Genomic DNA, 116,997 nt, shown 5'->3' with positions numbered 1-116,997 from the left:
AATCAATTTGCAAATCGATGGAAAAGGGAGCCTCACACAGGAGTGGGAAGATTAAAAGGCAGCTGAATTTTGCACAGAAAACTCCGCAGAGAAAAACAGTCATTATCTAAATGTCAAGTGTCGAGTTGTTTAGTTTGATTCAAGCTCCAGCTAACGTTCAGAGAGTACTCCAGAGTTTACTAAATCGTTCTTCATCAGTATAGTATAAGGATATGAGCAGTGGGGGCTGTCAGGGCCATCAAAGCATTCTCTGCTGGCCCTGTCAAAATCAAAATCACATTTGGCTTTTATAGTTAAATTGAAGTGTTCATGAAATGTGCCTGAATTCAGTTGTTTTCTCGTGGGGCTGAGCAGGGATTTCCTACGACCATTACTAGTGGTGTTGCGAGCCTTTCCTTGAAGTCCAAAGTTGCAAAATGATTACAACGTTGAGGGACCATCAGCCAATCAAATTTTGACGTGTAGAGAGAGAACGCCCCAGGACCCTGCGCTGTATCGATGCAAGCCACCGGTTCTCATCAGCTCTGAGCTGGAGCCTTTGGCGGGTTGTGGGCGAATTAAGCGCAATGGCCACCGTATTCACAGACTGCCGCGTAGCTGTGGGTGGGCTTTGGTGGGCTTGAGCCCACCCACTTGGCACTCACCCACTTGGCACCCAATCAGAAGACTTCTTTTTTGCTGGCTCACCCAGTGAATAGCAGTCAATGACTACTGTTTCAATTATCTGACTACACGACCAGTAAAAATAAAACAATTCTTGTTGCTTGCTTCCATATGATGATGACAGGTCAGATTTTCTGAGTGGCAGTGCATTTTGCAAATGCCAGATTTTAAGCAGCCCCCCCCCTTCACTCAGTGTACTCAGTGCACATTGCACAGAAGAACAGAACCATACTTTCCGCTGGCTAGCTGCTTTTAATGTAGGTTGAGAAAAAAATCATGCCGAAACAAAACAGTATGCTTAAGTTTGTCACAAAAAGACGTTGTGAGGAGCAAGAAGAAGAGAATTCAGCTCAGATTCAGGCATCATTCTCAACTCACCACCCACACCAAGGCCCATTGTATCCTGGTGTAATCATCTTGGAGCCTGTAACATTACCTCTGATGGTGTATAAGCCTTGTATGACTAAATGTATGCATTTCAGAACCTATTAAGTATGACTGGTCTTGGACGGGCTAGGCCCACCTGATTTTATCTGTGCCCACCCACACTGTGATTTCTGCCTCACAGCCACTGACGATCTTATTGCTAATCTACTTCTTCTTTCTTTTTTTGCGAATGTAGTAGAATTGGGTGCGTTTCTTTCTTTTCTTTTTTTACACGTTCTCCCAAACGCACCAAATTACCGGATGAATTTTGCGAAAGAAGGCTGCCACGAATCTTTCAAGTGAGGTGGAACTTCAACCCAGAATCAGAACCATGTTTATTGGCCATGTAGGTTTGTTTGTACATACATGGAATTTGACTCCGGTTTCGTAGCTCTCTCAGTGTACTTAACATAGAATAACAACACTGCAACACAACAATCTTCAGATATATACACAACGATTGCCTTAAAACTCCAGGTTGGCGTGCACATTTTCTTATTGAATTGAAGGCGGTGCACTGATAATATTGTGGCTATACTTTATTGAATTTGTTGAAGTTGCGCGAGTGACTGGTGAACACTACAACTGTGGAAACTTGTTTATCTCCGCCAGGCGATATGCTTTTGGTCGTGTGTGTGTGTGTGCGTGGCTAATCTCGCAAACTACTAGACCCAGCAGCCTTTCTTTCTTTCTTTTTTTTGGGTGCAGCGCTAAGACTGCACGATCAAGAATCTCTCGTTGTTGTGGTGATTAAAAATCTTCGGAAAATGTTTGTCCTCGCTGTCGCCGCTCCCTCTCGTCTTTCACACTCGCTCGACCAACGCTGCTCGCTGTTGCTGCACGCATGCGCACTGTTGATTTTAGCTTAGCGAATCAGTGCACGAGACGAGAAACGGAAGTTACGAATGCAAGCAAACGACGAAGTCAAGAAGCTACACACAAAGGCGCTTCTCATTTTTCGTCTTCATCTCACCTGAAAATTTCAAGAAGCTGATATTTTCACAAAGACGTGGCAATCAGGATTGAAGAGACTGAAGACCAGCTGATCAACATGATTCAGGAGAGCCCAGCTCTGTACAACTTTACAGAAAAACGTCATGCCAACCGAGTGGGGAAAACAGAATTCCGGCGTGACATCGAAAAGAAACTTGTTATATCCGGTAAGATTCTCTTTTTGACCATTGAGCTCTGTAGAAACTGTTCGTAATTGTTTGTGTTATTGTTCGCTAGCGCAGAGAGTTGGGTGAGTGAAGAGCTGAGTGAAAATGGTAAGCAAACACTGCTTTGTTCACGGTTTGTATGTCCGCGGTCCTGGGTCTTCCGGTTTCAAATTTTGAACGACGAACACAGGCGCAGGCGCAGAACGTACATGCTAGTTGGCCGTTGACTGTAGTCTTCGCGGTGTGTTCAAGTGCTGCTTTTTGGCCCAGACGCAGGCGATGTGAGGCGACGCAACAGTCGGCCTTCGTCGCCGCTAATTCTCTGTTGTCGGTTTGGTGTGTCTGGGCCCGAATAAATAAATGAGACGTCGATCGTATGTCGCAAATCAGCAAATAATTCACGGCTGATCTCAGCACATGTGACCTGGAGGAACACCGGATGACCAAAAATAATTCGTTTTATTCACCTCCAAATTTAAGAGTAGGATTAATCACCGGCGGCACGGTGGCGCAGTGGTTAGCGCGGTCGCCTCACAGCAAGAGGGTCCTGGGTTCGAGCCCCGGGGTAGTCCCACCTTGGGGGGGGTCATCCCCCCAGGTCGCCCTCTGTGGAGTTTGCATGAACTCCCCGTGTCTGCGTGGGTTCCCCCCCACAGTCGGCCATACTAAATTGTCTCTTGGTGTGAATGTGTCAGCCCTGTGATGGACTGACGGCCTGGCCAGGGTGTCTCCCCGCCTGCCGCCCAATGACTACTGGGATAGGCTGCAGCATCCGAATTTGGATAAGCGGTTTACGTAATGGATGGACGGATTAATCACAGGCACAGCTGGAAATCACCTCAGTAGCTACAATAAAACATGACAAAACTCAGTTTGAACTTTAATCAGGCAGTTGTTTTGGCTACCTATAGAAATCTGCAACCTTGATCTTCAACTTCGAAGTATGAAAATCCATATTAAATAAACAGATTTGCACTATCCCAAATGACAGGATTTTACTACATAGTGTGCCAGTGAGTGAAACGAGAAAATTAAACACATTGTAAGAGAGATTTACCAAACTTTCACCATTGTTTGGGGGGTTCTTCAGGGTCTTCCTGATTCTGTAATATCCTGTCTGATGACTTATCAGAATAAAATGCCTCATAAAATTGCTCCTGGTTTGCTTGTTATTCCGGATGACATTGGCCGACTGCCAGTTTTGGAACAATGCTCTAAAACAACAATCAACTGGATGCCATATTTTTGTAATATTTAAATATATCGGTGGCAACACTCATACAATAATGACTGGCACAGATTTTAGGTTTTATTTGATTTTTAACACTTTTGCAGCTTTTTTTGTATGTCACCACAAGGTCTGGACAGTTATCTGGTATGACATTTTGTGACTATAATGTCTAATAATTCTTAAACTTTGTATTAGCCTCATTACATTTTCATATCATTTGATTAACAGAGATTATTAATAGATTCAATAAATGTATTTTTAAAAAAATAAACATTTATCACATTTTTACTTCATAAAGGTTTTTGGAGGTGTCCGGGTAACGTAGTGGTCTATTCCGTTACCTACCAACACAGGGATCCCGGTTCGAATCCCTGTGTTGCCTCTGGCTTGGTCGGGCGTCCCTAGAGGGGATGAAGATGTGCACATCCTCACCCTTGAAAGAGTGGCCAGTGGCCTGTAGATGAGTGTAGACTGCAGAGTCCTGGCCTGACATGTTAGCTCTCATGTGTTGTGCCATCCTCTTGGCCAGCATCTGTTTGGTTTCCCCAATGTGCAAGTCGCGGCAATCCTCCTGGCACTTAACAGCATACACTATATAATATAGTGTCCCCTGGCATGGGTCCCCTGGCACAAACAGAGCAATATTATTGCTCTGTTTGTGCCAGGGGACCCGATCCTTGGGGTGGACCAATGGATGCAGTGTGTTTTGAGGTCTGAAAGCAACTGAGACGCAATGTTTGGAAAATAAACGTCTGACACTCCCACCACATATGGACTCACCACTGGTTTATGCTTAGGCAGCTGTTGTCCTTCTCTCTTCGGTCGGCTGGTGCACTGTTTGAGCGTCTTCCTGGCTTTGACAAACACCCAGTTAGGATAAGCACACTTAACCAGGGCCTGTTTAATGTGGGATTTCTCCTCTTCCCCGGCTGCAGTGTCACTACTGTTTATAAGGGTGGGGATACTTGAAGTCAGCTGAGACTGAAGAGGTCACTTAGATGAGTGATGAAGCGTTTTTCTCAGTAAATGTTGTGTCCAGAATGAACTGATTCAACTTTCCGAGATTTTCTTACTTGGATTATTGAGCCTGCACAAAGACGTGTTGATCCGGTAGTGTATATAGTGCGTGATAGTGTATTTTGTGTGTGGCTGTGTCAGTACCCATATGAGAAATTTGTGTGTGGTGGTGGTGGGGGGGTGGTTCGTTATTGAGGGCCCTGACTGAAACCCCATGGTATGCTACTGGATATGAGTAATTAGGAATTAAATGCATAACAAATGTGCATGCATGCTCAAAAACGGGAAAAGAAAGGACACTCATACGTATAGCCACAAACACACACACATGCATATATATGCAGGGCTAATTGGGTTTTGAGAGTATGAGTGCGGGTGCAGGCCCATCTGCCCCGGTATCCGGGCTCTGTATTTAGGAACAACGCAGTGAGAGCTTCTGGTTTGTGGTGTGAATAGCGCCAGCGGCTGAGCTAAGAGAGCTGTGTGCGCACGGACCCCACGGCTAATCTGCTAATGTATTCCAGAGGTCAGGAGGGTTTCGCACCAAATCAATGGGGGGATTTACACAGCTTTCCCATGGAATGTGCTCCATCCGCACTCTGCTCCGGCGGAAAACATGCACCTCTGTTTTGCCAGGCCATCCAATTTTCCGCGGCATTTAGCCACAAAAAAAGGGGAAGGAGGAGGGGGGTATTATAAAGAGAGAGAGGTGCAGCCAAGTACTCTCTTACCCATCCCCTTCTCTTAAACATGTCCAAAGGCACAAAAGGCTAGCTGCAGCAGCGGCAGCGGGACTCTCTCTCCCAGCGAGATGGTTTTGGACAAAGCGGTGGCAGCAGGCATATGGGCCTCTCTCCCGCTCCCTCTCCCACTCCGCGTGTCCATTGTATACCAAGCCACTGGTATGTAAGAGTTCACTGACACAGAGATGTCTGAGCAGTGATGTAAGATGGGGGCCATGCAGCTCCAGATGGGAGGAAAGGTGAAAAGACAGCAGGGAAGACAGGATGAAAAAAAAAAAGACTTCAAGGGAACATGAGAAGCTCTGATGTAGTTCCACACTGTATCTTCTTTCAGACCATCTGAGTGTGAGGGGGCTGCGGTAACCTGTGGGTTAGAGTGGGGCTGACGGGTCACCGGTTTGAACTTTGAACTAAAGACTGGCTGGGAAAGCTTGTGGGTTTGCATGTGTCTGTGTGTGCAAATCTGTAACAAACGGTGAACTTGTGTCCAACTACTATCCGTCCAATTACTCTTAAAGAAAAGGAATGGATCTCGATGGTTCCAGTGGAGCATCTCAGAGTTTGCAGACACGTAGCCCTACATGTGTCATGTAGATGCATCACCCTGCAGCTTCTTCCCCAGCATGATATTGTTGACGGGGACGTTCTCCTAATCCATTTACCCGGCTAAGAAAGAGTTCAGAATGCATCAGATGTCGTCTCGCAGAATTATTCTTGAACCTGTTTCCATAGGGCCATACAGGCAGGAGAGAGAGCACTCTGATTTATGATTTTCAGAGATGGAGCGATTTCCTGAAATTGAATAATCCTTTTGAAGCACTCCTGGGGTTTCAGCGTGAACGTTAGGGAGATGAATAAATAGGAGAGGCTCCGAGAGAAACGCTTTTTCTTAGATGACGGAAAACTAAAACGGGCCATAACTCTGTAACAACGGGCTGGGGTTACCCTTAGCGAGCGAGAAAGAGAGAGAGAGAGAAATAGATATAGACCGAGATGTAGAGCCAGAGAGAGAAAGGGAAGGGTAGAGAGCCAAAGAGGAGACACAGCGTGAGAGAGACAGTATTTTAGAGAGAGAGAGAGAGAGACCAACAGAATCAGATGGTGAAAGAGAAAGTCAGAGAGACCCAGAGAGTGGAGAAAGAGATGGGACACAGAGATATAGAGAGAGACAGAGAAAGAAATAGAACCAAAGATGAGATTTGGATAACAGAGAGAGAGAGCGGGAGAGGGAGGGAGAGAGAGAGAGAGAGAGAGGTGTGAACAAATAGCAGGGGGGGGGAATGGCTCAATTCTGTACTCAGAAATTCGAAAATGAGATCATGGGAGATATTTCCATCTCCTTATCTGCTGCATTTATCTGTATGTGTGTGTGTGTGTGCGTGCATGCACAGTTTCTATGCATTTTATGTGAGCGTGTCTTGTTTTTTGCGTGTGTAGGAACGCACCAGCGGCACTCTCTCTCTCGCCCTCCATGTCTGGCTGTTGGACTGGGCGCTGCTCGGGTAATAAATAAGATGGCCTAGAAAGAGGAGGACTCCTAACCCAGACACCCAGACGCAGGGTGTAGGGCCCCTAGCCACAAATCCAGACAACCTTGCCCTGACCAACCCACCACACACACACACACACACACACACTACAAAACCAGAGTTGCTCACTTTCACTGCCCTTAAGCAAAGAATTATAGCAGGGGTCAGAGATGTATAGATTAACTCACCTCCATGCAAGCGAAGCGTTCATCCGTTGAGCCTCTCCGAAAACAAAGTGGATGTTCATCTCCGCTGAGACGGCGTTTGTTATTTTTTTGCATGTCTGTGTTGGGGTGAATAATGTTTTGTGCAACGCCCATTGAGAGATGCTGAGATGATTTGTTAGTTAATAAAAGGGAGAGTTTTATGTTGAAACTGAATTTAAAGATCTGTGCAGGGATAACCCCCCCCTCTCCAAACACAAATACAAACACACACACACACACACACACACACACACAGGAAGATGGTATTAAGAATTTGCCTGATAATTGAGGTTCTTTGTTTTTTGTCCCTCAACTTTACATGCAATAAATCCCTTATTGGTGTGCGTGAATTAAGTGTGTTTTTTGGGAGCGTCCGGGTAGCATGGCGGTCTGTTCTGTTGCCTACCAACACAGGGATTGCCGGTTCGAATCCCCATGTTACACAATTTGCCATGTCTGTGGGTGGGAAGCCAGATGTGGGTATGTGTCCTGGTCGCTGCATTAGCGCCTCCTCTGGTCGGTCGGGTTGCCTGTTCGGGGGGGTGATAGCGTGATCCTCCCGCTCGCTACGTTCCCCTGGTGAAACTCCTCACTGTCAGGTGAAAAGAAGTGGCTGGCGACTCCACATTTATCGGAGGAGGCATGTGGTAGTCTGCAGCCCTCCCCGGATCAGCAGAGGGGGTAGAGCAGCGGCCGAGACGGCTCAGAAGAGTGGGGTAATTGGCCGGGTACAATTGGGGAGAAAAAGGGGGGGGATACCCCCCCAAAAAAGTGTTGTATTCATTATTTTGTAAATCACACAATAATTTACCCCCAAACTCCAAACCTATTTTATTTTCTTTGCCCTTCTCATGATAAAACTCTCCTTGCTAGTCTATATCTTCCATCTCGGTCGCCATGTGATCTGTCCATGTGTGCGTCCTTTAGTGCTGCAGATCTGTTTACCAATACTGTACTTAGCACTGGGTCTGGAGGGAGAGAGTGGAGGCTGATGGCTGGTTTTAATGGTCTTACAACCTAAACAAATCAACCTCAAACCATGTGTCAATGCAATCTGGAGATGATGTGCCACTCGGGCTGCAGTTAAGGGCCCATTTAACTGTCTCCCAAGAAGGAAAAATGCGTTAAGGATCTGGCCGCCACATGGCACAAAAAACACATTACTGTTCTTAAAATGGCATAGAATTGCATATGGCATTTAAAAATCCACAGCAAATTTAGTCGCGTACGTGTGCATACGTCTACCCAGACGTTTAAATTGCAAACAGTGGGTTGGCGGCTCTGTACTCGGCTTAAAGGGGTTATAAATAAGAAAAACAAACGTACAACACCCAAGTTCAGCTCTTACCATCCACACAACACCGCCACCATGCCCACCACATCCCAACTCCCCCTCTTAGCACCCCCAAATCCCTCCCCCTAATGGCCTGTCTTCGTCATTGACATGATCTCTCCATTCTTTTGCTGATGCGTTTCCTGTGTGCGTGGTCCGTGGGGTGGGGGAGTGGGGGGGGGGTTGTCAGGCAGTATGATAAACTCATAAAGGCCCTCATGTTACCTAATGAATGCCCCCGATGGCCTCCGTCACTGGTTCCCACAGTCCGCCTGTCTGTCAGCCTCACTGACTGACACTCACTGTCACACCCTTCACTCCCCCCCCCCCCACACACACATGCTGGTATACATTAAAAATCAACCACCACCACCAGCGCACAACTTTTTCATTCATGTGACTGACCCCCCCCCCCCATCTCAAACTCTTGTTTCCCTGCCACTCCACCCTGCAAGCCAGCACCGTTGCCCTTGTCAGCCCATCAGTGGAGAGGAGGAGCAGAAGGGAAGAGAGTGGATGGGAGCAGAGGGTGTGTGGGCACATTGCCAATGACTCCACCCCATCAGATACAGGGTTTGGGGGCGGGGGGAGAGATCTGTCATTTTTCCTTTCTGCCCCGCCAGACACGCCAAAGAGGAATAATGCACCATGATTAATCTCCCACAGCGGTGTGAATAGGATGACACCGATGCCACCTTCTCCCCCGACACAGGGATACAGAGATGCTTCTTCGTGGCGATGTCTGGGAGTGCCGCCCACAGCCGGAGTCTTTAGCTGGACAGCTGAATAGCCGCCACTAAAACAAGAGCCGTTAAAAGTATTCGAGCACAATACATGGCCTTGCATTGTGTATCTTAGTGAGCGTTGTTTGGGGCGATACGTGATTATGTAATACTCAGTGGAACAGTTTGGTCTAAAAGTGGGCTAAATTTAGTGAGATATCATGAATTACATGGGGACTAATGTGTTGAAAAGGGGTCTATTGCTTGGCACATAGTTGAGAACAATGACTAACTTTTATCGTAGCGCCACCAAAAAGACACCATCTGTAATCCAAATGTAAACAAAGCAACATTCAAAGCATGGCATTAGAACCTGCTATCACACCCAAACTGACCGACAGGTCTCTTAATACAAGGACCAACACTAAACAACAACTAAATAACTAATCATTGGTGTAAAACAGGGGCGGCACAGTGGTGCAGTGGTTAGCGCGGTGGCCTCACAGAAAGAAGGTCCTGGGTTTGAGCCCTGGGGTAAGTCCAAACTTGGGGTCGTCCCGGGTTGTTGTCTGTGTGGAGTTTGCATGTTCTCTGTGTGGGTTTCCTCCGGGGGCTCCGGTTTCCTCCCACAGTCCAAAGACATGTAGGTCAGGTGAATCGGCCACACTAACTTGTCCCTAGGTGTGAGTGTGTGTGTGTGTGTGTGTGTGTGTGTGTGTGTGTTGGCCCTGTGATGGCCTGGCGCCCTGTCCAGGGTCTCTCCCTGCCCACTGCCCAATGACTGCTGGGATAAGCTCCAGCATCCCTGCGACCCTGACAGCAGGATAAGCAGTTTGGATAATGGATGGCGTAAAACAGGCATATATTTTCAATTACAATTGGTTGAAAAAGGCGAAAATCCTGAAACCTCTCAATAATGCGTGTGGACATACCTCAACTTTATATGGTCAAATAAATTACAGATTGGGCCTTAAAGTAAATCCGGTAACAGATAAGCAGATAGGAATATTTTATTTACAAAAGGGTTTTTTTTGGGGTGGGGGGTGGGGATTAGCATCTCCAATTGCCGCCACCAATGCACATGACTAAGAAGGGATATGATCATCACAAGGGTCTCTGTTCTGCTGTCGGGTGAGGCCGAGTCTCTACGCCGTCCAGGTGATGTCCCTGCTGCCTGCTCAGATCACAGCCCCGCGGCTCATCCAGAAGATGAGGTCTGGTGTTGGGCCGTCTCTCAGCCAGCAGAGGCGGGCTGCACATCAGCCATGATGGAAAGTCACTGAAGCAGGCCAGGAATTCAGCTCACCCCCGTCTAAAGCCAGCTGCATTAAAGAACTGAAGGAGAATTAAGAGGAGACTTATGGGAGGGAGAGGAGGCCCTCCATCAGTAGATGAAGATAATCTGAGGCGACGGCTTCACACACACACACACACACACACACACACACACACACACACACACACACACACACACACACACACACACACACACACACACACACACACACACACACACACACACACAGGTTTGTGCAGTGGAAAAAGCAGGGTATGAAAAATGTTTTGGATGGTTTATTTTGGATGGGTTGCTAAAGGTGTTATCTTAAAATGATAATGAATGTGTCTGTCCATTGGAGGGAAAACGTCTCACTCTAGTTTGCAGCAGTACTTTCCCTGACTCATAATTGGGGTGGTGAAGTTGGGAGCTCACACGTGTCTACCTCAGTCAGTCCATATCCATCTTTCTTTGTCTTTCTGTATCCATCTCTCTCTCTCTCTCTCTCTCTCTCATGGTCACATTAATCTAATTTTCACTTTGTATTTCATTTTCTCTTACTGATTATCTCTCAGTGCACGGTCCCCGTGTCTTTCTGCCATTTTTTTTCAAGTGCGACAAGGGCTGGCACCGGCCTGGGCGAGCTTTCCTGCACATACGTTTCTGATTTAGCCACTTAAGTTTTTTTGGGTCCTGTTCATGTGTGGTTTAAGCGGCGAGAGCCGGTCTTCTCCCTTCTCTGCTGTTTACTGAACAGTAAAACCCGGAGGCCTCAAACCGACATGGGCTCACACCGAGACTCCACATTCCCACTGAAAAGGAACCCATTTCATCAAGAATAATACTAATAATGTGACCAAAACCCAAAAACACTTCCTTTCCCGTGGGTTTTGTTATATTATCCTTCGTATTTGAGCGGCGGCCACCAGAGTGGCTTGTAAATGCAAACCCGCCATTTTGCTGGTGCTTTTTTGGCGCACCGCACTTAAAAAAACCTTCCTTAATCCCGGCTCACACCAGCAGATTTAGTTCAGCCCGCAAAACCGTCCCCTTCTGCAGCGCGCCAGCTTTCTGTAGGGGCTTGTAAGCGAAATCTGAATTACCTTTAAATGACATCGGAGAGAGTGGACGACAGGGACGAGACAGAGGACAAGGAACAAAGACAGCGAGTGAGAAACAGAGGAAGGCACAGCGAGTGTAGAATATACAGAGAGGATGGGGGGGAAAGCGAGACAGTGGAGAGAAAAGGGAAAGAAGGAGAGGAAGCCGAGCCTTTGGTTTTCTGTTCCCTTACTCTGGATTCCAGAGTAATGACTGGGCTGTAATGGTACTGGGTAGCGAGCCGCCAAATGAAACAAGGGGCCCCGCCAGCCCAACCATGTTTATTTCCCTCCATTTTTCATCTTTCCTTTTTTTTTCATTTGTGACATGAAAAGAAATCATATACACAGAATGTGCATTTAATTTTGTATGGCTGTGCACTGTTCCCCCCCCTCTTTTTGCCCCCCCCCCACTCCTATCCTACTACCCCTCTTCTTCTTTTTTGCGCATTCAGCAAATCCTTAGGCCAAAACAGGGATCTGTGGCTTGCTAACCGTTGGAGGTAGAACCTTTATTATTTTTTTCTTTTCAGGAACTCTCTCCGCCAACGATTTTCTTCACTGCGGCCTTGTGTATTAATCTGAGCGAATGTCTGTTAAATCACAGTTGAAAGACTGTGCTGCTACATGCTGTCTCTGTTTAGCAGTGATCTCCAGCTGAACACAGGAGCCTGAACGGGTGCAGGAATGTCCCACTTCGTCCTCGCTTCTGCCCATTTTTTTTCTGCGCAGGGAGCTGCAGCGGTGAACTATCCCTCTCCAATACTGCTACCTGCTTGTTTTCCGTTGCGATGTTTTCCATTATACACATCTTATCCATATCAAAAGACTGGAATCGTCATTTTTGACCTGCATTTTAGCACAGAACCAAAAAAAAAATGCAGCAAAGGTAGATTATTTGCTAGGGCAAGCTAGTTGGTGTTAGATGCAGGTATTTTATCACCGCAGTTCATGATAAACTCCTGGAAGAAGCCTTAAGCCTGTAGACTCGCGCGAAGACAACGAACCCAGCGGACCACGACACACGGTGTTCTGTGAGTCCAATCGGCTTCGTGAGCCACGGACGGGCCCTGATCCAACAGCCACAGTGGCTTGATGAGCGCAGGCCAGGCTGCATGCCACGGGGGATTTCTGGGATCAGTGAATCTCTCCTATCTCCGAATGGCTCGGAGGCTCCAAGTTCTGGAGTGAGTATGAATTCTGGCCCCGGTCCTTATTTGGTTCGATTTATGGGCGCCATGTAGCGACCACAAATTCATAACACAGACAGAAAATTCTACCTCTCCTTACTGTTTCCAACCAAACCGCATGGACAGAAGTATTATGCTCAATACAATTGTGGTGTAAGCCGACACAATAGTTGTTACTTACCCACACTCATTTTCTTTGACTTTTGAGATGAGCTTGCATGGCATATGGAAGTGCAAAGGTAATGTGAGTGGATGCCAAACAATCATAAAGAGTGATCATTTAAGCCATAACCCCATTGAACAGTGCATTTGCAATTAAAAATATGAACAAAGGTTGGTTACCATGAATTATATATAAATGATGCCAACACCTATATACCCGAGAAAATGAGTGGTTTGTGGCCCACTGCACCATCATAACTGCCCCTCTTTCCTCAACCTTTTTCACGAATGGCAGCTCCACCACAGACCACACTCCCTCTTGCTGCCACCCATCGCCAGGCAGTTTAAAGGCCTGCATCCATTATTTGCCAGGAGCAAAAACATTTTCCTTGTTAAGCGTTTCTGCAACTGGCTCGGTTGTCTGTAGGAGTCAGTTGTCCGCAGTGCAGGTGGTCCAACCACCACTAAAATAATGGCAGGACTACAGTGACAAGATCTGCTGCATGTGCAAAAACCCTTCATGGTAGGGTTGGGAATCGATAGCTGGACCAATTCTGAGCTGATAAAATATCATAAACTCCAAGTTAAATGAATCTCTTATTGCACCTTTATTCCCAAAATCAATACCTTTGTTCTAAAACTGCCATTGGTTGCTATGGCATAATAAAACCACATACGACAATATAGCGAAAGGTCATTAAATCTTAACTGTAGGTTCAACAGGTGATGATGTCATGCGGGTACGTCTACGCCCACAAAGGCAGCACGCTTTATCTCAGTTACCTCTGACGCCATGGTTGAACAGCAAAAACGGGCCCTAATATCTATGAATAAAAAATAACAAGTTGCTTTTTTTGTTTATAGTTTACCAAAAAGTTTTGACACTGCATTCAAATGGATTTGGATTCGATCATGCACAGATTTGATACTGGATCGAGAGTCGATAAAATGAAATTGGACCCCAGCCCTCGTCAACGGTCATATTTATATAGAAGAAAGTGAGTCCAAAGAAAAGGTTTCACAACACAAGCGAACAGCAAATCACACAAGTCCCCTGCTCCTTTTCACGGAGATGACCTAACAAAGATGAAGCCTGGTTGCAGGTGGCCGAATGTGTTGCAGGGCTCATCCTCTAAACCAAGCAAGTACCACTGGCATGCAGCGCCTCCCGTCTGCATGGTCAACCCTGATCCCTAGCTTTTATCACTCCCGTGGATGTCTGACTGGACCAGTTTAGCTAAGACACGGCGCATGAAACATTTCTGACATTTCTCAAATGTGTGGCTAATCAGGAATGGCAGCTCGAGTCTGTAAGGATTCCCTAAGTGGGAGAGATGGAGAGGAAAGGGGAGGCAATGTCATACAGCTGTACACCATCCAAAGGGCACAACTTACCCTCACCATCGGATGGTTGCTCAATTTAATTTAGCTTCATCTTAGCTATAATGTTATGAAGTATGTGTGGACCATGTGGGAGCATGTCTGTTCCCTCAACCCTATTTCATTGAATTTCCTTAACCTAACCTACCTTAACCTCTACCTAACCCTAACCTTAACCCAATTCTTACCTTAACCGATAGCTAACCTTAACCAATAGCTAACCTTAACCGATTGCTAACTTTAACCGATTGCTAACCTTAACCGATAGCTAACCTTAACCAATAGCTAACCTTAACCGATAGCTTACCTACACAGGGATGATCCCAAGCATGCAGCGAGTACATAAGGTTGTGTATATTATATATAAAATTTCAAGCAATAAGAACAAAATGCTCCTCACACCATGCCGTAGAGGAGCATACTGTAAAACCCCATAGCTGAAACCTGAAGATAAGAACAATACCTGCTGCTGGAAAAACTGGTTATTAAAAATTGTTACGGGCTATTAGTGCGTAAGATTGCACAGTTTATTGGTCAGATACGAGCGTCAACTTAGTTTACAGCATGAAATGAGGTGTGAATATAGGAGAAAAGCGAGAGATTGAGGGCGAGGTAGGTCTTCCACAGACAGGAAATTTAATGAGAGCGAAAAGTCGTACGCTTGTTGCTTTTACAATGAAGGTGATTAAATGGATTTATACGTCCACGGGACAGTTGGAAAGTACATAGTAGGGAATTTTTTGGGTGTGAGTGGCGTGAAAAAAAAAGGAGTTCACAATCTGTCTGGTATGAAACGCAAAGAAAACACCATTAACAGTATCCTGTAGAAAAACAGTGTCATAAGCAATCAGTGTGCCTTGCTACAGCTTAACCTGCCCCACCGGGGTTGCGCAGCCTGGGCAAGCAATAAATATCAGCATTTTATAATCTTAATTATACAGATATTTTTTGTTCTCCCTCACAGGCCAGCTCCCCCTCAGACCCAGCAGGTTACTGCAGCAATGCCAAGCATTCCCTCCATAACAACAGCAGCACAGAGCCAGCCAAGATTTAGAGGTCTGCAAATATAAGGCCTGCACTCACTTACATGGGCCAGGCAGGGGAGGGGTGGGACTAGACCTTCACCTCTACCTGGTATTTTAAAACTTCTGGAAAGTCTTAGTTTTGTTTTAAATCCCCCATCTTCCAGTTGAAAGCAGAGCTGTCCGAGAGATGCACGGAAGTTATCGCAAGCAGCAAACCCGACTCTCTGCGGAGCGCATTTGTAGAGTTAAAAGAGGTTGGGTCTTGAAAATTAGAAGTGGGGAAAAGCTGGCGACAGAAGATTTACATTCTTTAGAGGAGACAGCACACATATTTGAGAGGCGGGTAGCCGCCGACCCCTTCTCTCCCACTGCGGCCCTCACGCTATTCACGCCGAGCCATTAGCATTCTAATGCCACTGGTAGTATGTGTGACTGCCACTGGGAGAAGGAGGTGCACAAGCCTGTGCCAGAGAAAACACGGGGGGGGGGGGGTTGGGGGGTATGGGAGGGTTGAGCAGAAAAAGCACTGGGGAAAGATGTGAACGTGGTAATTAATAGAGGCATGAGAGGGAGAAAGAGCAGACGGAGAGAGATTTTAACACATAAGGGCGCAACGTGTGAGGACGCCGTTCACAGCTATGAATATGAACTTCAACATTAGCGATTAAATCCAAACCCTCTGGCCTGAAGTTTAAAACAAATGCTTGTGGATTCATTTACAATGTCCAACAGTGAGCGGGACCAACCCGCAACCCCAGTCGGAACCCATTTCTATGCTTCTGTAATAACTTGGGACTAATCACTTTAGCATTGTGTCTCTGTGCACAAAGCGCCCCCTTCATGTCCCGGTATCCTGGAAAGAGCCATGGGAGTGGTCTGGTGGCAGTGTGCTGAATCTGTGTGACAGGACCCCAGTGAGAGTGGGTGCCTCCCCCCCTGTTCCCCCCTCCCCCTCCCAAGATAATCCCCGAGAGAAAGGGCCTGCATTTAGGGTGCGATACGCTTAATCCCGGGGCCTTGATCACAATGGAGCCCCGCACTTCCTCCGGCCTGGGAGCTTCCGCTGGTCCTGGGGGCCTGGCGTGGGTGCCAGTTCAAACATGCGCTAATACACGTCCGCATTACAATGGAACAAACAACTCAGACATATAGACACACACTGTTGCAGAGAGGGAACGAGTGAGCATGAGAGAGAGACAGAGAGAGAGAGTCAAAAACAAACTAGTAAATTCACACTGTCCGAACGGCGAGCCAATCCAAACACCTAAATGTTCCAGCCCACGCTCAAGAGCCAGTCAGAGTAAACACACACACACGGTGATAAAAACACACACACACACACACACACAAAACCCACCACATGCTCAGGGAATGTTTAGATTCTGCCCCTGGGTACAGTGAAAGAAATCTTGACTATGCTGTGGAAAGATCATCTCAGCGGAGGACAAGCGGAGGGACATCAAACGGTTTGCTGACAAGGAGATAAGATCACATTTACAAACAGGAAGACAGCTTTATGTCACAGTCAATTCAGAAGCCACATGGAATGCACAGGTCTACTCGTGTGCACGTGAGTCCAGGATGCTGGCAGATGACACACGCCCTGCCATACCACTCCTGTTGTGTTTCTGGGCTCTAATCTTGGGAAAAGTAAAAATGTGGGGGGAAAAAATTTCTTAATTTCCAAAAACACTCCGTTATCAAAACCAGTCCCTCTTGTTTACCAGAGAAATAAATAATACATGGCATGGCATAGTATCGTATCGTTGGCAGATCTTTAAGTAAAAAAAACGAGGCTTATCAGTCCTTGTTTCTCAGGCATTTCTATCACTTTGGATGAAGGGGTGGAAATAGGGAAACCAGACATGGTGTACCTATCTCATGGTTTCCTCTTTTGCTTTTCCTTCCCTTGAAATTTCATGCAGACACATCTTCTTTCCTCCGTGGAGTCCTCCGAGATCTCACCTGGCCAGAGAATCTCCATGGGGACGCGTGGTTGTCTGCTAAACGCAGGGAAAAGAGAAGGAAAAAAAAAAAAAGGCCGAAAGAAGTTCTGACGTGAAGTAGACCTGGGATTAAAAGAAGCCACAATATGGTTTTTGCTTGCATTAGTTTTATTTTTTCCGAAAAACCAGATGAGTGTCGAGGGATGATACTGATGGTGATGCAGGTTTTCAATCCCGGAGGAGCACATTAAATTGACTTTCAAGTACTTTATTGAAATAACTTTTTGGTACATTTCTGAACCCAACCATCTGGCTCACAGAAACCATAAAAAGTAGGCAAATATTCTATTTGACCCAAGTTCTATGTGAAGATAAAACTCTTCTCTCGAACCCTCGTTATTCTCTGAACGCTGACCTTTGGCTGGATATAACGTCAGCCGTGGTCAGAACCGAATTTCGTACTGAATTAGAATCATGAGCAATGATGTAGGACACAAATGTTGACACAATTATGTATAGGAGTAATGACCGAACCCTCCCATGCTGTCTCTCACAACATTACTTATTAAAAAATGGCCAGTTGGACCGAGCCAATTGTTTTGACAGAAAGAGGGCCATTGTGGTACTGGCATTTTTACTCATGTATGGTGTGCACCAAGGCTAACCGTTCGTGACAGGGCCAGGAGTGTGTTTGTGTTTGTGTGTGTGTGTGTGTGTGTGTGTGTGCACAGATCCAAGGGAAGCATGCCTAATGCGGGAGAGAAACAGTGAATCCAACATGGCCTCTATCCAGCACCAGTTTTCTCTGCCTGGTGAATTAGCCCGTCAAGTCTGTTCTAATTCCCAAGGATACAGCCAACTCTGAAACTCAGGTAGGGTTTTGACTGTTTTCTCAGGAAGAGTTGCAGACAAGCTGGCTGTATGAAACAGACTGGCAGGTCAGACCATAACAGCAAGACTGCAGAGCTGCTGGACGGACACAGTCCAGTGCAGGGTCAAACTGACTCTTCCCAGTCTGTGGTTTGAGTTTCACAGTATTGTGTGTGCGTGTGCATGCGTGCATGTGTGTCCAATACGCAGCTGGAGAGCGAGAAGGCCCACCCAGCTAGGTTAGAGTTATAGCATACCTAAGCAACATCCCAGGAATGACGCAGCTCATCTGCACTTTATATAGATGAACACTTCAGTGAAGCCTTAGAATTGCCGGACCTGGCCCAGTTCGAGTCGAGCCTGGAGGCTGGCCTGCTGATGTCTGAGCCATTTGCATTCACGTCCTGTCAGCTCATATATCTAAGAGCTGTAGCCTGACCCGATGTTGATAAGCCCAACCACATTGCTGAATGTGTCAGTACAGTTAATGTAAGCACGTATTGTGAGACAGTATCTTTCTAGAGTTGCGCCTCATTGCATTGCAGTCCTGAGTCAAAAATCCTTCTGAAAGTTGTGTCAAGGATGTCTTGCATAATTAGCATGTATACCCCTACCCCAACCCCATACAGAGACATACACAAATTCAAAGCTGTGAGCGAAGAAAGTACCTCTTTATTTGATTGGCCAAAATCAACAGCATCAAAACGTAAAGAAAAAGCCATAAATACAACTGACATCAGCACAAAGAAAGAAAGTAAAATGTGCATAACAGGAATCCAGTGATAAACATTATATTTTGGTATTACATTGTGGCTTTTATGAGAGAGCTAGGATTTTGGTGGCTATATTATCAGATAATGCAAAGATTATTTATGTCCTTAGCTCACTTGACCTTCAATGGAAACATGCTATTTAATTGGATGGTTGGAAAAAGAGGAAAATTGATGAAAGCGTGACATCAAAGTAACATTCAAGTGACTGTTCCCTGTAACCATGAGCTTTGTCAATATTAAAGCAAAAGAATAAATGACAACTACATAGTGAACACAGGCTGCTGGATTCAATGACGAATAAAAGTGAATTCTACCAAACGTGACTAAAATATAATTGATCAAGTAGGCAATATGAGTGAATGGGTGTGCATACATACAGTATGCAATAAGACGCTAATGTGTCAATTCATTTGCATGTGTGAAGCTAAGCTCAGTGCAGCTACAGGGTGAAGCAGCAGGAAGTACTTGCACAGAGGAGACAGACAGACATGGAGACAGAGAAACAGGCAGACAAACACACATAGAGACAGAGATACAGGCAAACAGACGTTTTGCTGGGAATTGGAACTTTTAAATAAAAAGTCCAGTGGTGTGTCTCTTGCGCGGGAGGTTTACGTGCGATAGAGCAGGATCCTCTCGGCACAGACCTGACCCACCAGGCTGGCATATTGTGTCACCTCAGTCTCGTCGCTGGCGCCTTTGCGTTTGCGGCTATAGGCTGCGTACGGCATGACTGTCCGTCTGTAAAGCACCAGGGCTCTGCCCACATCCTTCAGCATCCGCGCATCACCTGGACACAAACAAAGATATATAATAAGGTCCTTCCAAACCACATCCAGTACAAAAAATCTGCCCTTACTTGCTCTCTCTTGTACAAGGCTGGCAAGAATGCACTGTTGTTCCGAGAAGCTGTTGGAGGAGCACAAAGCCCTGCCCCAGCACTTCAGCAATTCCCCCTGTGGCCTAAACCTGGAGTCACAGAGTACGTCGGCTTGTTACTGTAGCTGGCTTTGTTTACGTGGCCTTGCTCCTTGCTGGCTTTCCAAACTCAGCATCTCATTAGGCCTTGTACAACAGCCTTGTATTGTGTCATAAACCCTGCCAGCTCCCAGCAGACCAGTGAAAACACTGCTGCTCTCCAAGTATGTGTGTTTAGCATCTAAGAATAGCCCCCTGGAGAATTGGATGGAAAATAGGTGAAAAAAGATGACCCTTCTCACTGACACAAACTGCTGCTTCCAGGAGTGGGAGGCTGAGCCAAGGCACCCACGGAGGTACCAATATTCTAAAACGACAGCCAAGGGTAGCCAGGGATGCACAGCATCACCCGAGACAACCTCGCCCATGCAGATACACTGCATGTAGGCTCACACATGGACACTACTACAGCCAACCCTTCTCTTACACCCGCACAGAAAATTATAACAGCTCATCTACACACTCCAAACAATGCATCTTTCCAGAAATCACTGCGTCTTTTAAACATAAATTCTGTATCAGGAAGTTGTGTAGACGGAACATGAACCCTACAACAGCAGCACACTACACTCCTTGACCAACTTGGCATGGAGGAAGCAGAAATCAAATCCAACGACGAGAATAACAAGGAGGTATGACGTGGCGTGGCCTGACCTCCTAAACCCATGGTGGTGCGTGAGTCAAGAACAGTATTAATAGACCCCAGGGCTTCCTATTCCTCACTACTACTCCCCAAGTTACAGCCATGTGGAGTGTAGCTGATCACTCTGGTGGTGCATGTATTTGTGTTATCTTGTTTTTTGGCAAATTCCTGAAATATTCACCAAAGCACTACCAAATCCCCTGTCAGCAGTCCATCAATGGCTCAGCGCAGTAAGAGACAACACCGAATTCCAATGCAATACAAAAAAACAAGCTCTTCCTTTTGCCAGACGTTGATGTCCACAAGGCAGTTCTTTTAACTTATGTGAATTATGTGACTTGTTTCCCTAAAGTGGCAGTGGGGTGCAGGTATTGTGTATTCTGTCTGGACTTCACAATTAAAGTGTTTAAATAGAAATAGTCTAAGTCAATAGCTGGAACAATAAAGTATAAGGGCTGAAATATCACTGGTCTAGAGAAGGAGAATTCAGGGCACCAGCCTCCAAAAAACCATGAATTGCAAAATGTAGGTCTAAATGACACATGGATTACAACGTAGGGACAAGAGACGATGAACACAAGCGATTTGTAAGACTGGATCCAGTGTAAATTTTGAAAGTACATGATGGCCTCTGGCACTTGCAGTAAATTCAGTGGAACATCAAAGCGAAGAGTGCGTGAGGATTTGAACTTGCCATTTAACTTTTTGGTCGAAGATATTTCCAGCATTCCTGGGAAAAAAACCCTGAGGCTCCTGCTATCTCCCTTTAGTCCCCTTCTCAAAATATTGTCATCGTTCAGCTGAGATTTTCATTTTATATTATGGCTTTATGTTTTATTCAAAAGCTCAAGTTCACTGTTCAGCATCGCCGAAACCTTGGCCTTTTCCCCGATTCCAAAAATGATGAGTCATTAAATTGGAAGATCCATTACACCAGCATAAACCTTAAAGTCAGGAAAATCAGCACTATATTAAACTTGGGTTTCAAAAGATATAAACTTGTTATGTAACTTCCACATGATCATACTTTTGGCCATGAAAGTATTAATGTGAGCTGACAAGATGACAGGAGGGTATTTACACTCTGCACTTCCTAAAAAAGTTAAGCTAATCACTTTAGCATCGTCCGTAGGTGAACAGTGTCTCCTCATGCCCTTTATCATGGTGTGACAGCTCACAGTTATGCAACTTGAACAGTGTCACTTCCACCTCTGCTGTCCACTGTAGTGTGTGAGACAGTGGTCCGCAGCCGGACTATTCTCCATGTCAAGATTCTTATCAAGTGGTGAACACTTCATAAACAACAGTATAGGGCTTTCAGCTGCTCAATTACCCTCTACAGTAACACTGAGCAGAACTTGGACAGGATTGCTGGGACTCTCTTGCACTCTTAGACAAGACAATCCAAACATCCGCTCTTTACATAAACACCCATTTACCCCTCTCCCTCCATCCATCCATCCATCCATCCATCCATCCATCCATTCATTCATTCATTCCTTCTCTGTTCTGAGCAGCTCCAGACCCCTCCTGTCAGGCGCACCGGACGTTCAGTGACATGCCGCCATGAGGTCACAGCCTGACGGGGTCAAGGTTCAAGGGGTCGGGGGAAGAGGAGTGGTGAGGGTCGGTCTGGGAGTGAGAGGGTCAGGGCCGGAGCCAGAGGGTTTGACACCCCGCCACGCTCCTCTCCTTCTTCCCATCCATCTCTGGCTTTTGTAACACTTTCTTGACACCGGACACTGGTCATAGGGTTAGTCTTTGGATAATACCACTTCCTGTGACCCAAATGCTGCTAGCAGCCGAAGAAGAACTTCAATAAGAAAATAGAGAGTAGGCCAAAATAGTCAGTAGAGGGATTGCCTTTCAACCAGAAGACCTGAGTTCATGCCCCCGTGTCAGCAAGCATTCCCCCTTCTTAAGTGTCTCTGAACAAGACAACAAATGCCTACCTACATTATTACCTCCCCACCCCCAAACATTTCAGGATTTTTTCCCCCGACATTAATTTCTTTACTATTATTTCCATCATTCTGCAGTGGAGCCAATTTACTCCTGCTCCAGTCAAAATCAACAAGTTCGATGTTCAAAGGGACTCCTTAACCACTTCCAGCCTCCTCCTGCCTCCTGCACTCAGACAGATGCATTTGAGAGAGGAGTAATGTCCCTCTCCCTTCCACACTGGATGGGAACATTAAAGAAGAGCCTAGCTGAGGAGCAGAGAGAAGTGCCTCTGACAGCAGGGCTTACAGAGACAGACAGGCATATAAAGACAGAAAGTGAGCCAGGCGTGTATAGAGACAGACATCAGGAGGAGAAGAGAGGAGGTAATAAGTGGGTGCTGTCATACAGGGGCTTGTTAAGATTGAGGAGCCTTCTCTCCTGTGCTGCCTCTTTCCAACTTAAGTCTTGGCACGACTTGGCCTGGCTGCTCTACCAATGCACACTTTCAAAATGCAAATGTGTGTTTGTGTGTGTGTGTGAGTGTGTGTGTGTGTGTGTGTGATTGATTCGAGAGAGAGAGAGAATGGGCGCACAATGGCGTAACCACACGTGTTGGTTTTGTACTGATACTTAGCGTAGTGTACGCATGTGCACAGGATGTGTAAAAGCTGTATCTAAGTTGGTGCCTGTTTGAGGCACTTAGGGTTCAGGGTGTGACTCATGTCACACACTTTTTACAAGTGTTTATCCTGCATGAGGGCAATGCCCCTACTTCTCTGTCAGACAAACACAGATTAAGACATAAGTGCAAGAGTGCGTGTTTATAAGAGTGACAGTACACATGTGCTGTGTAGAATATGTATGTGTGTGGGATTGTGGGGGTCACAAATGCACATGTGTGTGTCTGTGAGTGAGGTCACAGAGAGGCCCAAGATGTGAGAGCGACTGGCGTGCAATCAATGTGAGCCCATTTTTGACAGCATGGTGTAAACTTTAGATTAGTGCTCTTCCACACCTCATTAGGAGAGCTCTGTAACCCTTCACCCAGACCTTCTGAACAGACAACCAGCACCTCGCCTCCCTCTAACCCAGAATGATGCCGGCACCTCTAGGCAGGCTTAACAAAAACAAAATACAACAACTTATCTAATACAACATACACTGACTGTAACACCACTGTATGTAGATAAGGCAGACAACACAGGGCTCCCCACTTGCCTGGTTCTGACCACATAGCTTCCACTACAACGTTGGTCTTCTGTGCTAATTTGAAAAACAGAAAGAAACATGGCTTTATTTAGGCCTAGGTCAAGCCATATTTTGATGACCTGCCAACTGGGACTGGGCCACAAGCCTCAGCGGTATGCCCTGCTGCTAGCCTGGTGGTGACACGGATCAAGTTGACCTGGTGACTGACCGACCACTGCGTGTATTTCTGTAGAAGACAACAACCTCCCCACTGCTACCGCAAATCTGGCAGACATCATCTTCAGCACCAGTCCAACCCCACAACTTGGCTATGACCTTGGGAGCTAATGATGTAGCTAGCTAGTGCTGAAATGTACTGGCATTGGGTTTCAGTACAGAAAGCCAGGCCTGAAATAATGTACGGGTCAGTCCAAGATCAACAGTCCTCGAAGGGATGGAGGACACACAAAGCCCTTACATGGACGCACACACACAGGAATTGCAAGCAGAATCAAAATTCCAAACTCCAAGACCACCATTTTATGCTCAGTGTTTTGTACCTACACTGTGATACACTGGCTGTCTGTGACTGACGGGAATAGGGATATCTTACCAAAACTGAAACTGTTAATGGCCATGCAGTAAACAACCACCCGACTAATTTTCCTTTAAAAGACTCTCACTCATACCTGGGTGTGGCGCTTTCACTAACTTTCACCGTTGCTTCTATAAAAGTCTGTTTAGAAATTAAAAAGGCAATAGCGAAGAGTTTTCTTAGGAAATTCTCACTTAGCTTCTCTTGTTGCCTTTAGTTTTACACCATACTATAAACACGTTGCCTTAAAGATGAAGAGGGAAACAAAGAGAAAAGGGAGGGAGGGTCAGTAGCAGTTGTACTCCCAAGGGTATATGTGTGTTTTTTTACCTCCCTGCATGGCACCAGATCCAACTATGACCTCACTCTGACAAAATAATTCAGTGTCTGTCTGACCGTCTTTCTCTCCTGCCATTGATACATACATGCATACATGCATACATGCATACATACATACATACATACATACATACATACATACATACATACTTCATATACACCGATGAGCCAAAACATTATGACCACTCAAAGGTGAACGGAATAACGACCATCTCCAAACAAAGGTATATGTCAAGTTCTGGGTAGATTAGATGGTAAGCGAACAATTAGTTCTCGTAGTCAACGCGTTGGATGCAGGAGAAATGGGCAGGAGTAAGACCTGAGTGACTTTGACAAGAGCCAAATAGTTATGACCAGACAACTGGGTCAGAGCATCTCTGAAACAGCAACCTGGTGGAGGCAGTGTGATGTTCTGCTGGGAAATGCTGGTTCCAGCCATTCATGTGGACATCAATTTGACACGTGCCACCTACCTAAACATCATCGCAGACCATCTGCACTCTTGCATGGCAATGGTATTCCTGATGGCACTAGCCTCTTTCAGCAGGATAATGCATCCTGCCACACTGCACACATTGTTTGTTATTGGTTTAAGGAACACGAAGTGTTCAAGGTGTTGCCTAAGCCTCCAAATTCTCCAATTCTCAATCCAATCGAGCATCTGTGGGATGGGCTGGACCGACAACTCCAATCCATGGTGGCTCCACCTCACAACTTACAGGACTTGAAGGATTTGCTACTAATGTTTTGGTGCCAGATACCACAGGACACCTTCCGGGGTCTTATAGAGTCCATGCCTCAGTGGGCAAACGCTGTTTTGGCGGCACACTGACGACAAACAGCATATTAGGCAGGTGGTCATAATGTTTTGGCTCATCAGTCTACACACACACACACACACACACACACACAAACTCCCTCCATCCTTCTCCACCTCTATTCCTGTGCCAGCCTCCATCCCTTTTAATCCCCACTGCTATTAAATTTACGATACATCCCCCCCCCCGATTCTTTTCTTATTGCCCCCCCCCACCTTCCTCTACCAATCCTCCGCTTCTGACTCAGAGCTCCACTCTTATCTCTTAAAGCATCTAAAATCCCTGTCCTCTCTCACCTCTATCTTATGTCCTGCATAATGTGGCACGCGCACACGTACTCACACGTCCTGTAACCCCCGTATGCCAAAAAGCAGCCTTAGCCCTGTGACTCGAGGGTTACTCAGGGTGCATTTTAGGTGGGGAGGTGGTGGGGGTTTTACTGCATATACTGTACTCCGCAGGCACCCAGATTAGAGCAGAGAACTGTAGAGTCAACAGAGCAGGGCCAGGGAAGAGAGCAGGGAGAGATAAATAGATAAGTTAGTAAAAAACAGCCCACGCAACACTAACACTTGCTTTGCAGCTATCTGCAATGAACCCCTGACTCAAAATTTCTCAACTCCCCCCTCCTCCTGGTGCAGGCGACAGGCGTCTGCTGGTCTAACTACTTCATGTGGTCTGTTACCACTGATATCATTATTCATCTAATGACAACATGGCCCCTTCATAATGATGGCCTTAGCTATGCTCCAACTGCACTGGGGAGCAAGGGGAGAAAGGGAGGAAGAAGGGGAGAAAGGGGGAGAGGAAAAGAGAGAGAGAGAGCAAAAGGGCGCCATCAGAGCTGCCGGCAGTCCACTGACCCTGTGTCAGTGACCGCACACTATCAAGTAGCAAACCGAGAGATTTCAACACAGCAACTCAGCGGACCCAGATCAGCTAATAGCACAGGGTTCTCGGGTTCATCCAAAATGCTTGTAAGTTTAGCTGGAGGATTCAAGACCTGGACTAATCAAGGCATGTCAGCTCACCACAGGCAATGGATTTCAATGGATTTTGAATTTTGAAATCAGCGTGTTCTTCTTTAGTTTCAGGTGGGAAACGCTACATGCCAAAATGGGGAGTGTGGCAATCTCTGTGTTCGTACCTGCATCAGGGTCCTGGTTGAACCGTGCGTAGCGCGCTTTCTCTAGGTGGGGAAGGCATTGCTCTGTAGGCACCCAGACATACGTCTCTGGGCACAGGAGGTCTGAAGGCTGGTACTGGCCCTGGGAAGGGAGAGGAAGAATGACAGACAGACGGGGAGACAAAGAGAGAGTGGGTGATGAAAGGAGAATTGAGTAATTCGTAGAAAGCCAACAAAAGAAATAACAGTGTGTGTGTGTGTGTGGGGGGGGGGGGTCATGGTTAGAAGAAGAATGAAATGAGTAAAGGAAAGCAGGGGTGAGACTCCATTATCAGGGCGCTGTGTTCAATCACATGGCTCCAAACAAATACAAAACTGCCTAGATAACTCTGTAAACATACGGGCGCCTGCTGCACCATCTCAATACACACACAAATACAGACATACTGGATTACACTCATACAGGCACGCACACACACATACACATACACACACACACACACGCGCACACACACACACACACACACACACACACACACACACACACACACACACACACAGAGAAAGAAACACAGTCCAAACACAAAGTTCTATGACATTTAACGGTATAGCTGTGCAAGAAAGCATCTGGTACCATTTCATAAACACTCAAACACAATTGAGGTCAGACGGCTGAATGAAAAATAGGGGGGGGGGCTACCATGTTTAATGAGAAAGAATAAAACAAAAAACAAAGATGTTCAAGCAACCTAAAATAAGCAGAAAAAAAGGACAATTACAAATGAATTACAACTGTGTCTGTAGAACCCTTGAAAATCTGAAAAAAAGTATATATATCCCAACCCAAATCCAATCTATGAAGGAAAAAAAAAACGCTCTTTATACCAGTATTCTGACTGACCCATCTGTCAGCGGGCCGACATGGAAAGTATGCAGGCTGTTTTCACAAGCAGGATGCTGTGAGCATGGACCAGTCGGCTCTATGGCGCTCAAAAATGAAAAACAGCAGAATCGGGGCATAGAAGGGTTAGGTTAATGACAGATGAATTTTCCTCAGGGTGGGGTCTTCTTGTATTACTCCAGCCCAACACCTCCCACCCGTCTACACACATAAGGAGTAGAGAGGGTCATGCCAACATGTAATGCTCTCACCAAATCATACAGTCATGGAAAAACTGAACAGCAGGGTGGTGGGGTTAAGATACAGGGTGTGCATTTAGAGGACTCGAGAGTTGTACTAAACATATTCAGAGGCTGTGTGTGCTACTAGAAAGATATGATGAATGAAAAGGGGGAACACTATCAGTCCATAGCTGCGGTGGAAACACACTGACCTAACACCCTCACTGCCCTTTGCTGTTGTGTCCCTACAAACCCATAGCATTCCCAAACTGTCAACACAGTCAATTCCATACTCTCACACTCCACCTCTACTCTATAGCCTCCCTCATCACCACAGCAGAACACAACTCCATGTCCTGAACATGCGCACACACACACACACCCACACACACACACACACACACACACACACACACACACACACACACACACACACACACACACACACACACACACACACAAATACATAAACACCCTTCTATAGGTACCTGTATCCCTACACTGCACCTCACCACAGTACTGGCCATGGATCGGTGAGGGGACATGGGCTGGGGGGAGGAAAAGAGGGATGGGGGAGTAGAGGTGGAATGGAGGTGATGATGGAGTGACTAGCTGAGAGAGAGAGAGAGAGAGAGTGAGAGAAGCAGAAAAAAATTGAATAAACTACAACATGAACATGCAAGGACAGGCTTCGGGTAAGGTTCTCAAAGCCATGATGACAACAAGCCAAAATGCGGGCGTGTGTGCGTGTGCATGTGTGTGTGTGTACCTAAAGTATGCAAATGTGCAGGGCACACAGGATTCTTGATTTCCTAAAGGCCTATTTTTGCATCCTGGTCTCAAGTGGAGCCCAGAACGATACATCTACTCGTCTTCTATAAAAGTCTGGAGTTTGACAGCTAGAGAAGCCTATATAACCACAATGAGAGACACAGGCGGGCTATGGCACAAGCACAACTCCTCAACTCTCCCCCAGAAAGGAAGGGGCGACAGAGTGAGGGGGAGGATTACAACCCAGATATGACAGGAGATGACTATTAGTGGTCTGGATAGAGTAGAGAAGAGAGATGAGAGAGAAGGACGGCGAGAGCAGAGGCAAACGGGAACAGCCACTATCAGTGCATAAGATCCTTCTCCTCGCTGAACTGGAAAGGGGGACTGAGCGTAACACCACAAAACCCACTCTCCGCTGCTTTACCCTCTCTCATTTGCTGCCCTATAATTCACAACTTCTACAGCCTCCCTGGCTTGTCCCCAGCCCATGTTCTCTATTTGCTTCAGTTCACTCGCAGTATCTGTCTCTCCATTTATGTAGCAGCTGCTCATATCAACACAGCAACCAATAATTGTTTCCTGGAACTTGGAACCTTGAAAGAGAAGTGCAGAGTGTAACTGCATGCTTTTAATGGCTAAAGTGAAATGGCCTAGTCCTGTAAATCAATGTTGCCGAGTGGCTGCTCAGCAAGGGGTGTAATGAGAGCACAGGAAGTGATAGTGCAAGTACATGTGCATGGACAGGAAGCCTGGCGATAAGGGGCTGTGTGCACGCACATGTAGGTTTGGGGAAGAGTTTGTCCATTCTGATAGTGCTGACGTCCACCGTGTTTGATGGCTCCCCAGGCGTTCACAGTAGATAGTCAGGGCTAGGTTCCTTACACAGAAAAACTCTTTTTACTATGAGGCTGCTCTCTCCGCCTGCCTTTCCAAACGTTCAAAAAAACTTCCCACCCAACCCAATCCACGGCAATCCCACCCATTCCTGCCATACTGACTTGTTCAAAAAGACCCGGAGGCCATGCCGGTTACTGACAACCTCTGAGCGGGTTGTTCAAAGAGAGGCAGACGTAGAGAGAAAGGAGAACGAAAGTATGAGTGGCACAACAGGGAAACTTTAGCAAACTCTAAATGGCTGGACTTGGCCGCCACCAGAAGAGTGAGAGAGAGCGAGACAGAGAGAGAGAAGGGGAGGGTAGGGGTGAGAATTAGATGCAGATGAGTGCAGGGACGGTATTTAACGTCACTGAGAAATGGGGCTCAAACTGATGGAAGTGATAGGGAGCAGTCGAGCTGCCAGCAGAGAGCACAGAGGGGCCCCGTGCTGGTGTGTGTGTGTGTGTTTTTTTGGGGGGGGGTTGGCAGAAAAGACGGACAAAGAAAAAAGAAGAGGAGGGAGCTAAGCTGACAGAGAGTGAGACGGAGACAGGAGGAGGACAAACAGACGAGGAGAGATGAAAAGCTGCATTAAATCAGAGACATGGAGGGGGCAGCACAATGGAAAGTGAAACGTTTAAAATAGGGCTCCGAAACTGCCAGGATGCACTCTCACATCAAAATCTATGCTATTGCCCTGGCCTTGTTAATGGCCATGTGCAGGTCAGTATTTTATTGGGAAGCAATTTTCCATAGTGCCGGTCTCCCGAGGAATTCAACTTTTAACAAGGCAACGATGGAGAATAATGAGGAAAAATGAAACATTCTCATAATTTGCACAATTTGCTGCCCAGTGTAAACATTCACACATCCCTAATGATGGAGGTGCAAATAAACACGCAGACCTCCACAGAGTCTGAAACGCAGCCTACACAACACCAAATCATGCCACGGTTCGGTTAACACAGAGTCACTCCCTCTTTTCAACAGGCATAGTTTGTACTACCCGAAGACTCGGCTGGTGCCCTACTGTAGAAGCAACATTTTATTACCAGCTTAAAGACACACAACTGTTGCCTTATTACCCTACCTAGCTGCACACTCCTTTGACTAATTCTCTCCGTCTCTCACATACACCCTTCTGAGTGCAGGCGACGCCCCAAGCCCATACCTGTGATTTATCTGAAACGCAATTAATCAGACGCATAAATCGCACACTTCACTGCGGCTAAGGAATCCTCGTGAAAACCTACACCGCTATCGCCTTCTGCTTCTCTTCCTTTTCCTCGCCTGTCTGAAGAGGACTGTAATGAACACACAGATTTGGCGTATGCGGCGCGGAGATCAAATCTCGTACAGAGGACTTTCATGGTGCGAGGGGGACCTGGTGTGACACAAGAGCGAGGCAGGTCTGCCCTCCAAACTGTCCCTGATTCAACATACCTGGGTCTGGATGTGAGTAAGGACCTTTTTGGTAATGTTTTAATTTCAGTGCAGCGGCGGTGTCATGATTAGAAAAGATCTCCTTCCTAAGCGGGTGGAGAGCAGACTGAAGGAGCAGGGGTGGGGTGGACTGGGCGTCTGTGTCTTAGGGCACTTTCACTCCTGAAAGTCCAAACCAAGGTTCATGTTTTGTTTTGGGTTTCCCCCCCCTTTTCTCCCAAGTTGTATCAGGCAAATTAACCCACCCTCCACATGCCTCCTCCGATACATGTGGAGTTGCCAGCTGCTTCTTTTCACCTGAGAGTGAGGAGTTTCACCAGGGGGACGTAGCACGTGGGAGGATCACGCTATTACCCCCAGTTCCCCCTCCCCCCTGAATAGGCGCCCCGACCGACCAGAGGAGGCGCTAGTGCAGCGACCACCCGCAGACACGGCCAATTGTGTCTGTAGTGACGCCCGACCAAGCCGGAGGTAACACAGGGATTCGAACCGCTGATCCCCATGTTGGTAGGCAACGGACTAGACCGCTACGCCACCCGGACACCCCAAGGTTCATGTTTTTGTTGCACTGCATTTATCCGGTTAATTTTGGTTTCACATTGCAGTTATGCGGGAGCACTAAAGAACTTTATAATAACAATAATAACGCATTTTATTTAAAGGCGCCTTTCATGACACAAGGTCACCTTACATCAACTACAATGAAACAAAGCAATAAAAAACAGTGCAATCAACAATAACACACTGTGCAACAGCGCACACATCAGCAGGAGTTAAAAAAAGATGAAGATGATGCTGTTAAAGTGAGTAAGCTAGTGTAACAGTGTACAATCATGGATGTGTACACTCGCTAGCCCTTGGCTAACGGGTAGGACCCTCCAGTTGACTGGTTAGTGCAGTCATCCATGGTGCAGGGAACTCAGGTTCAATTCCCACCTGCTCCCCGAATTCGTGCTGCACTAGTTTAAAAAGGGGGGTTTTAAGAGCGGTTTTGAATTCTTTAATGGAGTCCAGTAAGCGGATGTGACGGGGTATGGAGTTTCAGAGTTTGGGTGCAGCATAGGAGAAAGCCCTGGCACACATTGTCTTGAGACTGATGGCTGGTAGTACCATCAACATCCTGGCGTCATCACCTCCAAGGGCTGCGTCCCCCTATACTTGACATTGATTGGCCGGTAGATGGATCTGACGTCGATGTGTTGTCAGGTCAGCGGGAGGCCTTCTATCGCCGTTTGAATTAATGGAGAAAAATAAAAGATTCATTTCATTGCCACTATAATAATATTATTACGGCATTACTACCAGCAGCACCAAGTTCAAGTGCAATACTAGAGACTAGAGACTTCCTGTAATTGGTCTGAAAGTCCGAACCATCGAAAACATGTTTTCACACTAGAGATCCGGACTGAGACCACAGCTTTTCTTTTTTTTTTTTTTATAAACATATTTTACTGGCATTTTAGGAATCACAAAACAATACATTGACTTGAATTGTTCCATAATGAACCCGTCCAACCCCCTCAACCTAGTCTTTTGAGCTCCTTAGCGTAAGTCGAGGAATTATGATGACAATAATAACAAAAATACATAACTGTTGGGGCATCCAGGTGGTGTGGTGGTCTACTCTGTTGCCTACCAACACGGGGATCTGCGGTTTGAATCCCTGTGTTACCTCCGGCTTGGTCGGGCATCCCTAGACACAATTGGCCTTGTCTGCAGGTGGGAAGCCAGATGTGGGTATGTGTCCTGGTTGCTGCACTAGCGCCTCCTCTGGTTGGTCAGGGCGCCTGTTAAGGGGGGGGAAGGGGGAATAGCATAATCCTCCCACGCGCTATGCCCCCCCCTGGCGAAACTCCTCACTGTCAGGTGAAAAGAAACGGCTGACGACTCCACATGTATCGGAGGAGGCATGTGGTAGTCTGCAGCCCTTCCTGGATCGGCAGAGGGGGTGGAGCGGCGACCGGGATGGCTCGGAAGAATGGGGTAATTGGCGTAGTACAATTGGGCAGAAAAAGGGGGGGAGGGGGGATAAAAAAAACTGTTAACAATGATAATAATGAGGTACATTAGCGTAAAGCAGAAAAATGAATAGATAAATAAAAATAAAAGCGGGGAAAGTGTAGTGCATATATGTATGGGTCATTGCAGTGCATACATAACAAGCTTTTTGGAGTTTCAATGTCCTGCCAAACTGTAGGATTCAGCTGCTATGTGGTATTAATCGTCTCACCCAGGTAGTCATTCTGGGGAGAGGGAGGTCAGACTCTCAACACAGGAGATCCGGGGCTGCCAATGACTGTAAAGTTTGTCTGTCAAACCCCTTATGGGGAATCTGATCTTATCCAACTCCAAAAAAAAAGACATTGTCTCACAAAGCCATGAAATAGGTGATGGGGGCAATGGTTTCTTCCGTAATAAAAGTATTCTCTGACGGGGTATTAGAGGGGTAAATGAGATTACATTTGCTTACTTTACATTTGCTCGGGACGGTTCTATTACTTGTTCTAATATTACCGAAATGACTTTGAAATAAGACTTCCAATACTCCCCCGGTCTCGGACACGACCAGAACATATGAGCGAGATTACAAGGAGGCTGAGAACATCTGTCACAAGTGTCAGCCGTATTCAGGTATAACTTGACGAGTCTAGATTTACTGTCGTGTGCCCTATGACCTATTTTGAATTGCATAAGTTGAAATTTTGCACAAGATGAACAAGATTTTATTTCTTCCAGCACCAACCGGTCGTCAGACATGGTATTGCCATGTTCTGTTTCCCGTTCTGTTTTAATTTTCCCAGCAATGCCGGAGGTGTATGTGGAGCTAGGAGGTCACGATAACGAAATATGCCACCTTGTCATTTTTGTCACCGGCAAAAAGTTATCGTTCCCCAAAGAGGGTGGGGCATGTGGGAAAAAAGGCATGTTTGATTTGAGGAAATGCCGACTTTGAAACTGCCTGAAGAGGTTGGATTGCTGTAGGTTAAAGGCAATGCACAACTGAGCAAAGCTGGAAAATGTGCCTTTACTATAGAAATCACCAGTTGTATTAAGACCATGTCTGTCCCAACGAGAGACTCGGGCATCAATCTTAGCAGGACCACCTCACTTCCTTGGACCAAAGTTCGGCCGTTTGGTCCAGACCGTGGTTCAGGGGAGGTTTCATACCTGTAACATTGGTTCGGATGAAACTGACAACTGCGAAAATCCAGACCAAACGACGAAGGTATGAAAGCCTTTTAAGTGGCAAAGAAATCCTAGCTCCTCTATCTTTACACCCACATGCGCTGCCCATTTCCTGTTCAAAGCTCACGATGAGGTTTCATCCTCCCTTTCCAAACAAAGGTATCTGTGTGTGTGTGTACGTGTGAGTGTCCATCCATCCGTCTGTCTGTCCATCTGTCAGTGTTCAAGTGAGTCACCATGTAGAATTTCCAACAGCAGTCTCAATGGGTCTACTCTTGATAACAGTATCAGCGCAGTTGAACTCTTTCCAGGAAAAAGCCCTGAGTTGCATAGTAATCTGCTGGCCAACTTGAACACCTACTTCACCGCAACACAGAGTGGCTCTAAAAGTGGAGGCGAGGGCTGGTCTTGGGATAGGATAAGGCAACCGATGTTAGCCCCCGCTGTTAACAGACTGATCGTCCATACATTTTTAGCTTGTAACGATATATTAGCCCAAATTTCAGGAAGTACAATAAGCGGCCTGTAGTACTTCATGTGCTCTTAGGCACAGACACAATAGTGAATAGAATATGTCAGGATTACACACTGGTCGAGCGCTCTCAAAAAGACATGGCCATTTGACCCAAAAAAAGACAAATGTGGTTGCCCTGTCACGTTTGTGATCTCTTGGCAGCACATACTTCATCTGGTGTTGACCCAGGACAAGTTGGAGCTCAGAGGGGACACAAAGAGGCCTAGTGTGACCCACACCCAGGCAGACCTAACCTAGGCCGGCACAGGCCGGCACTCTGACCCTGGGTCGCATTCAGCGAGCCCCAGTCAAAGACCAATAAATACAGGCCCTGATCCCAACATCCCAACTCACTCTCTCACAAACAATTCTCACAATGCATCCTCTCTCTCGTTCCAGGACTTTTAAAAAACACATTCTCTCCAGACAAGAGGGCAAGCCTGGGGGTCCTGTGGACGCTGACGGACACATGTAAACAGCACGGTTCACACAAACACACACATGCACCTAGACAAACAGTCCTCACACTGAGAAAAGGACTGGCTGGGGAAAGGGGGACAGCCCTACTGAGAGACATGTCTAAACAAACTCTGTCATTCTGCCTTGCAAGGGCAACACACAGACAATCAAAATTATCTATGACATTGTGTGTGTGTGTGTGTGTGTCTGCGGCTGTGTGTGTGTACACCGTCAATATGTCTAGGGTCTACGTCTGGAGATTTACACTAACTGCCGCTGTTTAAACACTTGGGGCCCGCCAAGGCCTTTTCACCCCACTCAACACATTACCACAGGACGACCTTCAAACAAATAAAGCATCCAGGCTGGTAACTTTCCCCCCAGGGCGCCCAGACAATCCCCACAATTCCCCAACTCTCAGCCACCCCCAGCCCCCGTCCCGAGCCTTCTCCCACCTGGCTGCACGTCATGGCTCCAAGGATGACAGGTTAATGAGTAGAAAATATTTTTAAAGGATCGCATTTCCACCGAGCCCCAAGAACCAAGGGCAGCGCTTTTATGGGCATCAGCTCACGGCCTGGGTACTTTAATCTCTCCATCTTCTCTGGCCTTTATGGGCGGGTGGCCTGTTATGCTTCTCTGACACGAACTACAACCCCAGCGCTTAATCTCGGTCTTAAAACCCCACCTGAAGCACCTGACGAGAAGACCGAATCCCAAACTCTTCAACCAACTCGGGAACAAATGCCCGATTGTCTGTGTGGGTTAGCCTCTCTCTGCTAGTGGTGTTTCTGGAAGCTTCCCCCTGCCAAGAAGAAACCCGCCATTCAGACAAAGCGGCGCGGCTGTGGTAGATTTAAAAAATAAATAGAGGTGAAGTTAATGGCAAGGCAAACACCTCACTCTGGCAGCCAGGGGGCTCTGGATCTGCTCAGCATGACACCACAACTAAACTCTCACTTTCACCCCGGTGACCCGCACCCCCACCCCCCACTCCCAGTAAGACTCAATCGTCTGACCTGACCCAGTGAACTTTGACCCCCCCGCCCCTCGCCCTGTCAGCGCTCCTACTAGGGGGTGCCAAGCAGCGACCGTCCCCTCAGACTATGCCACAACCTGTTAATGATTTGTTAAAGCACAACCGTGGCAAGACGGAGAGAGAAAAAAAGAGATGATGAGGCAAAAAAAAAAAAGAGGAGAAATTATTAAAAAGTTTAAACAAATGTTTCTGCTGAGAGGGGCACTGTTGGTGGTCTCCCGTCGGGCTAAATCAAACAACGCTCTTTCTGTCAGAAAGACTCCAATTTAAGCAAGGGGGAGGGGGGCTGGAAAGCAGAGAAAGGAGGCATGTTTTCGCCTATAAATTTCACAGAGCGGGTGAAAATTGGCTCTGTCTGGTCTGATCCTGTTTTGATGGGCACACGTCTTCTGAAAAGGGGTTTGTGGGAAGGCTATGACACAGGTATACAGAAAAGATATATATTCATCGGAAAATGCAATGAATTTAGCCTCACATCAAGAAAAACTGAACGAAGAAAAAAAAAAAGGAGACCAAAAGAAATAGGGCTGAAGAGGTGAACGTCTAAAAAAAATAAAATAAATAACAGCCGAGTCTCAACAAAACACACTGCTGTCAGCACGGTCATTTCCCACCACCTTCGTTTGAGCCGTCATGACTTGGTGCATCCAGGCATGTAGATCAGACAATTACAGAAATAAGACCTGGTACACATCACTCCTCCGCCTGCTCGTCAAACAACAACATTACACCAAATGCACTAAACGTGTAGCCATGGTTTGTCTTTCCAAATGAAATCATCCTATTCATTTGAAAGCTTCTTCACCCCCCCCCCCCCCCCAGTCTCTATCAATCTTTCATCGTAACCGGCATGGCGGCTCGGTTTCTTCTATGGCTGAGAGGGAGATGGAAAAAAAAAAGTGTGAAAGAAAAAGCAAACAGCTCGCTTTGCTGCGCCTGGACGTGTTGGAGCCGTCAAGCGTAAACGTTCAATTCTACACAAATACCACCGCTGACAGTAAACCGTTTCACTGCTACCATAGAGAATACAACAGGACATTTACCACGGGACAGAATGCTACTGTGGAGCTACAGCTTGTCAGAGAAGACAAGTAATAAAGGACATCTCCGCTGGACCAACTCTCAAAGGCTAAAAAAAAAAAAAAAAAAAGCTGATTTCTGATGCCACATGAATAAACATGTTGCTGTCCTCCCCGACAGGCTGTGTACTGTACTATGGTCAGAGAGAGGCGAGGGCCCCTCCTGGAGGCTCCCGTCTCCAGATGCCTCAAACTCACTCGCTGATGAGCCGCACAGATGTGCATCCAAGTGACATGCAGAAAGTGAGGTCACACACATAAACATATGCTAATGCCCCACTCCCTACCGACACGCCCAACAACCCCCCCCCCCACAGACACACACACGTGGATGTAAAAGGGGAAAACAGAGTATAACCTTATAAGTATGGCTGTAAGTTGTTAGCGTGTCCCAACCTGCCATTGCATACCTGGAATGTTGCAGGAAGGGAAGGAAATGACACTAAGAGGGATCAGACACATTAATACAGACCGCTAAAGTAACTGACGGCAAACTGTAACCGATCCAAACTGTATTTAAACAAGACAAGAGAAGAAAAAGGATAAAGACAGAGCAAGAAAAAAAAAAGACTTGAAGACAGACATTTGGACTGACACAGGGAACCTTAATGAGAGATGCCCGAGAGAGAGAGAGGGAAAGAGAGAGAGAGGGAGAGGGAGAGAGAGAGAGAGGGGGGATAGAGAGAGAGAGAGGGAGAGAGAGGGGGGATAGAGAGAGAGAGAGAGGGGGGATAGAGAGGGAGAGGGAGAGAGAGGGGGGATAGAGAGAGAGAGAGAGGGAGGGATAGAGAGGGGTGTGTGTGACATACATTAACATCAGGTTCTGTTTGTTTGCATGTGTGTGTGTTTGTGTGTGCATGTGCATGTGTGCGCTGAGGTAATGAGGCCTGATAATAATAATAATGATAATAATAATAATGATGCATTTTTATGGGCATCTTTCACAGCACTCAAGGACACCTTACAGATCACAGTTAAAAACAAGCAGCACTGTATCAGACATGATAAAATCATACCAAGCAGGGATACACAATAATAACTTCATACAACAGATAGGTACAACATGGACCGGTCTCTGCTGAGAGGCACATCTTCCATATCTAACTGGTGCCATGGGAACTCGGCCCAGGGTGCAGGTGACGGGGAAGGCCTCGGGCTCACACTGGTTTAGGCAAACGTTTGGCGTCGCGGCCAATGATGGTAGACCAAAAAGAAATATCAGACTCTCTCGTCGGCATCACTTCTACACATCGTACCTACACGCTGAGACCTCAGCGGAGTTGGTTCAGGACTGCTTAACTTAAAAACTGCGACCCCGGCGGGGAGAGAGACGGCCGTCCTCTCTGACCGTGTTTGTTGTTTGTGTGCTGGGAGGAGTTGGGCTGAATGGGGAGCGGAGGTGCAGCTGCCGTAAAAGTGCCCCTTAAAAGTCAGTGAAGTGCCGCCGAGCAACGAACAGCCCTTTTTTTATCTTGCCTTCGTTTCTCGTTTGGCACACATTTTGTCACTTCTTTTTTTTTTTGCTCTCCATCTGTCCCCTTTCTCTTCTTTTCACTCATTTTTCTTGCTCCCTCTTTTCTTCCTTTCTGTGGAAAATTTAATGGTTTCCTGGGCTCAGCTCGAGACATTCTTTCACTGAGAACAATAATAACAGGAGTAAGAGCCACTTTATGTAACCCTCTAACTTGCTCACCAACCGGGCACTTGGGTGTGTGTGTGTGTGTGTGTGTGTGTGTGTGTGAATGCATACGTACACTTGAAATTAAGCGCTTGAACTGTTAAGACCATGTCCCGCAGATGATTAAATCTAACTAAGGGGCTGCTTAGTTTATTATCATTAAAATCCGCTTTTTTAATACTTAAAGAAACAACCTTTACACAAAGCACGCAAGGACACACATCCACAGAGACCTTAGTAAAGAAATGGAAAATCACTACAACGTGGCACTGTTCTTTTTGCCCTCTGTCCAAAACAAAAAAGTGGAAAATTATCAAACTAAAGCAAAAAAAAAAAAAAAATGGTGAAAACATTGTGCAAGCCGTTGGCCCTAAATAGAAAAGGGAGTTACTGATGAATAGGCTAAGAGAGACAGAGAAGCGGGGGAAAAAAGGGAAAAAAGTGGACTGTGTTGAGGAACAGGCAAAGCCTCTTGTTTATGTTTGGAATAGAAAAACATGCCAACGCAGATCAGCTCAACACAAAAGAAGGAAAAAAAAGAAAGAAAAAAAAAAAAGATTTCAAGTCTTCCATTATGTAAATTCACTAACTACACTAACATAACCACACTATCATCCAGATATGTTGCAAAACCTCTCAGTTGTGCTAGAATTTCAAGGAGGCACGTAGCAGGTGGGGGGGGGGGGGGGGTTCCTCCTCTTCCTGAGAGGCCCCGGGAAATGTGTGTTGTACACCTCAGTGACTGAAACAGTCCACAGGGTGTAGTACATCCCTGCACCACTAGATGTACTCTACAGAATTCACAGTTTGGCACAATACTTCCCAAGTGCAACTTCAAAAAAAAACTGCTGCAGGACAAACCAACTAGATCATTTAGCATGACTTAAGTGTAGTACTACAATGTGTTTGCGTGATATGCACTGTGTGTGACTTTCCCCCAGTGTTAAAAGTCAAAGCGTTAGGCTCTGACACTAATGCCCTGGACAACAGCTTGAAGCTACCCTTGCAGAGGAGAAAGAAAGAAAGAAAGAAAGAAAGAAAGAAAGAAAGAAAGAAAGAAAGAAAGAGTGAGAGAGACAGACAGAAGGGCCAAGACCTTTGGTCTCATTTAGCCTCCAATAGCTTCACCTTCTGCTCTCTCCAGCCCAACATCAGAGGGTCAGGAGGGACCGCGGACTTAGGAACCAGAGCCAGGGGCAGGATGTCACGTCTAGCCCTGAACCTACCAGCCAGAGCATCCAGCCAGCCAGGCTCTGTGGGACACTCCAAGCTCAGAGAACAAAGTAGAAGGTCTAACACTAGGCTAGGCAGCCCCAAGCACTTGGCTAGGCTCCAGGCCTTCCAGGACCCTTAACGGCTGCTTTGCAGGCCCATGTCCAGGCTTTAGCACTGGTGAGAGTTCAACCAGCAGTAAAAGGAGCTGTTCCCTTGGACACATTGAGGTGTGACTTGGCAGATGGGATTGTCTTCACACTACAGAGCTGAGGTATACCCCAAGATGGAAACAGCTAATACAGACAGTCCACTGGCTGTTTCCCCACATAACCACATCCCACACACAGAAAAGGAAGGGAGAGCACAAAACACACAAAAGACTAGCACAGGGACGAGGCTTAGGAAAGACTGTTGTAACATTACTATCCTCTTTAAGACCTCCGCTACATGGTATATGTACACACCATAGTACACGTCATAGAACTATAACATAAGGCAGCAAGAGTCAGTTTAGCTTCATAATGCAGTTCTCTGTTCTCCTCAGGGACCATTTGATCAATCTGGTGAAACTCCACAGAGAAGATACCAGTTTTTGACTCTTCTTAGTATTCCAGTCAGCCTGTAGAATGGAACAAGGTGTTCCAGGCTTCCATTTACATCTACAGAGAGACAGGGTCTGGAGGAGAATGAAGAGGGAAGAATGGGCTTTGGGGAGAGTGGGTGGGTTTGGAAGGCGTTGAGAGGTTTCCAGCCAGGTTCAAGTGCTGGTGTTTTGGTCTTTAAAGAGGTGAGCAGCAAGACAGAGATCCAGAGACGAGGGAACGCCTGACACAGCAGCAGAACAGTTTAGGGGCTCCCTGGGGTCCACCTCAGGGATTTGAAACAATTCTACAGTATGTCTGTAAATTGAAGAGCTATACTGGCTCTTATACAAATCCAAACAAGCGGTGAGACCGCACATGCTATGAGCACGCATGTGTGTGTGTGTGTGTGTGTGTGTGTGTGTGTGTGTGTGTGTGTGTGTGTGTGTGTGTGTGTGTGTGTGTGTGTGTGTGTGAAGGGGGTGCCCGTGGGAGCGTATGCGAGTGAAGGTGGGAACTGGGCAACCTTCTCACCCCTGTTCAGCATCCCTACCGGGGGTAAAATGGGAGGTGGTGGGCTAAATAGGGAGGAGGTGAACCAACCCTTCTTATGGGGAGAGAGTTGGGGCTAGGGAGAGGGACAAACCATCAGGGTAACCGAGTTCTCATACAATGGCATCATCACGAATCTACACATGCATACTGAATGAGACACCCAAACACACACACACACACACACACACACACACACACACACACACACACACACACACACACACACACACACATACATCAATGTGAGCTAACACTGAGTTCTGTACACAGACACCCAAACAGAGAAACCGGGCAATGTGCTATGTAAACCCCCCCAGCAAAATCTCAAAGGGGAAAAGAGAGATGTGGCATTTTGCCATAATCCCCCAACAAGACATGAGTCTCCCACGAACAGGGACAAGCTTGGGAGACCAACTGAAAGAAGTAATAGAGAAATGAAAGCATCAATGTAAGAATTGAGTAATTAAGGAACAAATGACACAAAGAAAGGCTGCAGGGGCAATTCTTGGCCAAGCTTACAGACTTAGAAAGGTTGCTTACTTTCAAAACCGTCCATTAAACTATGCATCCTCAGCCAGTGTTGTGATGTGATCAGGAGTATGTCTGTAAGAGATGGTAATGGATTGTGTCCGTTTGGGCAAAAGTCACTTACTGGAGTTGTGTAATGATTTCTAAATAAGGTGTGTGTTATCTGCATATGAATACATGTGCGTCACACATGAATGTAACTGTATACAGCAGAATTACAGTGGATGTCTTCAGTGTGACCTCGCTCTCAACTACTAATGTCTTACGCAGCCATGTCTGCTCTACTTCTCTTTCCCTGTCTGTACTGGGGTTCAGTCCATAAAATCTATTTACATTCCTCCTTGCCTTCATCCATCCTTCTCTTGGGTTTTACTGCGTATGAATCAGCTGTTTGAGTGTAATAGCATCTCCATGTGTTTGTATGTCGTGTGCATACTATATGAGTCAGTGAGCATGCTATGCTGTGCATGCTATGCCGTGTCAAGCATGTAAGCATGCGCCCATCTGCATGCACATACTATGCACACCCAGAAAAAAAGGTAACCAAGTTTATTAGCTCTTAGCCTTAGTCACAAACCGGAATCAGATGGCTTTTCCATTACAGCGCCATTTCTTCGCCTTACAACCACTGATATGCTGTTGTATTTATATCCTCACTGGGGCTTTTAACCCGCAACTATGTGGTGTATTTCTGCTTTCTAGAGTGCTATCTTGCCTATTACAATGTACTGTAAGCTCTGATGAGGTAACATATGTTTACTCTATAAATGTGAGCCTCAGTCAAATACTTTGTACAATGGAAGCCATTGTAATAGCGCGCCACCATCATTCTTCATCAAGACTCAACTGGCATACAGTAACCCAGACCGCTCATGTTTACTTGCTCCAGGCACCTTCTAACTTCTGAAAAGAAAAATAGCTGAATTTAAAAAAACCCTTAACACTTTAAAAACTTTTTAAAAAAGAGCATTCTCCTCTCATAGGGAGGCGGTACAGCTGTTAGAGAGCCTTTTAGGAAACGCCGCGCTCCCTACCTAAGGAGAAAGGCCACCGTGGCCACTGGATTGAAAGATGAGAGCAAGAGGAGAGAGAGAAAAGACAAACATACAGACAGGAAATTGGGGAGAGTGCGCGCGTGTGTCAGGAATTAACACCTTTCACAGGTGTGTGTGTGTGTGTGTCTGTTATGCGTCTTGCAGTGGAACGACACACCACCAAATTATCTTGATGGCTGTAAAACCGTGGAATTTTACTTTCTTACTACCTATCCATCCACACAGTGGAAGAGTACAGTACAGACACGTGCAGATGGCCTGGCTGTCTTTCATGTACACAGGGAACTTTCTGGAAGTAAGGCTCTGTGCAAGAGATTAAAATAACAAACAGATAGAGCGGAAACATTCGCCTTTTGCGAATTGGGCTCACACATCAAAGTCATAGTCATATATCATTCTGACAGTTTTGGGAGCGGGACAAAACTTCCCCTCACTGTGAGACATTATAAACAAGAAATATAAATAAAACATTATTGCATGTGTTCTTGTATATCCATGACGATTAGAAATCATTAACAATTCTCAGAGCTCAGAAAAAAAGACAAAATGAAAAGAACTTTATACATGATCTCAAAACTCTTTGGGCTTAGACGGTGCAGATGGACGGGGAGCCTGGAAGTAGAAGCATTGTGATTACTTCTATTCGTTAATGGTGAGGTTCTTTATTTTGTTCTGAAGGCTGGTGTTCACCTTAACTTACTGAATGAGATGTAGTACGACTGCTTCCAAATACTGGTGGTCAACCTCTAACAAGCTCACCCATGCTTAAATGCATACACCAGCTGCACCTTTTTTTTTGGATTTTTTCCCCCCTCTTTCTCCCCAGTTGTACTTGGCCAATTACCCCACTCTTGCGAGCCGTCCCGGTCGCTGCTCCACCTCCTCTGCCGATCCGGGGAGGGCTGCAGACTACCACATGCTTCCTCCCATACATGTGGAGTCACAGGCCGCTTCTTTTCACCTGACAGTGAGGCATTTCACCAGGGGGACGTAGCGCGTGGGAGGATCATGCTATTCCTCCAGTCCCCCCCCCAAGCAGGTGCCGTGACCGACCAGAGGAGGCGCTAGTGCAGCAACCAGGACACATACCCACATCCGGCTTCCCACCCGCAGACACGGCCAATTCTGTATGTAGGGACGCCCGACCGAGCCGGCGGTAACATGGGGATTCGAACCGGCGATCCCTGTGTTGGTAGGCAACGGAATAGACCGCTACACCACCCGCACCGCCTCCACCTGCACTTTGAAGAGAAAAATGCACATGAAATTGTACACGGTAAATGTTAAATGGGAGCCAGCACATACCTTGTAACGCATTTTGGGGCAGGAGTGGATGTAGAAGCCCAGGTAGTAGTGGGACAGCTTGGCGGACTGTTTTTGCAGCTGCCTGGTGAAGGCGATCTCCCTGTGGAGAGACACACACACATACAGATACAAACACAGCTCTTTTAGTCAGGCACTTTGAAGGGATAGCCATATGAATGATGTATCAGAGCAGCTGAACTTTGACCAAAAAGCAGGTGGCTGATTCAATCTACAGGTGGTATTCACCAATGAGCAATATAAATAAACCAGTTTATCTAAAAAAAAAAAAAAAAAGCCCCCTGCAGAAAAAAAAGCACGAGTGTTGAAAAATGAAAGAAAATATCGGTAACCACAGCTAAAAATTCTAGAGATGAAATATGGTTGGTAAAAGTAATTTCTCTTGTTGCTAATGAAGAAAACTGGTGGGTCAACCGAGGCCCTGCTGAACACATCTGGTATGCGAGCAACAGCCACCCTGGCTAGGACAAAGCCTTAGTTTAGGAAGTACATGGTCATGCTAAGAAAGCCAGCTTTTCCTTGTCTCATTTCATTACACAAAAACAACTGCCTCCTCTCTATAGGCATTGAGCCCTTGAGAAGAAAAAGAAGGCATTGAAGAAAGAGAAAATAAAAGAGAGAGCGTGTAAAATAAAGATTTAAACCTCAGGGAGATTTATACAGCATCCTCAAATACAGTAGCCTAAATGCCTTGGTTCCTTTATAGGACCAATAGGGCCTTCCTTAATTGCATCCTTTTTTTACTAAAGCCCATTTTCTCCTTTCCCTCTGCCACTTCCTTCACCATTCCATAACTAAATTCCAACTTCTCTTTCTTCTCCCCTTTTGTTTCACTCTTCCTTCCACCCCTCTGTCATTCATCTGCTCAAATGAAGGGGGAGAATTCCCTTTTCTCAAAAACTTAAGAGAGGAGAGAGAGAGAGGCCTTAAATAAAATAGATGCACGGAAAACTAAGACATTGGACAAAGCAAGCCAGGCCAGAAGGTGGAGAGGAGGGGGAGGCATAAGCGGGAGGAGAATATAAAAGAGGAGGGTGAAGAAAGAGAAAAGGAGGGAGAGAAGAGGCAGCTAGAGCGAGGTGCTAGAAGGTCACCCACTTGCTGCCAGGTTCCTGGGTTCCCATCCCCTCTCCACAAAGGGCCGGCCGGAGCCTGAATGGGAATGGAGTTGGGGGGTGGCTAAGCAGAAGTGAGGGGGCCCATTCACAAAAAGCGCCCCCCTCCTGAAACTCTTCACACCCCCACACCCCCATGGCAGCAGCTTGAGTCCACCATTATCCCCTCTTCAGCCATCTGACACTCCAACACAAGCCAATTATCAAGCCCTCTGCTCCCGCACGGCTCCCCTCATACTAATATGCACACACAGTAGCGCACACCACATGGGCCTCGCCACATCTTTAGCATGCATGTGACAACATGACATTCCACAAAATATCAGAAAAGTTGATAGAACTTGAAAATAAAATATGCCTGATCTTTTTTTCTTTTCTTTTTTTCCCTTTTTCTTATTTGAAGGGAGTTACACCCTGGGGCAATGATGAATGCATTTGGCACCCGAGAAGTGGCAACCCCGTCTCACAAGCCCTGGCAAATGCACACTCTTCGTGTCGGGAACTAAGATATGCATGTCATCAAAATGTGCATGACTCAAAACAGCATATTGTCAGCATCAGAAAACACGCTTTAAAAGTTGGTGTCTAACATATTAAAGAATCTAGGCACACAAAAACACAAACACGCTTTTATTAAAAGGATCCACTGCTTTACATTAGCCGTTTATATATATATACTGGAAGACGGCAGTGCCTCAGACATCTCTTTCTGGGCCTCCCTTTGTTCCTCCTCCTGTCCCTGGGGCCTGAGGGGAGCTCGCTTCTACACTCCTTGCATTAAGAATTCCTCAACATCCCCCTCTTCTGTTCCTTCTGCAGAACTGCACATACGCAAAAGTTTTACACACACACACACACACACACACACACACGTGCGTGCATGCATGCACACAGGGATACTGCTGTACCTTTCCAAAGCCACAACTCATTTACCTCGGATCCCCTTGACACTTGACAGTTCTTATCAAGGCAAAAAAGGAAATGCCTGACCTTCATCAAAACATAACTATAATCCCACTTTTAGTTCGGTCCTTAAAACACTCCCCCTCCATTCCATGCAAGGACCAGCAACAGTCTTTCCTGGTAATAGTGCTGTACTTGCAGGGATTTGTCAATCACACAAATAGAAGGAAACTTTTCTCTCTTTCTCTCTCTCTCTCTTGCATGCACGCACACAAGCGCACACACACACACACACACACACACACACACACACACACACAGTAAACTAAGTTTTGAACTGAGTCAGCGAGGCCTAGGGAGTGTCCAGACTTGATCAAAGGCCCTGGCTCTGGTGTCTGTAAACAAACGGGAAGATTTTTGGTCCCACTGGCTTACTTATCCGAGGCCTCCTCCACACTCTGAACACCATCATGTTGGTTTTGGAGCCAGACTCTTACAATAATAAGAGACGGGGAAATGTGTGTTGATGATGACCAGGGTGTTCCCTCTATATGAGCGGAGCTATCCAGACTGCTAGACAAATTCAAACCCTCAGGAAAATGCATGCCCTCATGCACGCATGTGCACAGACATGCACGCATGCACACGCACACACCTGTACACACCAACACAGAGGGCTAGATCACCCAGTCTCCCACATCTGTGCAGAAATATTTTAAAAAGTTTTCTCACATTATTGGGTTACATTTTACAGGAAGGGCCAGATGTGTGTGTGTGTGTGTGTGTGTGTGATCTCTTATTTCACCCCAGCAGACAGCACTGTCGTCAACCGAACCACAAACAGAGTACCGCGTCAACCAGTCCAGAGCCATGGGAAGGGTATTTACCTTCGCCTGCACTGCCCGTACAGTTACACTGTTCTAACGGTATGGACTCAGCGGGGGAGATGATGGCGAGTTGAGTGAGATGCTCAAAAGTCAAGGAAAGAGGCAGTTTACGGGAAGAGCACGTGTAAAAGAAAGGCGGGGGAAGAGTAAAACTGACAGCATGTAAACTGGGAAAGACAAAACGTAGGATGATCGATCAACAACTAGAAGCCAAGAGTTTTCTCTCCATATTTATTTTTTTAAAGAAAGAAGAAAGGAGGTAATGGGAAAAGAGAGGAGAGCCACGGCACCAACCTGAGTGCAGAGTATGACCCCAGAGACAATGAGGCGAAGTCTGGATGGTAGTACAGGTAGACAGAGGACACACAGGTAGGGAGGATGTCTATCACCCCCACCGCCACAATGCGCCCATCCAGCCAGTACTGCTGGTGGAAGGAACCGTAGCCTACATCTGGACCATCAGGAGAAGACTGTGCCTGGGGAGGAGAGAGAAGGGGGGAGGTAAGAAGTACAAAGAGAGAAACGGGGGGGGGGTAGTAGTCAACGAGTATGGGTGCAATAATAGTACTCTGGTGTGTAATATAGCTTGTGTGTAAAATAAAATTGCAGTGGGATGGGAATGTGGGCTTTACTCTTTACTGGACTGTTTTACTTTCTCTTGCTGATCTGCTTTCACACACATGCTCATGTACACACACACACACACACACACACACACACACACACACACACACACACACACACACACACACACACATACACACGTGTATGCTGGTGTATTATAACTCAGGCAGTTCCCTGGCAGGCCTCTCACATTATGTGTGGGGGTGTACAGTAGCCTCACGCTCAGCCTGCTAATGGCTCCCAAATGTGGAGTGCGAGCAGGAGCCGGGTGGGGTTGGGGGTAGAAGTAACTAGCCACAGAGACACACACACCAGGAGAGGCCTTTTTAATAAAAGGCCCCGCATGAGCAAAATCCATTTTACCAGGTGGTAACGGAATGGGGCCAAGCGTTCTTTTCTATATGTTTGTGTCTGCTCTGTGTGTGTGTGTGTGTGTGTGTGTGTGTGTGTGTGTGTGTGTGTGTGTGTGTGTGTGTGTGTGTGTGCATGTGGGTACTCATGCACATGTGTATAGTCCACTAATGAAACATGTAAGTGTTTGACACATATTGCATTTCTCCCCATGATCTGCACGCTGAGATTTTCAATCAAGTCACTTGACTTCTTTTATCAAAGAGACTGGAAGACAAAGGGGTTGGGGTTAGAATCCAATAAGCAGCCTAGTTTTTTGTGAGAGTTTTTGTGTGTGTGTGTGTGTGTGTGTGTGTGTGTGTGTGTGTGTGTGTGTGTGTGTCCGTCCATCCCATACGAGTAACAAGATCCCTCTCCTTCGCCAACACCCATCTGGGGCCAGTTAAGCGCTGCAGACGCTGCTAGTTATCACAACACAGGGAGAGCTAGCTTGCTAATCCAGTGCAACACCAAGCCAACACCCTGACCAACTGAAACCCGGCCAAACAGCAATGTTTCAGCACTAACCGCAGCTTTCTTGACCCCGGAGGGCTCAACATTGCCAATGGGGTGTCTGTGCCACATTCCTTACTACCCCCCTCTGAGGGTGTAGTTTAAGTGGAGCTGGCAATAAAAACAAATATATATATATATATATATATATATATATATATATATATATATATATATATATATATAATCTCCCTCCAGCTGAAGCCAAGGGACCCCCAGGTCAGATTACCTGTCCCACACAATGCACAGCAGGATCCACTGACTTAGAGCACACGTGGATGGAGGTTGTGACACTGGTGGTTGATTAAAGCGGTAGAGTGCAAGCCCCACATCAGAGGATATGTGATAGGAGACATGAGTGTTGGAGCGAGTTTGGTAGACATTAGCTGTGACCGACTGACTGATGGACAGGGAAGCAAGGCAGAGAGCGAGGCAAATGAGGGAGCAGGCCGTGTGCGAAATGGAGACCGGTTAGCTAAACAGGAGGAGGGAGATAAAGTGTGTTGAGGGGTGAGGTAGTGGGACTGGCAGGCAGCACATCTGGAGCAGGCCCCGGAGTTACTGTGGCCATAGGTCTGTCGGTGTGTCTGAGGCTGGGGGATATGTCTGTCAGTGCAGGCAGGCAGCCTGTTACTTTCTTGGCACCCATTCCCCCTGAAACACTGGAGGCTTTGTCAGACCCATGTGTCATGGAAGTTGTCAGAGAGAAGCAACAGTGTGAGCTCCCTCACGTGGGAGAGGAGGTGTGTGTAAGAGACTTTCTTCACCTGATCCCGAGTGCCAACACTCGTATGCAAAAATTACTTTTATGCACAATCGTGTGTCGAGTCAGCGGACGCAGTCTGTGTGTTCATTTGAAAAATGGTACCTGTTCTGTTCTGGGCTGATTTTGTGCGAGTGATCCGCAGGTTACTTCTGAGGACAGCCCCAATGGCTGTGTCTCTGCCACTGTGACAACATAAACATTCCCAGCACTAAATGCTTTAAACCACCCCTGAGCCTGTACAACGGTCCCAAATCACTCTCATATGGACCAGAGACAGACAATCCTTCCTTGTGCGCAGGGCAACAAGGAGGGTAAGTACTGAGTACATTTGAACTACCCCTCCAGAGAACGGGGAAGTTGGGCTCTCATTAGATCTGGGTCAAATAATATTTCAAAAATAATGCCGAGTGCTTGTCTTAACCTACCCAGAGTGCCAGTTGGCTTCGGGTATACACTGCATTAGAAAAAGTACAAAAAAATTAGCAGTCAAAGAAAAATACACTAATCGCTTTGCAGATGCTTTCCTCTGACAGTGTAAACTTGCAAGCAACTGTGCCATTTTGTGCGACAAACCCAAATCAATAGACATAAGAGTTAGCAAAAAAAAAAAAAAGCAAAAAATCCAAAATTGCATCAATCAGTTCTAATATCTAGCTGGGATAGGACACGGGGGGGGGGGGGCGACTTACAGGCACACTTGGACTATCACTGCATCACTGTACTTACAGGATCTAGAAAGATGTTGCTTAGCTCTCTTAACGATTGATAGCATTGCAATTTATTAGCATTGCAAGTTATTACTTCTACTATGTTTGTTTTTTTCTTCTTCTTTTAGTTAAACAGTTTACAGTGGACATGTTTGAAAAACACAAACTACATGTTTATATTTCGCTGCCCGACCATCTGACAACGAGCTCTGTGCCCTCCCTTCACCGAACCTCTGCAAATGTGCGTCTGAGAGACAACTCTATTGATGCAGTTATGAGTCTGGCATCATGTAATCTGGAAATCTGACCATGAACAGATGTGGAGACTGACCTAATAATTAAACTGAGTTCGCTCTCTCTCTCTCTCTCACACACACACACACACACACACACACACACACACACACATGGACACACACACAAAGGCACAAACAGTGGCCTGTGGGCAGGTTGCTGGCTGAAGCGTTCAGTAACGGCTCGTTTAATCTGATGGGGAAACCACAACGTCTGATTACTCCTCCCATCAGTCTTCTAGAGGCCGCACACATAGTGCAACCTGCTCTCACTGCCCCGCACAGCCCTGAACTAATGGCTGGCGCATACACACAGTCTACATAACTGATGTGGTCGCTCAGTTGCTGACCAACATTACTAGAGTGCCCTTGGGCAAGTTGTCACATCTCTTTGTTACTGCAGATGATACAAAGAAATGGGAGCGGGGCGAGGTATTCTTCTTGAGGATGTGATGACATAACAGAAGGATCTGCTATCACTTGTCAGTCTAATAAGTCTATCTGTAAAGCACTTTTTAAGAAGTAAACAAACATTTAAAAGGATAAATCTAAAGGCAAAGTAGCATGTTTTGTTGAGAATAATCACATTATTTGGGTGGTGGGTTTAGCTAGTTGCTCATATGAGGATTGGCTGAATTTATTTCACCAGTTCACAATTTGTTTATTTCACCGGAAATCGAAGCTTTAGATGTGAGGCTAAAATGTCACTCTAATCAATAACTGTTAATCAAAAAATGTCCACTAAAAGCTGCGCAAACAGGGCATCCGCGTAGCATAGCGGTCTAGTCCGTTGCCTACCAACACAGGGATCGCTGGTTCGAATCTCCGTGTTACCTCTGGCTTGTCGGGCCTCCCTACAGACACAAATGGCCATGTCCGCAGGTGGGAAGCCAGATGTGGGTATGTGTCCTGGTCGCTGCACTAGCGCCTCCTCTGTTCGGTCGGGGCACCTGTTCAGGGGGGGAGGGGGAACTGGGGGAATAGCTTGATCCTCCCATGCGCTGTCCCCCCTGGTGAAACTCCTCATTATCAGGTGAAAATAAGCAGCTGGTGACTCCATATGTATCGGGGGAGGCAGGTGGTACTCTGCAGCCCTCCCCAGCTTGGCAGAGGGGGTGGAGCAGCGACCGGGACGGCTCGGAAAGGTGGGGTAAAATTGGCCAAGTACAACTGGGGAGAAAAAGGGGGAAAATCCCCCAAAAAAAGAAAAGCTGCGCAAACATGGCATAGCAACTACAGCTTTAAGACGGCGAGCAAACATGTTTCGTCTTACAAATTAAAAGTTAAAAAAATTAATTTTTACATAACTCACAGATCTGACAATGAATTCAGTTTTACTAATACTACTATGTGTCAACACGTTGTTTATACGAAGGACGCCTAAAGTGTTCCATCTCAGTTGCCACAGTGAAATTCCAGGCATCACAGATGACCGGACGACTGTAAAAGTTGATCCATGCCATTGGCTAAAGTTCATATCATGAGTGATCTTACTGGGTAGTGCAGTCGCCCATGGTGTGAGCAACCCGGGTTTGCTTCCTGGCTGCCCCCTGAATTCGCTACATTGGTGTCAGAAGCGGGATGGTGAGACCGTGAGGCCATCAGAAGCACGTGCACCCAGAGACGTGACCGCGTGAGGGAGCTTGTATGCTAAAGCGCAGGGACGCACTTCCCAAAGGAGGGGGGGGGGTAGTGTAACGACCACAGATGACTAGACTTGCTAGCCCTTGGCTAAAGGGTCGGACCCTTTGACTGGTTAGCGTAGTCGCCCGCTTCCCGGCTGCCCCTGAATTCACTACATTGGTGTCAGAAGTGGGTTGGTGAGACTGTGAGACCATCAGAAGCCGTGCGCCCAGAGGCGTGAGGAAGCTGGTATGCTGAAGCATGGAGACGTGCTTCTCAAAGGAGGAGGGTAGTGTAACGACCACGGATGACTAGACTCGCTATCCCTTGGCTAACGGGTCGGACCATTTAGTTGACTGGTTAGTGCAGTTGCCTGTGGTGCGAGCGACCCGGGTTTGCATCCCAGCTGCGGCGGTGGCTCCCGGCTGCCCCCTGAATTTGCTATATTGGTAAAAAAAAAAAAGTCTTGTAATATGTGTCCTCTATATTACAAGCCTTATTTTACCAAATGACTCATCTACACACAAGTTTTCTGGTATTTCACTATTCCTTTGATGGTGCTATTATCGCTGCTGACTATGCTGATGTGGTCATATGGCCAAGGCATGTCTGCTGACCTGTCCCTTGCTGATGTGTGCACTGTGGTGTCTCTGTATTTAAAGTTTGCAGTCTTATGTTGCTATTTTGTATTGATTTATGTTACACTTATATACAGTGTGTTACATTTTGCTCATGACTTAGGGTCAGGGAGTAAACAACTTCTTTAAAGAACGTGTGCAAGAGAGTGAATGAGAATGGTGGGAAGGTCGAGCACTTACGATTCATAAAAAAAAAACCTGATGACTAATTAGCCAACAACCCTGTTAAAATGTGTGTTTAGTCTTCAGAAAGCCACATTTAGAGGCTCTAAAAATGGGGGGGAGAGAGAAAACAAAAACAGTGTATGAACCTCACAGAAATGTGGTCTATCTGTTGCACTATGAGAGGATGACAGTAACCGGCTTCACCAGTAAAAGGTACTGTGACAGCCACCTGCACACTGCTGACCATCTTTGCAAGTATTGCTGTGACTTTGGGTTCAGCGATGGCACGTTCGTGTACATGCACCAATACTCACGTGCACACACAGAGAAGAAACAACGACAGCTGATGCAAATTACCTATTTTGGGTTACAGCATGAAGCCCCTGTAATTTTGGTCAAACAAAACACAGCAACAAACAAACAAGTCAGAAAACCCGAGTCCTAATTAGCCACAGTTGGACATGTATGGGGCAACTGTGCACTTAATCGTCTTAAGCGCTTTCACATTCGTTTGTATAAATGCAGGCTTATACTCAAGCTGATGAGCCACACAGTATGTCAGTCCATGTGGTGTGTGTCTGCATTTTAATAGCAGACTGATTGGAGACAGATGGAAGCCTACACGCAGAGGTAGCGCGGCGGGCCACGCATAATTCCTCTGAAATCGAGAGCAGTTGGGAGGCAGAAGAAAAGTGAGCGTGGATCAGAGAGTCAAAAGTGAGTTGGGGAAGAGTCAGCCAAATGAACGGAGACGGCCACCTAAATCAAAGGCTAAGAGTAAGAGACATTGGAGAAAGGATGAGGGAGTGCGTCAGTATGGGGTGTGTTTGTGTGCGCTTGCGTGTGTGCGTGTGTGTGTGTGTGTGAAGAGAACAGTGTAATTCAGTGTGTCTGGCTGCCAGCCTTGACGAGGTGATAAAAGCTTGTTTCATATAAACACTAACGATGTTCATTAGTGGAGGCCTGAGGGGGCCCACAGGGCACCTCAAGAGGGACTCAATGTGTGTGTGTGTGTGTGTGTGTCTGTAGTGGACCTCAATCCTATTAAAGTGGCTGTTTTAAGCGCTCATCCCAACTCTAATTGCTGGTGTAATTGTCCTGACCCATCAGTTCCAGTGGCGTTCTTGATGGCTGCAGCACACAGGGCTTGCTAAACATCAGCTGTAGTGACGCCTGGCTGCATCTACACATCACCCGCCGACCACACAGAGCTGCACAGCTTGGCTGTGAATGCTGCTCCAGATGTCATTCCAATCCTTAGAAAATAACCTACTACAAAGTAAAGAACTGGTCCCATAGTCCTGTCTTCAATATGGTCGTACCACAATCTGGACACCATATTGCTTTGTTCTCCTACCATGCCACTCTCTAGGCCCCACCACCCCCCTCCATCCTCTTTCCCTAACCTAAAACGGGGCTAAAACCCTCTCAATATGAAACAATACCTACTTTCCGGAATTCCTTCATGCATTTCACCCTTAAGGTACAACAGTTTTTGTACGTGTGTGTGTGTAAGGGGCTTTATGTGACAAGGGTAACACGGTGAGCTAGTGCACGTTTAGACCGCTATAAATTTGTTTGAAAGGGAACTAGGAAGTGTAAGGTGGAGACATTTTCTTGTGATCAGTGCAAAGACGAGCTACTTAACATCACAGTCTGTACGAATTGAGTTTGACTAGGGCAGCCATGTTTCAGATGGGGCAAATATATATAGAGAGATCATGTTTCCATTGGGGAAAATATCGACAAGTCGTATGAATGGAGGAATGGCAACATCAAGAAGAACACTCGTTTTATTATGAAGAAGACATACCTCTAGTGGTGAATCGCAGAGAAATCTCCTGAACTGTTGGGAGGAGGCAGCATTGACGAGAGGGGGAAAGAGAGAGAAAAGCAGTTAGTTCTGAGGGTCACCGACTCTTCGGAAATGGCATAAATGAAACCATATATTTCTCCATAGATGTCTTATACAGTTTATCACTCCCACTCCTGTGCTTGCTTAGGCGTCGAATATCAAATGTAGCCTCTATTTAGGGAGGGATGTAAAAGGAGGGTTGTATTTACACAAATGAAAACATTTAGCCTATCAACTGGGGCTTATAGACAAGGGAGGGGCACACTGACAGCTTAAATAGCTGGCGTTGCCAATGTTAAAATAGCCTATCCCAAACACACCTCAAAAGTATGTCAAATCTCAATTACTGGGGGTCTTTATATGCAAATACTAAACCTTTCTCCCCTGTTCTCTACTCTTCCCTTATTTCTTTCTCTATGCCAGGGTGAGAGCAGTGTGTTAACAAAACAAAAAAAAAAGAAAGAAAGAAAAAAGAAAGAAAGAAAGAGGACCTGAAAGACTAGAGGACAAATGTAGCACACTTCCACTGTTTAGGCCAAAACCACTCTAATGAGAACCAGCAGGGCCACGGTGGAGCAGTGATGGACTACCCTTAGTATGCTCACGCTTGAGCTCACACACACACACACACACACACGCACACGCACACGCGCACACACACACACACACACACACACACACACACACACACACACACACACACACACACACACACACACACAGTTTCAAGTTTGTACTTCATGTTTCACAAGGACATATAACTCAGTTTTGTCATTCATGTGTGGCTGAGCTACACCATTAGTCTTTGGTTATGCTCTCTAGCACTGAGTGGGAGAGTAGGTAGGTAGGTAGGTGAATATATAGGTAGATAAATAGGTATTTTTTCAACACACATAACCCAGTACGTCAGACATTACACTGTACAACAGTAACACATAGAGACACAACACAGCCCGGTCATGTGAAATTATGTGTGCTTCATGTGTTAAAGTAGAAAGTAATGGTGGTCTAATAATAATAATAATCATTACATTTATATAGCACTTTTCTAGACACCCAAAGTGCTTCACATTGAAGGGGGTAACTCACTTCAACCACCACCAATGTGTTGTACCCACCTGGGTGATGATAATAAAGATAATAATAAAGCACTGTATGTTTTTAAAAGTGCTATATAAATAAAAGTTTGCTTGCTTAATAATACTAGTAGAGAAGAAAGGAGCACCAGTCATATCTAAAATGGGGGAAGATAAGAAATAACCTGATACCTTGCATAAAATAGAGGAGTCACATATGCTGCTCCATTATGGGCTGCTTGCCAGTGGCTGCCATCATTATTGGGTTACTTTCTCTCCCGATTTCCCTACTTCGTTCTCCGTTTTCCTCCTCTTTCCCCTAAATCTCTCTTACCTCCTAAAAAACATGCAGAAATCAAAGGCAACAAAAAAAAGGGATTCTCTGACGAGCTTCCTTGCCAACAATGGCTGCAATTCCTGTCCTGGCCGCTGCTGTGTGGAAATGGGGCTGCTCTGCAGAAGATGCTTGTTGGTTAATGGAACCCAAATTGCCCGGACTTTCCCCAGTATGGTGACACTCCTTCTGCCCCTTGCTGCCAAAAGGTACCGTTAGTCTTTTTCTTTCGGTCTTTCCCTCAATCTGCCTTTTCATATCTCAGTGTGGCGCCACAGAGCTAACAAGGAGTTACTAATCTTCTGGGCACACATCTCCGTCCCCTCACCCCATTACCATGTGTAGGAGGTTAGATGCTACACACTTTATTGGCTCCAGGTCCAGTAGCTCTACATACAGAACTGTAAAACACATGATGGTCCACGAGATACTGGAAACTCAAATAAACACACAAGTACCCCCTGTTCTGTGTGTGTGTGTGTGTGTGTGTGTGTGTGTGTGTGTGTGCGTGCGTGCGTGCGTGCGTGCGTGCGTGCGTGTGCGCAATTACATGTTAAGCAGTTGAGCAAATTCCAGTGATGACTGCTGAAGGCAAGGTTCATTGGGTGGGAAGGACCTGGCTTAGATGCAACTCAATCCTGCCAGCAAAAACTCTTCCAAGAGACTATGACTCAGACGTGTGTACATATGTGTTTGCTGCTATCACAGTGGATGTGTGTGTTGGTGACATAAATGCAATGTGTTCCAATACGTGTCATGCCCTGACAGAGAGGGCCAAGGAATGATGCCTTATTGTCGATCAAGTCCGGATTTCTTCTCTACTTGAAGTGCACACACACACACACACACACACACACACACACACACACACACACACACAATTTGTTTTTTTGGGGGGGGGGGGGGATTTCCCCCTCTTTTCTCCCCAATTGTACCCGACCAATTACCCCACTCTTCTGAGCCATCCCGATCGCTGCTCCACCGCCTCTGTCGATCCACAGAGGGCTGCAGACTACCACATGCCTCTTCCGATACATGTGGAGTCGCCAGCCACTTCTTTTCACCTGACAGTGAGGAGTTTCGCCAGGGGGACGTAGCGCGTGGTGGGAGGATCACGCTATTCCCCCCAGTTCGCCCTCCCCCCTGAATAGGCGTCCCGACTGATCAGAGGAGGCACTAGTGCAGCAACCAGGACACACAGCCACATCCGGCTTCCCACCCGCAGACACAGCCAATGGTGTATATGAAGGGATGCCCAACCAAGCCGGAGGTAACACGGGGATTCGAACCGGCGATCCCCATGTTGGTAGGCGATGGAATAGACCGCTACGCTACCCGGATGCCCTACCTGATTCTAATTTTAACCATAACTCTAAACCCAATCCTAACCCTAAAATAGCGTGGACTATAGAAGTGTAGCCTGGCCAAAATGCCCTCACTTTGTATAGATGTCCTCACTTTCATGGTGGTTCACCTGGTAGAGCTTGTAACACATAAGATGGAGTCCTTACCGCAGCGGCCTGGGTTCGAATCCAGCCCGGGCCCTTTGCTGAATGTCATCCTCTCTCTTTCCCTGCTTTTCCTGTCTTTCTCTACTATCACTATCAAATAAAGGCGGAAAATGCCAAAAAAAATAATCTTTAAAAAAATTAATCCTGTCCTCTCTGTAATACAGGGACTGACATAACACACATGCTTCTTGGTGAGGGGTATGGTTGTGAGCTATAAAAGTCTCACAAGCCACGTTCGCCTTGGTGCTAAATACTACAACACGATGGCATACACCGCCTGTAACCTCAACTCCAAAGCCCGCATGAGAACCCCTCAAGAGAAGGAGTAGAGGGGGTAAGAAAGCTGGAGAGAATTACTCAGACTGGGCACAAATAAAAACGTGGCTCCTCCACCTACAACTGCTCTTTGTTTCTCATTACTAAAGTAGCTCTTACCGTTTTCACCTTTTAGCCAGTCTCCTGCTCACAACTGATTTTGTTATGAAATGAGATCAAGCATTCATTCATTCTTTCATTCATACGGTAAAACGTAAACACGGACAATGGCGGGCATTGTATGAGTCATCTGTGACACATCAGTTCTGCATTAATATCCCAGAATTTGCCAAATTTGGGGTTGGAACAAAAACGTTGTGGTGTCGAGGAGGAAACAGCGCATGCACACATACTTAGAAAAGTGTTTTTTTTTGTAGATCTGTGCCCCAAATGAATTCGTCTCCAACTACGTTTATGTCTGAAGAACATGTGAGAAAAATCCACGGGGTCGAACAGTTTGTGTAGCAACAACGAACACAGACTACATTTGCTTCATCGGTTTAGTCATCACTGATGACTTTTCTTATAATTAAAAGCTTAACAAGTGTCCCACCTGTGACACATTTAAGCACTAAACTGAAATGTAATTTTCCACTCAACTTTTGGAGGGGCTACTGCCCCGTTGGTGAACTAATTACTAAATACCAACACTTAAGCCTCTCAAGGTGCATGTTTGCTGAGGGGGACAAATAAAACATCGGTTTACAAGTGTCAGAAAAGCACCAAATGGTTTAACAACAGAATAATATCGGCAGTTACTTGATGACATCATTTAAAGAGGTCAAGTGAAGCAGACTGTGTGCAGAGATGGAACTTTAAATCTGAGCCTGCACTGAGCTGACTTCTGTACGATCTGACTGGGATTTTTCATGACGAGAGCACATGCACTGACACTGGGTGTGATTGCATGTGTGTGTGTGTACATGCAGCCGTGTGCATAAGACTATAGCATCAAGTTAAGCTTTGATAGGTCTTGACGCTGCCCTTGCTCTCTCCATCCCCCTTCTCTCTAACCTGGCACTTAGCAAAGGGCTGCAGGATCATTTTACCCGAAGGGGCCGAGCACTCCCTGGCTGGCCTTGGCTAGGCTCCCCCCCTGGAGTCTGGCTGAGCTGACCCCACTCCGGCTACTGACATAGAGCATAGAGCAAACGCATGCAAAAAAAACAAAAACAAATAAACAAAACACAAAAAAAGAACAATTCAAAGACACATGCAGAATTAAACAGTCTGTAATGTTTAAGCACGACCAATCAGACGTGGAAACAGCAAAGGAAGGCAGTCGGTGTCAGCATCTAATCTCCCTGAGGCACACATGCATGTGCACGTATGAGGTGCAAACACATGTGTGTGCACACTCGCAAATGTGAACTGAGTTGCTTCCCTGAGTACCTTCTGGAACTTTCTCATCTCTGACACATGGAGCCCATCACTTCCTCTCCAACTCTCCCTTTCCTATAGTAAACACTCATCTGTATACAATTAGGATGGCAACCAGCCGTCTCGGACAGACACACACACACACACACACACACACACACACACACACACACACACACACACACACACACCAACGTTCTCACTTCTTCACTCAAACCCAAAAGCATTTGCAAATTTCTGACAAACTCTTGCATATAAACACACACAAATGCGATCGGGTCTAATTTCTACTTGGTGCTTGTCTCAATACAGCCTTGAGTCACCAACTGTTTCATCTCTCATTTGTCTGACAAGATTCCTGCATGCACTCTCAAAGATTATGAAAAGAAATAATTTTCTCTCCAAAACCACACCATTCCTTGGGGATTGATTTTTTTTTTCCTGCTGTTGTTTGTTTCTGGTTAGACAAGACCAATGCCTCTAGATCCCGGGTGTAATGCTGGTGAAAATGTCATTGGGCGAAAATAAATAAAGTGCTTTGACCTCTGACCTGAGAGGAAGTGGAGGGATTCTGTGGGGAGTTTTACCAAGAGGCTTCGTAAAAGAGTGTTTTTAATGAATCTCTGGGTATTGTGCATAGCCACAATGTCATCAGCTTTGAAACGCTTTCCACAAATACGAGGGTAATCGGGCTGAAAATCTTTTATCATTACTGTTCTTCCATTTGCATTGACAATTTTAAACTCCATTTATGTCTTTTTTTTCTCCTACATCTCTTTCTAACAGAGTACCAGGCGTGTTGTCACGTGTCTCGGTTGGATTCCTTACCATCAGGAAGAGTAAATACAGATTTAAGAAGATTTGTTTTCCTGAAAATGAATGCCACATGTGCAGGAACTCAGAGTCATGGCTCAGCACAGCAGTTAAGACCAATAAGTAAGTGTGTGTGTGTGTGTGTGTGTGTGTGTGTGTGTGTGTGTGTGTGTGTGTGTGTGTGTGTGTGTGTCTGTGTGTCTGTGTGTCTGTGTGTCTGTGTGTCCGTGTATGAGTAAGTGAGTGAGTGTGTGTGAGAGAGATACAGAGACAGAGACAGCGAGCGAGAGAGAGAGCGTGAGCGAGCGAGCGAGAGAGCGAAAGAGAGAACAAGAGAGAGAGCGAGCGAGCGAGAGTATGTGAAAGTGTGTGTAAATGATTCCAAATTCAGCCACCTTCACTCGAGTCAAGCTGAAGGACCCATGGCTGGATGTGTAGGGAACAATGTCTGGCCTGCCGCCAGTCGTGGCATTACAGGAAAGGCATACAGCTTTAAACAAACAATGTCCTTTCACTGTTGGAGAACACACCATCTAGCCTAATGAACAGTATTATCTTGACAATTTCCTTACACACACACACACACACACACACACACACAAACACACTTCTCCTATGTTCTGGCACAGTGTCAGAGTGCTAGTCAACAGTGTGCCAGATCGTGTCCCTTGGTAATAACTTAATGGAATAATTAATACTTCCACAACTTCCCACAACTGACCCGGCTTCGTAAGTAAAAACAGCAGGCGTAGCACTAAAACCTCTATCTGCCACTGCTGCTTACAAAATATGTTTTCCATTTCCAAACAAATACAAAAGGACAGTGGGGGGCTGAGAGCTTCTGGGAAGAGCGTGGGCAAGTAAAACGACCAGTGTGAGGGGCAGATAAATAAAATCCAACAGCGTTTAGTACCGAGGGGGGCTGGTACACTGTTGTGTGACGGAGCTTGAAATGAACGAGGCCTGACCATGGGAAGGGCAACCCCGACTCTCTAGAGGCAGTACTAATGAGATCAGATGGAAGATAGAAGTTTACAGTGGTCAGTACCAGAGGGACGGAGGCCCTGTGTGGTGGCTCGTGTACGTCTGTCAGAGCAGGCTTTAAGAGTCTACCCTCAGGGAAGCTTAAGTTACCCCTGCAGACACTTATCATAGAACCTCCCTCCTCTTTCTCCTTCTACTGCAGCTGAACAACCGGGACCATTGTCCGCTTCCCGCTCCACACAGTACAGGAAAATACATGGCTGAGATAAAGAATAGCTTCTGTATGGAAGCAACGTACAGTTTATCGTGTTAATCACATCCTGTCAAAATGAATAAACTACCTGTTCAATTCCGACTACTCACTGCTCTGTACAAATCCCAAAAAGAAAGACACTGGGGTCAACTAGAATGAAAGGGCCACTCTTAAGATTAACTAACCTAAACTTATTTCATCCTGGGTCCCTACACTGTACAAATAGCCAGAGCAATAGAAAATTCATTGATAAAGAGAAAAAAAACCAACAACCTACAACTATTTAGACAGCAGAGCTGCACGTGCAGATGGTTATGATCCACACATTTACATTATTTTTTGGGGTATTTTGTATTATTCCTCTCATTGTGGAAACTGTCCCTTAAGAGCCCTCCTATCCTAGCGCAGATGTAAAGCTGCGCTGTCCACACACACACACACACACACACACACACACACCCTATTAATAGAGCTAGTGTTATGGCACCAGGAAAGAATCTGCCACAGTTTGCCCAATCTGACAACTTTCATTATTTATTAATTCCCTCTTTTTTACAAGCTGGAGAATTCAGTAATTTGCTGAGGTCTGTTGGCAGGAGGAGGGAGGAGGAGGATAAGGGGAGTTGTTTTTCCAGCCCTAAGGGACAAAAGGCCCACTCAGGTAAGCGAAAAATGTCCAGCCATTCTGTATCCTGCCTAGACCACCTCTTCTCATCTTTCATACACTTTCCCAAAGCTCCCTCCACCTCGCTTGATTCCTGGTTATGTTTATTGCGGTTAGACACTCGGAGCATCCTTCGGAGGAAAAAAAAAACAGTGAGCATAATTTCACAGTGGACTTTACTTTTATGGCCAGGCAGTGAAAGCACACCCTGAACTTTCATGGAAGACCAAGCCCCTACTTAAACTCATTCACTGGCTAGCGTCTCTTTATTCCATTAACTATCACTATGCTACGCTATCGATTCTTATTGACCTTATTGGCCACATTAGCTGCCGAAAAGTAAACCTGATTACATTTACACAGGCTCTCTCTCTCTCTCTCTCTCTCTCTCTCTCTCTCTCTCTCTCTCTCTCTCTCTCTCTCTCTCTCTCTCTCTCTCTCTCTCTCTCTCTCTCTCTCTCTCTCTCTCTCTCTCTCTCTCTCTCTCTCTCTCTCTCTCTCTCACACACACACACACACACACACACACACACACACACACACACACACACACACACACACGTAGATGCACAAACTGCCAGTAGGGTTTCAAAGTACAGAAAACCCACAGTGATTGGGCTGTTTGCTGGGGGTTAAATGACTGCTGCAATGGGTGATGGAATTAACTGTTGCTGATGGAAATGAATATTTAGTATTCAGGATCACATATTCCTGCACATTAGAGTGTACCCAATGTGCCATTATCTAATTGGCATCGTTCAGAATTGCTCTATAATTATGTATATGCCTACCTTTATCAGCAAACCAAAACCATTGCAAAGCATTGACTGTTTTCAGAATAAGTGGGCATGCGTCATTATAGCCCAAAATGTTCAGAAGTCTAGATGGCATCCTGTATTGCCAAATGCAAATGAGCTCAAGTCATGCAGTGATTATACTATACTACAGTGGTATTCATTAGTGTCCTGATATTAACACTTTACAGTCTGTGGACCCTTAATAAACAAAAATGGATGGAAAAAAAACAGCCTCCCCATCTAAAAAACTTGCAAAATGCCAGCATGACTTAAGTACTATGCATGGGGTTAAGGTTCACAGGTGAGCACAGATGTGTGCAGCCAAGTTGCCAGTGCTGCATGTGACAGTGCAGTGTGCAGCAGCAGCCTACAGTAGGGGTGAAATGATAACCATACATTACCTCACTCTCATTACACTCAGAGGGGGCATCACCATGAATGGCCATCTGGTAGCGGCTGTACAGTGCCACCGACTGCTCATAGGATGCCATGAACTGAGGGTCCTCAAAGCTGGCCGGCACTAGCCTCACCTTCAAGTATGGGGAGTGGAGGGGAGGGATGGATGAACGGGGGGGTAGGGTTGGTAAATTAAGTGGATGGATAGACAATGAACAAGAGGACAGTGAATGGACAGCAAGACAAAAGATGGCATAAGAAGAAAAAGGAATGAGAAAAAAGGACAAAGAAGGAGAGGTGTTTTGGAAGCTTTGCAAGGGGAATGGACAGGTAGGGGAGTCAACAACAGATGACAGGATTTGCACAATGTTAAACAAGTAATTTGACATCTACAGGTTCCCACTGCAGCACCTCAGTCGCCCAGTTCTTTAGGCCAGCAGTTCTCCCTGTAGATCAGCATCTTACAGTTATTTTTACTTATTTAAAGCAACAATCCTGAAGACTTAAATGCAAACAAATGCCCTTTTTGATACTTTCTATGGCTGGTGTATTCAAGACCATAGCTAATCCGCATATCCAAATCAATAATGCTTTTGTTGTCGCTCATCCTGATGATGGACCGGACTTTCCCAGGAAAAATAAAAAATAATATGGTGCATGGTGTTTTACACCCTCATAAAAGCAGCTAAATGTGGAAGAATAAGGATGTGTCTCCAGTGGAGATTTGTAGGGGGGAAAAGAGGCACTGCTTGTATTTTTGTATTATCTTTTGTGGAAAGGTCATGCTCTTGACCACTTTTAGTCATGAGTGCTCCACCCTTTTGCAAAGTCAAAAATTATTACTGTTGGAGTCAGAAATATCTTTTTATTTGACATAACATCTGTGGACTATTATAATATCAATAAAAAAAGAGCAATGTAGCGCTTTTTCTGACATTGTGAAACTTATCTCCTCCCTGCAGTGTTGCTTTTGAACAACACTAAACAACACTAACTGGAAAAGCTCTCCGGTGAAGGTAGTGGTGAGTTTGAAGAAGAAGCAAAATATCTGCGGCAAATTAGCATATATGGCAGACCAAATTCATGGAAGACCTTTAGCAGCAGATACTACAATATCAATAGCCAAAGCCCAGATTCAATTTTTTGTTGTTGTTGTTGTTATTATTGGTTGACAGTTGGGAAAGTTCTTACGCTATACAACTAGCAACGCTTTCATTTTGAACTGATCTCTGGTATTTGGGTTAAGTTTACCAAAAAGGACACTTCAGAATTGTAGCTTTAAGCAGATTGTGGTTAAAAAGGGGAAAACTAGATGCAAGCGTCAGGAGACTGAACAGCACAGTATTGGGATTTCAACTTTGTGGGTGTCCGGGACTCTTGAAGATGAGGCTAGTGCACTGCCCAGCTACTACCAGAGATCTTGCAATGCTATGGACCCCCTTCAGGGTAAGGATGAGGTGGTACAGTCACCAGACACATTGTTAGTGTGTATGAGGTGACACAGGATCACAGAATTATATGAGCACAGATGAAGTGAAACAGGAGAATATTCATGCCAGCAATAAATAATATTCAACAACAGAGGTTACTTTCAAAGTTTAAATACAAAAGGAAATGAAAATGGATCATTGCGCTACTGCTTAATGATACATTGAACTAATACCCCAGTTCTGCTGGTTATTTAAGTGTGAAGGCACAAAGCAGGTGGGGGCTCCACACGGAGTCAACAGGGACAGCAGTCAGTGGATGGATGCCGCTAACTAGGTGCCCCCCCAAAACCAAAACAACTCATTAAAAAAAGCCTGACAACCAACAGGGGCCAACACAGACACCTGTAGAAACACTGCTCTCACCCATGCCGTATGGAAACATCTCCCCCTTCATTTCCTTCTCTCTCTTCCTCACTCTCTCTCTTGACATGCTAGCCGCTAGCCTTTTCCCTCTTTAAATGTTTCTTCAGTTTATTTTATCTTATTTGTGTATTCCGAACTCTTTCCAGTCTGTTTTACTTTGAAGGTCCTACCTACATTGTGATCCGTTTCTTTATGCCTCTAAAGGCCTTGGCCATTAAAAATGAATTACATTTTTTTCTATACTTTATCAATCCCCCACTGGGAAATTCTTTCCCTGCATTTAACCCATTCTAGCTGTGTAGCTAGGAACAGTGGGCATCCGCCGTGCAGCGCCCAGGGATCAACTCCAGTTCGTCTTGCTATGCCTTTGTCAGGGGCACAAACAGGAGTATAAACCCTAACATGCATGTCTTTTTGATGGTGGGTGCCAGAGCACCTGGAGAAAACCCACCGCAGACATGGGGAGAACATGCAAACTCCACACAGAGGACGACCTGGTTTCCCCCAGGTTGGACAACCGCGGGGTTCAAACCCAGGACCTTCTTGCTGTGAGGTGACAGTGCTAACCACTGGGCCACTGTGACACTAATGATAATATACTTAAATAAAATATAAAAAATTCAAAATAAAAACAGATGATGAATAAAACAATACACTATAACACTAGCTAGAAATAATTGCAACTGTTACAACAATAACATTGGAGCATACAAGACAACACAAAGAAAGCTTTGAAGCTGAAAAATAACACAAAACAGCATTGCAAATGAAAGAAAGTCAAAAGCAATATGCTTCTGATGCTCCTAAGGGTACCTCAACATGTCCATCCTTACCCGCCCTCCCTACGCCCCTCCTTTTTCTCACTCCTCTCCCTGGGTAACCCTACAGCAGGTTGACCTATGACTCAACACCCTCTGACCTGGCTCTCGGAGGGCTTGTCAGGAGGGTCCTTGTGAATGGCCATCTGGTAGAGTTTGTACACCTGGTAGGAGGCGTCGAAAGAGGCTTTGAACTGTGGACTAGGGGGGTTGGAGCGCACTAGCCTCACCTTCAAAAAGAGGACGGGCAAACATGGGTTAACATCAAAAATGAGACATAGGAGTTGGGAAAGATAAGTGGAAGAATAAATATTCCCGAAAGAGGGACACATCATCACAAATCGAAGAGAAAAAGAGTGTGAGAGGAGAAACAGGACAACGGGTCCACATGAAGACGGACAAAAACACACCCTCTAAATTCTGCCAGTCAAGTAAATATTGAGCAGTTGGCTGACTGCTATGTCCACACTGACTTTAAATCCACAACTTGCAAAATGAAAGCTATTATCTATAGCTACTCAATCACTGCACTCTTGGTACACTGCTATTTCCTCATCTATTCCTCTTTCAGGTAAGGGGCCTGCCGTTCACCACAGCCGTACCTTGATGAGGAAAGATGAACAACACAGAAAAGGGGTGTGTTTGTGTCCAATTCCATGGTGACAGAGAATACCAAAAGCACTTGCCCTCACAATTAACTCTTTCAATATGAACTTGTAAAAGTCACCAGAGGAAAAAAAAAAAAAAAGATCATTTGACTCATCATATTTTCAATGAATGTGTGGTACCGTTTCCAGTGCTTCACCATGTTGCCTAAAACCTGAGGCTTGACTTACCACTCCAGATATAAATTCTTGTCTTTGTCAACAGTGCATCAGAGTCTGCAGGACTTTTTCTGGTTGCACAGATCACATGTGCTGTGGAGACAAGCCAATCAGATATTTTCTTTATGCTATGCAGCAACCCGCAACAACTTGTGTTTTTTTCTTTTTAGCCTAAGGTGCATATCACCTTGGCATAAGGATGCCCACAACCTCAACATGCAGGACATGTCTGCATGTTTTCAGGACAAAAGCATAAATGAAGGCTCAGGGGAGGATTATAACAAAACTATATTAGGAAAAGTTGTTTAAAAAGAATAACTAGCAGAATGTTGTCAGTGTCACACAAATTATAGACGCAGTCACCTTTCACATCCTCCAGCTCCATTCTAATAAACCATCTTTTGGTTTGGAAACTTTGTTGGCCAGCAATCCTGTGCCATATGAATCCTTTGGAAGGAGATGATAAAATTGAAACTGGGATTTATTTGAGTTGGACCTCACTGAGCCTCTCAAATGACCCCTTGGCACCCACATCCCTTAGCCAAACAAAGACGTTTGGGCCGTTACACAGAGGATAATACTAAAGAAAGGCTTTTGTAATTATGTTCTAAAACTCCAGAGATATCCTTTGATAGGCTGAAATCATTTTGTTCAGCCAACACTGCTGCAAAGCAGGGATAGTCTGGCTAAAATGAAACTCTCATAACAGACTTGCGATACTACACTAACATAATTATATTGAACCGCTAAAGAATGTTGAAATATTGCCACATAATACTGGGGCTTTGGTTGACCTTTAATTAAAATGAGATATTGACCTTCTAAGGCTTCATCTGAGAAACTTTTGCACTGGATGTAGAATTCCAAGACTTCATATCCAAGTGTGTTTAAATTTAATAAGTAAGTAAGTAAGTAAGTAAATAAATAAATAAATAAATAAATAAGACATACAAGATGATCTACCTGGCTAGCTACAGCAAGCATAGAAATGGGAGCTGATGGCCAGGGGGACTTACTGAGAAACCTGTACATATGTAGATATCGTCAGGAGAGAATAAGTAGACTCCTGACTGGGTAGTGGTGCTCAGTTCCACACTTACATGAGGTGCCTGAGGGGCTCTGCATCTTATGGATACACTGACCCCTGGTGGTGGTGAGCTGATCTACAGCCCAGGAAATAACCATTACATACATCCAACCAAAGCGTCAGTTCACTGCCATTGATCTAAAATGTTCAGGCAAGGCATATGGGCTGGCAGTAAGAGTCCCTCTCTCCCCTGAATGTACAAGGATGATCAAACACATCAGTTGTGTTTGTAACAAAGTGGTGCTGGAGCACTTTTAATTGCTATGGTGTAAACACCCGTTTTGATTTAAGATATTGCTTCAAAAACTCTTTCGCATCCTCTGTAAGCCCTCAGCTCTCTCATTTTTGGGACTGATGTCTGAAAAAGAGAAACTCATTGCTCTGTTTACTATCAAAAATCTCTGCTGCAGTCTATTCAGCCATGTGTTGCACAGTGAACAACAGACTGGGTCAAACACGGGCATCTCTCAATTATCTGACTTTCAAAACGTGTAATTAACCTTCTTTTGCAACGGAATAACCTTGTATGCATGCTCGCTTAACGAAATTGAATGATAACTGCCAAATAAACTAATCCAACTGTAATGAGCTGACTGGGAAGAGGTCTGGTATATCTACTCTGGGAGTACAAACAAGAGGCAGACAGTGCTGGGCTCATCATGACATCTGGCCCATGTCTCAGTCCTGACCAAAAATGACATCACTCCACCAACCCCAGCTAAGAGTGTTCGCCAGGTTGCTTTCTTAACCATCCCTCCCCTGCCAAAAGTTCATTTCCCTTGTCCTCCACGCACACCGAGCTGGGAGCTGTGGTTTTCATGTGATCAGCAGGGTAACCAAACCCAGTGTGTGCGGTGTGCCTGTCATTTGGTTGAGTTCATATTCAGAAGAGGTGGTTTTTCCACTCTGCTCCGGCCTGCCATCCTCCCCACAGAGATAAACACATGGTGAAGTCACTGGGGCTAGGGGCAAGGGCTCCCTCAATCCAAAATTTTATGCTGGGTGATTGAAAACATTAAGAAGAAGAAAATCAATTTGAAAAAAGATACTTGGATAGGTTCATGTTTACTCCTAGTCAGTCTATGGGGCTTGGTGCTGTGGTGAATTCAGACCAGCTCCTTTTACTTTCTGCTCACCTCAAGGCTATGAAGAGGGCTGTCAGGCAGCATGTCACTGATGAAATCTTCTAGAGGTCTGGGTTGGTTGTTCCGGGCGGGGATGATGGGAGCAGAGACTCCACTAGCCGCCTGCTGCCTCATCTGCTCCTTCTGAAGTCGACGCGCCTTTCTCAAGTCTTTGGCCTTGCGACATGGTGGTCTAGTAGGATCCGCTCCAATCCCTTTTTCCCACATGAGCAGACAAGACAGAAGTGGAAGAACAGGGAGATGGTTAACAAACGACAGAGCAGAGAGCGTTTATAAAACACAGAAGAGATAGGAGGATGGGGGAGAAAGGTCCCAAAGTGTGTGTGTGTGTGTGTGTGTGTGTGTGTGTGTGTGTGTGTGTGTGTGTGTGTGTGTGTGTGGTTGCGCGCGGAAGTAAAACACCCTCCTTACTTCATTTTAATTCCAATTACATGGCATTTCCAATGCATTTAAAGGTGAGAAAAAAAGGCTTGAAAGAGGAAACACAAATCATATGAATTTCTTTCTCTTTTTTTTTCTTATTCAAGCTTTTCCTTCTAGAAGAGAACAAGTTTCCACTTTATGGTGCTTTCAGTGAGAGAGGTGGTAACTTTAAGGTTGTGGCCACTAGTGTGTGCCACATTTGGAGGTGATTTTGTATTCCCCCCAAAAAATAGAAGAAAAAAAAAATAGAAAAGAAACCCCACAAAGACCTAGTCTCCACAGTGAGGAAAAACAGCTCTGTGGAATTCATTTTCTTGTTTCCCCTGCCTCAACACTCTTCACATTACATCATGGCTTAGGAGGCTATAAAACAACATGGGCTATATTTGTTGACTCAAACTAGCCCGGAGCTAGCTTGTATACGGGTGTATGGGACACGGTTTGGCTCAAACGGACATCAAATGGGTCATTTTTCTCACAGACAGTGGAATAGATATGAATGTGGTTGTTATGGGCATATCAGCAGGTTGAGGGAAACAAGTCGTGCCTATATCTGAGGTTTTTATATTATAAACAACATATCTTTTCATACAAAGAGGACCCAGAGGTTTGCGTTGTAGTCTGAGGGCCGAACAGCTAAAAGAACCACACTTTTCTATTGAAACACACAGCCATACCGCTGCAGTGCTTTTCTAAACAGCTCAGACGAAACACTTATTTGGTTGCTTAAAAACCAACATTTGAATACAAACCCACATACTGCAGACAGATAAATGTGTACAGCACCCACAACCTAATCTCTCTCCCCCGTTCCTCCTCCACCTTCTAGTCCTGGGCTCTTGCCAAGTCTTCCATCGCTCTGGGCATCCCATGTCAACAGTTTACACGCCCACATCCTGTTTGGAGCAATACGGAAACGAGAGCCATTTCCTCCTTGTCCCCCTGCCAGCCGCCACCGCCAGCTCGCTCACTCACCAAGTTTCCTCTCAACCTACATCACAGCCTAGAGTAAAATGTCTGCACCTCAGAAGAGGAAGAGGAAACTTTGGCCCTGGAAAGAAGTTCAGTCCCAACATTCAATACGCGTAGAGTACAGTTTGAGAGTCTCTACTGTCTCTGCTGTCGGGTGTCTTGACTGCCGAAGCTCAAACCACACAGCACAGCCTGTCCTGTGCAACATATACAGACAATTATCAACTGTGATAAGCAGAATCAATCATTTTCACATATTCACCTATAGTTCTCAAAATGTAGAGCTAAACTTAGATATAGACATAGTTCTTATTGTCCTGCAGGAAATTTGTTTTCACTGCCAGTACATGTACAGAAACATACAGATGACCGCACCGCAACGTACAGACATACACACAGATACATAAACACATAACATTAGCTCACACTCACAAAATGTGAGTGAATGTTATGTGTTTATAGCACACAGGCTGACACTGTGGCACGTTAGTTGTCCTAGAGCCAGTATAACATTAACAGATAACTGTATCGAGAGAGCTGGAATTTGCAAATGCATTTGTGGTAGTACTTTTGTATCACAAAACTCTTTTTGTGAACAGAGGAAGTATGAAAAAGCCAAAAAGTCTATCTGGTAATTGTTTTGTGAGGAACATTACCTGGTTTGTGTATCATCTCATTCACCCTGCTTCCTGTGTTAGTCTTTAATGGTGAATGACTGGAGGGAGAAGAGGGAAAGCTACTCAGCATAAGCAGGGGGATGTAGCAACATGGGACCAAGGGAATGACAGTGCAGCCGAACGGTTTTCACTAGCATCAGAATAAACATGGTGAGGTCAAGACAAACCGGTCGTACAAACACCTCCAGGAACCAGAACCAACGTCTGGACTCTGTCCATCACACTGTTTGACTAATTCACAAACACAGCAGCCCTTATCTACTATTATCCTGTCCACAGGTCTTTAATTGACTCCAACTCTGCTTTCTCTTCACACAAACACACACCATTTACCCTCTTGTTCCATAAACGCAATGTTGAGGACAACGCGTGTAGCTGTGGTGAAGATAAAGTCTGACAGATCTGTTCCTGTGGAAGACAGATGCTCCCACTCCAGTAGTTAGCACTCCATAAAAACGATGGTACTCCTCCTCCCTACTTCCCCCATGCACACATACAACTCTCAAAAGGTATGCTAGGAGTAAACTGGCTAAAAGTGACACACAACCCTCTCACACACATACACATAAAACAAATGCACAAGCTTATTTTCCTGTGGGGGAAGGATGTTCTCTCATTAATGGGGTAGTGCCACTATAACGTTAACATCTGGGGGTAAATCCTGGCATTTTATAGGGAGAACAAATACTACCTTAGGAAACTAAGGGGCGTACCACTTTCTACAACATCCCCACTCTAAAATACACCCCATCCAGCTGTCAATTATCATAACTAACAGATACACATATTTGACCAATCACTGATTAGGCACTTTAGAATAGACGATTATTCATTTATTTCATGCTTGTGTAAATGTTAAGTCCACCTGTGTTCTGCTGAACAACAATAAAGACCAGCAATAAAGTGAGTCCTATTTTTTCAAATCTACATTTAAAATGTCCCCCCCTTTTTTCTCCCCAATTGTACTTGGCCAATTACTCCACTCTTCCAAGCTGTCCCTGGTCGCTGCACCCCCCCCACCCCACCCCACCCCAGCCAATCCGGAGAGGGCTACAGACTACTACATGCTTCCTCTGATACATGTGGAGTCGCCAGCCGCTTCTTTTCACCTGACAGTGAAGAGTTTCTCCAGGGGGACATAGCACGTGGAAGGATCACGCTATTCCCCCCAGTTCCCCCTCCTCCTCCCGAACAGGCACCCTAACCAACCAGAGGAGACGCTAGTGCAGCGACCTGGACATGCCCACATCCAGCTTCCCACCCACAGACACGGCCAATTGTGTCTGTAGGGATGCCCGACCAAGCCGGAGGTAACACGGGGATTCACACTGGTGATCCCAGTGTTGGTAGGCAACAGAATAGACCACCACGCCACCCCGATGCCCATAACTCCTTATACTTGATTGGTTTGTAGACGGGCGTGCATCTGACGTTGGGGTGTTGACAATTCGGCAGGTAGCCTTCTATTGATTTGAATTAATGGAGAACAATGAATGAACAGATTCATTTTGTTGCCACTATAATAATATTATTAAAGCATTACTACCAGCAGCACCAACTCCAAGCATAATACTCAAGACTAGACTATATTTCTATTAAAAACTTGGTCTCCTCATCTCCCCATATGCTACCGCGGCTCATTTTCCCTTTGCCCGAAAGTCCGAACCATCCTAAAATGTTGCCACACTAGTAACGAAACGAACCACAGTTCAGTTTGATCCGGACTGAGACCACCTCTTTTTGTCGGACCAAGGTTTGGCTGTTTGGTCTGGACCGTGGCCCAGGGGAGGTTTCACACCTGTAAATTTGGTTCAGATCAAACTGAAAAGTCTGAAAGTCCGGGCCCAACAAGGTAGGTGTGACAGGGCCCTAAATCTGAAACCTGCCCAAAGCCATAAAGAGCTCCAGCCATAGAGCTGAAGAACAGCTACGTCCAGGTGTTTTCTGTTGAACGTGAACAAGGGGGTGTGGGGAACTACAGGCTCTGACATGGTAAATCTGCCCTGCTTCCTATACACTAGCTTCCAGAAGACACTTGTTGTTTGGAGAGCTCTGAGGAAAAATGTAGCGCTGCAAACTTTCTTGTACTCTTACAGTTCAACTGCAGTATGTAAAAGAGGAGGAATTGGCCCCTCTGAAATTTTCCTGTGTGCATGTGTGCGTGCCGTGTGTGTTTGTCTGCATCTAAATTTGAGTGCCAACAACACATCTGCCAGACTTGTTCCAATGCACATCTTCACCTTTATGACAAACGACCATGGGGCCTATTCTCATTAGGTGTGAGCAGAAAAAAGGAACTGAGTTGTGAGATATGAATGGTTGTTAGGAGAGCTGTTTCCTGTGTCTAATAAGAGTTCAAAAGCCATTTGCTGGGAGTATTAGTCTTTATCTCTTTTGTTACTGTGAGCTGTCTGAAGACATCCTGTACTACAGAGTAATGAGGAGAACACCACAGACAGGATGGCCCAACTGCATTCATTATTGAAATACATAGGCAACACTGGCATCTCTCATCCAGCTCCAGCAGAGAACCTATTAGCCTACAAGATGAACAGTGACATCTTCTGGCAGGCAGTAGTATCTAAACTGCCTCAGTACAAAAAAAATTCAGTTGGAAAATGTACTGAAAGTAAATGGCAATAGTTACGCATGCTGCAAACCAGCTTTTATTTTCAAAATATACTCCCTGCCACAGGTATAAAGCTTTTTAAGTATTTAAAGTGATAAACCCTACAAGAGCCACGAGGCAACAAACACCACAGTGGTAAATAGTATGAGAACCAGGGTAGGTGGAGGATGTGAAGATGGTGGGGGATTCAGGATTAACTACAACTGTGGCATGGGTATAAGAACATCTATGAGGAGCAGAGGCTAATGGTAAAATGGTAAATGGACTGTATTGTATAGCACTTTTCTAGTCTACGGTCCACTCAAAGCCCTTTACAATGTATGCCTCATATTCACCCATTCACACACATTCATACACTGATGGCGGAGGCTGCCATGCAAGGTGCCAACCTGCTCATCAGGAGCAGTCAGGGGTTCAGTGTCTTGCCCAAAGTCACTTCGACATGCTTTCTGGAGGAGCCGGGGATCGAACAAGGAACCTTCCAATTACTAGATGACCTGCTCTACCTCCTGAGCCATGCCGCCCTCAATCTAATGTGTAGCAGCATGGCAGTAAATTGACCAAAGTTAAAGCTAAAATTTTGGAGGATTTTTTTTTTCATTTTTGCTGCAGTTAGCTGATGTCTGCTGAAAGACATTATTCAGAGGGCCATTTGCATTCTGAAAATAAAAATGGCTGGTAAATCAGTGAAGGACATCAATTCAGTATTCTGTGACCTTGAGGGGCACATCAGCTGGTATCAAGTAATCTCAACATAAGCAGCAAGGCAACTAGGTTCCAATCAGGATAGGATCCGACAGGTTACCTGGTTTGGGGGTTGTGACAGGTGGTCTCCCTGGGACAGAAGCTGTATCTTTTCTGGTTGACTCTGGGTGTTCTGATATGGCTTCCCCAGTCTCTTTCTCAATATCTGTCACAGCAGGACCCTCTACTTCTGAGACACAAACCTTGGCCACCTGCCGTGGTCCCACTTCTTCAAATATTGAGTCCATGGGCTCCCCTGAAAAGACACACAATCAGCATCTCATACTAGACAGTGGAACGTTAGTACTCATGTAAAAATACAGTTTGAAGTATATTTATGGGTGTAAAATTAAGTAATCAATGTAGTAACAGTTTCCAGGTGGCATTTCCTTGGACACAGAAACACTATATGGCCAAAAGTATGTGGACAACCGAACATCACACCCATTATGTGCTTGCTGAACCTCTTATTCCAAAACCATGGGCATTAATGTGTAGTTGGTCCCCCTTTGCTACTATAACAGCCTCTACTCTTCTGGGAAGGTTTTCCACTACATTTTGAAACATGGCTGCTGAGATTCGCTCCCATTCAGCCACAACAGCATTAGTAAGGTTGGGCACTGATGTTGGGGAGAAAGTCTGGCTCACGGTCGATGTTCCAAATTCATCCCAAATGCGTTGGATGGGGTTGAGGTCAGGGCTCTGAGCAGGCCAGTGAGATTCTTCCACACCAGACTCAGAAAACCATGTCTTTATGGACCTCACTTTGTGCACAGGGGCACTGTCATGCTGAAATACGAAAGGGCCTTCCTCAAATTGTTGCCACATGTTTGGAAGCACAATTCTCTAGAATGTCATTGTATGGTGTGGCATTAAGTTTTCCCTTCACTGGAACGAAAGTGCCGAGCCCAAACCACAAAAAACAGCCCCAGGCCATTATTCCTCCTCCACCAAACGATACAGTTGGCACTTTGCATTCAGGCAGGTAGCGTTACCCAGGCAACCGCCAAACCCAGATTGGTCCTTCCGACTGCCAGATAGTGATGCCTGATTCATCACTCCAGAGAACGCATTTCCACGGCATCGTTCCAGCGGACACTTTGCATTTAGCAGAATGATCTCAGGCTTGAGTGCGGCTGGATGGCCATGGAAACCATTTGATGAAGCTCACGATGAACAGTCCGTTTTCACTTCACAATAACAGACTTATAGTGGATCAGGGCAACTTTTGCAGGGCAGAAATCTGACCAACCGACTTGATGGAAAGGTGGCATCCTATGACATAGTCATGTTGAAAGTCACTGGACTCCTCTGTACGAACCATTCGAATTGCCAATGTCTATCTATGGACATTGCGTGGCTGTATGCTTGATTTTATGCACTTGTTGACAATGGGTGTTGCTGAAATACCTGAGCCAATAATTAGAAGGGGTGTTCACAGTCCACATACTTTTGGCCATACACACACACACACACACACACACACACACACACACACACACACACACACACACACACACACACACACACACACACACATATATATGTGTATATATATATAAACACATGCACAGAGGCCATACAAGTCATAATATATTCTGGCCCTCGCACATACATATACATTCTCCTTTTACATACATATATTTTCACTCTCACAATTTATTTTTATTCTAACACCCAGACATTTTCACTCACTCCTTCATACATTTTACTCTCATATTCATATATTTTTAACTAACACATTCATACATTTATTCATACATTTCACTCATATTTATATATTTTCACTCACATTCGCTCTCATATTCATATATTTTAACGCACACATTAATACATTTTGCTCTCATGCACATGCAGTCAATGTATACATTTGATATCATAAATAATATACGTATGTAAGAAGAAAAGGTATGTATTTCTATGTACAGTGCATCCGGAAAGTATTCACACCCCTTCACTTTCCCCACATTTTGTTATGTTACACCTTATTTCAAAATGGATTAAATTCCTTTTTTTTCTCATCAATCTACACACAATACTCCATAATGACAAAGTGAAAAAAGGTTTTGTAGAAATTTTTGCAAATTTATTAAAAATAAAAAACTGAAATATTGCATGTACATAAGTATTCACAGCCTTTGCTATGACACTCAAAATTGAGCTCAGGTTCATCCTGTTTCCACTGATCATCCTTGAGATGTTTCTACATCTTGATCAGAGTCCACCTGTAGTAAATTCAATTGATTGGACATGATTTGGAAAGGCACACACCTGTCTATATAAGATCCCACTGTTGACAGTGCATGTCAGAGCAGAAACCAAGCCGTGAAGTCAAAGGAATTGTCTGTGGACCTCCGAGACATGATTGTATCGAGGCACAGATCTGGGGAAGGGTACAAAAAATTTTCTACAGCTTTGAAGGTCCCGAAGAGCACAGTGGTCTCCATCATTCGTAAATGGAAGAAGTTTGGATCCACCAGGACTCTTCCTAGAGCTGGCCGCCCAGCCAAACAGAGCAATCGGGGGAGAAGGGCCTTGGTCAGGGAGGTGACCAAGAACCCAATGCTCACTCTGACAGAGCTCCAGCGTTCCTCTGTGGAGATGGGAGAACCTTCCAGAAGGACAATCATCTCTGCAGCACTCCACCAATCAGGCCTTTATGGTAGAGTGGCCATACGGAAGCCTCTGCTCAGTAAAAGGCACATGACAGCCCGCTTGGAGTTTGCCAGAAAGCACCTAAAGGACTCTCAGACCACGAGAAACAAGATTCTCTGGTCTGATGAAACCAAGATTGAACTCTTTGGCCTGAATGCCAAACGTCATGACTGGAGGAAACCAGGCACCTCTCATCACCTTGCTAATACCATCCCTACAGTGAAGCATGGTGGTGGCAGCATCATGCTGTGGGGATGTATTTCAGCGGCAGGAACTGGGAGACTAGTCAGGATCGAGGGAAGATGAATGGAGCAAAGTACAGAGAGATCCTTGATGAAAACCTGCTCCAGAGCGCTCAGGACCTCAGACTGGGGCGAAGGTTTACCTTTCAACACGACGACCCTAAGCACACAGCCAAGACAACGAAGGAGTGGCTTTGGGACAAGTCTGTGAATGTCCTTGAGTGGCCCAGCCAGAGCCCAGACTTGAACCCCATTGAACAGCTCTGGAAAGACCTGAAAATAGCTGCGCAGCGACGCTCCCCATCTAACCTTACAGAGCTCGAGAGGATCTGCAGAAAGGAATGGGAGAAATACCCCGAATATAGGTGTGCCAAGCTTGTAGCTTCATACCCAAGAAGACTTGAGTCTGTAATTGCTGCCAAGGGTGCCTCAACCAAGTACTGAGTAAAGGGTGTGAATACTTATGTACATGCATAATTTCAGTTTTTTATTTTTAATAAATTTGCAAAAATTTCTACAAAACCTTTTTCACTTTGTCATTATGGGGTATTGTGTGTAGATTGATGAGAAAAAAAAGGAATTTAATCCATTTTGGAACAAGGCTGTAACATAACAAAATGTGGGGAAAGTGAAGGGGTGTGAATACTTTCCGGATGCACTGTATGTGTGTATAAGGGAATGTATGTATGTGAGAGGGGCCAGAATGAATTATGGCTTGCATGGCCCCTTACGTACATGTGTGCATCACACACACACACACACACACACACACACACACACACACACACACACACACACACACACACACACACAGATATATATAATAACTTTGTTAAAAGAAACACTCAACGGTAGGGAAAGTGCTCAACAAATAAGGAGCAAAATAATCCAGTGAGTCAAGTAAATTCTTTCTGAGACAGTAAATGATTTTATGAGACTTGATGTAGTGGGGTTCTGTGGCAGTGATCTCTTGTTTTCATCACTTAGGATCCCATGTCAAAATAAAACTGCTCTTTCCAGAAATGGTCTCTAAATCCTTGTTTTTATCAACAATATTTTTTTTCTTTTTCTCTTATTTCCTTCAATTAATCCCTCAGCTATCTATTCTCCTATATCTCCTTTTGTCTGTTTTACTCTTCCATCTTAACTTGCACTCATCTTCATATTATTACACAGAACAAAATTACAAAGACTCCAAAGAGGGTTTTTTTTCTTCCCCTAATCTTCTCTGTTCGTTTATTTTTATTTCCTTCTCTCCTTTTATCATGTATACTAGATACTAATGTGTAATCATGTATACTATTGTGTTATCTATAAGGGGCCTGACTCATTGGTCCTACAGTCTTGCGGAGAGATTTACTTTTTATTTTTTCGAGGTCAGGCACCGGCTCCATCCCGGAGTTTCTGTGGGTCACACAGGCTTATCAGGCTGGCTCGGATAACCTTGTCGCCTTTCCTCTGTTTCTCTCCAGCTTTCAGAAGGGGCGTCCACAGGCGCACTCCCCTATTGGGTGTCGGGGTCACACGTCCCTCAGCGAGAGTCAACCTGGAGTGTGGCTCAGCCCCTCCGTTGGTTTTACAAGACTGCGGACCGGTTTAGGGCTCAACCAGGCTCAGGCTTTTATCTACAAGTTTATTATCCTTCAGGCTGGAGGATTTAGATACTGTATCCAGATGTACTATTACCCCCTGATACTATATCGTACCTGTCCCTGTTTACCTAAACAGGCGCCTATCTCACCTGAGCTAGGTCTTGGTGGACACGGTATCAAATGTTTCTTACTGTTTCTTGATACTGTACCGTTCCCTGAGACTCTGCATTTTACAAACGATACTGTATATCCCTATATACTGTTAAACAAAATACTGTACCGTACCTCGTTCCTATCTTTTCTAAGATAGACGCGTCACTCTTTACACGTGTTAACCCCCCCCCCCCATGCAGAAGGACCCTTGTCTCCTTAATCTGGTCGTTAAATTTGGTAAGCTTTTAGAAGCAGCTCTTACCGGCGCAGATAATGGGTGTCTCAGCACCAATCTCCTCACAGAAATATTTATACTAAAGCAAAATATTGCTGACCTCTTAGTGGCCTCTTTTCTGTTGGGAATCCAGATCTGGGCCCACCCAGCATCAATGCAGCTTGATTTTTTCAATCCTTACTAACTTGGCGTCACAAACAGGATTAGTTTAATTCTTGGCTCCTCCTGGCAAACAATGACAGTGTCCCTGAGCAAGACCCTGAACTCCCCAATGCTCCCAATGAGCAGTTGTTATCTTGCATAGTTGATGTGTCATCGGTGTGTGTGTGTGTGTGTGTGTGGGTGTGTGTGTGTGAATTATTTAATTGTAACGTGCTTTGAGTGGCTGTTGCAGCTAGAAAGGTGCTATATAAAATGCAACTTGATTGATTGATTGATTGACAGTACAAGGCTGTTTCATGCCATAAGCAATCATCAGCTGTCAATAAAGCTACTTGGGAAAGAACATACCATTTACTGCCTCATCATGCACATCATGTGCACAACGTCCAATGGGGAAGGGAGAGGTGTGACATTCAAAAATTCAAAAACACGTGATCGCTAACGGTCCAATGGGGGAGGGTTAGTATTTGTCTATTGGCATGATTTATTTATAATTACAAAATAGGTGCTTACTGCAATTGCTGGCCAATTCATTCCTGTTATTCAATGTGGACATTTCTGGTTTGCAAATGATAAAATATTTTTCAGTTAGATATAGATTGCACATTTTACTACTGGTTGAATATGCTTTGTTCTTTGACAGGATTTTCCAGGTGGTTGAATAATTAATGTTTCTGTCCGCCAATGATCAAATATAGCGGCTGTTATCTTAGCTGTTATCTTAATATTCCGCTTCTCATTTGTTGAGCACTTTTATCAACCGTATTGACTGTTTCTGAAAAAAAATGCATTATAGTATATACTATATATATATAGATATATATATATATATATATATAGATATATATATATAGATATATAGATATATAGATAGAAAAACACGGGTGAATTAGGTACACTGCTTAGTTAGCTATCTATACATTATAGAATGGCAATTACAGACAAGCAATACGACAGCAGACAGTTTTACTGTTTACTAGGACAAATGCTGAAGTACCCAGGGTGCTATGGGTTTTTCAAGGTTACATTTTTGGCATGGATACCATTTTAGGAAAAGGTTTTCACACTGTACACATGCAATAGTAGCGATTTTATAAAGACCCTCAGCGCTTTGGCCAAATTTAGCCGCAATCTTTATCACAACCATATCCAAAATTCTTGTTTCATTAGCTATCCACTCACCATCTCTCTGCCCTGCTGGTAATTCACCTTTAGACAGGAATTTGCTCATTTTCTTAAGGATCTTCTTGTTTGATTTGGTTGGCTGAAAGTTCAAGGCATGGCATCTTCACAACAAAAACAAAGAGGTGGCTTGGTTAGAAGAAAATGGTGTGGACCTGTTTCAAGTTCTTTGGTTTGGGAGGGGGTTGGGGGTACTGGTATAATTTACTTAGCTCAGTTATTAAACAACAAAGGCTCACCAAGTTTCACATTATATTTCATGATTTTCTCAGCTAAGCAGCATTTAACTGTGAAGATTGTTTTTGCTAAAAGAAAAAAAATAGACGTTTACCTGATGGTGTACTGTGGACAGCATGTCTTGTTCATTATTGGCTTATAGACATATTTCCCACTTCTGTAAAGAACAGAGGTGAGTGAAATATATTTTGAAATTTACAAGGAACGTAAAAATACAATATAATGTCTTTTGGTGTTCCCTTAAATGGACCCACTCTAGCAGAAGTAGTTATGGACATGATATGTTGCCAAATGGAACAGAATTTACAGGGCCATTGCACAAAGGAGTAGCTTCTTACCTTCTCCATCCTCGGTCTACGAGGTCCTGGTAGTCTTGCACCGTCATGGTATGGGACCACATCCCTGTAAAAGAAAGAGGGAATATCAGGGATTTTAAGGGGGGTTGCTTGTTTAGCAAGCCAGCTGACATTCAGTTAAACATGAAGTTGAACATTTTTAAAGTCACAATGAGAAACAAATATATCATCGGTTTCTGTGAGGAAAGCTGTGTACCATCAGGCACCAGGGATAGTTACAACAACGACAAACCCTGGTTTACAGCTAAACTCAGACAGCTTTGGTTGGAAAAGGAGGAAGCGTTTAGGAGTGGGGACAAGGTCTGGTTTAAAGAGTCTAAATACAGGTTTAGCAATGTGGTGAGAGATGCTAAATTACTGTACTCTGAGAGACTCCAACAGCAGTTCTCAGAAAAGAACTCAGCCTCTGTCTGAAAGGGCCTCAGACAGATCACCAACTACAAACCAAAGGTCCCCCCACTCCACAAATGATTTGCACCTGGCCAATGATCTGAATGAGTTCTACTGCCGATTTGAAAGACAATGGGACAGTCCTGTCACCATCCCCCTTGACTCCATCTACCAACTCCTGACCACCAGCTCCTCCTCCCCTGCCTCAGCAGTTGCCCGGGCCTCTCCAAAACTGCCCACCTTAGAAGCCCCTTCCTCCGCTACCAAAAAGAAAACTCTCTCTATCCTGGAGAGGAACATTAACAAGCTGTTCAAGAGACAGAACCCACACAAAGCTGCTGGACCAGATTCTGTCTCTCCCTCCACCCTGAAACACTGTGCTGATCAGCTGTCTCCAGTGTTCACAGACATGAAGTTCACAGACTGGAGCTGTGCCCGAACAGGTAACACCGAGGGTGGTCAGACAGGACGTGGAAGCAAGGCAGGCTAAGCTAACTGCTAGCTCATGCAGACTGGCAGTTCCGATAACACCGAGGGCGGTCTGGCGGCAGCCTCGCCTAGCCTTGACTGTGTTTTTAGTGTCGTCATGTGGAGTGTGGGTAGGTGTGTCGAAGGTGTCTGGCTGGGAGAGTTAGCGTTGGATCGGCTGAGGGAGCTTGGTCTGCTGCGTCCTGTAGGCCCAAGGACCATGGCCCTGACTAGAGCTGCGCCCGAAGAGGAAACACTGAGGGCGGTCTGACAGGACACAGAAGCGGGGCAGGCTAAGCTAACTGCTAGCCCATGCAGACCGGGAGTTCTGACAGTCATCCTGGCTGGCGTTTGTTCTCCTGGACAGAGATTTTTTTTTAAAGTTTAGATATATGTGTTAGTTTGGATACATAAGTTCGTGTAGTTTTTGGATATGTGTTTTTGTCTTTGTGTTGCACTGCTGTGGGCTGGGGAAATGATGTTTCGTTTCATTTCATGTACACAAGTGCATGAAATTAAATGACAAATAAAGTGTGTCTGATTCTGACATGTTTAACACCTCATTGGAGATATGCCATGTACCAGCCTGCTTTACGACCTCCACCATCATCCCTGTTTCCAAAAAATCAAGGACCACAGGACTCAATGACTACAGACCTGTCTCCCTGACCTCTGCGATAATGAAGACTTTTGAGTGCATTGTTCTGTCCCACCTTAAAACTATCACTGACCCACACCTGGACTCCTTGCAGTTCACCTACAGAGCCAATAAGTCTGTGGATGATGCAGTAAACATGGCGCTCCACTTTATCCTCCATCCCCTGGACTCTTCAGGAACCTATGCCAGGATTCTGTTTGTGGATTTCAGCTCTGCCTTCAACACCATCATCCTGGAACTGCTGCAATACAAGCTCTTCCAGTTGCACATGCTTGTCTCCACCTGCAGGTGGCCCATCGACTTCCTGACAGGAAGCCCCATATGAAGGTGGGGACACACGTCTCTGACTCCCAGACCATCAGCACCAGTTCCCCTCAAGGCTGTGTCCTTTCCGCTCTACTCCTCTCCCTGTATACGAACAGCTGCACTTCCAGTCACCAGTCAGTCAAGCCCCTGTAGTTTGCTGATGACACCACCCTTATTTGGGCTCATTCCTGGTGGGGATGAGTCTGCCTACAGGTGGAAGATTGACCATCTGGTGTCCCGGTGGGGCCAAAAGAACTTAGAGCTCAATGCTCTAAAAACAGTTGAGATGGTTGTGGACTTCAGAAAGTACCCAGCCCCGCCCACCCCCATCACCCTATGTGGCTCCCCAGTCAATACTGTGGAATCCTTCCACTTCCTGGGCACCGTCATCAACCAGGACCTCAAGTGGGAGCTGAACATCAGCTCCCTAGACAAGAAGGCACAGCAGAGGATACACTTCCTGTGGCAGCTGAAAAAGTTCAACCTGCCAAAGCCAATGATGGTGCACTTTTACACTGCCATCACTGAGTCCATCGTCACCTCTTCCATTACTATCTGGTACACTGCTGACATTGCCAAGGACAAGGGCAGACTGCAGCATATCATTCGCTCTGCTGAGAAGGTGACTGGCTGTAAACTGCCATCCTTCCATGACCTGTACACCTCCAGGACACTGAGGCAAGCAGGAAAGATCATGGCTGACCCTTCCCACCCAGGCCACAGTCTTTTAAAACACTCCCCTCTGGCAAAAGGCTAAGGTCTATAAAAACCAGAACCTCACGCCACAAAAACAGCTTCTTCCGTACAGCAGTAGGCCTTTTTAACAAGCCCCCAGACACCCACAGATCCTGACATCCACCCATCCCCTAACACCTTTTATCTTCCCTACTGTGCTCTCTGTATATGAACACCCTGCATAAAACCTGCACACACCCAGTGCCGGGCATCAGAGTCTGCCACATGGCCTCATGTTCAACTCTGAACCGGTGTTGATTGCATCTTATTGCATCTTACTTTCATTTTTAATTTAATTTGATCTTGTATATATATTTTATCTATTATTCTTTTTAACTTTTATCTTTACTATTTACTGTTGATTTTTCCCTCTTCCACCAACATACCAAGACAAATTCCTTGTAGGTTCTTGTACTTGGCTATAAATCTGATTCTGATATATATGATGGGACATTTATATTACATGCCTTACATTTTTAACTATCTTAATATCAGTATTACTTGCTTTCATGTTATACACAAACACAGAAGGTATAGCTCTTTGTATGTCTAGATTTCTTAATTTAATGAGACTGTGTGTTATGTTCTGCAACAAGGCATTTAAAAAGTTTGTGACAAATAGGTTTTGAACATAAATAAAATTTGAAAATAAATAAAAGACTTCAAGAAAATATTGGCACTAACCAGAGCAGCCTGGGTCCAACTTGCCAGAATAAAGAATGTTTAAACTCATGACCTTCTCTTCCAAACCTGTACACACAGTGGGTGCAAGCCTCCTAAATCGGTCTCTCTTTGATGCAAGTGGTATCATTTTCTATCTAGGGTCCTAGTCAAACAGGGGCAAACCGACTGCATACTAATTCAGAAAACAATGTTTTGCTTCTCTGACAGCAAGTCCTGTGTCCCAAGAAGACATGTTCTCAGAGTCTGTGATGACAGCAAAGCAACCCCATTGATGGCAAGTACTGTATATACTGTACATTGTACGTATACTGGTAAACTGTCATGTCCATCTACCCCAGGCATGTATGTAAGTAACCTACTACGACTACTTTCGGCTGCTCCCATTAGGGATCGCCACAGCGAATCATCCGTTTCAATTTCTTCCTGTCTTCTGCATCTTCCTCTGTCACACCAGCCACCTGCATGTCCTCTCTCACCACATCCATAGACCTCTTTCCCTCTTCCCTGGCAGCTCCATATTCAGCACCCTTTTCCCAATATACCCAGCATCTCTCCTCCACACATGTCCAAGCCATCTCAATCTTGCCTCTCTTGCTTTGTCTCCAAACCGTCTTACCTGAGCTGTCCCTCTAATATACTCATTCCTAATGCTGTCCTTCTTCGTCACTCCCAATGAAAATCGTAACCTGCTAACATTCATTTCAGCATCTCTGATATATTCTCTGCACCACTGCACTTCATCGCCTCTTATTTCTTTTGCCTTGATATAGTACTTGTGTATTTATCTGAAGACTGTTGTGTTGTTATTCTATGTTACGTACACTGTGAGAGCCATGAAGCCGGAGTAAAATTCCATGTGTGTAAAAACTTACATGGCCAATAAACCTGATTTTGAAGTACTAAATGGTACATGATTAGAGCTGCTCCTTTCCACCAGTTTCAGCTAAGGGAGCCTGGGTCTACTTTAGTCGCCAGCTACAACAGGACAGAAAATACAAAATGTTTATGAGTTAGGCTGTATACTTAAACAAAATTTGATAAAACTCGCAGTACTGTGAATTATTAATAAGGGAGGACATTCTCTTGAAGGCCTTATCTGTAATACAAATGCAAAGGGAAAGAAGATGACATCAAAACCTAGTCTATGACTGGACTGTGTATGGTCAATGTTCAAAATTGTGGCCAATTTGTTACAGGGTGTTAGTGTCTATAATGTGAATTCCTGGACATTAAATGTTCATCTGCAATTTTCTGTAGTGGTCCCAGTAATATTTGTTGTTAAAGTGTACTGAAGTAGCATATCACATGACAAGGTTAAGCTACATTTGAGTAAAAAAAAAAAGTTATAAATGCAGTTGCAAGAACAATACTTTCCACTCATATCTTGGGATGTTTGATCTGAAAGATAATTTAATTGTAGTTATAACTATTCTAATTATCTGTTAACTGCCCCTCCTCTTTCATCTGTTTCTAACTTTGGATGTCTTGTTTTTCTATGACTCGCTTCATATTGACAGGCGAATGCACCAAGTATGGATTACGCGGCTTTTGCAGCCACTACTACTACCACTTTCAGCTGCTCCCATTAGGGGTCGCCACAGTGGATCAGCCACTAAACCTGCACAAATTGTCAAAGCACCCACAAAGAGTGAAATGCACCCCTAACTGTGCTGCCAAGCAAATAGCTTCTTAGTGCTATATCACTTAACTGAGGCTGAAATTATTCGCAGATACAGGTTGCCAGGTCTAACAATTTTTGTTATACTTGATCAATCAATCAATCAAGTTGAATTTTATATAGTGCTTTTCTAGCTGCAACAGCCACTCAAAGCGCTTTACATTTCTGATCAAATCAGAATTTCAGACACCTGTTATAATAGAACTGTGAGGGCAATCATATTTGATGTTTGCTTACTTTTAATCTGTCACCATGTATGACCTACACCATGTTTAGTTTTATTTTACATTGCTTAGATAGATGCTTAAAGTCCAGGTGTAATAGAACAAAGGTCGTCTTATAAGGCATCTTCTCCAGGTGCACAAATAAAGGCCTATTGTTGACTGTTGGTTGATAGCAGAGGAATGTATGGGAGACTCAATGAGTGTAGCAAATCTATACACAGTCATTTGAGAAATGGCATTGGTGGGATGAGAGCTGGAAAATGAGATAAAGAGGGGAAGAACAGACAACTGCCCTATAAGAGACACTGTACTGTACTGATTGGCACGCATTCAAGCAACTGGGCTTGGATGCGTCTGTTCATTGAACATATATTAAAATCGTGTGACAATACTCTTAAGAGATTTTTGTCTCGTTCCTTGTTTAATGTCAGAGTGGAATTAAATAATTGCCATGACAATTTGGGGGCTCGCCCGGGAAGCCTAACTCATATTCTTCTTTGACCCAATCTCTGCACGGAATCTGGCCGGCCAGTCTGGTGAAGGGATTGAAAAATCGCCTACGACCCAGGAAGTCTACCTCCCCTGAGGACAGCTAATAACCATCTCCCGGGGTTGAGAAGAGACGGTTGTGCAATTGTGGGGAAAGGAATTGTGTAATATGTTTTTTTTATCTAAATGAGGATACAGTATTGAAGACCACGTGATGACATCAAGGATGACATTGAACCTGCCTACTGTGTTCTTGGCACAAAGCCACCATTTATACTTTGCCACATGGATAATTGCAATCAGACGCAAAACAAGGGAAAATGTACTAGGCTTCAAAACTAAATGGGTGTGTTTGCGCTGTAATATCATTCGTGCAATATCTTTTGTGAATCAAACCTTGAGGCAGGGCAGGTAGAGGTTGCAAGTGATGCACAATTCAAGGTGCTATCAGCAGCCGCAATCCATTCTTTGTGAATTCACCAGTGACTGTTTTGTCAGAATGATTGTTATTTGGGCTGCTTTCATTGTGAGCTCATGCCCTCATGCCTCTAGGCGAACGGAGAACTGTTTTCTCTCCTACTCTGCTCTATGCTGGACTGTTACAGTGCATAACCAGAAGTGTAAAGAGCAGCAAAATATTCCGTTCTTAGTGTTTCAGTAGTATCCTTGAGCAGCAATATCATATTCTTTTTGTTAGTATGCTGTGCCGATTCATTTTAAAAGAGCAACAGCCAACAGGGAAACTCCCACGTCCATGTTTACAATTGCTCACCTGATCCAGCAGCCCAATTGTGTCAAACTGGTCACTCAAGTCAGTAACTCTAAACATGATCACTCAGTCAGTCAGTAAGGGACTGTCGCGTTTGTAGGGTTGGCTCACTCCAGCCAAAAATTACTCACTGATTAAAAGCCAAAATATTGAATCCACCGTTTAATCCACAAACGGAAGAGCTTAATACAAAGGATATCAATTTAAAATCGGGAAACAAGACATGCACATTTTTTGTTTGTAATTTAATGTAATCCAAGGTTTGCATACGCCAGAATAAAACAGACTTCGTACTTTAGTTTGAGATAAATAGGATAAGAAGTTAAAATGCGGAATAAAAAGTATTACATCTCACAGAAGTGCTACAAAAAGGAGGATTACTAACCATCTAAAACGTTCTATAAGTTACGACTGCACTTTTTCCAAACCGATTTATGTTATCTGGATTAGACCACAAGGGTAAGGTAATTGCTGCTGTTGTATTGGAAGCCCAGCAGAGTTATTTTAGAGTCAGTCCACAGGAACACCTGCCTGTCACACACACCTGATCCATTCAGGCGTGAAGCAGGTACTGTATAGGAACACACACGTGGTACAAATACAAAAGGGAGTGCTGATGTTGTGGCGGTGTTGTGTTCCGTTTGCTTTGCAACGTAGGCTGTGTAGTGTGGTGATGTTACCATAGCTACTGCTGTTTTTCTTAAGCACCTCATACAGCAGAATGTAAGACAACTACAGTAACAGTACATCTTATAATCACAAAATAGAAAAAGCCTGCAGACCCAACTTTCATCAAATGTCATCTTGCAAAAAAAATGCAGGACAGAAACCAACCATTGGAACTGAGAGGAAATTATATGCTGAAAAATGTTTTAAAATGAACTCACATCTGCAAGTTTTCTATTCCTTTAACAAAATTCCCTTCAATCTTAGTGGCTAAAGGAGGGGCTTTAACTGCTACGCTATCAATTCTACTGCACTTTTGCCCTGCCCTGCATCTACGACAAGGAACCTCTGGCCTTTTTGATGCTGACCTCCAACAAGGATTACACAGGCCAACAGTCTGTCTTCATTCCTTTCCTGTACCCCGCCTGCCCCTGAGGTTACATATGCGGATTACCACTTTCACTGTAGATTAGACAAGCACACATGCCTGTTGGCTCTGGGCCACCACACTCATTGACTGCCTGAGAAGCTGCCTGAACCATAGTCACCCCTCCTCATCCCTGGCGACAGCACAACCACCCCTTTCCATCTTCTTATATCTTTTTATAGCTCTCTATCAAAGGCAAGACTTCTAGTAACAGGAAGTCCCATGACTATAGTTAAAACTAGCCAGAATAAATAGCTCAGTGGCAGGTGTTTTAAGAGCACGACTCTGGTTGTTTAACAACCATTACTTTCAGGTGAATTTATATAGGCTTTTATCAAACAACAAAATCCCTATACAAAACATTAACCATTAAGTAGTATAAAAAGCAAGAGAAAACAGATGCGTCATGAGCCTTCTTAAAAAAAAAAAATAGTACCTGGTTCTGATAACATGTCAAGTGGCGTGGCTGTCTGAAAACTGTAAAGCATGACAGGCTACCATTTACCTCTTAGTAACCCTTATTCAAATAAAATAACCCTTAAATAAATGTACAAATTTTATCAGGCAGAACTTTCAGTACCTTTAGCGTACAAAGCATTGGTGATACTCTTGCTCTGAGAGACAGCTAGTTTACTTCACGTTACATTCACTTTGGTCAGCATAGATAAAGCTGAGAACATGGATTATGGCGGGACTTTTAAGCCTTGAGACAACTGAGACAGATTTTGTGTATGAGGGGGAATAATATGATAAACTTAGTTAGATAAACTTGACACTTTCATGTTGGCTCAAAAGTGTCGAGAACTGCAATACTGCTTCAGTTTTCAGGCTTAGTGGTGTCTCTTGTGTATGTGGAATGGTCCACCACTAACAGTACATCCAGTAGACAACAGACCAGTCAAAAAATATCTCATTAATGATTAAGTTCAAAGGTGGCAGAGTGAAGGTGGGATCATGCTTCTGTGGAGGTATATGGAGGTTGCATTGGAAGTTATAAATGCAAGTTTTGACAACATTTTGGGTGCAAATTCAGGAGGCTCATCTCCCTACACAGCATGGAGACCCATTCGCAGAAAGAGCAAGCTCAAATCCATCAGAAGCATGAAATCTCTGCAATTAAAGTGAGGGTCGGTGCGCGCTGGCTGAAGTGGGATCCCAACCCCTCGGGTGCCGAGCACACCACTGGCGCATCATGCCTGCACCATCGGGGTAGTGGCATGTGAGTGCTTGTGATAGGACTAGAGATCCACGATCCACTTTTGTTCAGTTCCAATCCAATTCTGATACCTGAATCTGAATTTGGATATCTGCTGATACCAATACTGACCAATACCGATACCAGAGCTCTTTTTTTCTTGAATATTATTATTATCATTTTGGAATATTATGGATTATTATCATTATGGATGCAAGGATGAGTAAGAGCAAGGATCTCCTTCCAGTGAGAAACAAGGGATTGTAACATCATCTGCCTTACAGAGACTTGCTTGCCGGGAGAAATCACAGACCACACAATCTTTCTAACGGAATTTTCCATGTTTCGAGCGGACAGGTCGAAAGAACTCTCCGGTGGGAAAAGCCAGGGAGGGGGTGTATGTTTCATGATCATTAATGCTTGGTGTGACCCTAGGAGCATACATTCTCTCAAGTCTATCTGTTCCCCGGACCTGGAATATCTCTCGCTCCTGTGTCAGCCATTCTGGCTGTCCAGCGAGTTCACAGCTGTTGCTGTGATAGCTGTGTACATCCCACCTGATGCCAACTCGGACCTGACACTGTACAGTACAATCAACAATGCGAAAAATATGCACCCAGAGGCTGCTTTCGTCATGGTTGGGGATTTCAACAAAGAGCCTCTGCGGAAAGTATTACCAAAATACTTACAGAATATCAATGTTAACACAAGGGGAGATTGCTTACTCGATCACTGCTATTCTCCTTTCCACAATGCCTACACACCCCTCCGCCACCCACCGTTCGGCAAATCGCATCACTCCTCCATCCTGCTCCTGCCCGCCTATAGGCAGAAGTTGAAGTGAGCGGCACCCACCGTGAGGATGATACATTATTGGTCTGACCAATCGGATGCCGTACTATAAGACTGTTTTGATTGAGTGGACTGGGACATGTTCTGTGATTCGTCGGATGACAGCATTGAAGAGTACAAGGAAGCAGTTATTGGATTCATGCGGAAGAGCATCAAGGAGCTGTTGCCCACTAAAACAGTCTGGGTGTATCCAAACCAGAAACCATGGATTAACAGTTCCGTTCGGTCTGCTCTTGCGGCATGAAACACCGCCTTCGCCACGGAAGACAAAGCAGGGAAGAAGAAAGCCTTCTAAGATTCCCGAAAATCAATCAAAGCAGCCAAATGAGAATACGACAAGAAGATTGAGGAACAACTAAGTGCTAATGACCCACGTAGCATGTGGCTGGGATTACACACTATTTTGGACTTCAAAGGGAGAAACCGCAGTGCAGCCAACGCCGCTGCCTCCCTCCCGGATGAACTTAATAGTTTTTACGTTCGGTTTGAGGTTTTTGACACCAACCTCCTGGGAGAAGCTCCCACCGCTGCCGATATGAACAGCGTGCTGGCCAATGCCAAGTCCGACGTGCGCAGGTCATTCATGCAAGTGAACACTTGCAAAGTGGCCGGCCTGGACAACATTCCAGGTCAGGTGATCAAAGCGTGCGCAACGCAGCTGGCTGGTGTCTTTACGGATATTTTCAACCTTTCCCTTTCCCTGTGTAGTCCCCTCCTGCTTTAAATCATCAGTCATTGTGCCGGTGCCAAAGAAGATCAAGGTAACATGCCTGAATGAGGCGTCCCGTTGCTCTCACTCCCATAGTGAATAAATGCTTTGAGAAGCTTGTTAAGGCGCTAATCTGTAGCATGTTACCGCCCACTCTAGACTACACTCCATACCGCCCTCACCCACCTGGAGAAAAGGAACTCCTATCTAAGAATGCTGTTTGTAGACTACAGCTCAGCATTCAACACTGTAGTCCCCTCCAGACTCTACACCAAGCTCAGGGACTTAGGACTCAACCCTAGCCTGTGCAGCTGGATCCTGAACTTCCTGTCAAGCTGACGCCAGGTGGTGAGGATGGGCTCCAACACCTCTGCCCCTCAACACAGGAGCCCCCCAGGGCTGCGTCCTGAGTCCCCTCCTCTACTCCCTGTACACCCATGACTGTGTGGACACATATAGCTCCAACTTGATGATAAAGTTCGCTGACGACACGACAGTGATGGGCCTGATCACCGACGATGACGAGACAGCATACAGGAGAGAGGTCAACAACCTAACAAAGTGGTGCCAGCAGAATAACCTCTCTCAGCGTTGACAAAACCAAGGAGCTGATTGTAGACTACAGGAAGAGAGGGGGGAGGCTGGACCCCATCACCATCAATGGGACTGCTGTGGAGAGAGTCAAGAGCTTCAAGTTCCTCAGTGTCCACATTACCGAGGACCTCACCTGGGATGAACACACCAGCCATGTGGTGAAAAAGACACAGCAAAGCCTCTTTCACCTCAGGCGACTGAAGAAGTTCAGCCCTCAAAGGCCCAAGATTCTACAGGCCTTCTACAGAGGCCCAACTGAGAGCGTCCTGACTGGACGCATCACCGCCTGGCATGGGAACTGTACTGCCCACAACCGCAAAACGCTGCAGAGGGTTGTGCAGACAGCCCAGGACATCAGTGGATGTGACTTTCCTTCCATCCAGGACATATATAACAGACATTGTGTCAGCAAAGCCTGTAGGATTATCAAAGACCCAGCCACCCCAACTATGGACTGTTTCAGCTGCTACCATCAGGCAAGCGGTACCACAGCCTCAAAGCCCAGACCAGTAGGCTCCAAAACAGTTTTTCCCACCAAGCAACCAACCAACGAACATTAAAGACATTAAGCCTGTTGCCAGACTGACTGGTACTGACCTTATGGTCTACAGGACTTGCTACTGCTGCCCCCATTAGGGGTCACCACAGTGGATCATCACTTCACACACACACACACACACACACACGCACACACACACGCATAGCTCGGCATACACAAACACACAAACATGCAAACAACTACACACACATGCACATTTATTAAGGGATGGCCTACACACACAGCACCTTATATACACTGCACACTATTTATTATTGTTATTATTACTGATTTTTTTATTTTATTTTATTGTTATTTTATTGATATTGTTGCTGCAATGCTGAGGAGCCAATAATAAGAATTTTATCCTCTTATACTTGTATACTGGATGTAACAATAAAGGATCTTGAATCTTGTATTATTGTTGTTGTTGTTGTTGGTATGTGTAAGGTTACATGAGACTGTAATTAACCACACAGCACTTCTTATTAAAAAAGCAAAAAATATACAAAGATGCATTAAATCTATTCCAATGCAATTTATTTGAATTGTAATATAAGTAGGCTTCACATACAAACTGGTGTAGGAGTGCTAATTGCCATGGCAACGTCTTTAATGTGTTAATTGACTTTATTTCTTTACAAAAAGACCTATCCTGTAGTTATTTCATGTTACAATTCCAGAAAGATTTATATATTTTTATTTTTATTTTTTTTTTCGGTGAAAGACATAAAACAACATTGACTAAGTTGAGATCTGTAAAAGCAAATGGTTTGTTTTATGGTCACACAGGCACGAAATTAAAATTAAAATGAATTAAAATCATAGAAAGCTGAATCAGTTCATCGAGACACGTTTATTGACAGAAACGTTTCAGCACTCATCTAAATGACCGCTTCCTTCTCAACTGACTGCAGGGATACCATTTAGTTGTCAAGATATTGACAAATTAACTTCAAAAGGGCGTGGCTCAGCACACAAATAGACCAAAGTCTACAGCCGTCGGGCCAATCATCACATAACTTGCAGGATATGTCCACATAAGTACCTGAAACATACCTGGAAACTTTCATTCAAATCGACAACTAAGGGTCACTACAAATGCAAAAACAAATGAATATGGTATGGCATAACACAAATCAACCATAGATCAGAAAATGTTTGTCAAATCATTACAAAACTTGCAGGATATGTTTCATACCAATGTTGAATCACATGTATAAAACTATTTTGAACTCGCTCAATAGGGGGCGCCACCAGTTCCAAACACCTGAGTGGGCCTGCCGCAAATTTGGCCATAAAGCAATGGCAGTTTATGCAAACATCACCAAACTTGGTGGATATTTTTTATTAAGCTGTTGAAGCTTTCAACTTCTAATGCTCTGTGTTGGCTTGAACCCTGGAATCACCGCTTGTGGCTATATTTTTTTTTGCTTTTCCAGCCTTTGGTTTGACTGCACGAACAAATCCAGGGAGGTCATAAAAGTGACCCAAGACTGTTCCACTCAGGCAAACCAGGGAACAATTGTTACATGTCTGAATTAAGTGGAGCCTTTACTTCCCCAAACAACCAAACTAAGGGAAACACTCAACAGCTCTAAACAAGGAAGGTGTGAAAGCATCCTTAGTCCTACCAGCATGTTTTTAGATGCTTGCAATACTGAGCTGCCAAAGTAGCTAAGTGCAACAGCACACTTGATAGAATCCATGTACAGTGAATATCATGCTCTCCATTTCCCTATATCAATATGCATTTTCATTTTGACAGTGCATCACCTCTTCTTTTCTCACGTTGGTGTCAGTGATTTGAACAGCTCAGTTTAGCCCAAGTGTAGGAAGACGACACAACCCTCTTAAAAAAGATAAAATGGTCAGTTTTGTATGACATTTAATAATTCACCATGCGAACATAATAACACATATTGGAGATTTTATGTTGAAATCAAGTGTGATAACATATTATTCGACCACACTAACACTGCATTTCCCATTCCTTACACTCCTGCCTTGAGTTTCCTTTCCTGGAAACTGCAGCTGTAACCTTGTGACCTGCTACATAAGCCTCTTCTTCCTGTCTGTCTGTAAAAGGCCAAACACAGGAGACAGCTGCAGACTTGCTTGCGAATTGAAGGCAAGAGCCTGACTCCCCAGTTCAGCTCCTGTAAACTCGCAGCTTGCCTGAAAGGGGGAGCTATGTGGGAATCGGGGGTATACAGGCGTGTTATTCTGGGTTTTAAGTAACCGATGTGACTTAAAACAGTGCCTATTGCTCAAGTGAGAGGGGGTTATCCAACAGGAATCACATTCTCAGCTCAGGTTTAGTTACTTGTCTAGTTCATCCGGGCTAACTTTTTTCCCCACCACACTACACCTGTGTTAGTTGGATATCCACAACAGAACAGTTGAAAGGAGGCCAAGAATCGGCTAAAAAAAGGGGGGAAAATGGACCACCTAAATTTAGCTAATTTGGACAGCACCTTACTGACTAGCTATTTCTTCGTTGGACAACACGACCACCCAACCCTGAAGTTCAGTCAGTGTCGCGATCATCTAGATTTAAGAAAGGGCGATAGTGTTTTACGATTATTTAAAGCATTATTCGACTACCTAAGAGTCACGGTGACTGGATTTGGTGTAAACGCGTAACAGACATTAGCCTATCAGGACCACCGTTAGCCCTTTCGACCTAGCTATTTTCCAGTGACTACACGGCGCTCCATCATAGCAATGAGCTACTACCTAGCTAGCGTTCGTCGTTTCACTGTTACCCGTTTTCACTGGACTCACCATGAGAGAAGTTGCCCTTTTCATTTTTACAGTAACCACAACGGTAACCGTCATCCCCTCCGAAATATTCCACGATGGTGTACGAGCTGTTCCCTGCCATATTCTGCGTCGATCACAGCTGAGCTAGCCGGCGGCGGGAGGGGGCGGACTGCGTCGGGCGAACCTGTAGAAAACAACTTCCGGTTAAAATGAAGCTCCTACACTTCAAAATAAATGCCTGACAAGAAAGGAAGACCGAGTACTGTTGTAGTTGGTTTATGAACACAATTTTGACAATCCGGTTTAATAGACCAGGGCCAATCTAAATGTACATAACACAATAAACTGTGAATAGAACATGAGGTTGTCATCTGCTTTGAGTGATGGGGCAGCAGACAGTAAATAACTTATTTCAATGAAGATGCTGAGTATTCATGACAAAGAGAAAACTCCCTCATTATTTTACTGACAGATTAACCAGTAAGCCTTTATTGGCAACATATCATCCAAAATACATGTCCATTATGAAAATCACTTTTTTGTCATTGTATTCTTACAATGAATTTGTTCTCCGCATTTATTTAACCCATCCTGTTGCATAAGAGCAGTGGGTAGCTGCAGCGTCCGGGGACCAACTCCAGTTCTTCTTTCCATTGCCTTGGTCAGGGACACAGACAGGAATATCAATCCTAACATGCATGTCTTTTTGATGGTGGGAGGAAACCGGAGCATCGGGAGGAAAGTCAGGAAACTCACGCAGACACGGGGAGAACGTACAAACTCCACACAGAAAGGACCTTGGATGGCCTGGGGTTCAAACCCAGGACCTCCTTGCTGTGAGGCAACAGTGCTATCCACTGGGCCACCGTGCCGCCTTCTGCTGCATGATCCGTTTCATTAAGGCATTGCATAAAAATAGTCAAAGGGGTTAATGGCTGTGATTTAGACTGCTGTTCTAATCACCAATAAGTCATCTTCTTTGAATGCAGGGATTTTGAGAGGTTACTAACAGTGCCAAATGTCCTTACATGCACTTCCACCTCTGTTGCTGCTACACTATCGATGTGGATAGTGGGTGTTAGATGGCCTTTGAAAAACCCTACTATTTCAGCTACCAGGATTTGCTGGCCATTTGTTGCTTTTACAAACAGAAAACACAGCTTAGTATATCTTCCACAATATAACATTATCTAAGTGAGGATTGCTCCAGTCTATATGACCATCCCCTTCTGCAGTGCTGTAATCGACCTAACAAGCACCATTTCCACTTTAAGAATAAGTCTGTCCTGGGCCTAAAGCAGCATATTGTACCAAACAAAATGACTGGGGCAGCAGGAGCTTGACTGCTGTGAGTATAGTAAACTGGTTCACAATATTGGACAAAATGAACATTTTAGAGAAGATGACCATTTTAGAAGGAGAAACTATTTTGAGATGTAATACTAATAGCATACTACTTACATGAACCAGGGACAAATAAATGAGGAGCTAGTTTAAATATTATGTAAATGTGTGACATTACTAGATGTCTGTAATGTAAATTTGGGACAGTTAAGAATAAAACAAAGTATCCAGGGTTTGAGTTCAAAATATTGAAAAATTGGGTATGGCTTCTGTTGGATTAATAAAATGCCAGATCAGTCAAGATTAAATTATGCATTAAACACATTTGTAAACAGACCATTGAGAACAGCTTCCTGTTGTAACTACGTGACAAATGTTACACAGTACCATGAGTAAAGAACTGTACAGTGTTTTTAATTAAATCACATGTAAAAGGAGAGGATAGAAACACATACCTGAAGTAAGCAGACATGATACTTAAAGCATAAAAAAAACAAGGGGAACTTTATAAAGTAGAAAAATAATAAGTTACAAAATTATAACCAAGCCAATGTCTCTTTTCTCTGTTAATATCCAACCAACATGATAAACAAGCTCTAACCAACCGTTGGGATGTCAAACAACCTTTGTGTCTGGGGGAAGTTCCTGTTGTAACCACTCACATAAACACAGGTAATGTCACCCGTACATAAGGTAGTTATCACATCAGAATAATAACACAATAAATTCTTTCCATTCTTTCCCAATATATATATGTTCTATTCTCCCCATGCATAAAGCACTTGATCATTACTGTCCAAGAGATAGGTGAATACCATATAAAATTCCCAGGGGGACCTGAAACGTCAGACAGATTCAGTTTCACAGATACGTAAGTGTGCAGGTTCATGAAAGCAGCAAGGGAGCAACTGTTCTGAATGCAAGTCTGTTCCAACGGCATCATATAGATTTTTATGGTTGAAGTAGTATCAGTCCAAAGGTCAAAACTCTACGGACAGACAGAAACAAACCTTTGGATGATTTCTGGGTTAACAGAGTCCTCACATAAAACTCTTGCCAAGCCCTCTCGTGAGTGCTCTTTCCTAGGGGACCTAGCTGAAGTTCCTCTTGGGGACTGGGATGTTCTCATGGAGATACTTCATGCTGCCTTGCTCAGAGAAGTCAGCCACTGTGTGTCCCTCGCCCCTCAGCACCCACTTGGTGGTCAAGAGCCCTTCCAGACCTACCGGGCCTCTGGCGTGGATTCGTGCTGTACTAATACCAACCTCTGCTCCTGCAATATACATACATACATACATACATACATACATACATACATACACACACACACACACACACACACACACACACACACACACACACACACACACACACACACACACACCACAAGATGACCTCCTCCAACCCATTTTAATAGCAGCAGAAAAGTCTAAAAGGAAGTCCAAAACTGGACAAAGTAAAACAAGCAATAAGATGAGCTATTTTCTATAATGGCATGAAGAAGTCATGACTATATTTGTACATACCTAGACCAAAGCGGTAGCCATCAGCAAAGCGAGAGCTGGCATTCCAGAAGACACAGGCACTGTCCAGCTGTTGCAAAAACTGTTCAGCAGTCTCCTCTGTAGAAAGAAAGGTGCTGGACTTACTCAAAACATTAGTCATACTACACATGCTAACTTTAACATGATGCGGTCATCCATCTATTATCCAAACCGCTTATCCTGCTCTCAGGGTCACGGGGATGCTGAAGCCCATCCCAGCAGTCATTTGGCGACAGGCAGGGAGACACCCTGGACAGGCCACCAGGCCATCACAGGGCTGACGCGCACACACACACACACACACACACACACACACACACACACACACACACACACACACACACACACACACACACACACACACACACACACACACACACACACCTAGGGACAATTTAGTATGGCCGATACACATGACGTACATGTCTTTGGACTGTGGGAGGAAACCCATGCAGACACGGGGAGAACAAGCAAATTCCACACAGAGGACAACCTGGGACGACCCCCAAGGTTGGACTACCCGGGGCTCGAAACCAGGACCTTCTTGCTGTGAGGCGACCACGCTAGCCACTGTGCCGCCCCTTTTCTAAGGCGTAATATGACTAATTTCAGCAGGGGCTGCTGAATGGAACTGGTTCAGTTAACGTAAATGACACCTTGACACCCCCTTTCCAGATTTCTGCATTCAGAAAACAAGAGCAAACCAGCTCTGACATTTTTGTTAGTTTGACATTCTGCCCCCATAAAAAGTTGACATTTACAGTCTATGGCAAAATATGCAAATATTACAATGAATGATAACTGAGGGCATCTGAAAATATGTTGTGTATTTACGACTGTGTTTATCTTTGTATTGCTCGCTTGAATTTGTTGTAATTATTGGCACTGCTAAACGATAGATGTTAGGATTTATGTAGCGTAACACTTTGAAAAGAATATGAAGTAAAATCACTGGCTTAGTTTTTGTGCTTGATGTATACAGGTTCCTTACCATTTTCAGTAATGATGACATCGGTGTGGGAGCTGCCATATTTGTGAATATGGTCCACAGCATCCTGCATGCTGTCTACAACCTCAATGCAGCACTCCAGATCCCCGTACTCTGTCCGCAGAGACTTGACCTCAGATGGACTGAATGTCAAGTAAGATGCAAACCTGGGGCCAGCATGGATCTTCACCTGTGAAAACATCAAAATCAGTTTATTTGGCCCCTATTTATGTGTAGGCCTACACATACAAGGAATTTGGCTCAGGTGCAGAGCAAAAAGATGCTGGAATTAACAGGCTACTTTATATCCATGAGGTAGGTGGACATGACAGAACATCCATGTATACAATATACAGTATGTACAGCATGCTTAAGATTTATTTTTCACAATGATATGCTAAAACTGTGTTTAACCTACAAGAGATATATACATACACACACACACACACACACACACACACACACACACATATATATATATACACATACACTACCGTTCAAAAGTTTGGGATCACCCAAACAATTTCGTGTTTTCCATGAAAAGTCACACTTATTCACCACCATATGTTGTGAAATGAATAGAAAATAGAGTCAAGACATTGACAAGGTTAGAAATAATGATTTGTATTTGAAATAAGATTTTTTTTACATCAAACTTTGCTTTCGTCAAAGAATCCTCCATTTGCAGCAATTACAGCATTGCAGACCTTTGGCATTCTAGCTGTTAATTTGTTGAGGTAATCTGGAGAAATTGCACCCCACGCTTCCAGAAGCAGCTCCCACAAGTTGGATTGGTTGGATGGGCACTTCTTTGAGCAGATTGAGTTTCTGGAGCATCACATTTGTGGGGTCAATTAAACGCTCAAAATGGCCAGAAAAAGAGAACTTTCATCTGAAACTCGACAGTCTATTCTTGTTCTTAGAAATGAAGGCTATTCCATGCGAGAAATTGCTAAGAAATTGAAGATTTCCTACACCGGTGTGTACTACTCCCTTCAGAGGACAGCACAAACAGGCTCTAACAGGTACTATTTAATGAAGATGCCAATTGGGGACCTGTGAGGCGTCTGTTTCTCAAACTAGAGACTCTAATGTACTTATCTTCTTGCTCAGTTGTGCAACGCGGCCCCCCACTTCTTTTTCTACTCTGGTTAGAGCCTGTTTGTGCTGTCCTCTGAAGGGAGTAGTACACACCGGTGTAGGAAATCTTCAATTTCTTAGCAATTTCTCGCATGGAATAGCCTTCATTTCTAAGAACAAGAATAGACTGTCGAGTTTCAGATGAAAGTTCTCTTTTTCTGGCCATTTTGAGCGTTTAATTGACCCCACAAATGTGATGCTCCAGAAACTCAATCTGCTCAAAGAAGTGCCCATCCAACCAATCCAACTTGTGGGAGCTGCTTCTGGAAGCGTGGGGTGCAATTTCTCCAGATTACCTCAACAAATTAACAGATAGAATGCCAAAGGTCTGCAATGCTGTAATTGCTGCAAATGGAGGATTCTTTGACGAAAGCAAAGTTTGATGTAAAAAAAATCTTATTTCAAATACAAATCATTATTTCTAACCTTGTCAATGTCTTGACTCTATTTTCTATTCATTTCACAACATATGGTGGTGAATAAGTGTGACTTTTCATGGAAAACACAAAATTGTTTGGGTGATCCCAAACTTTTGAACGGTAGTGTATATATACTATACACACACACACACACACACACACACACACACACACACACACACACACACACACACACATAAAATTAAGTATATAGTAAAATATATAATTTGGAATTTGTAGGTACAGTGGATGTTCAGTGTTCCAGGTATATTCCACAGGGATTATTTCTGACACTATGACTATTTTAACTGTTCATCAGAGCGACAGCCAGCAGAGAGAAACTGTTCTTGTGTTTGGTTGTTTTGGCATACAGTGCTTTGTAGTGCCCACCAGAGGGCAGGAGTTGGAACAGGTTGTGAACAGGGTGTGATGGGTCCGCAATGATGTTGCCTGCCCATTACCCAAATCTGGAGATGTACAAGTCCTGAATGACAGGCAGGTTGGTACCAATGATTTTCTCTGCAGTCCTGACTGTCCGTTGGAGTCTTTTCCTGTCCTGTTTGGTGGCCAAGCCAAACCAGACAGTGATGGCTATGCAGAAAACAGACTGGATTATTGCAGAGTAGAACTGAATCAGCAGCTCCTGAGGCAGGTTGAACTTCCTGAGCTGGTGCAGAAAGCACATCCTCTGCTGGGCCTTTTTGACGATTGTGACTTGTGTTGGACACCCACTTTAGGTCTTGGGAGATTGTGGATCCCAGAAACCTGAAGGTTTCCACAGCAGAGGCAGTGCTGCTGAGTATGGTGAGGGGGGGCTATGTTAGAGGGCTCCTCCTGAAGTCCACAGTCATCTCCACAGTTTTGAGTGTGCTCAACACCAGGTTGTTGTGACCGCACCAGAGGGCCAGCTGTTCAACCTCCCGTCTGTATGCAGACTCGCCATCGTCCCTGAAGAGGCCAATGATTGTTGTGTCATCTAAATACTTCTGGGGTTTAACAGACGGGTCTCCTGAGGTAGAGTCATTTGTGTAGAGGGAGAAGAGTAGAGGGGAGAGCACACATATGGAAGTTTGTTATCCACTGACAGGTGGGGGCAGGCAAAGTGAGCTGGGTGAGTTTAGTGAGTACGACTTCTGGGATGGTGTTGAACACCGAGCTGAAGTCCACAAACAGGATCCTTGTGTACGTCCCTGGGGAGTTGAGGTGTTGCAGGATGTAGTGCAGTCCCATGCTGACTGCATCATCTACTGACCCGTTTGCCTGGTAGGCAAACTGCAGGGGGTCCAGCAGGGGGCCTTTGATGTCCCTCAGGTGTGTCAACACCAATCTCTCTAAGGACTTCATGACCACAGACGTCAACATAGTTGAACAATAGTTTCAGAAGCAGAACTGTATTAAAAGCAAATTTTGTAAATCTAAAAACATGGGTCTTTATATAAACATAACTGAATATGCAAAACAAAAAAAGGTTTATTTCATCAAACAATGCCTTAAGTTACCTACTATCCTTGAAGCAAAAGCAAAATGTGTTTGTTTTGTCATTAATAAATTTGTAACAGAAGGTGACACAATAACATTTTTCAGTTGTTGAAATTGAAATGGAGCCCTCAACTCTTCAAAAACCCTTCAAAGTTCTTTAATATTTGGCCCCGTTAGCAACAATAAATTCATACTAATGGTTGCCACGAATACATTTTCACTGATTTCAAAATCAAAGGCTGATTATTTCTTTATCTGGAAAAGGATAAGAACTGGCAAGTCTTTCTTGCTGTTGATTGCCCTTTATCACATACTAGTTTTACTGACATGTCAGAGAAAAGCTCTGAAACTGGAGACTGTTGACCGGCTTGTCTTGCTTGTAAACAAACATGGGCATGTTTATTTTCTAAAATTACAAGAGCACTTTTTATCCACCAGCTAGAGAGCACTGAAAAAGGATTTGACACCTGCTGATGTTAAATATTTTACTTCTACCATCCCTCTTGTAAATTGTTGTGACAGGTATTGTGTTTACTGAAACAGGATGCTGGCGGGCATCCGGGCAGCGTAGCAGTCTATTCTGTTGCCTACCAACACGGGGATCACCAGTTCGAATCCCCGTGTTACCTCCAGCTTGGTCGGGCATCCCTACAGACACAATTGGCTGTGTCTATGGGTGGGAAGGTGGATGTGGGTATGTGTCCTAGTCGCTGCACTAGCGCCTTCTCTGGTCGGTCAGGGCACCTGTTTAGGGAGGAGGGGGAGCTGGGGGGAATGGCGTGATCCTCCTATGTGCTACGTTCCCCTGGTGAAACTCCTTACTGTCAGGTGAAAACAAGCGGCTGGCGACTCCACATGTATCAGAGGAAGCATGTGGTAGTCTGCAGCCCCCCTGGATCGGCAGAGGGGGTGGAGCAGTGACCGGGACGGCTCGGAAGAGTGGGGTAATTGGCCGGATTACAATTAGGGAGAAAAAAAGGGGGGGGCGGGGGGAGAATAGATGCTGATAAATCTGTGTGTGTGTGTGTGAGGGGGGGGGGGGTTGTTTGTCAAAACACAAATTTGACAGCTTTTATGCTTTATTACTGCTATTTAAAGAAGGTTGTCTTCAATACTCTGCATTATTTGAAATAATAATGCAAATTTGGGAATTAGCATAATCTGACATTTAAAAAAAAAAGTGTTTTAACCCCTGTGACTATTCATCTTTCATCTAGGAACTAATTCAACCCTTTTAACTTGACAGAAACAGTGATTTTGTATTCATCACAATAAAAATCATTACCATCTCATATGAGAAATCTAATTTTGGGAACATCAGCAGCTATACTCTCCCAGCACTAGTTAAATCACTCCTGTATGATGTCAAAAGTTTCGCTACGAAATCAGAAATTTTCATCAAAATGGAAAAAAAAAACCCATTGGGCCAGCTCCCCAAGTCTGTCCATAATGCTAGTGGACCGTGAAATGACAGCACCTGGTGATTTGTGCACTTGTTACCTGTTCAGTTCTCAGCAGGTCAATGATCTGGTCAAATATGGGAGTCCTCAATAAATCTCTGTGAATAAGGAGTGTCTCCATGGCATTACAGGCTGCTGGGTAGTCACATTTGGAGTCTTTGACTGTAGCAAAGAGATAAATCAGATCACATCACTCCCTTCAGAAACCAATTAAGAGTGTGAATACACATCAAATCTTACTGTTGTTTAATAAAGTTTCACTCATCTATTCATTTGGCAGTTGTGGTCCACAACAAGAAAATTAGCATGACTGCTTGAGAAAACATAAAATCCATGACATTTCAACCATATTATCCCCAAAATAAATATACTTGCCCAAATATTAAAGTTTGCACGTTCCACATAAAAAAATAAACTCAAAATCTGTTTCATTGAATCAATCTACTAAAGAACCAACACTTGGTCCAAAGTACTGCAGAGCCAGTGTGTATGGTCATCACATACCGACGTCAATAGCTTTGTCTATACTGGCGTCAGCGTCAATGTAGACATGACAGATGCCCTCACTGTGGCCCAGCACTGGAATACCCTTAGCGGCCTTTTGAATGTCCCTGACCAGCTGGGACGAGCCTCTGGGGATGATCAGGTCAACCATCTTGTCCAGTCGGCACAAATCTTCGACTTCCTCTCGTGTGCTCACCTATATGTTAAGCATATTACAAAAACACAGAATGGATTTTGCACTATGAAGAAACCCTGTATATTTCAAATATGTTTAGAGATGTTTACTTTCCTATGTCATTCTTTTTTCAGACACTAAGGTAAGGATACTATTAAATGGCACATACTAGCTGCTGACACTTTTAGGATGGGGCAATCTTTCTAATTGTCTTACTAGCCATCATGCCAACCTGCAGTTCAGCACTTTCATGCCTTACCAGTTGAATGGCATCCTTCACCCCATGAATAGAGAGTGCTTCCTGGGTGAGTTGATGTAAAATTTTATTTGTGTTGGCAGCTTCTTTGCCCCCCTTAAGCAGCAAAGCATTCCCACTAGCAATAGCCAGAGCTGACACCTGTAATCCACAAAAATTTTTTAAAAATTGTCAAAAACGCACTGGGAAATAATACATTGTATGCAAAAGAAGGTCAATATATCAATATCTTGATATGAGGCTACAGACTGTCTGGGATTTTGGTTATCCTAATATCATGAAACAGCTTAAATGCCATTTCCTGATCCTTAAGGTTGGATTACAGTAATATTATGACATTTTGTGAACTTAGCTGAGTGGAGTGAAATGAAAAATGAATGCCTCTACTTGCTTGGTCATCATAACAACATTACAAATTGTCATTTCAAAAAATGTCCTTGTGTGTAAACATCTTATAAAAGCACCAACAGTCATCCCCAAAGGTCCAAAAGTCATTACCCAGCAGCTGATGGGGATCATTATAGGGAATATATTATAGGGAATAGACTGACTGACGATCAGTGTTGACTGACCTGTGGAAGACAGTCTGGGCGAGACTCAAAGATAACCAGCAGGACACCAATGGGGACGGTGATCTGCTCCAGCTCCAGGTTGTTAGCCACCCTGGTCCTTCTCAGCACCTGGCCCACGCTGTCTCTTGAGGACACAGCAATTTGACGCAGGCCAATGGCCAGGCTGTTCAACTTGGATGAGGACAGACTCAGGCGGTTCAGCAGTGGAAGTGAGAGACGACCTATGCAAATGAAAAATAACAGCCCTTAAGACAGACCTGTTGATAATAATGTGTCACCTCATGCAAAACTGTAGGTGAAGAAAAGCCCAGCCTTTGGCAGAAAGGCCAGTCTAAGCAAAGAATAATTTCCAGACAGCTGGTGCTTAGAACCAATTGCTTATATGCCTTATAAATAACACCAGTTTACCAAAGTACTTGGCTTTCAGCCTAAATACAGCTGTAGATTAAGTTGTTTGTTTGGGGGAATCCCCCCCCCCCCAATTTTTCTCCCCAACTGTATCCGGCCAATTACCCCACTCTTCCGAGCCGTCCCAATTTCTACTCAACCCCCTCTGCCGATCCGGGAAGAGCTGCAAGCCTACCACGTGCCTCCTCCGATACATGTGGAGTCGTCAGCCGCTTCTTTTCCCCTGACAGTGAGGAGTTTCGCCAGGGGGACATAGCGCATGGGAGGATCAGGCTATTCCCCCCAGTTCCTCCTCCCCCCCGAACAGGCACCCTGACCGACCAGAGGTGCAGTGATCAGGACACATACCCACATCCGGCTTCCCACCCCCAGACATGGCCAATTGTGTCTGTAGGAAGTTATTTGCTTCTGTTGCTTCAGTACCTGATGCCATTGCCAGCTCCATGTCTCTCTTGTTGGCACTGAGAATCTCATCTTTCTTCTCTATAAGCAAGTCAGCAAGACGACAGGTGATCTCTGCCCTCTGGAAAAACAGATTTACTGTCATGGTTTATAAAAATCAGAGTTAAGAGTAATAAGTGTGTGTGTGTGTGTGTGTGTGTGTGTGTGTATATATAGCATTTTTTTTTCTTTTTCCAGAAACCATCAATGGTGTTGATAAAGGTGCTTAACAAATGAGGAGCAGAATATTAAGATATTCTTATTATATTATATAAGATAAGATATTCTTAAGATATTGTATATATATACACACACACACACACACACACACACACACACACACACACGCTATTACAGAAGGATGTACTGATAAAAACAGTGGAAGCAGTTCTGCACCACTATACATTTACATATACATATAGACATACTGGTTCCACCACAGTTGAGGAAAGAAAATGACAAAAGAAGTTGGAGAAAAAAGCTGGAATGGAGACACCACCTGCCATCTTGTGTTTACCCCCTAAAGCACTCTTTCTGGATGCAAGGTCTACATAGGCAGGTCTGCTTTACTGTCAGTGCTCCAGTATATCGGAATTTATTCATGCAAACATGGAGCAGGGGAGCTACAGTGAAGCAGGTGCTGCAAACCCTTGACAGAACAAACCCAACAAAACAAAGATGGTGAACTCATTAAAAAAGGGGAATGTCCTCTGTGGACTCCTTTTGGATTCAAAAAGTTAGACCTAGAGCAGAAAACCCTCATCTGCAAATTGTGTGCCATGACCGCCATCACCTGAGGACTGCCATTAGTAGTTACTGGTGTGCTTGTGGCCAGCTGGTTGTTGCATGAACAACATGCAATTAGCCATTACAAGCTAGTTTGTTTAAACTGTAACTAGCCTAGACACAGATGATGTCCAACACTCCATAATGCTGCCGCACAATTTGAAAAAAAAACTCCTAGAGGAAAATTTATGGCAGGCTTTGGCATCTTTCACTGGCAAACACCAGACTACCCCCTCTGCAGTCTGAATGTTTATGTGAATTTGTATTTGAAACTGATATGCGATGCCATTCCTTTGATCAACCCTAATGATAATGACCAACAACTGGTCAGACTTTTATTCACACTGAATTGGCTTTGAATCTTGCAAAGTTTTTCCCATACTGAATTCATTCATGGAGAAAGCACTAGTACACAGCCACCTTAACCGCTAAAACTTGTGGGCCAATTGTAGGTCACAGGACTGTGCACTGAGATCTATTTCTTTGATAAATCATTTTCACAGGGTTTTTGTTCTCGAATATTTTTTCAAACTGAGCTAAAAGAAAAAAATGACTATAAAAATATATATACCAGTACTGCTCATTTTTTAAATACTATGATACAAAGTTTTGGCCACAAATGCCTGGCACTAAAAGAAGCTTTCTTCATATAATTCAGTGTTATATAAATTGGAATAACAGCTTGAACTCTTTCAAAAGTGTCATCGCTCCTATTTTCATAGCAATGTATGAGTGGATTATATCGCAGCTTTCAGCATTATGGCTCAGGTGGTCGATCCCTGGTAAAGATGTGAGCAACTCACCTCCTCAGAGAGCAGAGAGGCTAGAGACCTGCCTCCTTGCCGGGCCATCTCTGCCTGCTGCTCCACGGTGGGACCTGGTGATGTCAATAACACAGCGCAAGAAAATAATTAAATCTCAAAACACCTCAATCTTAAAACAAGGCAATAATAAGTTCTCTCCCTTCAGGATTTTGGTAAAACACCTGCAGGTTTGACTTCAGAGAAGAAGGTGCCGACTTTCTTCCCCTCTACAATATCTGTGATTACGTGCCCTGTGACCTTGGGATGTGTGCCATTGGCAATGACAACAGATGTACCACCCTGTAGTGCCCACAGAGCTGCTTTCACCTGTAGGGAAAATAAAAGGGTCGAGTAAATAACTTAAAAATCATTCATTGTTCCAAGTTTGACATGCCAGACTAACTTGAAGTTATTTCTACCAAACCTACCTTAGCTTCCATACCACCAATGCCAACCCTGGATTTGGTACCATATGTGATTGACTGCTGGTCTCCAGGGTAGAATATATCAATGAGCTTGGCATCATCAGTTCCAGGGGGGCTGTCATATAATCCTGTGGAATAGAGATCATTCTTACTCCATTTATCTTTTATTTATTCACGGTTGCCTCATTAAGATTAACATTTCTTGTTCAAGTAAACCCTGATCAAGAAGGCATGCAATATAGAGTAAACTAACATTTCCATAAAACACAACACACTAGCATCATACTACAGTATTCACAATTCAAAGCACTAAAGTGAGAGCATATGGGATCAGAATAGTCAGTCAGAAACCGTTGGAAAATGCGTTATAACCATAAAACCTATGCTAGCTATTTCTAGGGGTTAGGAATAATAAAAATCTGGTGTACCTTCAACATCAGACAGAGCGATTAGGAGGTCTGCTTTCATTTCAACAGCCAGCCGTGCAGCCAAGCTGTCATTGTCTTTGATGCTTATTACCTGAAAGGCAACAATACATTTTATTGACAGCTGGAGTCATCATGACACACAGACTGTACAATAACAGCTTGTGAGCTGACATCATGCAGTTTAGTGCTGTTATCATCCTGACATTAACCGAATACTCCTTCCATAGGAAGCCAAAAGGCCAGTATGTGCAAAGTGAAAAGGCTGGATTATATATCAGCAAATTACTGCTAAAAGCAAGAACATACTTTGAAAATTAAAAGAGAGCAAAGATGAAAATGTTTAAAAAAAAACAGTCATCAACACATGAAATGTTAGTGACGGTGAAGGAATGAGTGAAAAGAAATTTACTTTTTTTGGATAAGCTATGCTATATGTGAGATACAATCACAGCTGTGCATCCCTCTTAGCATTCCCATCATGCCCATCAGAAAATACCCACATTTACCCCCTGTAAATCACTGGTTGGAACAGGGGGTGGCACGACCGCATCATTAGTGTTGATAATGGGAACGATGTTCATCCGCAGCAGCTCATGCAGTGTGCTGTTCAGGTTGCGACGCTTCTGCTCATCATGAAAATCCAGGTTGGTCACCAAGATCTGAAAGTATTAGCATGGATTACTGTTAATAAAAACTCTGAATAAGGACCAAGTTATTTGCCATTATCATATCTCTCCTACTGAAAATGCCTCCACTGGTTATTCCAAGCAAAAAAATGTCTTTTACACCATTATCATATGCTGCACCAGCAAACCAAGACTGAAAGCTGTTTTTTTGTTTTTTTACAGAGCTGCATTCTGCAGGCAGATTTTCTCTGTCCAGGACGTACTTGTGCAGTGCAGGTGCTGTACTGGGTGAACATGGCTTCATACAGAGCCATCAGCCCACTCTGTCCTGCAGCTGCACATGCCCGTGCCTCCAAAACTGGTACTGACTGGAACACAGAGAAATTTTATTTAAATTAACACAGCATATTTGGAAAAGCAGTTTGAAAGCTAATATACTTTTCTATTGCGCTTATGTGCAGTGTCTTTATTCACCATCTCTTTGAGCTGGTTCTGCCCAGAATGCAAGGCTTGCCTGACACTCTGAGAAAGCAAGATCTCATGTCTCAATCTCTGCTTCCCAAATGCCACAGCTCCACTGGTTACAATCATCATTTCCCTGCCCTGGTTCTGCAGCACAGCCACCTGAAGGGATTCACAAAAACATTTATCATTTAAGGTCATCTCAAAATAGTCAAAAATATCTTCTCAAACTATGGGACTTGCGGAAATTAACAAGGAGGCTTTCAAATTCGTACAATTAATGCTTGCATCGAAATTATTAACAAGTCATTGCTTATTTGCATCCATAGTAACATCACCTGTTCGACTATTGAGGCGAGCCGTCCCAGAGCCAGACCACCCTCATCTCCCCTCGTCACCACGGCACTTCCTAGCTTCACAACAATGCGTTTAGCCTGCTTCAACTCACTGCGATGGGCAAAGGACTTTCCATGGGAACGAGTGAGAGGGACTGCAGAAAAAAATGGCACATTTTTACAGAGCACCATCATCAACGCAACGGTTATTACAGCACAATCATGTCGAGTGCGGCTCTGACAGAGGAGCAGAAAAGAGTTCACTTCATGCGGCGTGTAGGACATTTGCCTGCCAGCTTACACTTTGTCTGTGACATCGCTCTGCTGAATAGTGGGCAGACATGTAGTTGTCGGGTCCGGGATGGCAGGCGGGAACAACAGGCCAGCCTTGGAAACATGGCACTGGGACGTCAAGATTGCTAAATGAAACACAGCAAAGCAGTCCGGGTTACTTAAACTCGATAACTTCCTGCCTTACTTGACCCGAGCAGTATGTTAATATAGGTAGCTGGATTACATTGTTTCTTGATATCTGCATTAATGGCTAATTATTGCGATACTCGAGAAGACTTCAGAGATGACTGAAACCCCCATGACAGGGTCATTCATACACCACACCACACCACACCAACGCTGTTTCGAATCCAATGTTTGGATATGTTCACTGTCTTGAACTCGACACAGTCCGTGAAAGTAATGCTTTGCTGGCTTCAACTACTGTTTTCCAGCTAAAGTAAAACAGGCTGTTCGTGTTAACGCATCCTTTTGCCAAACCGGCTAGCAAGCAAAAAGAAAAGCAACACATGCGACTTGCCAGTGTTTTACTGTCGCCTTAGCCGGTAGCTACAACCAGCTAACCTTCTTAGCTTGAGTAAACTAACGCCAGCTTTAATAACGTGCCTAGTTGGTTTCAGATTGTATTTCACTGAATCGACAAAGGCAGAGACTTATTGCAGAACTAGCTCTTACCAAAAAAAAGAGAAAAAAAGATAGAAATCAAAACTTCCCAGTACCAGCAGAGCGTCAGGCTGCACAACAAACGAGACACGTCGTCAGACGGATAGCCACGTCCCAATGAGGTTCGCTATTCACCAACACTGTTTACGCTAAGCGGACGCAGAGGGAGTCCTGCTCTTACGCCATTTACGTACGCCGAACTTCCACGCGTGAACTCAAAGCCACACCATTGATACAGAGCAAAACATATGACGGGACATGTGAATGCTTTCAGAAAATATCGTTTTATTCTTATCTTATACAGATTCATTGATTACAATTAGCGGTATCATTCTACAGAAGTGTACATAAAATATAGTGTTATCCATAAAATTAAATGGAAATGCAACAGTTGTTTTTTTAATCTATTTATGCAGTTGCTTGTTTGTTTTGTTTTAGCGTTTGGTTTTTGTTTATTGGCTCACAGTAGAGTTGGTACCAGCGGGGTCTGGTAGGTAGGTGGTGGACGGAGGCGGGGGTGGCATAAATATAGAGGGGGAAAAAAACCTACAATCACCTTTTAAACTGTAGCCAAATGCCTACATATTCTCAGCTATGAAAGATTGTCTCACACCAAGTGCATTTAACAGCTATTTGAGAGCTGATGTGCAAATCTCTAATATGGATAGAATTTAAATGCTGGTAATTGTTTTCTTTACTAGTTCCCAGATTAAGATATCACATAGTGCCATTGACCCAAAGGGGACAGAAGTGGGGATGGAAGGCATTCCCATGCGTTGCCCCATCAACTCGACTCCTGCTTGCCACACATAACTGTGATCACTGACAAACACTCATAGTTGTACTCACATTTCATTCTAAATCTAATTTTGAGTGAAAAATGTTGTATCCAAGAGAAATACAGAGAAATTACATCACATGGTTGTATTGTTTATAATTCCTGTTCCAAAAAGATATGCAACAATAATAAAGTGGGCTACTTCTTAAAATTGTGAGATTGTAATAACTGGTGGAAATTAAATCCTTTACCCAACCATAACTAACTGCATGAGGATCAATGGCGTGTAAAAGTTGAAAGGAACACATCATATCATCTTTAGTAATGTGACACTCAGGCACATGAGCAGTGTTTGCATGCCAAAAGAGGGCTATGAAACATTTATGAGCGGGCAGGTCTGAAGCAAACTGCATACTGAGGCGCCATAACAGTACAAGCAGAGCTATGGGGACTGTCGAGCACACCTTGAAATGTCCCATCTGCCAAGACCTCTTCACAGATCCTGTGGCACTCCCATGCGGACACAATTTTTGTCTCAGCTGCATCCGTGTTGTCTGGAATGCAGATGTCTCTGAGGTCGTTCCCTTCTTCTGTCCAGAGTGTCAGATCTTCCTTCCCTCCAACCTCACCCTTAAGGTGAACACCAGCTTGAAGGAAAAAGTAAAGGACTTCACCATCAACGGGCCGGTGACAATGGGGCTATCGACAATGGCTCCGAGCAGGCCGACAACACCGTCTCCGACTATCCACTGTGACCACTGCATAGAGACAGCATCAGTGGCCATAAAGACATGTCTTACCTGTGATGCCTCCCTGTGCCAAGCCCACGCTCTGCTACACCAGCAGAGAGAAGCTCTGAGGGAACACACGCTGGTGGAGGTGACTGGGGATCCTTTATCTCTAAAGTGCAAGGAGCATCGGGAAGAGCTGAAGCTCTTCTGTATGGAAGATAGGGTCCCTGTATGCTGCTTGTGTGTCCTCGTTGGGCTGCACAAGGACCATCAGGCAACCCAACTCCACAAAGCCTGCTCAGACTTCAAGGTGACTACAAAACTCACTGTCAGAAAGAACAGCATGAATCGATTAGGTTCGATTGTTATTTCATCTCAGACGGTAGATTTGACTTTGTCACGATGCACATCCTCTATTTTTTCTCTCTAAATCTGTTGTATCTAATCTTTATCTTCAGAATATGTTAGAAACCACTATGAGTGAACTCTTGAAGAGGAGGAGTCAGGCAAAGCATGCCATCCAAGACTTGGAGTCGCTGTACACACAGACAGTGGTATGATGCATATGTATCATTTTAATGGCAATTAAATTCATACACATCACCATCTCTCACATACACGTATCAAAAACACATTTTCTTTTTCCAGAAGTCTGTTGCCGTTTTCAGAGAGAGAATCTCAGACAAATACAGCCGAATTCGGGTCGTGCTTGATGGCGATGAACGTCTGATGATGCAGATAATAGACACGGAGGAGACGTACATGACAGAATGGCTGGAGGCCCAAAGGGGCATCATGGAGGCCCATATCAAAGAGATAGATAACCTGAGAGCCTCCAGCAAATCACTCCTCAAAGAAACAAATGACTTGAGATTCCTATGGGTAAGTTCACTATTCTGAACATTTTGATTGCACGTCATATTGATAAGCTGTTATTTCATTTCATTTGTTCAGAAAATGTTCTACATGGATGTTGGTAATACAGTGGGCTTTTTTTGTTTTTGTTCAATGAGTAATACATGACATGTTTATCTTGTACAGCAAATCACAGCACAGAGTCTTGGGTGAGTGTATTTACTAGTCCAATATTTTTCTGTTCCAAGCGTTTACTTAAAAGACAGGGCTTTTAGGGGGCGTCCGGGTAGCATAGCGGTCTACTCCATTGCCTACCAACATGGGGATCGCTGGTTCGAATCCCCGTGTTATCTCCGGCTTGGTAGGGCGTCCCTACAGACACAATTGGCCATGTCTGCGGGTGGGAAGCCGGATGTGGGTATGTGTCCTGGTCGTTGCACTAGCGTCTCCTGTGGTCAGTCGGGGTGCCTGTTCAGGGGGGAGGGAGACCTGGGGGAGAATAGCGTGATCCTCCCACGCGCTACGTCCCCTTGGCGAAACTCCTCACTGTCAGGTGAAAAGAAGCGGCTGGCGACTCCACATGTATCAGAGGAGGCATGTGGTAGTCTGCAGCCCTCGCCGGATTGGAAGAGGGGGTGGAGCAGCGACCGGGACAGCCCGGAGAATAGGGTAATTGGCCAAGTACAATTGGGGAGAAAACGGGGGAGGGGGAAGACTGGGCTTTTAAGTTCTAATGTTTCTCACTTGTTACCGTAGCAAACCTTTGGATTTGCCACCGATCGGTGAAGTAGACAGAGACCTGTGTGACCTTGAGAGGATGAGAACGGTGGAGAGGCTGGTGGATGACCTCTCCGTGGCTCTGTCCCAGCACCTTCCCAGGATGTGGTCATGTCAGTACCGAATCAAATATTTAACCGTCTAAAGTCGACTGTCACAGTTTGTTATTTGTGCAATGAATGTTGGCGTTTTATTTGCAGACCTAACTACTCCTACACTGGACCCCAAGACAGCCCACCCGAAAATAGATGTTTCCCAGGACAGGAAACAGGTGTGCTGGAGCAAGCAACCTCATGATGAGGCTCCAGGCTCGTGGCGTTATGACACTCAGTACAGTGTCCTGGCTCAGGAGGGCATTAATACTGGTCAGCATTACTGGGAGGTTCTTGTGCAGGAAAAACCTTACTGGCTTATTGGTGTAACCACCGGGCCAGCCCCGAGTGAAGATCGTACAGCCCAGAACATCCCTAGCCTGGGTGTGAACAAATCCTTCTGGTGCATCTACCATGGAGATGGACAGTACCTGGCATGCAATGACGAACAGGAGAAACAGCTTCCGGTTGGGCTAAAGAGAGTCAGAAAGCTCGGGATCCTAGCGGATTTCCATAAGGGGGAGCTGTCCTTCTATGATGCCGACACTCTGACGCTGCTTCACCGTTTCTCCTTGCAGAGCACAGAGCCTCTCTACCCCATGCTTAACCCTTGCATTGACGTGGACGGCCTGAACAGGCAACCTCTCACCTTGTTTTGGCTTAGGGATAACTATAAGTGCCATGTAAACACAGAGGAAGGTAAACAATGAACCGAACCTGCACACCCATTACGCTTCTTTTTCACGTGAATACAATAGCAACATGTCATCCTATGCACGCGGATTGATCACAGCTGTAATCAACTGAGCCGATGGTTATAGTTCCTCTTAAAACTGTGACTCTGGACTTCATGATCCTCTTCCCTTCACGTAAAGGCACATGCGTAAAATCCCATAAAGGTTGTGAAGATTCACTCACTGTCTGTCCCCCGGGGCGCCTTGACAACTGATGTAACCAAATCTTGCTGTGATCCTAACCCATCATGCACGTACGTCATAGGGAAGTGCCCAAGAAGGCAATAATTGCTGAGGAGAGCGAGAAGAGAATGATTTGTCTTTTGCATTGGGCTTTATAATTACAAGCAGCAAGTCTCCCACAAACTGCGAATTGCTGGCTTGCTCAGTGTCTTTTATACTGTAACGTGCATGGATAAGAAGACACGCTGGCCGCTGGCTCGCGGGTCTGACACTTTAGTCTAGCGGTTAGCGATGTCTTCTCCGGTGCGGGCGATACAGGTTCGCTTCCCGGCCGCGGCAGTTCCTGTGGTTGCGTTGTCCCCCGAATTCGCTACATTGGTGTCAGAAGTGGGATGGGGCGACCGTAAAGCCATCGGAAGCGTAGGCGCCCTGAGGCGTGAAGGAGCTGATATGCTTAATCGCGGGATCCTTGACTAACGGGTCGGACCCTTTAGTCGACTGGTTAACGTTGTCGCTTGCGGTGCAGGAGATACGGGTTCGCGTCCCGGCTGTGGTGACGGTATCTCGGACTGCCCCCCGAATTCGCTACAATACAATCTTACAATGTTTGGGATGTACGATTGAATAAAAGGGCGTCCGGGTGGCGTGGCGGTCTATCCCGTTGCCTACCAACACGGGGATCGTCGGTTCGAATCCCCGTGTTGCCTCTGGCTTGGTCGGACACAATTGGCTACAGACACAATTGGCCGTGTCTGCGGGTGGGAAGCCGGTTGTGGGTATGTGTCCTGGTTGCTGCACTAGCGCCTCCTCTGGTCGGTCCGTGCGCCAGTTCAAGGGAGGGGTAGGGAGAATGGCGTGATCCTCCCACGCGCTCTGTCCCCACTGGTGAAACTCCTGACTGTCAGGTGCAAGGAAGCGGCTGGCGACTGCACATTTATCGGAGGAGACATGTGGTAGTCTGCAGCCCTCCCCGGATCGGCAGAGGGGGTGGAGCAGCGACCGGGACGGCTCGGAAGAGTGGGGTAATTGGCCAAGTACAATTGGGGAGAAAAAAGGGGGAAAATGCAACAAAAAAAAGATTGAATAAAATACATGTATGTGTGTGAAACAAGCCAGGAACAGACATTGTGCATGAGTCTATCCTCCATTTTCTGTTCCTACACCTGTCACCAGCCCACCTCTAACGTGTGCAAAAAGACTCTTCTCAATTCTAAGCAAGTGGCATAAAGAAATCCCTCCAGCCCTTGCATGGGTATTTCATACTATATATTTTTCATATATTCAGATGACGATAGCCTTGCTGTCAAATCGTTGGTTCTTTGTGAGATAATTAAAAAAAATAAAATAAAATAAAGATCAGTGGTATTGGACTGCATCTAAAAGATTTACTGTGAATTCCTCTGAGGCCTTGCACCCAGCCTTTACTAGTGTGTGACGACACTTATTTCCTAGGCAGTAAACAATTAATCAGATCTTCTGTAGTGCATCTTTAATTTGATCACATCTGTATTTTTACTCCATTGGCAGGCCAGGCTAGCAGGGCTGAGCAGCTCAGCAGCGACTTTATTTTTGAAGTGAACCACCTGTGTGTGCACTCCTTACTTGTTCTTTCCATAACTGTCTGTCCAGCTCACCAGACAACAGAGGACATGCATGCTGTCATACTTGCGTGCCGTTGGTCCGCTGTAACAAAGCTGGAACACAAAGACACCCACTGGGGTATCCAATATCAGCAGTGGCACTGGTGGCATTCACTATTGTAAGACTGCCATTCATGCAATGTTTTTCAATTATTCAAGTATTTTGTGCACGAAGTTACGAGCCATCTAAAAAGAGAATGCTCTAAACGGATCACACCCCTGTGCCTGCTCTGTCTCTGCTTGCCCTACTTACCTTGAGTGAGACCCCCTCTTTCTGCAGATACCAAGGAAATCACATGGTGTCATTCACACAGGTGCATTAGACGCCACTGCAGGAGCATATATTCTGTCTGACCGGCAGGGCCTCAGCATCCAGCAGGTAAATGGAGTGATAATCAGCTTTTTAATAAACAGGGTGGACAGTCAGATGACATTGAAGAACAGGTATAACAAGAAGATACTGAAAGTAGATGTAATTAACTTCACACATTACCATAAGATGTAGGGAATGGGGGGCGTCCGGGTGGTGTGGCCGTCTATTCCGTTGCCTACCAAAACAGGGGTCACCGGTTGAATCACCGTGTTACCTCCGGCTTGGCCTGCTCACTGCACCAGCGCCTCCTCTGGTCGGTCGGGGTGCTTGTTCTGGGGGAGGGGGAACTGGGGGGGGACAGCATGGTCCTCCCACGCGCTACATCCCCCTGGCGAA

At 45.0% G+C, this 116,997-nt stretch overlaps 3 protein-coding genes across 5 annotated transcripts; 1 reads left to right on the top strand and 2 right to left on the bottom strand.

Annotated features, from left to right (window-relative positions):
- Positions 1-18,638: 18,638 nt before the first annotated feature.
- LOC130122411 (arginyl-tRNA--protein transferase 1) lies at positions 18,639-95,124 on the bottom strand. Of its 3 annotated transcripts, none has more exons than XM_056291312.1 (12): positions 94,968-95,124; positions 80,781-80,844; positions 80,537-80,599; positions 80,206-80,309; positions 74,046-74,240; positions 68,531-68,733; positions 65,585-65,713; positions 54,248-54,280; positions 47,010-47,191; positions 43,793-43,892; positions 26,405-26,525; positions 18,639-19,542 (listed from the first exon to the last, which is right to left on the bottom strand). In XM_056291312.1, exons 1-12 carry the CDS (start codon positions 95,065-95,067, stop codon positions 19,364-19,366), a joined length of 1,473 nt encoding a protein of 490 aa, XP_056147287.1. In that variant the 5' UTR covers positions 95,068-95,124; the 3' UTR covers positions 18,639-19,363. The 3 variants fall into 3 exon arrangements, with proteins under 3 accessions (XP_056147287.1, XP_056147288.1, XP_056147289.1); XM_056291313.1 differs by lacking the exon at positions 65,585-65,713 and adding an exon at positions 62,818-62,946; XM_056291314.1 differs by lacking the exon at positions 65,585-65,713.
- Positions 95,125-95,250: 126 nt separating this feature from the next.
- LOC130122410 (delta-1-pyrroline-5-carboxylate synthase-like) lies at positions 95,251-110,596 on the bottom strand. The gene is made up of 18 exons (XM_056291311.1): positions 110,555-110,596; positions 109,843-109,960; positions 109,545-109,696; positions 109,219-109,368; positions 109,008-109,112; positions 108,619-108,777; positions 108,119-108,209; positions 107,694-107,818; positions 107,448-107,592; positions 107,266-107,339; positions 105,659-105,758; positions 104,828-105,048; positions 104,259-104,396; positions 103,825-104,020; positions 103,361-103,482; positions 98,826-99,012; positions 97,817-97,912; positions 95,251-97,563 (listed from the first exon to the last, which is right to left on the bottom strand). Exons 2-18 carry the CDS (start codon positions 109,937-109,939, stop codon positions 97,382-97,384), a joined length of 2,340 nt encoding a protein of 779 aa, XP_056147286.1. The 5' UTR covers positions 109,940-109,960; positions 110,555-110,596; the 3' UTR covers positions 95,251-97,381.
- Positions 110,597-111,720: 1,124 nt separating this feature from the next.
- On the top strand, positions 111,721-114,441 carry LOC130122524 (nuclear factor 7, brain-like). Its single transcript, XM_056291454.1, has 5 exons — positions 111,721-112,317; positions 112,656-112,889; positions 113,049-113,071; positions 113,619-113,752; positions 113,840-114,441. The coding sequence occupies exons 1-5, from the start codon at positions 111,721-111,723 to the stop codon at positions 114,439-114,441; spliced, it is 1,590 nt and encodes a 529-aa protein (XP_056147429.1).
- The last annotated feature ends 2,556 nt before the right edge of the window (positions 114,442-116,997 follow it).

Source organism: Lampris incognitus, chromosome 13, assembly GCF_029633865.1.
Source record: "Lampris incognitus isolate fLamInc1 chromosome 13, fLamInc1.hap2, whole genome shotgun sequence".
Taxonomy (NCBI): domain Eukaryota; kingdom Metazoa; phylum Chordata; class Actinopteri; order Lampriformes; family Lampridae; genus Lampris; species Lampris incognitus.
The sequence above is the reverse complement of the archived record's forward strand: the minus strand, read 5'-3'. Positions and strand labels throughout refer to the sequence as shown.

Excerpts from the sequence above, each read along its gene's own strand:
- LOC130122524 (XM_056291454.1), top strand. The coding sequence starts at position 111,721 with ATGGGGACTGTCGAGCACACCTTGAAATGTCCCATCTGCCAAGACCTC. Across the intron at positions 113,072-113,618 it reads ATCACAGCACAGAGTCTTGG|CAAACCTTTGGATTTGCCAC; the intron begins GTGAGTGTATTT and ends TTGTTACCGTAG. Across the intron at positions 113,753-113,839 it reads CCTTCCCAGGATGTGGTCAT|ACCTAACTACTCCTACACTG; the intron begins GTCAGTACCGAA and ends TTTTATTTGCAG.
- LOC130122411 (XM_056291312.1), bottom strand. The coding sequence starts at position 95,067 with ATGGCAGGGAACAGCTCGTACACCATCGTGGAATATTTCGGAGGGGAT. Across the intron at positions 80,600-80,780 it reads GTAGACCGAGGATGGAGAAG|AAGTGGGAAATATGTCTATA; the intron begins GTAAGAAGCTAC and ends TGTTCTTTACAG. Across the intron at positions 43,893-47,009 it reads GGGTCATACTCTGCACTCAG|GGAGATCGCCTTCACCAGGC; the intron begins GTTGGTGCCGTG and ends GTCTCTCCACAG.
- LOC130122410 (XM_056291311.1), bottom strand. The coding sequence starts at position 109,939 with ATGTTTCCAAGGCTGGCCTGTTGTTCCCGCCTGCCATCCCGGACCCGA. Across the intron at positions 109,369-109,544 it reads TCGCCTCAATAGTCGAACAG|GTGGCTGTGCTGCAGAACCA; the intron begins GTGATGTTACTA and ends GAATCCCTTCAG. Across the intron at positions 108,210-108,618 it reads GTGATTTACAGGGGGTAAAT|GTAATAAGCATCAAAGACAA; the intron begins GTGGGTATTTTC and ends GTTGCCTTTCAG.